Source organism: Anser cygnoides, chromosome 5, assembly GCF_040182565.1.
Source record: "Anser cygnoides isolate HZ-2024a breed goose chromosome 5, Taihu_goose_T2T_genome, whole genome shotgun sequence".
NCBI classification, from domain to species: Eukaryota; Metazoa; Chordata; class Aves; order Anseriformes; family Anatidae; genus Anser; species Anser cygnoides.
Window position 1 is genome coordinate 60849504 of NC_089877.1, and position 121896 is coordinate 60971399.

Consider the following 121896-nt stretch of genomic DNA (forward strand, 5'->3'; position numbering starts at 1 on the left):
GTCTTAAACCTTGGTTGGTCTTCTTCAGAAGACAGTAGCATGAGGGAGGAAGGAAATGGGGGGGAAATTACAGCCCCATCCAGTTCACGTGGGTGCCCACAGCAAATTCAGCAGAAGAAAACAAGCCCTCTGAAGGCTCTGGGGTTTGACTCTAATTGACACACACAGCTCTTTGGGATGGAAATGGTTCATTTGTTCTCTTTGTATAACACCTAAGGAAGCAGAGGCCTGGCATCCTAGGAGCTCCAGAGGTGCAGGTAATGGCACTCGCACATGACAAACTTTTCTACTGATGTAGACCAGCTGACTCAGCAAATATGAAACTCCAGCTACACGAGTGGTAGCCTCAGAAATGATCTGGAGTCCCTTATGGAGTAAGACTAGTCAGTATGTCAGTGTGAAGCATGAGGTTCATGTCCCAAACCATGACAGCAGAGGAGAGAAAACTGGTCCCAGGAAATATTACGAAAACCTGATTTCCTCAGGATCCCTTTAGTTAGAGAAAGGATGAAAGGCAAGGGCCATGGTTTAACCACCGGGTGTTTCTGGAGTTAATAAAATACTTTCCCTGCTTGTACCTATTATGTCCAGATCCTCATTCCTGCATCTCATCTCCCTGCAGAGGGAGAGATGTGACCACACCTCACCTGGTCCTTGACTTTGCTCTGCCCAACAGAGCATCCATTCCCCTTCTGACTTCACCCATGTAGCCCCAGTATGGGGCTGCTCTGAGCTGTAATAAGTTGGGGGAAAAATTGAAAATAGATGTATCTTATTTGATAACTTACACTCAGATCCTGTTTTTGTGCTTGGTGTGGCTGAGCCATGTCCAATTGGTGTGGGCTTTCATCAGGGTTCATCTCGCAGAATACGGATAATCGTGGATAAATGCTTCACTAATAAGAGATAGGTATTGCTGACAATTCTCTGGCTTTCTGAAACATGTTTAATAATTTCTCTTCTCTTATCAGTGCTTTTGCCTCTCTAACATTTATTCTCATTTTGTATAATTTTATATATCAAATAACAAGTTGATTCTTTGCTTCCTTTATTTTAATAACCATGGCTCTGAAGATATGGAGGGTTAATAACAATGTGAGTATAACACACCTGTTAAAAAATAATGGATCGGGAAGGGCTGCCATGAATGTGTTGTGTGCTCACAACCAAGAAAAAGCAGAGTTATATATTTAAAACTTTCCCTCTTAAAAAAGATTCCTCCTCTGAAACCAATCAACTCATTTTGAATTTTTTATTGTATTTTTTATGCAAAACCAGAAATTATTTTCAGACAGAAGATAAAAAAAATTGTGAAGATAATTTCAACCGATGAATAAAAACCTAAGGAATAACTTCATGGAGCTGGGAACAATCAGAAGATAAAGTGCAACAGCAGGAAAGTGGGTTATGTGAAAACCCCAAAGAGTTGTTAAAAACATGAAATAATAGAAGATTTAGAGAAGTCCAGTGGAATTAAAAAAAAAAAAAAAGGCAGAAGACATGAATAACTGTGGTACTGGTGAAATACATTTTGCTATCTCCAAAACCAGTGTAGTGTTGTTTAAAGTAGAACTTAAGACCCCCTATCAGCCAGAGAGTGCTGACAGATTTCATACAGGGGTTACAAAGAAAATCCCCTGAGAAGGAGTTGGATCAATCATAGAATATACAAGAGTCCAGACTGCTCAAAAAATGGAAAAAAAAAAAAAAAGGTAAATATTTAGACTAAGAAGTAGCTTCTAGTACTACAGAATGAAGAGAACACACAGAAGTATTTACACCTATTTCTGGAGCTTTGCAAATATATTCAACAGAGATATTTTTTTTAAATCTACCTACAAGAACGACCTGTGTAAATCCTGGCCGAGCTTAAATCTGTGCAGCTCCTTCCCTGCCGAGCCAGTGCACACCAGCTGCGAAAGGGACCTGGTATTCTAAAAGCAGAATTTCTGCTATGAAGGATATTAATTTTCAAGTATAGCTTTTGGAAAAGTTTTATCTTGGAAAAGATAAAATTGAAGTGGACACTGGGGTCAGTGCAGAATAGTTGGATCACGTCCCACCAAAAATAGGAATCGCAAGGGATTCTCCTGTTGATATTTTAAACTTTTGTTCATGAAAGTTTTAATCAATTAAAATGCATTATCTACCCTCTTAACTTTCTCAGAGAGGACTATCTGACATTTACTATTCACCAGTTTTGCTGAAAAGGTTAATAGTTCACAGGCTGAAGTTAGAAGTAAACAGAATTGATCATTCCTAATGCTTTGGCTGAAATGGAGGGGCTTTGTGTTGACAGGCTAGGGGATGTAATGAGCCTCTAGTACATTCTTAAGGCTTGTTTCATTTGCTCTGTGAATGGGGAAAGTAAAATTATAGTCTATAGGTGTTTTCCATGGTTCTTTCATAAGCAGGCCTCCTGACACCAATTAAAGAGATTATGTCATCAACTGAAAAGAAAGCTATAACCTTGTATGTTAATGCCGTGATTACTTAAGACAGGGTCACTGGACCCAATAGAACAGTGAATGACCTTGGTGAAATTAACTTCAGAGCTCAATTCCTAATTAACTGTTTTGAATGAAAGAATGTGTGATTTCAGGCTATTGGTCAAAATATTCACTTTTTTCTGTACAAGGACTTTGCCACCAGAAGTTAGTCTCCAATAGCATGAAAAACGGGAATAAGATTAGGAAATGGCAAACAGCATGCCCAGAGCTTTATGAAAGCAGATATTGTGCCCTGGATATTTTGTCTGAAAAAACCTTATTCTCTTGAGACTTCTTTACCCACAGTTTAAAAATTACAATCCTCAGGAGGAAATCACACATTTGAAAACACATCCAGGACAGCTAATATTGAAAAAAAAAAATTGCTCTAGAGTACTAATAAGCAACTATGTAGAAAATATAAATGTATATTTATAAAAATTATAAACTTACAATCTCATTTTAATAGAATTGCAGCATATACAAACATCTTGTAAGGGAATTTGTATTTTCTAACATCGGAGGAATGTAAAAAGGAGACGTGGAAACATTTTTAATGTGCTGCTCTCCTTTGTCAGTGGGATAAGAGTAGTGGATGCTCCAAAACCAGAGTAGATGGTCAGAGTCCCCCTTGACTTCGCCCAGTGTCACAGGCCACTCTCTATCAGAGATATGTGCAGTCAGCCCTCATGCTGTAGTATTGTTAAGGGCTGTGTTCCCCTCAAATCTGTTGCTCAGCAGTACATCTACATTAGACCTCTGATCAGCTACGTTAAGCCTCACTTACACATGGTTCACTTTACCAGGAAGAAATACACATCTGAAAACATTTTCAACACTCACAACCATCTGATCTGGCTATGAGAAAAATCAATTAACCTGTCAGTCTTTTCCTAATTTTCTAAATTTCCTTTTTATGTATGGTCCAAGACACATTCAAACTAAGAGTGCAAGTCTTGAGGATGTTGCTAATCCAATATTTCAGCAAGGATCAAATTCATCTTCAAAATGGCAACTTGCTTCATGCAAAGAAAACCTTCAGATCTGAGCCGCTTGTATGAACACACCCTACTTCCATGGGCTTGAATTCACAGGATCGAATGTTATGTTTAGAGTTTACTGAGGACTTTTAGCAGACTTTTTAGAGTACTTTTTAGAGGACTTTTTAGAGTTTATTGAGGACTAGTGAAACCATTAAATAAAGAAACTGTAAAAGAAAGTGATTAGAGTTTATAATATAAGGTCTCTTTAACGTACTTTTTTCTCTTTTTTCTTTTTTCTTTTTTCATTTTTTTTCTTTTTTCTTTTTTTCTTTTTTTTTCTTTTTTTTTTTTTTTTTTTCTTTTTTTCTTTTTTTTCTGTCAGATTTCAGGTGATGTGGAGAGAGAACTTGTGCTGACTTAACGACTCTTTCTTGATGACATTTTCTGGCTGGCATTGATAGTGCCTTTTCTCATCTCACACCATTGTCCCCAGTCAACATGCTCTCACCCAGACGGGAGGACAGCACTGCTCAGACACACTGGGCTGCCCCTGTAGACCATGCAGGGTGGTAGAAAACCAGGCCATGTGCTTTTGTAGCTGTCTTGCTTCCCTTCTTTCATGTGCGTGGATGAGTGTGCACATGAGGACACTGGCTGTGAGAGATGGGCTGCCAGTGTCTCCCTGTTACTTATTATACATCAGTGCCCGGAGGCTGTCACTGTGCCCTGGATGTGCTTGGTGCTCCACACTCACGCTGACTAAAAGGGAAGAGCTCAGCGCCACGTGGGGGTTCCTCAAGTGTTATTATTTCCTTTTACAAAGGGGGAAGCATTACAGGAGTCTAGATCTGATGCCTAAATGAACCTATGAGAATTGGGGCTTGGCTTCTTCACAGCTCAGTGCACTGGGCTGAATGTGCACGTGTGTGTGGGGAGGTATGGTCCCCTTATTAACAATGGGTTAATGGAGATGTCTGTGCCAGCTCCGAGTACGGCAGAGGTTCCTTCCCCTGAATGCTCTGGATGTGCTCCTGCTACTGAATGATGCGATAGAGCTGGTTCCTCTCTCTGGCTGCTGTGATGGGATGAGGTAAGTGAACATTGAAGTAGCTCAAGGAGGGGAGGCAGGAACCTCTCCAATCCGCCCACATCCAATTCTACTGGTAGAAGTGATTAGACACCATGTGCCAGAGAAAGCCCAGAGTACCTGGTGCTCAGAGACAGTGGAGGTATCTATGTGCCATGCACAAAACCCCACAGGGAGTCTGTACCCATGCCAAGGAATGAGCCAGCTTCCTGAGACCATCTCCATTCACAAACCACATCTGTGCCAACCATACAACACTGCTGGTTGGCCACCAGGCCAGCTGCTCCTCTCCTCACGTAGAAAGAAAATCTGCCTGGGCTTGGACACAGGCATTCACTGTTCATGGGAACACTCTGAAACATCAGAGTGGGCAAAAGTGTTTTCCCACGGTCACCATGTTATAAAAGAGTGTGATTAAAAGGGGATCTACATCCAGCTCTAGGGGACAGCTAGGGAGACTGAAGGAGATGCACCAGCAATTAAACTGGTGCAAGCTGGGTAACATCGCTGATTCCTGCCTGGAGTTATGGCGTGTGGATGGGGAGGCATTAATTAAACATTAAGATTTGTGAAACTTATAACCATGTAAAACAGGCAAAACAAAGCACACAATTCAGTTTGAATCCAGCCAAATACGAGCAGCTGCTTTCTCTGATATAAAAACAAACAAACAAACAAACAAAAAACTAAATTGCATATAGCTTTCTGGCTTTATTTTTTATTTTTACTGTAGGTCAAAAATATGCCCCTTAGACTGGGCAGGACTGTAATCAAACAAGCCATGCGTTGGACATCACCAACCTCACAGTGAGTTCAGTTGCACAGAGCACACTTCAGATAACCACCTTTCACTCTCTGGCCCCTGGCTAATAAATGGCAAAGGAGCAACTGGTAAATTTGCTGAAAGGTGCAATTAAAAGTGATAGGGACATTCTGCCTGCTGAAAGCAACGTATTCTTTACTGCTTGTTTGTGGAGGATGGAAAAGAAAAGGAAAGGAAAAGATTTCTCCCGTCACTGTGGACCACCCATGAAACTTTTTGTCTCCTAATTCTAGCACCATAAAGAAAAGAGATACTTGTTGCTTAAAGCAATGCCTGGAGCTCTCATGTGTGTTTCTCCCCATACAGTAAGGCTTTTGGAAGCTAATCGCATTAACATGTTGTCAGAGTAAAAGCAGGTGTTGCAACACCTGCATTTTCTAAAGCTGAATTTCATTAAGAATCTTTGCATTTTAGGAGGGTCAGGGCATGTGGTTTATACAAAGGTGATATTTAAGGGTCTGGGGCTGCACAGAACCACTAAATTGGAAAGGTTAATAACTTGTGTCATAAAACCCTGCAAATTATTGGCTACTAGAGCTAAGGCCTGGATAAACTGGGAGGAGCTGCTCACTCCCTCAAGGGTAGAGAGGCCTTACAGAGAGATCTTGGAAAATTAGAGGGCTGGGCAATCACCAACAATATGAAACTTAACAAAAGGAAGTGCCAGATTCTGCACCTGGAAAGAGGCACCCCTGGATATCTGTACAGACTGGGGGATAAGAGCAGCCCCACAGAAAGGGATCTGGGGGTTCTGGTTGATGGCAAGTTGAACAAGAGTCAGCAGCATGCCCTGGCAGCCAAAAGGTCCAGCTGTACCTTGGCTAGCATAGCATTGATGGCTGGTCAAGGGAAGGGATTGTCCTGCTCTGTGCTGTGCTGGTGCAGCCTCACCTGCAGTACTGTGTGCAGTTTGGGGCACCACAGTGTATGGTCATAAACTATTAGAGCTCAAAGGAGGGCTACAAAGATGGGGAAGGGTCTGGAGGACAAGATGTATGAGGAGCGGCTGAGGTCCCTTGGTTTGTTCAGCCCAGAGCAGAGCAGGCTGAGGGGAGGCCTCATGGCGGCCTGCAGCTCCCTCACGAGGGGAGCGGAGGGGCAGGCGCTGAGCTCTGCTCTCTGGGGACAGCGACAGGACCCGAGGGAACGGCATGGAGCTGGGACAGGGGAGGGTCAGGCTGGGGGTTAGGGAAAGGTTCTGCACCCAGAGGGTGGTCGGGCACTGGGACAGGCTCCCCAGGGCAGTGGTCACGGCACCGGGCCTGCTGGAGTTCAAGAAGCATTTAGACAATACTCCCAGACATGTGGCCTTAATTTTGGGTTGTCCTGTGTAGAGCCAGGAGTTGGACTTGACGATCCTTGTTAGTCCCTTCCAACTCAGGATATTTTATGATTCTGTGATTCTATGATAGCACCAAGTTGTCTGAACAAATTCAGCTCAGGCACGATTTTCAGAAGTGGCAGTGAAGTCAGTTTGTGCAGTTAAGCTTTTGGCCCATGCTTTAGCCTTTGCTGGGACCCAATTACAGTGCTCAGTGCTTTACAGGATGCAGCTCCTTAGATCTGGCCTTTGAGCGTGTACTGCTGAAGTCATCAGGCTCTCTGGCACCATTTTCCTTCAGAAGCCAGGTCATTGTAAACGAGGCAGGGTTTAGTAAATAAATATCGTGGTTACAAAGAACATGACTGTAGCAACACTAAGTCTGGAAGTTCTCCTGGTGGTGGGGGTTTTCCAGGAATAACAAGCAGCTTACGGGTTAGAAGGCCCAAAGTGGAAGACCTGTTTACTCACATGAGTAAGGGCTACCAGCACTAGGAGGGGTGGCAAGATTAAGTTCTGAAGGAATGAAGTGCTAATGGGTCTGACACTGAGGAGGCTCTGAAGAAGCTTGCACAGTTGAGGATATGGCCTGTGACATAACACATTTAGCCATGCAAGCTTCATGTACACGTCCATGACATAAATACCAGCAACTTGTTAAGTGCATATAATCCCTCCCATTAGAGACATGAATGCTACTTCCTTGTAAAAACCATGGTAAAGTCTGAAGAAAATACACTGCCTTGTGCCAGCACTCAGTTGTACACTGAATCATATGAGAGGGGAATAAATCTTGTTTGAGATGCCCTTACTGCAGCAACAGCCCTCTCCACCACTTGTCCATGTTTGATAGCATACCAGAGCAGCAGAAAGAAGTTTGAAAAGCTCTGGTAAGAGCAGAGAGGTTATTTCTGCAGGGCAGACGGTGGAGGGCAGCAAAATATCCATCTTCCAGGTAAAAATCCTGGTGCTGATGGTGCGGAGAACAGAGACCTAGGATAACTTAGAGAGACCACTGGAGTCCAAGTGAAAGTGAGGCTTTCTTACACTGCTGGTCTAGGCTGAGAAGATTCAGAAAGTATTTAAACTCAGTATTGCTCTGAATGTACTGTGAGGTTTGGAGAGGTCCAGTTCTGAGTCCTTTTGTGTACCATGGTCATATTTCACGTAATGGTTCAAATTAAGAATTAATATCTACTTCTGTTAGGTATTATTAATCTTATTATTACTATTAGTCTCATTGTTATTACTGGCCTCATTACTCACTGGCCTCATTACTCACTGGCCTCATACTCATGCAGCATGATCATACTCTCATGGCCTGTGCATAACGTACTGCATGGTTTCATTCCAGCTCACTACAGCTTTTAGCACAAATTATCCTTTTCTGAAACTTGCCAGCTGCCAGCTACCATGGAGAGAAGTGCTCTCCCCCCTGACCCTCATCCCTTCTAGGTGCAATGAGTTGCCCCTCTTGAATGCAGTACTTCCACAGGATGCCTCTTGCCCTGAACACACATGCTAGACACCCACCACAAGGGAAATCATTTAATTACTAATATCAGTTGAAATATTTAGTTCAAATGCACAGGAAAGCAGTGGCAGGCTCTAAACAGAGCAAGGTAGATTTGTCTTGTAAACGTTTTAGAATAAAATCTTCCAAAGTGGAAATGAGAGATGGGCAGCAGAAATGACTGACATCCGCTTCCTTCCTTCAGTTGCGGGCTATTTTCAGATATGACTGACAATGTCTTTCCTACTTCCTTCCTCTGAAATCCACTTACTTTTGAGTAAATATGCTGCGCCTTCCTTCTTTATGGCTATTAGCAAGTGCACAGATCCTGGATAGCAATTACTTTTCGTGCTTTGAAGATGTCAGTGTGTTTCCACAGCTATTTTTCACAAGAGCAGCCTTCCCAAAGTAGCCTGAGAAAAAGGAGCAGCTGCCCATAGCGCTGGAGAGCCTGCTGGGGCTGAGAAGGCTCCAGTATCATCAGCTTTTCCCAAAAGATGCTTCAGCAGCAATTTCCACATGAGCTAAAAACAGTAAAATACTCTTATATAGCAATCTTCACACCAGCTGATCTCAAAGCACTTTACAAAGGCAGCACCACTATCTCCTTTTCCTAGGCAGAAGTGATCAGTCCCTGGATTATTTGGAAGGCTATCTTACAACCAAAAACAGAAGAAAAGGCAACTTGAGTTCCCCAGGCACAGCTCCAGACCATAGGCCACACCACTCCATCTGCCCGACAACAACTAGGGCAGGCAATAAAGCTACTTTTAAACTTTTTGCTGGTGGATAGTCAAGCCTGTATTATAGCAACCTTGATATTCAGATTTAGGATGCTTCTGATTCAAGTCCTTCTTTGACAGGTCTTCTCCTTCACCTTGAAGAGCCCTCCCTACAAGGCATATGAAACACAGGGGGCTGTGGGTATGTAGCTGCACGATTGGAATGGCTTGAGGAAAACAAGCCATTAAAACCTTCCCTCAAACCAGGCGGGATGCTGTGTCTTCCTGAGCCGAGAACCTGGTGCCAGGGAGCCTCAGAGCCACGTGCTGTCCTGTCCCTGTGCACGGGGACAAGTGCTAATGGCAGTGCACGCTTGGTTCAGAGCTGGTGTGCGAGGAGATGGCTGAATGAGACTGCACGTTGCAAGAGCTGGAGCAGTCAGGGTGAGCTTCTCTTGACCTCTCCCTAATGTCAGTGTTTGAGCACAAAACCTCGGGCTTTCATATACTACGTGTTTTCATTCATTTTTACTGATACATTCATGCTGCAATTGTTCCAGGTTCTTCTGTTTCCATTTTCTCTGGGGATCAGCGAGTCAGGCACATACAAGACATCTTCTGCCAGCAGTTACATGCTGCTCTTTGTCACCGTGCTCCAGCGCTGTACCATGAGGAAACTGCTCCTCTCAGCTTTGCTGCGCTCTTTTCTTCAGCTGGAATTTTTCCTGACAAAAGGAACTGGAGCCCTCTTGTGTCGAGTTTTGAAGCTTGCAAAAAATCTCTTCAGAAAAGCAGAGACACGCATGGATTAAGCCATCTCAGCTTCACCTGGAAGCTGCTGACAAACTGCTATTAATAGGCATCAGTCTGCTCTGCATCGTCTTTGCTTTAGTAGCAACATTACATAAAGTGATACTCCAAAATAGACTTCAGTTTCAAAAGCTACAGACTTAATTATAGAAAGATAAATTAAAAAATCTTATCATATAAAAGCAGCCTACTCTAATCTCAGTGACCGAAAAATGTGGATTTTTTAATCATTGGAGTTCAATTAACAGGGTACAGTATAAGCCAACTATGTAGGAGGCATATATTAGAGAGAGCAGTGGTGATTAAAGGATTTGCAATTTCACTTGAATTTCAAAGCCGAAAAGAAGAAATCAATCTCTGTTCACACCTGCTACACAGAGCTGTGCAAAATGACTGATTTCCACTTATGGAAGCTCAGAATGAGTTTTCCAAAGCCTGAGAGCTTTCAGGATTTGGTTATGGCAGAACAGAGTACACACTTTGGAAGAGGTAGCATTTTAACTACTGAGAATTCCTAGGATTGTTTCAAACAGATGTAAATTTAGGTTTATTTTTCATTAATTTTATTTATACATTATGCTTTTCTGTCTCTTTCAGTGACATCAACTTGACTGTAAAGGCTGATATTGAAACCATTTTAAGTGCAAGTACCAGCATTTTCTTTTGAGAAAATAAAATATCTATTTTGCAACTATGATTATTTCACTTTTTCGAAGCTGGGGAAAAAATAGCATTGTATTTACCTTTGTTGTTGTTGTTTGTTTGTTTGTTTTGTGGGGAGATATTTTGATTTGTTATAATACTCTTCTGATTTAAATTTTCTGCTGTGGACTTATTTAAGACAGCCTACAAAAAGTGTTACCTGTGTTTTTAAGTCCTGTAAACTGGCTTTGAATAGTCTCTAGACAGGGATCCTAATTCTATATCTTGCCTTCTAGGGCCATTTTATTAGAAGTTATCGGTGTTATTATTTACTGCAAATTGCAATGGTATTCTGCAGACATGTGAGATGACAAGGTCCTTGTTCTATCTTGCTCACACTGGCTCAGAGAGACATAGCCTATGGAATAACATCACACAGTACATGGCCTTGTAGAGATATACTCTCTGAGAAAGCCAGTCTTAAAAGGTCCCGTGAAGGAAACAGTTTCGAAACAGGATTTTGAAGATGGGAAAAAGAGAGGTGATGTTATTAGTGTGAGGCCCAGTCCTCTGAGATGAGCCCCCTCTGTCACCTGGGTAACACTTTGAAGACCGAGACCAAAGCAGAGGGGGCTTTCCCAGCGATGCAATCAATAGCAAAGAAGTAGATGCAAATATTGTGCATTTCACTGTTTTTACTGCACATTGGCTTCTCCCCTGCTTCCAATGCAATTCAAGACCATGTATTTCCTGTGAGAAAGAAAGAACCTAAGCTGTGAACCAAGAGTCTCCGCAGTAACTAGAGTTTTCCAAGCTTGTAAGATAACATAGAGACATGGCTTTTTATGAGCTGCTGAGACACCTTCTGAAAACTCAGGCCTTGTAAAGATGTTTCCAGTTGTTCTGTTGCAAGAAGAAGCATTAATAAAAGTACTCAACAACTTTAAGTCACTTAAAAAAAAACTGTCTACATTTGGTTTGCAGTGTAGATATATTCAGTACAGGTGAACGCCATGTTTGATCTTTCTCTGTTTTGCTTCCTGGTTCTCACCATATGTCAACGATCGTGATTATAATCTGACACAAGAGTGTATTCAGAAAGTGATGCATTTCCTCTACTTGTGGTTAAATACAACACCTACAGAAAAAAAATATACTACATGATTTGAGATTGCAGTAACAGCAACTGGATGAGATAACACAGGTATTTCCGTTTTTACTGTCTGGATTGCAAAGCACATCAGAGATTAAAAACCATAGCGCAGTAGCTGGCTTTCACCACGACACAGCTGAAATGGAAATAATTGATGCCGATAGTACCTTTCACTGAGACAGGATTCCTAATACCTCATGCAAACAGCAGCTGCGTGTCTGAGAGACACCGAGTTCTAACGAAGCAAAGAAGGAAGAGTATGACAGAAGACATTACGGTAATGTACTGTAATGGGACTTGCTGATTTGAATAAAGTAGCATGTTAAACACTCCACAGTCCCTTTACTGTGTGCCATGGCCCTATTTACAAATCTAAATTTAAGATATTTGCACTTAATACAATTTGAGACAAGCCAACATGTTCAGATTACAGTATTTTTCCATTTATTTTGCTGTGAACAAGCTTTGTGGCAGCATTACCATCGTTCGCCTCTCAGATTCATCTTTTGAAATGAAACATTGGTCCCAAGTCCAAGGTCAGGAGCAAGTCACCTGTCAGAAACACTACCACTCTTGGAAAACAGATAACATTTGTTTTTGTAGTCATTAGAGCAATAAACATGCTTTATTACCTACTCATAATGAAAAACAAAACAAAACATTAATAAACTTAGCTATGAATAGCTGTAGAGCTGTAGACCATCTGGAAGGCCACAGCAAATGGCTGAGACCGTCCTCTACATGCATGTGGTAAGGGCAAGAGGAGTGCGAAGGTCTGGGGCTGCCATGGTGAACGCTGAGGCAAGTGGAGGCCTGATGCCCTGTGGAGAAGCTGTCCCCATGGCATTTCTTCTCACCAAAGCTGAGCTCCAGGGCAGTCGGGATTTTCCACACCTGAGGCACAGCCTCAGCCCTGGGCCTCCCCAGGCGCCTTCACGCTCTGTGAGGGGCTCAATGTGCCTTGTGCAGAGGTAAGTTTTTAATAAATACTTCACAAACTGGTGCCGAGAGACTCTGCCCCCAAAATGGAGCTGGAGTAGTGTGGCTGATTCTCCCTTGGGGGGCATGATTTAAATTCACTGAGGGACATGGTCCTTCCCACCATGCCATGGACTGATCACCTCAGGACAGGTGACCTTCTAAAGTCAACAGCGTGACACAGACAAAGATGAAGAAATAATTTGATTAACAGAAAAATTTATTGTTGAATACAATGATTTATTGGTCTGATACAGCAGGGCTGCTTGCAAATGGAGCACAGCTGGGGGTAATCTCCCAGGAAAGAGCTCCTAGGAACAGCATCACCATGAGGATAATGTGGTCAGTGGAAGAGACAAGATGGAAGGACTGCCAACAGCTGAGATGGCAGCCTGCATTTGTAAACGGAGTCATGTTTTCTTTAAGCTATCTTTTTCATTTGTAAACTGTTTATTGCAGCATCCATGCCAGGATTAAGCCCTCCCCGAGGGGTACTACACAGACAGTGCAAAGCATTTGCCAGACTCACAGACCTGATGCCTCTAACCTCTGCTCAGAGACTACAGCAAGTCCCTTTCCTCACAGGGCTATACTCACTTTTGAGTTGCAGAGGCACCGCTGTTTTATCATTCTTGATCACGTTCATATTGTGAATAGAGGAATTTTTCTGATTTGCTGGTGAAGCCTGAAAAAAAACCACCTCAAGTCTTGAAAAACTTGAATTGCAAATGCAATGGAGATGTTTTCTGCTTTAATTCCCCTTCCTCCCACCTCGTCCCCCTCCCCCGGCATAAAGTCTTCAATAAATCAAACACATTTACTGCAGGGCCAAATTCACTTGCATTTTTAATTGAATCTTCTTTTTAACTCAAAACGCAAACCTTTGTTCTCTTTAAAGATCCTTGAAATCATTTTCCTTAAATTAAGGAAACTTAAAATGGAAAATTCTTACAGAATTATAAATGTTTTATTTTGTTGGTGCTCAAATGGCTGTTTATGAACAGCTTAATTAAATGTATATGGCTTGTAACTTTCTGAAATAGCTGAAGAAGTGATTACTTGTTTCTTTATTTATTTGATATTCATCTTGACTGAGAGATTTTGCAGCTAAATCTTTCTCCCAGGTTTACCTAGCGACCTTGCTGAGCTCTGGGGCTCAGAGCTACGTGTCCCTTGTAGTTGTTACTAAAGCATTTCTATTTGACTTTGTTTTTCCTGGAACTCTCCGTTTAACACTTCAGGAGCTCAAGAGTGCCACTGTTGGTGGAGTGTTTCTGCCTACATATTTAACATCTTCTGCACAGGTCCAAGATTTCCTAAAATCTTCCATCAGAGGCGCAGAGTCCCCTTGTAGTGAATTTAGGCCTGTCTGTTGAAAAGGGTCTTTCCTTGTTCCTTTTCACCAGTCCCTCAGAAGTAGGGACCCACAGGTTGAAAGCAACGGGTCTGGATGAGTGCTTCTTACTGGCTGGTGAGGATTTTGGCACATGATCACACGAAGCTGTTTTATTTGTTTGTGTGAAAGGTTGGTTGGTCCACAAGAATCTCATGGCTGAGGGTTGTCTCTGGTGCCTCCAAATCAGGAACTCTTGGCTTAAGAAGATGACAGAAGCTGGTGCTGAAACCTGTTGACCATGGCAAACTAAGAGGGGCTCTGTGCACAGTTTTGCTCCCTGCTTCCAGGGGTGTATATAACCAGAGCAGACACCATCCATCACAGGATACCACGCCATGTGATACGGCATTGCAGCAGAGGGATAACACCACGGCACACCTGTGGTGTGGCAATGCCCAGGCAGCTCACAGCTTTTCTGCTGTGCAAGGAGCCCTGTGCGATGTGCATCATGGAACAGGACAGCCAGCAGCTTCTGACATGGGGCCGGGGGGCAGCCTTGAAGTTGGAAGGAGCTGTGACACTGCACTGCAATGTCATGAGCTGCTACTGCTTGTAGGGCTGTGGAGAATACATGAGAATTGACAGTGAGGTCAGGGAGATAATACGAAGGAGCTAAAGTGGCTGGAAACCTGGAGAGAAAATGACAAGTTCTTTTGCACTTTTTGAAGCTGAACCTTATTTACTTCTGGGGACAGATGATCTGAAGAGCTGATGTAGACTAGCGGGTATGTTAGAAATTCCAGGAAACTAGGAGAGCATCCCCTTAGAAACGTGTAGGTAATGAACAACAGAGGAAAAATGAGCAAGGATAATTTTGGATCTGAAAATCAAGGAAGTTCCTAACAGAATTTCATTTTATTTAAATAAATATGCATAAAAATAACTGGTTGGTTAAAAATAAAAAGACAACACAACCAAATGTATTCATGCATGACTGGATCTGAACTGTAATTCTCTCAATGGCATGATGCTCATCTTTTTTTTTTCTTTTTTGTATATACAGGGGGAGGAGGGAGTCAGAGGTCAGCCCTGACAAAGCAGAAGTCACCCATGAGACAGTCTTTCACCTTGCATAAACCTAATGTAACTCCTTTCTTGCCACAGGAACAGCAATAAGGACACTGAACTGCTGGTCTGTACTGCTCTGGGAGCATGTGTTCAGGGCAGAAATGCTTGGCACAGGTTAGTTTCTGGAGAAACGAGAACGGAGAGAAAATTTGCTGAGTGTCCCAAGTTCAAGCACATCATGTTTAAGTTCTGCAAATGCAAGAGGGCAAACTGGCCTACAAACTTTTGTGAATTGGACCATGAGTCATGATTAATTTATCAAGCTGTTCTAAATACATCAACTAAAATAATGGAAATATTAAAAAGTTATGTAATTCCTCCTTGCCTGTGCTTGGGCTCTATTTGTGATGGCTGAAATATAAGCTGAACTAGAGCATATAAAAAGATTTCCAAGAAAAAGCCTTTGTTTAACATCTCCCATGCATCAGATATTCCACTTGCCTCCCAGATGAGTATATTCTAAATGATGCTTTTGCTGGCCACAGAAAATTACTTCATCTATTTATACTTTCAGATCTATGATCTTATACATTAATAAATAGTAATGAAGTCCTGAAGTAAATACCAACGTTAGAGTTACATGGGAGATCTTGCTGACATTTATAAATATCTGCAGCTTTCATGGTTCAGGACACTGGCAAAGCTTACAGATTCTGTTAAAATTTATCATGATCATGTAATTGTACATATGGTCTCTCTTTTAAAAGTATAATGCATGGGTTTAATGGAATATTTCTGTTAGGCAGCACTGCATGTGTTTGCCTACTTTACCAAAAGGCAAGTTTCTGTGTGGGTGTACCTTAGCTGACCTACCAAACCCACCATTCTTCATCTCACTTGACATCAAAAAACACGCATAATCTGGACTTTCCTGAACAATGGAAATATTGCTATTTTGTGACTATTCACTACTCTGACTTAGTCATCCATTTATACGTCTGTCTGTTTATACTCTAAGAGATAAGCCAACAAATCTAAGAGCCATTCCACTTCTTGTCTATGCCTACATCTATCAACAGGACTACAGGACTTTGCTCCTTGCAGAGGAAAGTTTAGCTCAGTGACCCAAGAAATACTTTCCAGTTGAACACTGTAATTGCCCTGCTCCAAAAGGCAAGAGAGAGGAATTCCACAATACAGTCAGGGACTGAACTGGGCATGGGACAATCCTGGGCCAGTGATATTGCCCCTGGCATAAAGCCAAGTTGAAGAGCTGAAGCACATCTGTAGCAGCTGGTTTGAGTCTGGGCTTTCCCAGAAAAGTTTAAGGTACCAAGAGCAAAGAACTTGGGATGGAAATTTATTTCAGCCTCAGATTCACTGGTGGTGCAGTGACCTCTGAGCCAGTTTCTTGCTGATAGCTCCTAATCATCAAATAATGCGTAACTATGTGCAAATAGACAAATGCCATAACATACATTCCTTCAACAGGCAGTCCTAAGTGTCCAGTTTCTTGCATGTATACCAAAAGATGGGGAAGTAGGAGGTAATTCTCCACTCGGTCTAAGTATGGCTCTGCTCCTTGTAAAACAGGAAGACCATTGCTTTCTCTTGTTCTCTCAAATGTTTTCCCATCCAAGCAAGAATCAAATAGCTGCAGTCCCTGATCTCTGCTAAAACTGGTAGGAAACTGGTAACTTCCATGTAACAAAATGGTTAAGGCTTCACTTTTACATGGTTAACTTTCACATTCCAGGTGAGTCTCATGTTCAGTCATCCCCATCTAACATTAGGTTTGATGGAGGCCTTGGGATAGTCATAGAATCATAGAATGATTCAGGTTGGAGGAGACCTCTAAGATCACTTAGTCCAACCTTTAACGTAGTACTGACAAGTCTACCACTAACCCAATGTTTCTAAGTTACACATCTCAGTCAGAAGGAGAGGAACCATTCAGACCACACTTTCTTGGTTTCTCTGCAGAAGATCTCACGCAGATACAGGTGCTTCCAGTATCTCAGCACTGCATACCTACCTGGGTCCCAAATGAAGGGAACTTTTCTCACTTAGTAAATGGGTTCTGCCAGCATTTCTGAAGCCCAAACACTATTCTCAATTAAAGAAAGTTAAAAGTATGATGTGCTACCTCTTTAGGAAATCTCATAGAGGAACGTCTGAAAACAGCCATGTTAGTAGTTCCCTGTCCAGTCAGTAGAGACGTGAGCCCTGAGATTGGCAGTGCTACTGCTGAGGCTGAGACCTTGAAGAGAACAGCAAAGGCAGGTGGGATGGTCTTCTATTGAGGCAAGTATCAGGACTCAGAAACAGATGGGATTTTGCTTACAGGCTGCAGGACGGCACTTCTGAGCGCACTGTGTAGAAACGGCTTTTTAAGAGAATGTATGAAGGACTTTTAGACTCTCTTCTCTCCAAATTTACAGAGATGTGCTTATGCTGGTCTAAAATAAATGTAACATTGAGGAAGGGAGAGCGGCTTGCTGCATATGCCACAATACCGACCAAGTCAAGCGAAAACGCCAGTGTTGGTGGCACATGAAAAATTAGCTCCCTGAAGCAAAGTAGGCAACGACTTATTTATGCTGACTGGAAAAACTGCTTGTGTTACACACTTGTTCTTCTCCTACCTATAGCTCTTCCGACGTAAGATTAGCTAGCCTAGTAATTTTACATATCAGATCTTTTTATTAGACATTATAGTGTCTATAGATGCTGACTAATGTAACATGTGCGAGTTAAAGGATTTGGCAGTGAATCATGTGTTTAGACATGTAACTTCATCCCCATTTATCATCATTCTGATAAAGGGAGGGAAAGCAGTGATGAAATAATTGTGTACCTAAAAAAAGGTTGTAAGGTCATGTTCTGATCCATATCTAGCAGTGTTAAATTGCAAAATAGCACAATGAAGTCTGCTTACTTTCAACAGAAAACTGGAGAAAAGTGTTTGCCCTCATGTTTAACCTCAGGGACCAGAGAGGAGTTGTGCGGAAGAAATAAAGAACTCAGTTTTTGTGTCTGTATCAATACCAAGAGCAGACCCAGCAGCTGTTTGAGACTGATCTTAAAACAGCTAAACTGCTTTCAGCAGTATACAGCGCATCTTGCAAGGACCTCTGCCGCTATCTCTGCTTCTCTTTCTCCATTGCTGAAGACTTCATCCAGCACAGGGGCACGTTGTGCTGGTGCCCCGCTGAATGCTTCATGGCACCATGGTGCACAGAGATCCCAGCCCAGACCTAAGGGCTGTGCAAAGGCAGCTCTGTGAAGACCAAATGGTCAGTTTGAAAACGGCAGAAGAGCAGCATTGGGTGAGGGGAGCAGGAGGGAAGGGTGAGGGCAGCCACAAGAGCGCAGTTGGATGTACAACCTCTGTGCTCCATTAAGAGGAAGCTAGCTGAATATTGCTAAAAATCACAGCTAGAAAAATGTACTTTAAATGCCTTTATAAGAACTTGCCAATTTGTCATGCTGTTTGTTTTATTGGTTGTAACATCTCACTACTAACCAAATCATTTCTTCAGCTATTTTCTTGCTAACATGTATATTTTCTGCCAGTTCAGATAAGACCAAAGGTAATAAAGTAATATCCTTTCCACATTTTTTTAATTTTGTTTGTCAAAAGACAAGGTCTCTTAAAGGTCATATCTTGATAGAATTCCTTTTTTATCCCCCTGTTGTGCTAAAATAGATCAGTATTATTGACCTTGACAACAATGCCTGAAAGGTTTAGTGACAATCTATTCTGTATCAATGAGCACATAAAACTGCTTTTATGGGCTGGGGCACTCTCGGTGCATTTGATAGCAGGCAGATCGGCTTTTCTTGACAAGGCATCGAGTAAAAAGATTTAATGTCTCCATCTCAATGTGAATTGGATCGTACTCTCCTGACATGAGATCCCCAGCCCCAGGGAGAGCCACGCTCGGTGCTGTGTTGCTGCATTAGTTGCTCGTAATGGCTACACGAAGAAACAGAGCATGACAAGAGCTAAATAATAACGTGAGTGTGGATTTGTCCAGGTTTCACCGGCCTCTCTGCTTTCCCAGGCTTACTAACCATGAAAAGCAGTAAGATGCTTTTAATGGAGTTTTATTTTTATTTTGAAAGCACTCTTTTCGAAGCATCCTTTGTAAAGGTAGATCGTGCACAATGAATAGGGCAGCCATGGGTTCTGTTAAGGATCAGACGAGAACTCTGTGTTGGCTCTTTCAAGTGGCTTCGTATTTGGGGTGGCGAAGCAGCTGATGAGCACATCTAACTGCTCTCGTGTAGCTGACTCCAGTTTCAAAGGGGCCAGCCCTCACCCTGTGTATTCTCTTACACCTGCTCTTGTACTGCTGCTGGGGCAACAGGTCTCTCTTATTTGATTTTTTTTTCTTTTTCTTCTGAATTCTCTTCTTCATTGATCCCCACTCCAAAATAACAAATAAGAATACAGTTTTAACTCTGTATTTGGTGAAACTCTGGCCCAAATGAAGGCAAAGTAAATGTGCCAGTAGTGTCAGTGGGGGCAAGATTTCACTTGTTTTGTTAGAAACAGGTTTTGCCAGAATCCTGACTCTTTCCCCTTGAGATACAGTGGTTACTGGGGGAGAGGGTAAGGGGGTGGGAGAGGGAACAACTGTAATAGATAAATAGATGCATAAGAAATCCTGCAGTGGGAAAACGTGCAATGACTGTTGTTTTTCTGGTGTTTTGTATTAAAATGTGAAAAACAAAGCACATGAAGAAAAGAAGACAAGATGGGAATTAAGAGTTTTCTTTCAAAATTTACGTTTCTCTGGTGTAAGGGGTTATAAAAAGAATCCTTGCTAATGGTCTGAGTTACCTCCCATCATTAGTCTTATCTCCATAATGCCTGTTCTATCATGTTGTTCATTTCAGGGTCAAAAAAATTCATCTGGAAGAGCAGCAACACACAGCAGGTTTCCCTGAGCCCAAGCGCTTGTTAACCAGCCCCTTCACTACTCCACCACCGTGAATGAACATCAGCCTCGTGTATTTGGCCTCAGGGTGTTTTCCCTTGCATTACCGTGCCTGGAAGTGGCGCAGAAGCATCGTGGCAACTCTTTGTGATCACTTCTGGAGATGCAGGCTTGCAGAGCAGGCCGAAATGAATTTTCTCCAAGGGTGAACGGCTTCCATATCAGTCCAAAGGTAACTGGTTTAACTGAACACAACATTTGGAAAGGAGAGGTGTCGCTCATTACAGCACAGTGCCCAGGACTGGAGAAACACTGAGCACAAAAACACCATGCTTCCCACCTGTAGTGGGCACAGTGAAGCTGCAGAAGGGAACGTAGTCTGCAGTGTGGCAGCTGTGCAACTCTGCCATGCCCTGGGATGAGTATCTGCCTGTGTGCACATTGACCGAGCAGCGGGGCTTGTGCAGACACCCCTAAAAATCCCATTCTCCTTTCTTCCTCAAGAGTACAGCATTGCTCTCCCAAGAAAGGATGTTTCTGTGTTTCACATTTCACCCATATCAGATTTTTATTTATTTATTTATTTTTAATTCCTGCAGTGGCAGAAGGCACAGGGAATTGCCATAAAAAAGAGCTTTGATCAGCTCAGCTGCATTCCACGTCTCTGTGCAAGGCCCACCACCATCGCTTGCAACATTCACTGAACACAACATAGTTGCTGCAGGTCTACGAAATCCATCTCAGATGGCTGGTAAAGCAAATTCACTGGCAGTCAGATTCCTGTTTCAGTCATTTAAAGGGTATTTTGCAGATCAAAGGGATGCTGGAAAAAATGAAGACCTAAGTTATTTGAAATACAGTCTCGCTTGGACTAAGCCACAGTGGGGTTCCTTTCCTAAGACAGCCCCTACCTCCAGGTGTTGTTCTGGCAATGAGAACAAAAAGGGGAGGTAGTGGAGGATGAACAAAACCCCCCAAAAGTACAGGAAAGAATGAGGAAGAAAAGAGGAGAGTAATCGTTCCATCACCAGCAGACTCCTGAGCAGTGCATTTGTTCTTCCTGTATGAAAAATTCTTCCTTTGCCATCCAAAACAATCACCTGGCATTTAGCTTGCCTTCAGCCCTTTTCCCCCATTGCAAGCATGTAATTATTTACACCAGGTGCATTGCTTCAACCCATCTCTTATGACGTCCCCATTCACAAGTAAAGGATTGTAATTTGCCAGCCTTCACTGAAGTTTCTTTGTCGACGTCTCCTACCCTGGGTGTAACGTTACATTGACAAGCAGCACAGCACAATGGAAAGGGAAATAGAATTTACTCAGCGAACAAAGGGCATCAGTGCTCCCTGCCTCTAACCCCAGGTGACTGTACAGAGCTGGCTGCAGGGTCTCTGGCGACACAAGGCTTGGGTCATACAAAAACTGGCTTGGGTCATACAAAAACTGTGAGCGTGGCAGCAGAGCCGGGAGACAGCTACACCTGCAGCAGCCCACGGCTGTGCACAACCACAGGGCTTTGTGCGGTTACTTTTTTTTTTTTTTTTTTGCCAAATGCTGCTGCTGCTATTTAAGGTTTAAATTAATACAAGATTTTAGCTGGCAGGGTCCTCACAACCTAACAGGAGAGTGCCCCATTGCTGCTCCATTCAGACTGCATAGCCTGGGCTTTTGTGTGCGGAGTTGCCATAGACTTTGCTGATGGCTGTGTGCAGGATCCGGTGTGTTAACAGAAATGCTGAGAAAAGTCAGGCCTTGTGGCACCCGTGACACTGAATTTTGTTTCACTGAAGCTCCTGGAATTTGCCTGGAATTTGCTTGCAGGTGGGGATGGACCCGTCCTGGTGTGTGCGGCCAGCAACTCACCAGCCAGAGCTGCTCCCTGAGAGATGCCCCTAGGCACTGCTGTAAAACAAACAGACAGGGACCACAATAATAAGGGAAAAGTGAGGAGCAGGATTATGTTTTTGGTTTGATGTAGCGCGTCCAGGCATGAATGAACTGGGCACTGATGGGTGTCAGTACTGTCTGCTTATCCCTGGCTGTGCAGCACAGATGCCACTGCACAAGAGGCTGCTCGCAGCACAGACCCTTCTCACAGGTCTAAATCAAAGGTGTCTCCTTTCTTTCCCTCCCCCAAAACTCACAGGGTCACAGGCCACACACAGATGCAAATAAAACTACTGAGACAATGATGTAAACGCTGTCTCTCCCATCATTTCTCATTGCTTCTCTTCCCTGAGAAGTATGAGCGATAAGCCAATAACCCAATGAGTCCTGGATGCTCAAGGGGAAAAAATCCTGCTTGTTTAACCTCTGGGGTACTCCCTACATCCCCCAGTCCACCCAACAGTTAAATGGCCAAAAAAGCCTCGGTGACTTTTCTAATTTTTCAGTTTATTTTCCTTTTCAATCTGTTGCCAAACACACAAGTAAAATTCAGGGGCAGTCAGCAGGACAGAAGTCTCTTCCTCTGAACGTCCCCAAAGCAGTAGCTCACAATAAACCTAGAGGGCTGCATGCTGCTGATGGCACCAGCAGGCAGCTTTGAGAAATTTGGCACAACTTTCTGCTGAAGCCCCTCCTGCTGTCTGACCCACCCTGCCAGAGCACTGCCTTCTTCCAGCGTGCCCTCTGCTTGCTGTGAAATCCGCTATGGAGGCACCTCTCTGCGCTTCCTGCAGATGCTTCTGACTCATGTTGATCTACCGAAGATTAGGCAGTCCTGCTTTTGAAGTGCCCCGAAACATGTGCTTTAAAGGAAAATAAATTAATTGAAGCAACATTGGTCTGAGCCCTATCAAGGCAGAAATCAGACAGAGGCAGAGGGAATGGCCTTGAGCCTTTCTTTCAGCGCTTCCTCTGACCCGCAGGGTGGAGGAGGAAGTGGGCAGATGTTTCAAATGGCGACATGACATCAGCGGGGTTTTATATCCTCCATCTGTATGAACCGTACGGCATAAATGAGGCCAAGCACAATTATTCTTAAAGAAATTAAGGCATGAGCAAGGCACGTGCACGGCCCCAAGAGGTAGCTTGCGATATGGGGGAAGTTTGGCTTCCCTTTGAGGCAAATGAAGATCTGTCCACACTTCCCATCGCCATCCCCTTCTCCCTGTAGACCTGCAGTTGCCCGTGGAGCTCCTGGGACACCCAGACAAGCCCCGGACAATCTGTGCACTCACTGAGACTGGTGGCAATGAGGGAAATCCAGGAGCGCTGCCATTTCTCTGTGGCACATACGGTAACTCAAAAGCTTTTCAGAAAACGGTTTTCTTGAAGGACACTTCTCTTCTAGTGCATTTGAAATGACCACCTCGGCCTTGCTGTTTGAAGCAGCAGGTATCTCTCACATGAACAAGATTTAAATTGGAAAGGAATAGTATTTAAAAAAAGTAAATCCTGCTTATCTCCAAATTGGACTTTATCTCAAACGCTGTAGGAAACTGGCCCAGCGGTGGGATGAGGACTCTGTTCAGTACTTAAGCCGTCACCAGGCTGTTGCTTGCCCGTTTCTCCATGTTTTCCTCAAGCCACCCCACAACCAGCCTTAGAGGTGTCCCTTACCACCAGCTGCTCAAAGGAAGAGTGCAGAAATGGGCATGAGGCTGTGCTGCAGCACTTTTGGACCTTCCAGGTTCACTGTAAACCGTGCCTTGAGTCCAGCCACGAGAACAGCACGTCTGCTTGTCCCACCCCACCACCTCGTCCAAGCACCTCTCACTGTCTGACTCTTCCAGAAGTGCTGTTTTACAGCCAAAGAGCAGAATTGGAGGCATCCTGCCCTTGGGAAGGCTTTAACATCCATAGGCTTTTGCTTAGTATGAAGCATTGCAAGGCACTGGCGTAGGTTTACCATATTGCAACATCCTGATTGTCGGAGCACGCTGCAAATGCAAGCTTCTTACTAGAGACTAGAGAATTAGCCTGGAGATCAGCAGGAGACCACTAGCATCTGATTTTCTATTAACTTCTCTGTTTCCTCTGCTATTTTTTTCATCACTACTCATCACAATCAGATGAAATGAATTGACAGTTCTGGCCTCTTCCAATTTATCACATGGGATTGTTTTCTTTTTCATTAACTTGTTTTGATCTTTGCTGCTTTTTGTTCTGGCAAGTATACCCCGCCTGCAAAAAGAAAAAGCAGGTAAGTGCAAGATTTTGACCCTCATTTTTTTGCCCAGATTTCTACCAGGAGCTCAGAGGAAGGGAGCTGCTGGTGCTGAGATGGCCAGGCCTTGTTTTCACGCTGCCCACATTTTCAGTTGCTCTGTCCTGCAGCAGCCAGCCTCAGTGGCAGCAACCCAGATCCAGCACTCACCACTAACCAGGAGAAAGAGGCCATCCTATTCTAGGACGTCTCCCTGAGAACAGACAGACAATTATTCGGAGCATAGGAGGGAAGAAGGCGAGAAAACTTCACCAGTGACAGCCTGTTTCACAAGCATTTATAAGTCCCACTTACAGGAAAATTACTGCAGGAAAATCCAGTGTTCACAGCTGGCTGGAAAAATCCCTGAAATCCTTTGATTCTCTGTTCTGCAACAGTTGGGACTTGGTCTGAAATTCAAATTAACTCTCCTACCCTGCCTAGAATTCCGTTTTGTGCCCCAAAGCAAAATTTCCTGCATAATTGTGTGTATTTAGGTCAGTTCTCCATTGTTCGCTTGTGCAAAAGAAAATAGATGATTTGCTAGTGGAGAAAACTCCTAATCCAGTTTTCAAAGGCATTTTTGCAATTAGAGATTGTGCTCCTAAATGAGACCGGGTACTGCCTTGAGACTTTTTGTGTCTCTTTTTGACAGCAGGGTGACTCCATTTAAGCACCAACCATATCTGACATTCGTACAGGAATGAGCTGGTTTGCCAAATTGTGCATTTTAAAAAGCCGTTGTCCCATTTCGTACTTCTACCAGATATTAACCAATATTATGCAATATGTGCAAATATTACCCTAACCAATTCATGTTTAAGCCACAGAAATAACACTGCTCATCTTTTCCTGTTCTAAGGTTCTTTTCCCTGCAATATTTTCCTACACTTAACTTGTGTGAAATCTCCTTTATTTCTAAATTTCCACTGTGAGAAGTACTGCATTAGTTTCTTCTGTTTATGTCCGACTGTAAAGCACAAGCCACACACATGGACGGACATATATAAACATGTATAAAATGTATAAACATTTTAACTTGTGGAGGTATAGAATTAAATCAAAATATTCTGAGCTGAGTGTAAGGAAGGAGAAAGCTCTCTTAAATGTTCAGTTAATTGGCTTAGGCCAGGGATCTATGTAAAGCAATATCTTTATCTCTGCATCTTGCTAACACGCAAGGAGCATGACTCAAAATGTGTATTTTCTCTACATCCTAGTGGCCTGGTCTTGTGACTTCATCAATATTTTTGTGAACGAGCTGCCAGAACAGATCCAAACAGTCTGAACAAACACATCATACAAAGGCCCTGATGGGGCAGTAATTCAGGGCAGTGACACCAAAGGCCGGGCACTGAAAAGACAAAAGCAGATTCCATGTGTAGATTTCTAGGCATGAATTAAAAAATCACATATAATCTCTACTACCCTCCCTCCCCTCCAGAAGCTTGCGAGGGAAAATAAAGCATCACAAATCTACCTCGGGATGCTGGGAGAGGGGGGAGAAAAGAATCAGGTCAAAGCACACAATATACAAATCCTTGGGATGCCTTAGGGCACAGAATGCAACGACCTCAGACGGTTTTGAAAATCGATTACAGAAGGCCTTCAGCTGCATGGAGTCAATGACCCTATCTATGCATATCAAGGGGAAAACAGCTAAATCTCCTCTGAGCTAATACTCGTAAGGGTTTCTGGCCCAAGACCCGCGTGGTGGCTGGCAAGAGGGGACCTAAGGAAACAGTCTCACCCAGCTGACCTTCCTCAGACCAGATGAGGAAAACATTGGCTTTCTTTTCATAAAGATCTGATTTCCACGAGATGAAAATAGATGGTCCCTGGTCTTCCTCCTCCCCTTCAAAAAAACATCACCAGCTGTGCTAGGGGTCACAATGTAATAGACAAAGAACATGTGTAATTCAGAAACTACAACTGCCTAATGAAATATATGTCAAAAGAGACAGCTGGCCTGAAGGCTCGGGCTGCCCAGTGTCTTTGTCTTTAGGTTTCTTCTAGCTAGAAGTACAGGAGAATTAGGAGTGATGAAAGGGAGTGAGCTTTGTCTGGTATATCCAGTTGCCAATGTCTCCTTTTTTGAATGTATGCTTGCACCCACCAGGATTTGTAAATGCTGTTCAATTAAAGCTGTTCTGCATAGACAGTACAAGCCAGAGCCAGAGCACGAGAACGAAGGGCTTTGCTCCCAGTGAGCAGACCATTCAGACACTGGAGGAAACCATTGAGTGTGATTTAGAGAGCAAATAAATGGCAATATTAAGACTTGCAATGCTCCAGCAGACACAGGAAAGTGATTCTGGTGGTACTACTGGTGAGAGACTCTGTTTCCGATAGCTGCTTCGGTTATCCGCAACAGAGCAGGAGAACAAGAGAAGTTCGTGGTGCACAGACATGCACTGGGTCTGCTCCCTCCATCAGTGCTTGGATGACAAAAAAGATATTTATGCTAACCATATACAAACATTTTTAAAGAGATAAAGGTGAAGGAATTGGGCATAAGCTTGGAGACCACTACTTTTAACAACTTGTAAAATTGGGGCACTGGGATTACATTCTCAAAAGCCTACATTTTTGTAACACAGAGAACGTGATACACCAGCACTGGTTCAATACATGAATAAACATGCTCCAGGCAGCAGTGCAAAGTCTTTTGAAGTCAAGCAATACTGAAGAGTTTATCAAAAAATAAAAAAGGGTCAAAAGTAGTTCCGTTAATTTTCCTTTCCTTAGCTAATGTAGACTGCACAAATGTGTTTTTCTTTGTTTCTTCTTTCAAAAAACCCCATAGCAACGGCAGGGGAAATGAATTGCGGGTTCAGCTCCATGAAAACATATGGCCGGGCTTACTTTTAAGCACGCGAGCATCTTGCTGGCTTCAGCTGGGACTGAGCGGCCAGCACACGCTGCAGGATGCTGCCAACGCTGGGCCGACTGGGTGGAAACGGACAAAGGGTCTAAGCACTGTTAGATGAGCTGAGACAAGATATTTGCACTACAGCACGAATTAGCTGCCTGTAGTGATAGAAAGAGTTTAGTTTTTTAGCAGTGTACCTAAAAGCTTCAAACCCTCTCAGAGCAGGTGTCAAAGAACGAAAGCACAAACTATTGCTCGCAGCAGAAAATGTAGAAAATGCAAGAGAGACTATGGCAACACCTTGAGAATTTGCAGACTTTTCCAGACTACTCTGTGAGCTTCAGGCCAAAAAGAGATGGTTAACGAAGAAAAATCAAAGGAATCAGGCGTATGCAAGAGGTGGCAGAAAGGAATGCACTTCACTGCGTACAAAGCAAGAACCGACCGCAGAACAAGACCCAACTGATTTCTGTACATAGGGAATATCGAAATTAGGCTAAAGGTTACAGTCTACCTAGAAACATGGTGATAAACTGAGTACAGCCCCTTATCAGATTTTAATATGAAAGTTTGTTATTAGCTATTAGATAACAAAAGCTGGGCTGTGGCCTGGAGCAGCTTTCTAGCTGAGCTCACACCCATGCTGAGGTTTTCAGGTGCAGGTAAATCGAGACCCTCACCCTCAGCTTAACATTTGAAACTGGGGCAAGACCCAGCCCTATATAGGCTGGCCACCTATTAATGTTCCCTAACAGAAAAATAAAGCGTTTTAATATCGAAACTCCTGTAAGTTTTAAGAGTATAAAATCATTAAGGTAATATACTTCTGTAATTAAACATTGACAACATTTTAATTCATTCTTTAAATGTCATTATTAATATTTTCAGTATAAGTTTTCTAAAGTCAGCCTTCAGGCTTTTCGTGCTGAAACTGATTCCTGAAATCCAGGCAGTCTTCAGATCATTACTGGGATACAACAGCAACGGATTAGAGAGTGACTTGGAAGACTACGAAATTGGAATAGGCAAGCAAGCTGAAGGAGCATTAAAATTCCCCAAATAAAAAAAAAATATGCAATGACAGAAAAAAAAAATATCTGAAATTCATTGTTAAGAATAATTATAATACGAAGTAAAAGACATTAGGATTAATACTGATTTATTTGATTGTGTTACTTCATATTATTCAAGTAATAGACTCCCACTACACCCATGACAGGGGTGGGTACTACAAAAGTAATATATTACTCTTCTAAAGGACTACTGAAAAGCTTCTAGCCTTTTAGAAAGAGTAATTTTGGTAAGTAGGAAATGCAGAAAAATCACAGCTACAGAAAACCTGGAGGTCAGCCATGTCCAAATATCCTATTCCTACCATCTAGATCTTAGTTTAGCGATGACATAGGTTATTTTAAAAACAGACCAAAAAAGATTTTGTTTCCTTAAAGGCCTTTTTTTTTTTTTTTTTCATGCTTGTGACATCCTTTGAATTATTTTGTTGAAGTAATTTAAACATAGCTGTTTTATCCTGTACCTTTTTATAGTTTATGGGACAGGATTCAAGTTTCAGAGGAAGGTGACTGTTCCCACCAAGTTATACTTGGTATGCATGAGCCAGCAGCAAACTCTGTTGTACTATTTCAGAGGAAAGGGGAAGAGCCCTGGTGCAGCTTCGGCAAGATGATACTTCCTCGGAGAATCAGCTGGACGCCAGGCACTGGCACAGACACTTCTACTGCTAAGGGGTAAAGACAAGAAAACACGTACAGCTACTTACAGTTAATTCATATCTGCTCTATTCTACAAACACACTCACTGGTTTAAATGTGGATTCAGCTAACTTTTAATTCAGGACAAGTCTACGTGGCAGGTCATGGCAGAGTTTGCAGTCCTGGATAACACGATTAAAACCCTGGCTAGCAAACGTTTTCTTAAAGTTGAGGATGAACACCAGAAAGCTGCTAATGGGGCAAAGAAAATAAATCTTTTTCACAACAGCTGTGGCTCAGAAGTAGGATCTTTCAAAGGATGTGGTTAATTTTAAGTCCTCCCACTTCTAGTAAAAAAAAAAAATTTGGAAAGTTTCCAATAAAGTTGAGGAGTACAAGGTAATTTGATCAATATATGAATTCTAGTTATACCGATGAGCTTCCAGTCCTGCGAGCCCACAAATATGAGCCATACACCAAATTCACTCAACACCCACTCTCTTGTGTATGCATATTTGCAGGAATAATTGTCCTAATTATTCGTAACAGCAACTGTAAACAACTCTTTTTGCTCCTCCTTGCCAAACTCGCCTTCATTCCTTCAGAACTCCATTGCATTAGAATGAGCCCTTACACTCTTCAAGAATGCCAAAGTGAAATCACAGTTAAATGATTTAACTGGGCTTCAGTGTTTTACCTTTTTAAAATTAGCTCATGTAGATGGTGTCTGATTGAACTCAGCCACAACAAACTACTTAAGTTAGCTGAAAACATCTGTCTAAACACTGCTGGTGACATTCACATTTATTATTACCTGTCAAGCATTACAAAAGCATTTACATAAACCAACAATGCTATTCAGAGGCATATTATTATTTGCCTCTGAGGAAAAAATATACTAAAACTTAAATTTCCAATCAGAGGGGATAAAGCATTCTTTCCACTAGCTTTGAGCTAGAAATCAAAGGGACATACTTTATCTCTCTCCCATGTTTGCTCTATTAGCATGAACCAAGGCTAACAGCCAATTGTATCATAGCAAGTTCATTTTTTTTTAATCCCCAGAGAACGTTCCCTCATTTTGCTAGAAAACTCAGTAGTTTTGATTTCTAATCCTTAGAGGGATGGGGCTGAATCTTTAGAAAAGGCATTGCTCCATGTAAAAGGCAATAGCCGGATACCCTCCCACCCCCTTAGCTGCTGTAATTTGTACAGCCTATGTCAGAATCCTACCAGCTCTCTGGCTATCATAAAGACTTCAGGGAAGACAAAATGTGAACCCATAACATATAAGATCATTCTCCCTCCAAATCATACAGGTTAAAAGCAGTGTAAGGATTTATTTTATCCCTTAGCATCCTTAAATTCTACAAATTACAGAAGTCTGTCCTGCCTTTTACAGTACCGAGTCAGGACAGAAGATGCAAATATATCTCGCTCCTGTGTGACTTGGTTTTCCAAAGGTTGGGCATCCTAAGCAATCCAGAGCTCTCCTAAAAACCCCCAGCCAGGTGACTTCTGGGGAATGTCACAGCTGGAGCCAAGCTCACTGCTTGATCTTGGAATTTCAACATGTAAGGGGAAAACAGTGGAGAGGGGGATTTTTATTTCTATGACTAACCAATGATGAAAATAGGCACTTAACAGTCCGTTTTAATAGCATGAGCTTGAATTAGAAAACTGAATAAGGCCTGATACCAAGTTTGTAATTTAGTGACAGTAAAACAGACGTGAAAATGGTTTATAGCATACCACTCAAATACACACACACGATGTAATTGCCCGTTTTATTTAGTGGAATCACTTTTGTAGATTAGAAATATTTCCAATTCCCATTTACTCCAATGCAAGCCTCCACCATCAACAGGCACAACGCAGTTTGTTCAACTGATTCAAAAAGAAAAAAAAATACAATCTCAAAAGTTAAGTTAGAAACTAAGTTCACACATTTTCTTTGGGACCGGGAATCTGTACATAGTACAAAATATACATTTATTGAACTTTCTGTAAACACACAGTTTGAATTGTGTAAAACTGTAAATAGTGGGTGAACTACGTGGAGAATAATTTATTATTATATATTGTTATACATTCTACTTAAGGAAAATAGTTATGCTCTTGTATATTACTCTGTTAAATTTATAAATTCCATAACGAGGCTGTGTATTCTGCAAACATGCTTTTCAAGCTTGAATCTCTCCATTCGTAACACACATTTACACAAGTCATCAATGAAAAAGTTACACTTTCCGCAAAATAGATATAAAGAAGTCATGAATTTTCTAAAAAGACAGGCACAGCATGTCACTACAAACGAGACTCTTTTATGAGACGATGTGGAATCAACTCGGTGAGAAGACAGGTGAAAACTCTCTAATTCAGCATGTTTGTACAGAGCCTTAATAACAAGACAGATGCTAAAACCCTAAATCCCTGCTTTGAAATGTTTATAAAGCAGCCGGTTCTGGAAATCGTACTCGACTTCACACTTCTCAAATATCCCATATTCCCTGACTTGTGTCTCATATTACCCAAAGCCATTCGGTTTTGTGAGCAGTGATCTACCCGGCACGATTCACCGTGAACATTTGCGTAATTCAGCACTTCCTCTAAAAACTAGATTCCTGGCACCAAAGAGTTAGATCCGGTTAATAAACACAACTCAACTCTTGGTACTCAAGGTCATTGTGAGTCATACCACCACATACAGCATACAATTAAATGTATGCTAGGGAACCCCAGCTGCCAGCATCCAAGTGTCTACGCGGCACGAACCAGCAGAACGCGTGGTAACGGGCACTGCAGCATCCCACACGCGGGGACTATTGCATAATGCCCAGCTTCCAATGCACACATCTGGAAATTTCAGCCTGCAGCAGACTTGAATCTAGCGTCAACCACTCAGTAAGAATAAAAGCTCCCCTAAAAATGCCGGTAGGCCCATTACTCGACATGGAAGCAATGCTGTGTGTATTCAGCGCTTGTATTCCTAGAGGCTTTGCGCCTCATTGCTTTCCCATCCAGGTAACTCATTTTGGATTCCATCCTTTTATCTGTTTTTTAAAGCCAAAAGCATTACATGAAAGACTGAACCCCTTAAATAATGCCCCTCTGCTGTTTTACAAGAAAAAAACCTGTTGATTTACACCTTCAAAGAATTAGGACTTTGTTACTTCCAATTAACCTACTATTTTGCTTTAAGATGGTCCCTTCTTCCTCTTTGGCTTTGAAAAGCTTTTTCAAAACCAAAACAGAATAAATATTATATTTCTCTTTAATTACAACAGAATTAGGACAGTTTAAGCTCCAACAATACTCGTGCAAACTTTATATACTGCGAGTGATGCCCCATCCACATCAGCAGGCTGTGAAGTGTACGCCTGATTTTCCCAAGATCATCTTAATTCAGTTTTCCCTTGTAGTTCAAACAAAAATATTGTGCTTCAGCCTGAAATCCCAACAGTGAAAATGAAATTGGCTACTCATGTTTCCACTGCTCAGATTGAGTTGAATTCAGTAATACAAGTGAAATTAAACTCTGAAGACCTCAGTCTACAGGTATCAATAGAAGTAAAAGGATGTAATGTTTTCTGACCTGCCAGTCTCAGTTTTCTCATTTTTCTTCACAAAGATATTTCTCAAAAGAAACAACAATGACATCTCCTTCACTCTGAAGGCTTACTCACAATATGTATCAAGTCCTGTCTACTTTAGCTGCACAAAACCACATGCTCCCACCAGCTCTTCAGAACCATACAGTTAATGGAAGCAAAAATGAATTTCAGTTTTGGCTCAATGTTATTGAGTGAGCTGAGAAGTACTGATGTAGTGCTCTTAAAGAAAAATGCTGCTATCTGACATAGCACTCACCCTTGCAAACAAATTACTAGTTGCGCAGTAGTAAGGACCATTGGTTTTCTTTTTCTTTTTTTTTTTTTTTTAATTTAAACAACAAAAAAAGCAGATGCCTAGCGATACTTTAAAAAGCGTTCGGGCTTGGATCAATATGAGTTAAACATAAAAATCTGGCTAGGTTAAAACAATATATGCTGTAGAAATCTGACCTACCATCCCATTTCTACTGAAGTTTTGAAACTTTCAGAGTGGAAATATTTCATTAGTTCTATAAAAGGCATTCTTTAAGTTAACCCCACTTTTCCAAACTTTGTGGCTGCAAAGGTTGGTATTTTTTGCTGTTTTATTTAAAGCAGTCTTCCCTTATAGCCCTTTTCCTAAGACACCATTATTACTCCTGGTCTCTTAGCTTGGAAGCAAAGACTTTTCTTATAGAAGTATCTACACAACGGGGAAAAATGTTTCACTGCTATGCAGAAGGAATATCAAATGAAAACATAGATAAAGCAAGGAATAGGCATAAAACCCAGCCCACTGTAGGTCTACAACTAAGACACAATCAGATTAAAGTGCCAGACTGTTTCATGTACTAAAAGTAAGTCGTAGAAATATTTGTAGATTTTCCTGGAAACTGTTTTTCAGCAGGAGATGATGTAATCTCTACTTTTAGCATGCTCCGTGTTCTTTTCTACTTGAAAGCTTTTAGTGATCCATGGGTGTAATGAAAAGCTTTACATTTTCCTACAGCTTCTTGAGCTTCTGGGACGAAATGTCGCAGCCCAGTTGACCACTATCTCATTTACAAAGCAACAGCGGTATGAAGCAAAATAAACGTACAAGAAGCTTCAGAAGGCACAAGCCTGAGACCTGCAGACTGTGCAAGCCCTCCGCAGAGGCAGCTCAGGAAAAGCTCAGCCAAAGAGCAGATTCTCTGGTCAACACCCATGGACTGGTCAGTCCAAAGTACTCAGCCCAGGTTGTTACCTTCCAATTTTGCTCCATTTTTGCACTGCTTTATTGGCTCACGTTGGGAATCACATGCATTTTATGCACTACAGCATCCTAGAAATTCACATGTGGACCCTCTTTTTTCCACATAGAGTTAAAAATCTATTCAGCCAAGTAGAGAATTTACACCCTGTGATGGCGTATGAAGGCTTGGGTCATGATCATACATAGCTGTAGGAACAAGGAGCTACACCAGTTATCTTGAAGACATTTTTACACCTCAAGAAGCTTGGCACAGAATAGCAATTCCATTTCCTACAGAAAACTGTAAAATATAGCTCTATATCTCTCCATAGTTTTGCTGTTTCTTAACCTAAGCAAGATACATCAGGTTTGTATTAAAACCCTGCGTTTGCCAAATGAGGAGGAAAAGGGTAACATTTAATTAAAGGTTAGCCTGTTTCAGAGAGGGCCAACTTTAAATATCAAGAAATTTAAATATACCAAGTCATTTGTGCATAGAGCAATTCAGGAACGTGTACGTAGAAACTGAGGTGAATACCTTGGCATGATGAAATCCTGATGTACATTTAAATAAGGTAAACTCTGACAGCCATGTCATTAATCTAATTGTGACAGCCATGCTAACTATCTCTTAAGACGGAGCTACATACACATAGAGACAGCCAACAAAAAGCAAGTCTGTCAGCATGGAACTCACATACAAGACATTAAAATCAAAGTTTCACGATTCCAGTTTTAAGAAAAACAACAGTGACCAAAATAAAACGTTTAAGTACAGTGTGGAGAAAGATCTGCAAAGGTTTTGATACTCCCTACACAGGCCCATTGCTTATCCGCGCTTTGGGAGTGTTTTCCGTAACTGTGGCAGAAGAGGTGGTGCAAGCATTCCTTCGCTCACAGCCTCGTCCTCGCCCCATGTCTTGCCCTGTGCTAGCACTGGGTAGCTGGAATATCACTTTGTCCGGCTGAGAGTACAGATTTTCTTTTCTGGTCCTAGCTGCATTGCCACAGAAGCGCTACTGCTGGCACAAGAAGGGCAGTGGAAACAGACATGTAGCAATAGTTCGGTCTTGGTATAAATTGACCATGAAACTACATCCTGAGTTCATAAATGATTTAAAAAAATGCAATAGGAAGTCTATGCTACCTCAGTGTAACAAGATGAGATTCCTAGCAGGGAATGAATTGCAGTGAAAACCGTTCCCCAATTTGGTTAAATCACCCTGATGATTCCAATTCTTGAACTAAGCAACATGGCTCAGATCTAACCTATACAGTTGAGACAGTATCAGTTTTGTGACAGTTTAATTGACATTCAAGTCAGCATCGTAAGTAGGTGTTAAAATGATTAGCTTTGGCACCTGCGTGAACTGTCAAGGTCAGTGCTACCATTACTCATCTGCTGTTTAACATTCTTCAGGCATCCTGCTAGTAGGAGACAATCTAGGATTACCCCAATTCAGCAGTTTCATGACAAGTAGATGGAATTTCTCTCTCCGATTCTCACTTCTGATGGAAGATTAAAACAAGTGATGGCCATGCATCAAGGCCTATACCACCTGCTGACCAGGCAAGAGCAGCCACCAGAAAGGCCCCGGCTCCACGACTCACCACACGCGCCAGGACTCCGCCGATACAACAGGTTTACAAGGCCTTGCAAGTCTAGGACCCCGCTTAACGTAATTCAGTTTAGCTAATCCAACACTGGTTCTAGGACATTTTAGAAAGCCTCTGTCTTGAGCACATTTCAATGCTGAATTAGTGAGAATTGTTTGAAAGGTCTATAAAGCAGAACAGGTAATTTTCCCAGAATGATCAGTGAAACATTTAATCTGACTGTAACAAAACTCACAGAAACTGAAGCCAGTGAAGCCGTCAAATGTAGAAGGAAAACAAAATTGCATGGCATACGAAGTGAAGTAGCTTTACAAATATCATTTCCTTTTAAAAAAAACAAGCAAATTGGGACCATCCTAGTTGAACATGTATTTAAAAATACATCTTTTAACATCACAGAATTTTCATTTTTGTCACACAGGAATAGTTTTCCATGAGGGAAATAAATAGCACACAATACTTCAAAAAAAAAAATTGCTGCCTTGCCCCTGAGGTGCTAATGTTTTTAGCAATTAACAAAAAGTTTCTGGTGCAAGAAGGAGATGCACAAAGGTGCAAAAGTGCCTTTTTCTTTTCAGAGCAGTGAAAAGTACAGCTTGCCTCTTTTCTAGGATGCTTTATATACTTAATATTTTGTAATCAAACTCTGTATCTAAAATGGCAGTGTTTACGCATTCATAATAGATTCAGTGCTCTGACCTCATCAAAATGCTGCACGTAGGTGGTAGGGAGAAAGGCCTGAAACGGGCTTTCTTTTGCTACCCTCAAACCTAGTTACAGCACCTGCAGCAATAGCAGAATTATTTTCTTCCTAACCTTTAGGAGACCTCATAGGAAGAGGCTTCAAAACACATCATTTGTCACTGAGACACTTTAAGTGATTATGGTTTGAAGTATGGCTTTTCACACCACAGTTTTGCTTCTGATTCTCAAAGTTTAAAACTCAAAGTTTCCACAGTCCAGTTCAACGTTTTGCTGTTTCCAAAACTAAACTTTAGTCTCTATGAAAAAGGACAGAACTTTATCTGCCTAGTCCTAAACTGAGTTTAGCTTTTTGCACTAATACGCCATGTATTAAATACGCTTGTTAATTAGGTGCCTGTGAAGCTATAACTTAACATTATTATAGTTTTGCACTCTACAACAAAATTAGACATTTTAAGCATTTATTCATAGGTAGGTAAGGAACTGGTTCTTTAAGCAAAAATTGCTATAAATTTATAAATACAAATAGTGCTTATGTTTTCTTCATTCATGCTTGAACAGATTACAAACTGAATACAATGAAGTTACGTTTTAAGCACCCCACATAGACAAGAGGGATAAAAGAAAAGTTTGCTGGTATATACTATACTTAGTTCCAAGACACTATAAGTTACTTTTTCACTGTTCAGTGTTCCCTAACTCTGCATTAGTTTTAAGGCTATATATACAAATATGTATATTTCAAAGTTAGGGAAAGACAAATATAGCAAAATGCATTGTACTACATTTTCCTATCAAAAAGTAATTATACACCACATCTTGATTCTGTTTAACCGCAGTAAATGTTACAATCTACTTGTTTTACTGATTTTCCTTTTGGGGAATCTGCCTACTAAATGAGTAAACTACATATTAAATACAATATTCTCAACCAAAAAGACAACACAAGGTGCACAAAACAGCAGTTTTGCAAACACGACTGACTTGAAAACTTAATTTTGCATGTTCAATGGGAGAAAGCTAGGCTTAAATCAAATTAGTTTATTATCTTATAAAATTTTAAATTAGAATTTTAAACAACGAACAGTTAAATATTGTCAACATGCTATATCTCAAATCACAAGTACTGTTTAACCACTAGTCTCTCATTCTAAGTAAGTGGGTCAATTAAAAACACACACCATAAAACGTTAAAGATTGTCAGGCTTTGACAAATGTATTTTTATCAAACAGTAGGCAAATTCAAACCAATGCACATCTTCAGTGGGGAGAAAAAAAGCCTGAAAAAACCCACACTCGTAAAAAATAGGGTAACATTAATCCCACTTCATCCTCTAGCATATGGCTATGTCTTGGGCAGTAATTAAAATTCTTCCCATTTTAAAAATGGGCTACCAATTAATAAAAATATTCTTCCACATGTAAAATATCATTTACAATGGCACTGACATTTCAAAAGGCAGGAAAAAAGGAATTACACATTTATGGAAAAATTTCTTGTTTGTTAAACCAAGCTTTATTGATAAAATGGAATTCAGAGTATTTTACTTGGAACAGCAGCAGACCCAGCCAATCAGTATTGTAAAAATGCTGCAGACTCCTACTGTATGTAGAAAGCTGCCTGTTCGTGCTCAGTGATTAGTAGTTTCAGGTAAGGGTTAATGAAAAAAGAGGTGCAAAGAATCAAGGCATTCTAATCCCAAGGTTCATATGCGTATGAACACGATACTATTAATAGGGCATGATTCAACTCCCACTGAAGTCAAAATCGGAACTCCCTTTAACTCAATGTGAGAGCAGGAGTGCCTCCAAGAAAATGAGATAAGTTTGTTGAAGAAAGTGCACTACTCTTTGCTGTTCTTCCTTTGCCGAGCAAATTCACACACTGATTCCTGGCAAGTTGCCCACGAGTTCAGCTTTCGTATAAAACGAGAAGTTATCTTTACAGTTTTGTGCACCTCTTGAGCACCTAGCTGGCTAGGCTGCTGCTCCTTGCAATCCAAAACCACAACATGAATTTAAAGGGTATATATATATTGTTGCATCACACAAGCCAAACATTTCTTCTAACCTTTATAGTGATTTAAAGCAATTCATAATTAAATATGAGCATTTTGTACAAAGACAATTGCACTTTACAAAAACAAAATCATACAACATAAATTGCTGGAGTCTGATTTACAACATGAATTATGGTTTGAAATCACGTTTACAGAAGTCTGTTTTACAAAAAAGATCAGTTCCTGGGCTAGATGTCGTACTGCTGTAGTTTTCTGCTGTAGTCACTCTCACCAACACATCATATTCCCTTCTTTAATTAATATTGAGGATGGATGTTAAGAAGGGTCACTGAGGTTGGGCTGCACTTTCATTTGAAGGATGAAACATGAACTCCACAGCTAGATGAGCAGTTTTACCACATATCATCAGTTGAGGCAGAATCCTTAAAGAAAAAAGAAGGAACCCTTTAAAGTCTGGAGTGCCCATAGTTACAGCAGTTTCTGGATAATCCAGACTGAAAAGGGAAAAAGAAACTTAAATCATTTTAGGAGCTTGTTTTCTCTCCCCTTTCAGAAACAGCAGAAATAACATTCACAAACATCTAAAAAACCATACATTTAATTAATGAAGCACTAAGGTAAAAAAAGGTTTCAAAATCTGACCAAATGTTTTCTAAAATGCTTACCAATCCTCATAATAACATCCCAGGAACAATATTTAAAAGCACTCCCAGAATAGTTAGAAGTAATACAAAAGGGATACACTTATTACACAGGTCTGTCAAAACAGCAGGATGTGCCTCATACTTTTTCTTTTTATCATTACCATCCTTTGTGAATTCGGTCCTTCCTCACTGCATAGGAAGACAGTCATCAACTGACACCTTATTTTAATTCAGATGAATTTTACTACTTATAATTTAAGTTTAAATAGAGAAGTGTAGTTTTGGTAACTGCAGGAAACCCTGACTTTTGATTGTAATAAAACTGCAAGAAGAAATCACAAAAATTCCCTAACATAAAAAAAATAGAGACATGTCATACTCTAAGTCATAACTGTATGTCTACACTGTGGGGCATTACATCCATGCATCCAATATCTGAGTATCCCTAAAATTTGGCCTATTTAGGTCCAAAGACAATAGTGGATCTTGTATAGCTGAAAAATGAAATCACACTGAAAACTGTTTAACTGACTCCTGCTATCAGTTAAAAAAAAAAATCCTAGTACAAATCAAATAGTTAAGTTCTAGTGGTTTTTAATCCATTTACTTTTGTGTCCATTTCCTGTTCTCTCATTTAGATAAAGCTGAATATAGAACAATCTAACAGCCTCATTTCCATCACGTTGGGTACGTACGTTAACACCACAGCTAAGAAGTGTGACCACAGCTCAGTAGCTGAAGCAGAAGTTAAGTCAGCAGCACAGGCAGCAGAGCAAGCTGCTATGTACAGCAATCTTTGGTTGTTCCAGCATGGCATGTTACCTTCCCCTAATAACTAAGAGACATGATGGGCTTTAACAACAGTCTCTGCTGGTGCTTCCATAACGACACTTCCCCATCGTTACTGAGACTGCAGGAGGTAGAAATATTACTCTTCTTTGGAAGCACTGCCTTACTGATTCCTTTCAAAGGAAAGAGGCTAATTAAGTCTCTAGCAATGCCACATATGACAATTTTTTAGCATTAACTTTCTGCACCCTTCATTCAAACTTGCACAGAGAATTCATTACAAACCCAAAAGAACAGTTGGCATGGAGGTGTAGTAAAAAAGCCAAGATCACTAAAATTACTCTTTGCAAGAGTACCACCTCCAGATTTTCCTTCAAGACCAGAAGTAGCAAAGGAGAACCATTATATGAAAGACTAAAATGGCTATGTTTGTTCCAATTGCAAGGATGAAGAATAAAAGCAGCAGTGAGTAAAAATGCAGGAGCTGCATGCCAGCTATTCACTATGCAAATTTCTGAATCCAACTTGACAACATCACCACAAAACAAAGTTTACTGTACATTCACGGAGCAGTAACTTACTACAGAATATATTTTGAATATAAAGCATCCTCCTTCAGCCAGTATTAAGGAACTGTTATACTAAAGGTATCGTGACGACGGCCAAACAAACAGAAGCACTCGGTTGTAAAGCCAGTGCACAACTTCACGTTTGGAGGCATTTTACTTTATGTCACATCTAAGCACATAAGTAATTTTTGCTGAAAGGTAAATCATGAAGTAAATACTACTTTATGAAGTAAAGCACTTTCAGTGACTGAACATTATTCCCAATAACCTAAATGTAACTGAGATCACTGTTCATATTTTAGAGTTGTTCCCTCCATCACCCTGACATTGGTTCCTAACAGATCACTGACATACAAGAACCTAAACCATATGCTTGCTGTAAGTCTTAGTAAGAGAGTGCTTCCCACAGCATTTGGAAAATGTATATACCCTTAGAACAGAGAGTTATAAATCCAGGCAGGATTCACATCACAAAATTCCAGAAAACCAGCAAGTCAACTAGGCTGAAGTTCTGAGACTACCATCAGCAGAAAGCATCAGAAAACAACCATAAAACAAAGCCCAAAGAGAAAGAGCACAAGAAGGTTATCACTTTTGGGGGGAAGGGGTTTTCTAACCAAGAAACAGCAAACTTAAAAAAAAAAACAACAACAAAACCCAACTGAAATTACTGGGGTCAGAGGAAAGAATGCAGGGGAAAAGATACTTACAGTATCATCATTCCTGTAGGGGTTCAGTCTGTTATAAACAGCTTCAATCACACTCCGTCTAGAGGGAACAAGAAATTAAAGAAACAACAAGATTTTAAGGCTCTTTTTAAAATCAAAATCCCCAAGCAAAACTGCAATTTCAGATGCAAACTTTTAAAGGTTTCAAATTCACAGGACCAAGTTTACTGCAAGTCACCGTTAAGTGTCATTAAACATAGCTATCACAGTCCTTTAAAGCCTTTATGAAAAACAAGGCTGGATAGCACTCTGCATTCAGAACAAGAAGAGCACAGACATTCAGATGAGGCCGCAGTGCTGTTTGGTGGTATGTCTCTGAGGCTTTGGAAGCGGGCATCTGAGTACGTGATAGGAGTTGAATGCCATGGCGTTTGTGTGCCCAATGAATACTGCAGTAGCACCTTCGGATATTATGACGCCTCCAGAGGGTTTCAAGAATAGGATTTCTTGAAAACTGATACACAAAAAAATAAGGGAGGCTGAAGGAAGAGGAAGCCTCTGCCTTGCCCAGCACATAAGGAATAAATTTTGGAGGGGGAGCCGGAAAGAAAGAAGGGAGCAAAAGGGAAGAGCCACAGACGGGACTTCAAAAGCAATTTTCTTCCAGATAGCCTATTCGCAGAACCAAGTATGACAAAGCAGCAAACTACAACTGTGATAGAAAACAAACCTCAAAAACGCTTCTTAAATGCTCATGAATACATGCAGAGGAATCACAAAGGAGTGTTTTAGAAGAAAAAAGCAGATGACAGGCTTTATAATCATCCTGCAACAATGAGAAGTCAAGAGCTATCAGGCAGCAGTATAAACATCACAGTGAATCTAGTGAATGATTATACAGCACGGAAGAAGAGGTTGAATTTAAAGCAATAAAACAAGCAATTATACACAAAGTATATTGCACGTATGAACTGGAAAGCTGTTCTCATCTTTCAGCAACAGGTATCTTTGATCCTAAATAAAGCCAAGTTTTTGAAAAGCACTGTTTTCCTTCCAAATTGTCATTACTGCTTTGAGTTACGCTAACATCCAATTAAATCCATACTTCTGTCAATCTCTATTCAAGCTAGCATCACTAAAGCACATAATCACACGGAAGTCAATTGCTTCAGTGACCTCCGCACTTCCCCGCAACCATGATGCTAGAGCCAGCCAAAGGAGCTCGAGATAAACAATTTGTGTGCCATCTTTCATGAATAACTGACTCATTGATACTTCAAGATGACTGCAACACATCCTAAATAGGTGTTACTATTATATATAAAACAGCAATCTCTTTTACTAGTTAATATAAGAACAAGTTTGTAGAAGTCATCCTTACAACTCAGTCATCATTTACTCACTTCTGTGCCCACAGACCATGTTTTGGCGTAATAATACAAAATTATACTCTGAAGTATTAAAAATAGACTGTCCACAGCACATGTGCTCAATCTGCACGGTACAGGTTCATGAATAATCTTTTGAACCAAAAAGCACTTGGTGGGCAAATGAGCTAAGTACATCTCTCCCTTAAGTGCTGAACATCTATTTATGAGACACAGCACCAGCCCTGAACTCAAGGACAAAGCCAGCCTATTTAAAGTTTTAAATATAACACTCTACTTAACTTCGATAGACTTCTATGGATTTTTCGTATTTGTCACAAGCAGAGAGATGCATAAGCAAACTTTCAAGCAATGACAATAGTGCCTTAGCTGCAAACAAGAAAAACTGCCAAGCAAAACATCGTATGCACGTCTTCCTGAAGTGCAGAACCACATCTCCAAGTAGCTACTACAGTCAGTGCATTGTTTTTGCATCTTCAAACACAACCTCCCACCCAGAAAACCCAGTTAATTACAAAAAAAACAAAGACACTCAGGCCACCCTTAAAAAAAACCCTTCCCCAAACTACATTTTGACGTTTAGTTTTAGCAGCGATTGACAACTTAACTCTGTTCTTGTGCTGTCCCTTCTCATTCAGAGCAATTCAATAATCAGAATTAGAGAACAGATCATCTTTTGTACTGCACCCTTTCTTCCCTCCCCCCACTTTTAAGAGTGGCCTTAATGTTAAGTTTAAATAAAATAAAATAAAAAACAACACATTTACATTGATGTGAACTCACTTGCTTGCCAATTCACCCCCTGGCGGGAGGTTTGGGATGCTCTCAGTTGCTAACGTACGCATCACATGGACTAAGTCTGGTACTCCTTCACCCTGCTTCTTTATGATCTCTGGGAATCAGAAGTACTTTTTTTGTAAGTGCAGTCCAAATTTAACTTAAAAAGATTGAAACACTCAGTTTTATAAAAAGGCAGCTTAACTTCTGTTAATATAAGAAATCAATGACAGACCAGACTCAACATGGTAAACGTTAACTTTGGTTCAGTGAGAAAAAGAACCTGCGATGGTTTTGACACAAGATATCCTGCTGTTAACATGCATAATGGTTTTAGAAACACACAGCTACCTAATACACGTGGAAACAATTTCTTTAATGGCTTTCCTACTGTACCATTATTTTATCTTCCCCACAAAATGCAATGGGCATGAGGCAAATATTAACATCAGCTTTATCACTGCAATAGAAGGTAAAAGATTATCGCCATCATACAAAACACAGTATTTTCAAGAAACGAAAGTTCATACACATGAAAAATAACTCCTGTGGCTGTATGTGTATAAGCCAGTACTTGTACCTTACCGCATGACCACAACATGCAAACGTTAGGAACTATTATGTACAAATTAAAAGCCAGGGACATCAGAGTTAAGAGACAGCTCCATCCTTCACTCAACTCGGGGAACGTGTGACTACTGGGCAGTTATTTAAAGCTGATCCACTCCAACTTCTGGCTGAAGAGAGACTGTTCTGTAGCCACAGTCACATTTGTTAGGGAATTAGTTCTTTAATTTTATTCTTAGACCTGTTTTTGTTTTTTTGTTTTTAAAGCAGTAAGCACACAATTTTATTTGAACTCTCAAGAGATTTCACTGTACCACTCCTGGAAAGATTCTCTTTAAGTAGGGATTTTATGAAATTTTAAAAAGTAACTTTTAAAAAATGCATCTCATCAGGTCTTCCGTAAACAAGAGCTCAGAAATGAGATGAATTAAGACTTGGCACTGTTGATCTTCAAGTGAATACTGCAGCCCACATACAATGAGCACGTGTGCATATATACACGTGTATATACACACACACACGAGTACACACACTATTCTTCATGTCAGAAAGTATTTATACAACTTGAAGAGTGGTTGGAACTCATCAGTACCAAACACTTTAGCATTCAGTTTTTACCCTAAACGATAATTCCAGATAACATACCAAGTTTCCATTTTATAATTTAATTAATGAGGTATGGCAAATTGAATCTTTTAAAATGAACAGTTTTACTTTTTAGTAAAAAAAAAAAAGTGAATTTTTGTGCATGCAATTGCTTTTCATGGCTGTGTGTGTTTACAAAACCAATCAGGTCTATTTGCAGTCGGGCTGTGTAAATTATTTGCAATGTACACTGGAAACACTGTCTAGTCCTCAACCAGCGTCAGACTCTGCAACACAAAGCTTTAACCTGGCCAATTCAAAACCTACATTTTAAATGTTTAACACCACACACCACAGGTACCTTAAAAACTTGCAGTTCCCTCAAAAATCTATGGCCAAAATTCATTTTACCATCTAACATTTAGTAAATAATCTAACACTCATAAATCTGAATAAGAAGCAAGATCTCAGATTTGGTTTGCCAAGTTCCTTTATTGTGCAATTTTGAACATCTAGTATATTCTACATTGTGCTAGAGCTAGAGTTCTGCTGTACAAAAATAAGGAATTTATATTTTACCTATACTACACAGTTTCACAACCTGTAACTGCAGTACATTTAACATACAGTCTCCACTAAATGAATACATTTATATTTTGAGAAAACTAAAGATACAGACTGAATGAACACTGATGACACAACAAATGGAGTCGGTCTGCTAGCTGTGTTTAATTTATTGGAATACCTTCTTTCAGTACATCTTACAAGCCCCCCTCCCTCTTCAATTTACTTTTAAACCTTCTATACATTTTCATGGCATCATGTACTGGAAAAATGTACTTACAACCCTAAAATAAAGGATTTTAAACATATCTGCTTACTTCATATTCTGAAATAGAATTCCACACAAAGTTTAAGAAAAAGCCAAAGTTTCAATGTTGTGTAAATATGGGAGGGAACACGTAACAGCTAACTGAAATTTATTTATCTCTACATAGATATAAATATTGCAAAGACTATCTATTACTGTATGCTTATATGTAGTAAACTGAGAACAGAAAAAGAACCGCAGACAAGTGTCTTTTTAGAGTCAACACGTCAATAACTCACATATTAGTGCAAATAATAGCAATTCATTTCGGAATGACTAATTAGGATGTAAACTACCAGGAAGTTTACATGACATTTTAGGAGAAACACTGATTTATTGCAAGTAATGGCACAACGATGCTTCTCCACACTTGCTTCTTCTTCCATTACTATCTGTTGTAGCTATCTGGACCACAAACACATCGAGAATTGATAAAAGGAGAGTCCAAGGTGACACAGTGAGTAGAAAGCTCTCATTTTTTTAAAAAACTGAATCAACTCTCCTTGTTCAAAGAATGATTTGGGCTGGAATGGACCTCAAAGATCATCTAGTTACAACACCTTCTTGTTCAAGAGGCCCATCAGTAATAAGCCCTGCTCAGTCTTAAAACTTGCACTACTACCTCACAGTATAAAGATATGTTCTAGGCCAAGGGAATAAAAGCACAACCAGGAAAAATGCACATTAGTAAGCATCAAATCTTATTACCTGTTAGGACTACACTGAGTACCAAAGTGCAAAAGAACACATTATATGCATTTTTCACCAGGTTTCTGCTTTAATGAATTTGAACTTTGATATTACAAATTAGTAAGAGAATTCTAATAGTAGTCTTTATATTTTCTAGATCCTTCAGCTACAGGTTAGGCTTTTAAAGTCAAGATGCTTGAAGTGTGGCAGTGCTTATGTAAAGAGGAAGAATATTTACTGTAGTGTTGAAAACCTCAGAGGCTGTAGCAGTCTTACCTTACCAGCCAATTCTACCTAATCCATTTCCACCAAGAAACAATATAATTGCACAAGAATTATCAAGTTAAACATAACAAAATTAATCGACACCTATACTTGAAGTTCTGCTTTATTTCAGCCTCTCAACTTCCCTCACATGTAAGAGCTAAAATGACAAGTTCTGCCTACAGCTGATACAGATTACCGTGGGGTTGAGTAGTGTTTACTACATGTTCATTAATTTAAATATCTTTGTGCAACAATAGACAAAAGACAGAGGACAACTCTAAAAAGAAGTAAAGACCCTTGAGGGGAAGTACAATGCATTTCCTCAAGTAGTTCAGATAACATGTCATTAAATTAGTATTAAAGTGCTTTATAACTACATACAGAATCCTTCTGCCTCTATTCAAGTATGACACTTCACTCATTCCTGAAATGTTATATTTGTATAAATGGAAAGAACTGGCAATCAATTTCATTGTATGTACCATAACCACATGCAGTTCCAGTGTTAGGTTCTTCATTTACTGAGGAGTCTGTACAAAAGCGTTAACTTCCCCCACTGTTAATATTCTTAAGGGTACAATGGAGTCAGCTGAAACGCAGCCTAAACTTGAAGCTATCTTCATATTCCATGTCATGGGTTTGTCTGAAGTAAGACAAAATAGCTAAGGTATGAAGGTAATAAGGTAAGGTAATTAGGAGAGTTAACACGCTATAAATTAACGGGTGAATTTACAGCATACTTGCTCTTCACCAGTTCTGTGAGTGGGCCTATATAGTGAGCTCTTCAAATGTCTGCTGTTCACTGCTCTGAAATGGAGAAAGCCATCTGACACTCAACTCATGCAGTGCTACCGTACGTGTGGATACTCCTGCTACGCTGTCAAAAAGATTCACACTATAGCTTACTGTGCATCAACTTTTCCTGTTAGGGAGAAGTTATATAAAACACAGAAATGCTCTGTCTGGACATTTATTCGGGGGCAGAACAGCTGTAGTTTGCCAAGACTCAGGAACAAGGCCTTCGAAAAAGGCAGTACTTCCTGAAGGAGCACCTACAAGGTAGCAAGTGCTTTAAACTGCACGTTAATTTGTCCGAACCCAGAATTCCCACATGAACAAGCCCTCTGTGAAACTTCGGAAGTTACACTTTGCATTACCTTCACACAAATTAAGGAGGAAAAAAGTGCACAATATATTCCTGTGGCATACTAATCACTGATACCATGTTGCTAAGTACTCTGTGTATCGTGCCGCATATGCTATTAAGGATTCTTGCAGTATATGTACATAACTAGACTGGTAACATACAGGTCTAGAGGAGTCCACTTCAAAAATAGGCTTAACCTATGCAAACAATGCATACGGTTGTGTCTTATGTTTCAGAAACAAAATCCAAGCTGTGATCATCTTTAAATATCAAAAGGCACTGTAAATCCAGTTTTAATGAGAAATCTCTTAAATGAAACCGATTTTAAATGCCATTTTTAGTTAGGTGAGCCAAAACACCTAAGACTTGCAGTTTCAGCTGAAAGTTTAAGAACTCCAGAAATACATCTTCAATAATAATTTCAAAATTTTGTTTAAAGATGTGCTCCCAGATTGTGCTCATCAGGAATGCTTAAAGATTAGCTTTAACAAATTTCTGACATACTTTCAAGTAAGTATACATGTTACCAGGTGCCTTTAAGATGACAGTGATTAAGCTGTAACCCTACCACAATTGTGTAATAAAATATTTTTCTGGCTAATTTGCAGACAGAGCTACACAGAAAAGTGGCACTCAAATTACCACCTTCGTAGACACTTTACAAGATATTCTGACTATTTCGTTTAACTCCATGTAACAGGAAGAGGGATTTACTGGTCTGAAGTTAGTGCTGTCAATGGACTCATGAAGAACACCGAGCACAAATGAATCCTCTCTGACACCCTGAACAATTTTCATGGCTACAGTCTGCTGCACTTTCATAGCAGAATTTTGTCAGGACATACAGCAGGACTGTAAGAGTGCCTTTTTCAGAGATGTACACTAGATGGCCAATGGCACTTGAAAGTCTATTAAAAAGCCTGTATACAATTAGTTGTTGGAAAGGGAAGGGGGTCAGGGGGTCTGTTTAGAAACAAAGTTACTTATTTTTTTTTAAATGATCCACCTTCTACTCTGCTTTCCAGGTACTTGTCCAACTCTGCCTCTCTTTTCACCGCCTCTGGTGATACCTTTGGTGCATTCGGAAAACAGATCAATATCACACTCATGTTGTCTCGACTTCCCTGGTGGAAAAGAAAAAACGATTTGAGAATGCATACATACCAGATTAAATCCACATCAAAGCATTTTACACACAAGAATTCACCAGTCGTGGTACTAGAATACAATTTTTGTTCCCACAGATTATCATCACCATTAACCTTATTTTTTTTTTCCTCCCAGAATTCCAGAAATCTACTTTTTGTAGTTTGTTCAGTAAAAACTACCTTTTAAGTCATTATGTTCTTTTCCACTTCTGGGTCTGAAGACTATCTGGAGCCAATTAGACAGCCTGTTGTCTTTTTAAAAATGACATTACTAGTAAGTGATGTGCAATTACAAAGCTGCGTTCCCTCTTGTTTTAAGGGAACACTGATCATTCTGAGAAAACAGTTGAAATATTAAATCAGTAAACAAAACCTGTACTGCTTAAAAACAGTACATAAGAAGTTGTTGAATTCAGACAGTGCTTCCACCTAAAAACACTGCTATTGATTTTTTTTTTTTTTTTCCCCTTTTTAGAAAAGACAAATTACAGGTTAGAGTATCTGTTAAAAGACCAGCTGGAAGGGGCTCTGGCCTTTACAAAAGCATTCTTTGAAATGGAAACATTTAAAAATTAAACGCAACTCTAATACTCAAATGTATTAGAATACAGACACCTTCTGCTCAGGAAAAGTAACCGTTTAGTTTGCTTTCAGTATCCCTGAGCTCTTGCCTATAAACACGCATCTATACGCTTAGCGGTTAATGCAAATTAAATGCAAATAAGATCAAGAACAAGCAGAAATGTTTTAAAAAGTATATATGGGTGTATGAAGAGGTGCTGACAACTGGCTACTGCAAAGTTTACGGCATCCACAAGCCAGTGTTCATTCCCTTGTTTTCAAGGCTACCAGAAAAATTGTAAACAAAACTATATGCATGATTAATCTTCCAAAGTGTTGGAAAGTGATTCCTTTTTTCCAAATGGGAAACAATGACCTTTGTTGCCATGTGGCAAGAGCTGAGATGCTCTCTTGCTTCTTTAGTATCAAAAATGTTGGGCATTTTACATTATGACTTACAGCGTGCCTTTGGAAAATTAAGCAATAAGCCATGAAACTAAGTATTTCAAATCTCTTAACTGCACCATCCTACAGCTTGTTAACACAAGGTGGAAGTCATTGTACACAAAATTGCATAGATTTGTTAAACAAAACAGTCCTATCTTTTCCTGTGTTAGCTTCACAGCTGTATGACAACACTGAATGAGAAGTACAGTAATTAAACCAGAACAAAAGCTGACTTTGGAAGTCAGAACTTCATATAATTGAGAGAAAACTTTGAATTGTAAAATAAGAAGTCAGGGTTCAATCATTCTGCATTTACCTTGATGTAATTACGGCAGTAAAGTTACCATATGCCCATGAGAGGAAGGGAAAAGCGGGAAGAGAAAGAATATCTTCTAGTCTGATGAAAGAGTTAAGGTTTTGTAAGGTATGTTGTGAAATAGAAAAGGACAGTTATTGTCCTTGACTTGCCCATACGCTCCCATTAGCTTCTCATTTCCCAGGTATCACAACATATCTGTACATGATTTTCAACTCTTCATCAAAGATGCATACCCCTACTGTTGCATGCTCGCTTCCCCTCTATCACCATTTTTATAGGGATCATAGTAATTACTTTCAAGGTCATGTTAACATAGAACATACTTATCAACTGAAATCAAAACTTATTATTCTTAACTCATTCATAAACATCTAATAGTTAAAACACAAACTTTTCCTCTCAAGTCTTGCTACCTTGTACAAGCAGGTGTCAACTATCTCATTGCAAACTTTCTCAAGGTCATCAGTGACTTCAAGTCTGGATCTTACAAAGTCACACAGCTCTTCATTTCCCATAACATCCCAGATACCATCGCAAGCCAGTATGATGAATTGATCATCTTCTTCTGATCTCTCAATTTCATAAACTTCAGGCTCGGGTGAGACTAGCTGTTCTGTAGGACCTTTCCCATGGACACATTTGTAATCAAAGTCTCCAAGCGCCCTTGAAACAGCGAGGGAACCATTCACACGCTGAATCATTACAGAGCCACCTGCATTCTGTATACGCTCTTTCTCCAGTGGATTACTCGGTTTGTGATCCTGCGTGAAGAAGTGAACCTTCCTGTTTCTACAAAGTAAACCTCTCGAGTCTCCACAGTTGATGAAGTATGTGTGTTGGGGAGAAATCATGACACCCACAGCTGTTGACCCACTTCTGTCTGCACCATGTTTCTTCTCGGAGATGACTCTCATGTGTTCATCAATTTGCAGAAAACCTGTTCTGATGCCGCTCTTTACACTTTCCACAGATGGGGGCCCATCTGGCCCTTTAAAATCCTGGTTGCTTGTGATGTGATCTAATAAATGCTCACAGCAGTACTTGGCAACCTGGGATCCAGCGTGCCCGTCATATACAGCAAAAAATGACCATCCATCAAGTCCGTTTGGCAAACCAATCACAGCTGTATGTGCATCCTCCATTTCAACTCGCCAGCCTTGCATACTACTCAGACCGTAACGAAGCCCATTCCCTTGCCCTTGGGCATTATGCTTCTCCATCTTTGGCTTGTCTAAAAATGCTCCCATGATGACTTGCCTTCAGTTCTGAAAAGAAAGAAAAAAGGATTAAGGTATTATTGAACATAAGTAGTAAATAAATTAATGGAAACTATTAAATAATAGAAAGTGCAAGTAATGCTAAGATGGCAAAAACACAAAGCCTAATTTTCTCTGAAGTCAAATTTGCATGGTTTTCATCTCATTTAAACAAGGACATTGCTACTAGCTGAACTGTACTTTTTTTTTTTTTTTTTTTTTTTTTTTTTAAGTATTTTCAGCTGTCATACTTGAAGAACTTTATTCCACTATCATGCATTGTTTTGGTAAAAGTCTCTAGTATCAGTATATATAAAATGAGTTTGATATAAAATGAGATTGGCACACATCTGAATAGTAATGTTCCCCACAATTACTGGCCAAGGAAAGAGTTCAATGTTTCCAGGCCAGTGACATTCCCTAGACCCCTACTGCCCGGCCATGAAGTACTGCTCACCTTCTGTTTTTGTGATGGTGGTAGGTTAACAAAAGGAAAATGATTAGGTTTTCCTTTGGGAGGAGGGGGGGAGATTTGTTTGTTTGTTTTTTAAGCAGGTAAAGCGATCTGGAGAGTCGAGATGAATGCCAGAGCCTGCATAAAAAAAGTGACAAGACTGGATAACTAGGAGCAAGACACAGAAGGAACAGAGCAGCTGTCCCTTTAGGCAGCAGCAAGCCATTAGCATGGCTCAGCCATCTTGTGAAAGCTCATCCTTAGATTTTCAGTTAAATTACACAGCAAGCTTCTCAGATGTCTGTGCTGCAGATTTACTTAAAACCTTAATGTATTCATGCTTCAGTGAAAGACAACTACCCCTGACAAGTTTAAAGAAGCCTGTTCAGAAATAAAAATCACACGTTGTAAATTCATGCTGCTTTTTTTTTTTTTTCAAGCCAGCCCAATATATTGCACGCCCAATCCTCCTCCACCTCAAATCACTGGGATGTGATGCAGCAAATATTCATGCTTAAGAAATGAAGAATTACATTTGCAAACTGACTGGTTTATCCTCATGGCTCTCACACCCTACCCATCCAACCCACCCTTCTAATCCACATCAGTTTATTTGAGCATTCATTATTAAAAAAAAAAAAAAGAATCACACAAAATAGGTCGCACATTTTACATACTTGCAAATTCAGCAGGCACCAAAGAATGTGCAAATCACTGTTATACAATACTACGTAAGGGAATAACACAAGCTTTTCTATTGGAAGACGGCAGACAAAAAGCAACCGAGATGAATCTCAAAATAAGATTTTACCCGAAGCCCTAGCTAAGCTGCTGTACTAGGAAAGAAGTTAGTTTACCAGGGATTTTAGGAGGTTTTACCGTCTATGTGGAATATGTTAGATCAGCTCGCTAAGTGATAACATCACTTTTTGCTCGCATGTTACTCCAGCACATCCCCAGCTAGAAATGAAACCGTGTATGCAACAAAGCCTTCCAGCATGTCTCCTCCAACCCACTATCACCCTTTCTGAAACATCTGTACGTGTTAAAATAAACAGGCAAGAAGTGTTTATATTTGATCTCACCACGACAGGGATCCAAATGCGAGGCACACACGCTGGTTATACGCTTTTGCTCACATGCTTTGCTAACAAAAACAAAAGCCACGCATATTTCAGCTGCATGGAGAGAGATGTCAGCAGCAGTACACCTCTGCTTCCTCTCACGCCAGCCCCTGCTCTTCGGTTCTGGCTCTTCTCAAGGGAGCACGAAATAACCATGCCCAAGCAAACTTGAACTAGGCAGCAAAATATGGTGCACGGCGCTCTCGTATCCTAAGCGCATGCATGAGGTTCACGTTACTGCAGTTGCTAGGAAAAAATACAACTTAGATGTTTTTATCTTGACATACAGCTCTAATGAAGTCAGAGTGATCAAAATAATTACAGAATGCTGCCATAGATCAAACGGGGAATTATTTCACGGAACAGGCTTCTTATTCACCCCTCGTCAGCAGGAGAGTTTAAACTAATGTATAGCACTTTCTTATTGCTGAAGAGATCACAAAACAGAATTCAATTGTCTCACCTGAATTTAAAGCTCAAAAAGCAGAAAGTGCCCTGGCAAATGCCACATTTTGCAAAGTATTTTTTTTTTTTATTACTGTGTTTAAAAAACAACCAACCAAAAGCACTAAGACAACGACATAGTAAAACCAACCACAAATTTGAGGCAGAAAAAGCAGTTTTCCTTCAAATCTCTCACATTACTAGGTACCCAATACTCAGAGTTGTGCTCTGGAAGCTGTTCATCCCCCTCAGTAGTTCGTCACCTAAGCCACGATTAAAAAAACCTCAATGAATCTGCTCTCCATTTAAAATCAAGCTGCCTTATCCCTTCCCAGGAGGCAAAACGAAAGCTGTTGCTATTCTTCTAAATTAAGCCTCGGAGGTGAGATGTTGACACATGATTCTTCGAGGGTGTGAGCTACCCACCAGAGATGTGAATACAACCAGAGAGCAGGATAACCACAATGTGGTCACACATACCTTTTACTTAGGAAATTATTCAGAGCCCATGGCATGAAGTATTCACCTTCTGGAAACTGCAGCAACAGACCGCAGTTACCTTCCTCGCAATGCTCTAGCTAGTCGTACCTCCACCGTAACACCACTCTACACCTGGAGGCGTGCAAGGCCAGGTTCTCAAAATCCTTGCTGTATCTAAAGGGAAAGCATAGTTTACTCGCAGGTAGGATGAACGTGCCAAGCCTTCGACTCTTCCACAATTTCAGTTCATGTTCAGAAAAGTGGGTTTAGTAGTGACCAGTTTGTGAATTCCTAGGAAACGCAGGCTACCTGCTACTTCCCCCTTATGCAGTCTTAAAGTTACCTTTTTTTTCTTTAAGTTTTAAAAGAGCAGAAAAAACACACAGACTGACATAAGAAAGCTATGAGGCCTCCCTACTAAAAAAAAAAAAAAAATATCTTAAACCTGCTCTTGAGTCCCTATCTAGAGACATCTTTCACACATCACTGCCTACCTAACTCACCAGCACTTCATCCGTTCTTTCACGAGGAGCTGTGAGCACTATGCTGCTTAAGCCAGGATGACACCTTTAGTTAAGCATATATAACCACGTATGCAAATCAGGCTGACCTACAGCAGTGCAAGCAACCAAGTTACAGCAGGACTTCGTTAAGTAACACCACTAAAGACAGAGAAGTCAGGCCCAAAAGAGTCTGCATGCACCCAGACTCCAAGCACAGCTTGGCTCACCCCTCTTCTTCAGTTCTTTAGTCAGCTGCAGCCATCTGGTCATCTTTGGCACTGGGATACCCAACCTGGATGCCTCCACTTTCAGGATGCTTGAGCAATGTATGAACGACCAACAGAAACAGACAGCATTCCTATCCCTACTAAAGCCAAAGTCAGAGAAAATGCCCTTGAATCTGGAAGCTTACCGGTGCATTTACTGGCGAATGTAAACCTCCCGTTGTTTTTTCCTTAGAGGAGGACGAATCTGTACAGTACGACAGCAGCAGTGCCCTGTAGGAACATCAGAGGTGCAAGATTTTTTTCAGAAGGGTAACCAGAAGACCATCAGGCACTGCAACTGTCACAGCGACCGGTCAAACAAACCACAGTTTTAACGGAGGCTGCCTCTTGGTTCACCATCTCAGTGCCTATGCCTTCCATTAGTTACTCCTGAAAGAAAGAGCTTTCTGCAGTCAAAGTTCCTGGGTTTTGGCTCCCAAGAATAAAAAAATCAGAAGCCTCTTTAATTATTTTTTTATTTAATTAAATGATTTTTTTTAATTAAAAGGGAGACTGAACATTCTGCATAAATATGCATACCCAGGGGTGCATCTACGCATCTATGAGTGCATCTGAAGCATGACTTCAGAAACGCTGACTCCGTAGAGGTCAAGCTGAAGGAGAACCTCTACAGCAAGTGCATGAAAAACTCAAGTCGCAGTTTGCAGACAGAAAAGCGAGAGTACTGTACAGGCCTAGAAAAATCAACAGAAGTAACAAGATCTGGGATAAAACACAAGGGTGCCAAAATTCAAAGGACTGCAGCATTAGAAACAAAACTGAAATAATGAATGGAGCATGCCAAAGAGTCAGTAGCTAAAACCCTTGAAAGTAGATGCAATTGGAGAACTGAGTGGCAAAGAAAAGGAGGGTAATTAGTATACCAGACCATGGACAACCACGGACAACCGCAGATACACCAGTGGAATGCATGAAATCCCTTTGCCCCTTTATTTGTCCCTCAAATTATACTATCCAGTCAGTGCAACTGTATTAACTCCTGGTACACAAGAAAATAAATTCTATGTATGCTTTTTCATTTGCTTGAAGGCTCATATGAACACGTCTTAAATTGTTCACAAAGGATAATCGACGTAAATCCATATACCCCTGCAAAAACCTTATGTATTTTTCCAAGATCTCAGATTATGAACCGAGCATTTTGTCCAAGAAAAGCCACCACCCCCCATCTGAAGCTCATACTTTAACAATATATAATTTAATAATCCTTTTAAAACAATGCTCGAATTGTACTCCTTCCACTAGGATAAGCTGCTTATACGAGGCACACTGCAGCCGTAGCTATTTGTCCAACCTAAGCTGAGAAGTGTCCCCATACTACAGTTTCCTGGAACAATTCTCCGAGTGACATTATGCCCTGTATGCTGTAATGAGCACGCATAAAGCAAGATTACAAGCTTTACTTGAACTACAGGACACAGAAGAAGTCAGCAGCAGTACGTATAATTTGGTGAATAGAAAAGGGGCATCCAAAGCCTTCGGCTCCAACCTGATCCGTGGCACTTTCCCCCTCCCGCCTTGGACGCAGTAACCAGTCAGGATATAATTGTGCAGGCACGGAAACATTTCTCAAGTTAGCTCCCGCTGAATGAAAATCTGCATCCATACTGGAAGCCCCAAATCAATTAACATTAACAAATAACATGTCAGAGATCATCCCAGGGATCAGAAGAATGACTAAAATAAAACAGAACACGCGGTCGAGGAGACATAATTACACCACAGTCATGGGCTGAATGAAGTCATGAAAAAGCTTCTTGCCAATGAAACTATTTCAAAACTATCGGAGGCTATATGATTGAGTCCTGGCATTCGTGGCTCAACATCAATGAAGTACTGAAAATTAGAGCTGACGTTTCTGAATGTGTACTTTCAAATGTAGGAATAGATGGCCAATAAAGAGACACGTGAATTGGCCCCAAAAAAGAAGTAGGACAAGAAATAAAATGCAGAAATTGGGCTATTTTAATAAACCATTTCACTGAGCTTTTATCTATTTAAAGATAGCTCCACTTTCGGTTAAAATCCCCTGTTCTTGCTAGGGGCTGACAGCCTTTCTGAATGCCTCCTCATATTAAACAGCAAAATATTTTCTCCCACTTGTTTTCCTACATCGATGTATTTGTTGTTTGCATTGGGGTGATGACAGGACTTCGCAGAGGATTGGTAAAGCCTCCAAAAGTTTTCTGGAACACAGAAGGCAACCATTCCCAAGCTAGCACCCCGCCTCCAGCAACACGTTTCACCTTTTTCTGCTGTTATCTACCTTTTCTCCAGACAACCAAACCTGTTCCAAGGTTAAACGAGGAGCTGTTATTCTCATCATGCATGTATGCTGGCTGAGGTCCAGACTTTCTCGAAAGATGTTTGTAATCTGATTTTCCAGAAAAGAAAGTCCTGAACATGGAAAAAGATAACTCATCTAACAAATTGTTCCTGCAGAGATTTAGAAAGAGGGTGATGTAGCTTCAATATTTCTTTATGGAGTTCTTTTGCTCTGTGGTCAGTTACTGAAGAAAATAACTTATTCCCAGAATCACTAGGACCACGGTTGGGAATAGAAGAATCACTAAATTGATTTTGAGAGGAGATACAACTTGCATCCACAAGTACCAGTTGCTCATCAAGATCCTAACAAGACCGGTACCCTCAGAAAAAAAAAAAGGTAATATTTCTTGGCCCTGAGAAATTTCTTGATTATTTCTGAATATTTGTACTTCAAAGTAGAGGTGGGAGAGTATAAGAAAAAAGCACTAGGCAGCAGTATCAAAGTACAAGCAGCCCAATCACTAGGAAAAAAATCTCTGAAAATCAATGAGCTAGCTGCGCACAGTCATACACTGCTGTGTGAGCAGTAGGAACAGAATGAAAACCCCAAGGTCCTTGCTTGAAAAAATTAATAATCAGAAAACATACCCCCGCTGGTGTTTAGCTGCAGCCCCTTTCTGGTTATACAACATTTTCCAAAGATTTCTTATTTAAAATGTGTTGGAAGATAAACAAAAGACACCCATTTTAGACACCAAGATTAAACAAACGCTTTGTTAAGAGTACACAAACTCCTGCAGACTCCAGCCAAAATTCAAAGCCCCATTGAGGAAAGCACTGTAGAAAGGAACTGTGAGATCCAAGGAAGCTACAGTCTTTGCAGACAGAAGTTGGGAGAAAGAAAGGCCTTGCTCCATTTTATGTTTCAATAAACGAGACGCAGTAAGATTCAAAATTTCTCAAAGATCAAGGCAAGCAAGTAAAAATAAGGGTTCCCATCAAGCCACCCACGTTTATCAGAACGAGCATATAGTGATGTGCAGTTACTCCAACAGAACCAGGCACAGCAATACAGTTTCACCAGAATAAAAAGACTTGTACAGGAAAAGGGGGAGAAAAAGACAGCATGCAGAAAATTGGAATTATGCTGTCATAAAAGCTGAACTGCAATTTTTCCCCTATTTGCAATACCAACAAAGTATTGCCACTAGCACCGTAATATTACTCCATTCCTAGACACAGTGGCCCTAATATCCAATTCTGGAGTACAAATAAGCCTCAAAAAGTCCAAGAACTGAACAGACCTGATCAAATGCTTCAAGCAACAGCTAAATAAAACTGTTCTTTAAACTTCATTCTTCTGACCTCTCATTCACAGCTTGAAGTCTCAGCATCTTTGTTCCCTGCTAGTATTACCAACCAAACACTATTTGCCATTTACAGAAAGATATTCTGAAGATTCATCGAGGAATGTTTTCTTTAGTGGAAGAACTGCACTATTTCACTGCTATTTCTGAGTCAGAAAGAAAAACAAAACAAAACGGCATTTGCTTTTTATCAACTTCAGCTAACCTCACTCAGAAGAATCAGGCAGAATTTGCGTCCAGCCCTCGCCACCGCTACCCAAAAGAGGAAAATGAAATTCTTGGTAACAGACCTCGAGCCCAGAATGGCTTATTAGGACCAGGACTGCTCAGGTTCTTCAAAGGCCACTGCAGTAAAGTCAAGCGACTGCAGATTCCCCCTCCCAGCACCCCACAGCGTTTTAGCTAAAGTGTTAAAATAAACGAGGAAAAATATGCTGCATGGAAAGAGGTCCTGATGGGATTATCCACTGAGACTACAAAAACAAAGTGAGGCTTGAATAACAGCAATTAAAAAAAAACAACCGAACATCAAGTGCATTAATTGAACCATTCCTGAAACACAGGAGAAAAAAAAAAGAAACACTACAAAACTACACACACACGCTTGTGATGAAACAGTTTCCTACTCAGGAAACTGCCACTTTTTTTTTTTTTAAATAGTTAACGTAATTGAGAATTGTCACTTGTGGTAATACAGATGTAGCTGTGGACAAGTCCTTACAGCACCGCACCACCTTTCTGCAATGAATGCTCTTGCAGTGTTTAACTGATACCCTCACCACAAAGGCTGTTGTGCTACTACTGTTCTATACAACCCAAAGAAAATCAAACACGTGGAATCATCACCCCATCTCCTTCCGAATTTTCGGTCTTTATGTCTCAAGCTGTACGCAGCCAGTACACGCCCGATGATTAGAAGATATTTCCATGAGGGTCACAAAATCTCCCGCTTAGCCAAGCATTATTATGAAATTATTTAATGTAAGATACATAAGCAATTTTCCAGACTCTTCATTTTACGAGAAAATATTTGCGGTTCTCATCACAGCAACGTTACCACGATTCTGGTGAGGATATAGGAAAAGCAGCACGCGGGACTTCAAACCTGCTGACTACACATGAGAATCAAATGGGAATAAAATAGGAAATGTTCTGAAGTGCACAGCTGTAACCTGGCTTTGCTTGCAAGGAAATTACATCAAAACTATGCCAGAAGCACATTAAGACCTGGAAGTCAAATCCTCAAAGCTTAGGAAAAGCTGGAGTTTGTTCATTTGTACACGCCAAGAGCTTTTGTTTACAAAGTCATGTTGCCCTCACATCCCCAGCATTCCTGTCTTGTTAAAAAAAAAAAAAAAGGATAGAGAATGACTGCTGGAGTAAAAGTAGATTATTTTTTTCCCCATCAAGACAATTTAAAAATAGACAAAAAGAATCCAAGAGGAAAAATAAACCTGCTGTAGTCCTTGCAGAAGGCTTTCTCTGAGGGTCCAACCAACTACCAGGCTCACCTCTGGTACCACCAGCGCAGCCAGAGCTGATGGGGTTGCCTTTGATGGACAAGACAGTGAGGTGATGCTCTTCTGAGTCCAAACCTGAGCTTGTTGCAACTCTAAATATCTTGGTCACCAAACTAGGATGTTGTGGAATTCACCTGTTTTTCAAGGTTTAAGCAGCGTGAAAACCAGCAGTTCCTGAGCTTAAGGGGTCTCACTTTGCAGCCCCAGAACCGTTCCCTACAGACAGGGGGAATACAAGATCTGTACGAAGGGTCTGTCCAAATACTTAATGTATTTGATTAGGGGAACCAGAAAATTATTTACTGATAGAAACTGATTCTTTCTTCATGAAACGTTCCTTCAGCCTAATACTTAACCGCTTACCTGCCCACATTTCTCTGCATTCTGCACCCCTTCCTAAAGATTGGGTTTATGTAACTTAGACAACTGGTGAATTCCTTATAATCATCTCCAAACACAAACAGCTTAGGCACAGATTACATGGTTCTCATGGCTACTGCATTTTAGGGTATTTCCTTAATCTAAAACCAGCAGAGGGTTGTGCACAAATAGCCACGATACGCGGCCAAGAAGGATACGGATTGGCATTCAAACTCCAGACCCAAAGTACAGACAGCAGTTAAAATGAATTGCACGCATAGCTACAGAAAATCCTTCAAGTTACAGTTGAGACCCAAACATGAAAGCACATTTCATCCTCTGGGTCACAAGCCAGCAAGGCATGTAAGTATGAGGGTTACATCATGCCTCTGCGTAGTCCCACATAATTCAGCTGCACATCGCCTATGCGCGTAAGGACATTTAAGTGCTTTGCTTTATTTAAACTGTAGCTACCAGAGCACAAGGCACATTACACTTGAGTTTCTTGGCTTCACAAACTATTTTCTTGGAAGATTTAAGATATTTTAATCAATTAAAATATTCTTACCTGAACTGAGAACTAAGGTGTTAGCAACAAAGAGATTAATGTACTTCTCTAGGTGTAAACTTGTAGCATTTCTCTAAATTTCAACACTGCAATCTGATTACTCAGCTTTGTTTTTCCTTTGCATCCCTCTGAGATGCTCTTCTGCTAGTATACTGCTCCAAAGTTTACACTCCAAACAGTGGAAGCGTACTTTGTTGGTATTATTTATAGATGAAGGAAGTGTTTATTCTGTTGGTTTGGTCACATACGAACACCTTTTTAGACGAGCTGTTAAAAAATCCGAGCAACTGTTTGATATATTTATAAACACGCTGTTTCTGGAGACTCCAGCAGCAAGCTGAAATATCCATTAGTTAATTTTACTGGTATGTGAAAACAACAACAAAAAAAATTAAATGAGCACCCAGTAAAACAAAGGCCTGTTCAGTTTAAACACACAAAGAGAAATGCAAAAAGAAGAAACTTGACAGACATCTTTAACTTAGTAGGTGGTTTAACACGGAGCACAGTTTGGTAGGTAGAAATTCAGAAAAGCAGCCCTTACAGCATTGCCTTAACACCTACAGCACTCAGCTGGATCCTACCTCGATCCAGGAACAAGAATCAGTCTGTTCCCTCAGTATGGCATCTCGCTTTTTTTTCTTCTGCCCTGATTACAATTTCCTTGGACTAGATGTTCTTGCAAGCCTTAAGATTTAAATGACTTACTCTAGAAACATAATAAATCTAAAATTGTTCCTTCGCAGACAGATAGGAAAAAGAGCAATGTAAAAAAAAACAAAAACCACAAAGAGATAACGCTATCACCACTCTGATCCATGCTACATCATGGTTCAAATAGACGAAGCCTTCTGAAACAACTGTTTTATACACTGGCTCTTAAACTATATTTTATGTATGTTCCCTGGATCTTAAGAACACTGTTTTTATCCAGACATTACCTGTTTTTGATGTAAACTTTAGTTTGCAATTTGTCATTCTTTCAACGAAGAGCATCACAGTTAACTCCATTTAAGTTTTAGAGAAGTTCATTTCTTATCCTGATAGTTTTAACTGAAATTCGGATCATTAGACTAAAGCTAAAGGTATCAGTTAAGATTTCAACAGCAAAGTACTATCCAGAAACAGCTGAAGTTTCAAAAAGAATAAACGTGACTATAGGTTACATCATTTAAAAAGAGCTACAGATGATACAGATACACCAATGTTTCAAAAAAAAGTAAAAGCGAGCTATGGTTTAAGAGAAGAGAGGAGAACAATTACAACCACGTGCTACAGTATGAAGAAATGTTGCGTGGCTCAGGTGTAGCTCTGCTAAAGCCACTACTGTCTTGACTTCAAACATCATTAAAGTCTTTAAAATGAGTTGAGGTCTGCAGAGACAAACTGAATAGTTATTTTACAGCACTTCCCATTCTAAAACTTGCTTATCTGTAAATAACTTGCAATTATGTAAAAATATTTTGACATTAGCATAGGCTTCAACATGTGAAAATGAAGCCAATATTAATGTCAATATTTTAGTAAGAAATATACCGTTGATAAATGACTTATATGTAGGTCATCCCGTGACAGCAGCTGCTTTATATTCCCAGTTCCACTAAAAAGGGAAAAGTGCAATAAGATCTTATTGACAGCTGCATTCAAAAACATACCAGTTACATAAGTTTGCAAATTATACTGTGCCAAAGTTAAATATCTGAGCTTTTTAACGATAGTTCTTAAAATGCTCTCTCAGCAAGAATGACTCAACTGCACCGTGTAAGCTGCTCTCCAGATAAGAAGCAACCAGCTCGATTTTATAGAAAAGACTTTTTTGTGTTCTGCTTTAATTCAAATTGCACCGAGTGAGTTCTGCTTGTTTGGACCTGCAAGCTTCACCAGTCCCTTGGCATTTCCAGCCCTGCTCCTCAGCTCCAACAAAGTATCTCGAGCTCACCTAGACGCAGCAAAACACTTGGAAAACAGGTATAGTTTTCTGCTGTACCTCAAGGGGAAATATTTACCAGACAACCACCAACCGAAGGACTAAACCTTTTAACCAGAGCTAGGCCTTGACTAACACACCAGAAAAACGTGGCTCTACCAGAAAAGAGTGAGAGTGGAGACCAGCTCTTTCCAGTACGAGCTACGTTTATCAGGAGGTTTTATCAGATGAATACGGCTGAGGAAAACATTAATAACTGGCACAAGGCATCAGCAAGGCTTTTACTTTTACAGCAGTCCCCTACACAAGATGTAGGCCCAGAAATACGGGCCTGGAGGGGAAAGCTTTAGGAGCAGCTCTCCCTACCCCTGTGAGAAATGCTGCTGTACCTACCAAAATTGTTCTTCAAAACCTTTCCTTTGCTCAGACTGGGAAAATGTAAAACTTCCCTGACCCATGTTTTCCCCACCCCTTCCCTCTGTCTCTGATCTTATTCATAGAAAACCCATGAATAGTATTAAAAGCAAAGCTGTCAGAGAAGAAATGTGGGTAGAACTTGCTCAATTCCTGTTAATTTGGCAATTTGCACAGGGTCCTGAGTAACAGCGGTTGTCTTTAATTTCACTAGTGCCTCACTAATCCTTCGCCAGCCACCTAAGCAGCGAAGCAGTGCGTGTACAGGCTCAGCAAAGCGTTAACAGAGTTAGAACCAGGACTTCATGAAGTGACTCTACTTATTTTGACGTTATCCATCGCAATCCACGGAAAACGTGTCACCTACCACTGAGGAAGAGAGCCTTAAACCTACAGCTCTCAGGATCTCTTTTAAGTCTGCCTTCTGCCTTAAAGAATTAAAAATCAAAACTTCCTTCGTATGCCGCGCACAGCCCTAAGGTTACCACGCAGGTCATCTGAACCACCAACGTTTTCTCCCTTGACAAAAGGTACAGCTCAGGGACAAAGTAGTTCCTCACAAGCGCTGGTTAGTTTGGCAACAACAGAATTTTGCCACACGCACGGCGCATCCCTGAAACGTCTTAATTGTATGAAAACAAATATCTATCGAACGGATGTCTGTGAAATCTATCCTGAAACGACTGACCCGCGGCCAGCCCCAGAGCTGTGTGGCTACCACAACCCAAGGTAACATAATAAAAGGGTTAGATGGGAACTACGACATGTAGCACGCGAGCCCAATTATCTCGTACATCGCCGGGCAACTTTTCCATCGAGGACACCGTCCTGTTACCTCCGCTTTTACCGCCGTGGCCGTGACAGATTACAGCTCACCAGCAACCTTTGCTCACGCCGCCGTCCCCAGAGCCTCGCTCCAACTTTAACCGCCCCGAAAGGCGTCGGCGAGGGCGAGCTGCGGGGCAATGCCAGCGCTCGGGGCGCGCTGGGTGCCCCGAACCTCACGGGGTGGGTGCTTTATAAATAGATGCGTGGTGCCGGTGGTGCGGTGTGGGTGTTTTTTCCTCGCGCTCCCAGCGGCGTGCCCCACGGCTCGGGCGGCGATGGGCGAGGAGGCTGTTTATAACCTTCGGTAAATGAACTCTGGAGCAGGGAGGGGACGGAGGGGAGCTGCTGCTACTACCTCAGCTCGCCTTCCTCCTCCTCCTCCTCATATCCCCCCCTCGGGGACCCCCACAGCCCTGGGGACCCCTCACAGCCCTGGGGGGTCCCCATACCCTCGGGGGTCCCTTCACAGCCCCTGTCTCTCACCCCCCCCCCCCCCCCCCCCGTCAGCACTTACCCTGCTCCGGGCCGCGGCGGAGACGGCACCGGCGGCTCCCCGAGGTGCGCGGCGGGGAGGCCGGGCGAGGAGGAGGAGGAGGAGGAGACGGAGAAGGAGGAGGAGGAAGGGGCCCGGCCTCGCCTCACTTCATTCGCAGGCGGCGGCGGCTGCCGAGGGCGCCTCGGTGCGCAGGGGGAGCGCAGCACTCATGGCGGCCCCGCTACCCCCGGCCCCTCCCGCTCGGCTCCCCCCCCCCCGGCCCCGGCCCCGTGCCCGCGCCCACCCGCCCCCCGCCGCTCTCGCGCACGCGCGCCGCCTCCCCCCCCCCTCTGCGCATGCGCCGCCGCCGCTCCCGTTTACCCCCCCTGCCCCCCCCCCCCACCTCCCCGCAACGGACGCCGCCGCTGCCGCCGCGCGCGCGCGCACGCTGCAGGGGAAAAGGGAGGGGGGGAGGCGGGAGCGCGCACGCGGGGTGCCCGGATGTTCGGGGAGGGGAGGGGGGGGGAGGTATTACATCACCCCGCGCCGGGCCCAGCGCGCATGCGCGAGCTCGGGGGGAAGACGTCATCAGAGCCCTGAGGGGAGCGGGGAGGAGCGGGCGGGAGGCGCTGCGTTCGGGGGCGGTGATGGCGGCCGCTGGGCTCCCTCAGGGAGCGGGCACCGGCTCCTAGAGGGGCTCCTTGAGGAGGGGACGAGCTGAGGGGGCAGTCCTGAGGAGATGAAAGCCCTCCTGAGGGGAGGGGAGGCCGCTCTGAGGGAGGGAAGGCCGCCCCCCCTGAGGGAAGCGGCCCTGAGGGGAGGCCGGGCCGCCCGCCCTGAGGGAAGGGGAGGCCGCCCGCTCTGAGGGAAGCCCCCCTACCCGTTGCCCCCACCCGGCTAAACCGATCCCCTGCGCCTCCCGCCCGCTACAAGCCGGCAAAAAGAGCCCTGGATCCCCATTAGCAAGCGCCCGGCGCGTTTCATAACCCCGCGGTGTTCAGCTCCCCTCAGCACGCTGCGGGGCCAGCCCGCCCGCCCCCCCGGCCCTACCTCCTCCGCGGGCGCCTCTCCCCGGCCCTGTCCCATCTTCTGCCTCCGGCGAGGAGTCAGCCGTGGGCCCCCGGCGCTCGGGAGCAGCTGCCGGCCCGGCCGCCCTCCTAGCGAGCCATGCGGAGGAGAGGGGAGGTGGATGCGGCGGGGGAGGGCTGCTGGGATCCTGGCTGGCTCTGCGGGGAACGCCGTGTGCGGCTAATTCCAGCGAGCCGCGGTTAAACCCCGGGCTGAGGATTTTAAGAGGTGGAGTGGATGTGGGAAGGACTACTTGGAAGGGGAGGGTTAGGGATGCGGGCTGGTTTTTTGAGCCCGTGGAGAAGGAATGGCTGAAGTGGGCGCTTAGCTGAAGAGGGCGCTTAGCTGAAGAATCAGGAAGGTTGACTAGATGGTTTCCATATTTGACAGTAACCAGAGCGCACAGCCATATGTGAAGGTTTTTCTACACTGAATGTTTGGAAAGCCCTCAAATTGCCGGTTAGCTTCCTCTGGCCATTGTAGGTAACAATCAGTGTAGCTTCAACCTGCCTGTGCCAGCGACTGAGGGCAGTTAATTGAGGGCTCTTGTGCAGATAAGACGTACAAAAACAGAAAAGCCTCACCCAGAGAGGGCTGGAAAAGCTGTAACAACTGTAACAAAACCTCATGGTTGTAGGGTTTTCTGTAACAGATAAACTTACTGTGTCTCAGCGTGATACAAAATCTCCAGTTTCCATTGCTGACTGTGAGGGAATGGTATGTTTGGACCTGATCTTACTCTATTCATCCTAATCATGTTAGCACGAGCATGAACACCGCTTGGCAGTGCTCAGTGTTGTTTGAACTATTTCAGGCCTTTAAGTTGAAGTTAAATGCACCATAAGTCGTTAAACAAACCTTTAGGGAAGCTTAACTGCAAAATATTCCAAAAATATATTGGAGGTGGGAGCAGAATATATGAAGCCTATTCCTCAAGGGGAGATTTTCAGAAGGTCACAGAGAAATTCCCATAACCTTCGTCAATGCTATTTGGAATTTCTTCTTGGTATTCAAAAGCAATTAGTTATAAATTTTTGATGCAGTTCAGATTTGAAAAACTGCATTTTTCTTTTTCTTTTTTTCTCAACACTTCTACAATATAGTCAGGGTAAAGGTTACACAAAATTGTTCCAGAATATATGTGCTGATGTACATATACAGTCATGCTTCTTGAACCTCTGCACTTAAACATAAATTTAATAATGTTCACCCTCCTTTTACACTTTAATAAATCTCTCCTAACACTTTGAATTATATGCAGTTGCAGATGTTATTGGATTCTATTTGGTGTTACCTGTACCTGCATTTTTGCATTAAAAAAAGTAAGTGAACAAAATCCTGGCCTAGCTTTTTAGTGATGCCCTAGATTTAAGGCGCAGGAATGGAATGACAGCAGAGAGTTTGCTCCTGTCATCTTCTGCTTATGTTTTTCTTGGGAAATTGGATGGAGTCAAATTATGACATGTTTTCTTAAAGTGTAACTTTTACTTAGTTTGCTAGTTTTGCCTGGCCAGTTATACAAGCAATGGCAATCAATAGTTACAAGAAATTCAAGCATCACATTTAAGTAAGATGAAACAGAGTTGTGTGTAATGTATTTCCATGCATATTTGTAGCTGATAAGACTACATCTCCCAGCATACAACTCTTTGTTTTCCCTTTAGTAAGACATCGAGACTGGGTACAGATGGCTGGGACCTGTAGTCACTGAAAACATTGGCTCCACAGTCAAGGAGACAGTAACAAGAATCGTTGTGAAACTCCTTCAGCACTGCATCATCAGGTATGCCTGGATTATTAAGAAGAATCACGTTTCATTGTTGGGAACAAGGAATTTTGATTAGCTTAAGAAAGCATATTTAAAATGACATGCTGCTCCAATGTATATTTTAGATAATATTTTTCTGCTTCAGGTTACAGCTTTTAAAAACTATTTAGATGGATGTTTTTACCAAGAATATTTTAAAATATCTATCTAAATAATAGATGTTATCCAACTATGCACACTTGATTACTGCAGGCAGGAAGATGATTTTGTCCAGTGTATTCCCTAAAACTGCCAACTGAGAAAATTCTACACCTTGATCAAGGAGGCTGTTCTCCGTGACATCATGTCATAAAAACCAGAGTAGAGCACTGCAGTTGCTACTGGGACCACGTGCTGATGTAACAGCCTTTTCGGATCCATTCCCATTGTAATGGGCGTATTATGTAGGAGGCTGCCGTAGTCTGCAGGTTGGTATTGCCACTGTTCCTTTTAATTCTTTTAGTTTTAATGATAGTTGGAGTTCTGGTTAAACTTTTTGTATTACAAAAACATGAGTTATCAGAAGTTTTTACATTCTTTAGAGAGGGGGCAGCTAGTGCAAATATTTATTTCGTGTTGCATGATTTCAATTTCTTGATCCCCCAAGTGAAAAAGCTGCACTTCTTTCGGTGTCTCACATTGTGGTTTGTCCAACAGGTTGGGAAAAGGAGAGAGCTTTATTTTTTCAGCTTCCCTTAATTATCTTCACTTTTTCTCCTTCTGTCTGCCACAAATATTTGGCATAGATGGGAGATAATATATCTGAAGTTACTTTGCAGCCTAAACAGCTGGTAGACCGTAGATTTATATTTTATTTAGAATAGGTTTTGTATCACTTAGTAATACTCATTTCAATAATAGACGTGTCGTCAAGCTGTTGTCCAGGCTGCCTTGAATCAGCAGCAGGAGGCAAGCACCTTCAGACAGCTCTGCTGCTGTGCTTACACTGGTGTCTGCAGCCGGCTGAGCGAGCTGCCTGCTGGAGGTGCCTTTTCCTCTCCTGCAGTTTCTCTGACTACAGAAGAAGCTGAGATGACAACTGAGACTAAGCGCTTAACTTTTAGATGGCTCAAATGAATTAATTAGCCTTGGTGCTCGGAGGTGATCTAATACAAATCTTCATACTAATATGCCTAGCCTGTAACACTGTGATCTCGAACTTGCCGGATCTTCATACTTGGCTTGTGAAGTACCCATGCCCTGCCCCATCTCTTCTCCACTGGGCTCTACCTATTTTTAGAATCCGAAAGCCAGCTGGACGACTATGCTGCAGGCTTTACATCTTCTGAGAACTATTGCTGCAACACCCTGGTGTGATGACATCTGTAGGTATCTGTTCAGGCAGCTGTGCCATTGGGAACTCCATAAAATCCCAGTGCTGTAGCTATGATTAATAGTCACATGATGTTTAAATCATCAAAAGCGCACACCTAGAGTGTATCCTGTATCCAAACTGAATTTATCTGAAAGATGTCAGAAAGACTTTGAACTTCTGAAGAACGTGGTATGCAAAAATCCTGCATTCTCAAAGTGCAGCAGTTCTGATATAATTTGCTTTCTGCTGGAGTCTTGAGAAGGGCTAAACAAACTGCCACACTTTGCCTGAATATTTATGCTCTCTTGATAGTTTCTAAAAATGTTCAAACAGCAAGGACATTTTGTAAAGACAAATACTAGTACTTTGCAATCTACAAAATCATTAAGGCATCACAACGTTGTTTTCCGATTGTAGCTTAACAGAAAAAAAAACAATTCTCAGTGATGAGTTTTATTTTTCCGGTGGGCATTTACTGATGGAAGTAACGTGCAGTTCAGGAAAATCAGCAAAAGCAAAGCAGAGTAACTGTCAATAGAGGGAAAACGCTTTAATATAAAAAATTAATATAAAGTTTTATTCTAGAATATTGTTACTATTTTTGTCCCCCTTTTTCTCCAACTTTTCATATTCTATTTGTAAATTTCTTATTTGTCAGTATTCATTAGGCATCACCCTTACACTGACACTCCAAATTCAAATAAAAAAGCATATTTTGAATCTTTCTTATTCCATTTCAGCCATCAGCCAGTGGCTCCCAGCCAGTAAGGCAGGCCTGGGCCACCAAGTCTTGTTGGACTGTGCTGGCTAGGGTTATTGTGCTGCTATGGGATGTGGTTGGCTTTCCCAAACAGAGCTTGGCTATGAAAGGCTTGGGAGCTATGGCCTTGTGCAGGAAACCTCTGCGATAGAGATTTGGTCTTCATAGACAGAGATTTCGGTCTTATTTTATTGCTCTATAGAACAATTTATGGATTTAATACTAGCATTGGACACTACTGTGGCAGCTGACTAAACACATGAGATTCAGAAGTTCAGTAATACTCCCTCTATTTTCCTTCGCTCAGAAGAAAATCTTGCTGGAGATGCCAGACTGACAGCTGTGACTCTGAATCTTTGTCCTTTGCTCTTACAACTTCTCAATGTGCAACGCGTTTTCTGTACTTCCTAAATAATGCATTTTTGTTATGCTATGTAAAGGCCAGTTTTAAGTGAAGAAACAAGTCATTTAATTAGGGAAGCAAGTTTCATTTTCAGTACAAGCAGCACTGTGCTCTGTTGTCAATAAGAAAGTCATTTCAGAAATGGATTTTTTTGTATGTGAAATACAGGAAAGGCATCACATGTCCCAGTTTCTCCCAAAGTCCAAAGCTTACACAAAAGAAGATGACAAAAAATCAGGCAGCTCAGGAGGACAAATGCAGTTAGTCAGGAAGGTTCTCAGAGCAAATCACCTTTGTTACACATGGCTCCTTCTACCTATAGCAAAATATCGCTGAAGAGCTGGTGGTAAACAAAGCCTGCTTTTCATATGAAATAGGGAAATTAGAAAATAATGTCAGTACAGTCTACAAATATTTTAAGAAAATGAAAAATTAGGAAAAAAAAAACATTTGTATACGGTTTTATTTTTCCCTCCCATTTCAACCTTATCTGCCTTGGTGGTTAAAGTGGAAAAGTCTCGACAGAAAAGCAGTGTGTCATGAGCCTGCTCTACAAACAGTGACAAAAAAGATGTGTTTGGTGTCAGAAGAGGTGCTGGCATGGCAGACCAGTATGTGCCGATTCATTTTGTTGCCTGTGCTATCTACCAGATTCATGATTGTATGATGGAAATGGTCTCACTGGGATCATCTGCGTTACTCTTCAACACAGAAACTGTGAAACAACTTAAAGCAACAGTAGTCAAAACCTGAAGTTGATTTTAAGTGTCCTGAAAGCTTAATTCACTAATTCACACATGACACGACTCCAACACAGACATCTTTCTCCAGTTCTTTCCAATCTGAAGGGGCTGCACTTTAGTGAATCTTCATCGCTAGTGGTGAATATCTACCAAGTTTTGTGTTCAGTTGCTGAAAGTTTAATTTTCTTAATGTTTTTTTTTTTTTTTTTTTTTTCTGTAAGACAAGCTATGAAGTACAGAACAATCAGAATATTTTATCAACTTGGCTTTAGACTATTTCATTCAGTGGATAGTTTTTCTATTTTAAAAATGTGAGGGTGTATGTAAGTTGCTGTTTTCATTTTGCCATTAGTAGTCCGTGCATGAAGGCCTGTATCTTCACTGAAGTCAGTGACAAAGCTTCCATTGACCTCAGTGTTGCAGGATCAAACCCTTCGTCATTAGCATGTTGTAAAAACGGCTGTTGTCCCAGCCAATTTTAGTGGGCCTGCCTACAATTGTCAGTTGTTCAACCTAAAAATTAGCTTAGCAATCACAGCTGAAAGTGCATGTCAGACTGTTGATGTGGAAGAATACTTCATACTGAGTCATTGGGAATCTTACGATGCTCTTAGACTTTTATAATTATTAACATTCAAGCATAGACTCTGAAAATCAATGAAGATGGGAACTTCCAGATGTGGAGGAGAATCGTATTCCATAAACTCAATTTTTTCTGCTTCTAGTCCTTCTCTTCTTTCAGTAGCCATATCTAGTTGCCTTCTTTGTACAACCAAACACAGCTTGCTTTCTGCTACATTCTTTCACACAAATCTGTTCATTCAGTTGTCTCCTTTAACAAGCCTGTTAGCTGAGACACACAGATCATGTGCATCAGTTAGTCACATTAAGCTGGAGAATATTTAAAACCAACATGCCAGAATCAAATAGCCAAAGTCTGGAGATATTGACATCTGAATGTTGCTTAGTATTTTGCAAAGTAGGTTTACGTAGTACCAAAGATTCTGGAGAATCCAAGATTGAAAGGAAAATCTGCTTCTGAAGCTGGATTTTGCCACTTATGCCCTTTTTAGCTGACAGCATAATTAAGGTTTACATTTAGTTTGATTACGTAGATGCTGATGTGGTACAATTGTACGAAGTAAGACACTGTTTCATGTTTGCTCGTATAAGGGACGTAATAAAAATGGATGTGAGATCAAAGCTAGATGTGACGGTTTTCTTAGGAAAGCCAAACAACTAGTAATTTCAATTTTTAGCATTTTTAAGTCAACCCCTACCCCCGTCCTGTGTTTCTCCAGGGATGTAGCAGAAAAAAAATATTAGCAAAGCAATAGGGGTGATTATTAAAAAAGCACTTCCATGTAGTACAGTTCAAGCTCAGTTTCAGGAGAAGGAACCTATCAGGGAAGGAAGATCTCATAAGGCAGGACACATTAGCTTATGTTCTTTTGTAAAAACATTTAATGTCTACTGCAAATAATGTGGTGCAGTTTCATACCAGAGTGTAACTCAAGACATGAACGGTACTTGGAGATAATCTGAGTCTCTACCCTAAACAGAATGGCATCCTTTCTTCTCAGGAAATTTCCGTTGGTCCAATGGTCTTAGTGTCCAACTGCTTCTTAAGAGATTTGGCAATGTGATTTCTTTTAGGTGTTTGAAATATATTTGTTTTCTTGCTTGTCGTTCATTGTAGTGGATCACCTATGAATTTGTTTAGATAAATATCTGTTTGTACTATATTTGTGTGTGTGTAAAGTCCTACACTATATTTTTATAAACATATATTATTAATCCTTTGTAGGAATAATCAAAATAATTGGCTAGTATCCGACATTTATCATGTTGCATTCTAATTCCTCCCTTGGGTTGTTTTGCTCTGTCTTATGCTCAAAATAAATAATATAATCTCTTGTAAGAGATGAGATAAAGAAGATGAAAAAAGCTTGCCTTGCAAAGATGAGAAAAATGATGAGGTAAAAAGGGAAAGCATTGGTGATGCTAATTCATGGCAGTCAGCTGAATACTGGATGGGAGTCATTAGCTCACTCTACAGAGGTCACAAGTTTGCCCTTCTATGACATAAATTTCAATTAATATAGACGCTGTCTCAGCATGAAAGCAGCAGTCGACCTGAACTGAACCCAACTTAGGTGAGAGGCTCATTACCAATAACAGTTAGCAAATAGGAATATTCCTGCAAGTGCAAACTGAAAAGCAGTGGCATACCTTCAGAGCACTGAGCAAACACTTCAATCTGCTACTCATTCTCTAGGTAAAATCTGTGAACACTCAAAGATAGTGGTCATGGTATGCTTCAAGCTCATCTAGCTGCTACTGAGTAACCCAAAGAAAAAAACGAACAAACAAAAACAATACCCTGATGCTGTCTTCAAAAATAAAATTTAGGATCTTTTCTGAATGCAAATCTTAAAACTGTTGAAGTTGATCCAGTGCCTTTCTAGTTAATATAGATTATTAATAAAGATTCCTACTAACTTCAGTGAGTCTGGATTGGATTTAAATTTCTTACTTGCTTGGGGAAGCATTAGTACTGTCAAAATGACTTTCATCACTTTAAAATGGATTAATAATACAGTAGTCATCATAAAATCATAGAATAATTTTGGTTGGAAGGGACTTTTGGAGGTCATTTAGTCCAACCTCTGGCTCAAAGCAGGTCCTACATGATGGGGTTGCTGAACTCTTTGTTCATCTGAGTTTAGAATATCTCTGAGGCTGGAAATTCCACCTCTCTGGGCATGTTTCAGTGTTTCCAATCAGAATTTCGTGTGTTTTGAGTTGTGTCTATTGTCTCTTTGCTTATCACAAGGTACTCCTGAGAAGAGCCTGTCTCTGTCTTCTCTATATCCTGTCAGGCACTTGAAGACAGCAATAAAATCTGCCCTTATCTTTCTCTTCTTACAGCTGAACAAAGCCAGCTCTCTGAGTCTGTCTTCGTCATGGTGGCCATCCACTGCACTTTCTCCAGCATGATGAAGAATTACTTACCCAGGAAGGATAGCAGGAGGCTGCTGACGTGACTTCTATTTAGGTTAGTATCTTGCTCATTGCTGTGACATCTAAAATGCTTGTTAACATCATTAAAAAACTCAGCTATGCAAAATAAGATGTTATCATCTTTTGCAACTCTGCTGATCCTCTCTGGGTTGACACATGTGCTGTCATATACAGAAAACTGACAGATCTCCAACAAAGCACCAGGTTGCTTGCACTGAAGCTTAATGTCAAGTAAAAGTTGAATTCAGAAAGTGGAATAGGTGAACCTCTCCTAGCGCCAGCATGTCCTACCCTTCAGTAGGTTAAAAAAGCACTGTGCTCTAATTTACTTCTCTGATGTCCAGGGATTTTCTCAGATGAATAATGATGTCAGCTCTCTGTTTTATTGTGTAGCTGGAATGGAAGCTATTTTACCCACTATGTTTTCTTAGCTATTTATCCCCTTAAAATATGTATGATCTATGCAGGACTACTATCTATGATTTTTGCTAACTAAGATACACAGAGAAAGAGAGTCCATGGTAGTGTATGCTTCTAGAGCTCCCTACACAACACTGTCATTAAAATGCCAGTCACAGGTTTCTGCTAAGAGCCAGGTCAGACTGTGAACAGCTTCTTAGGCCATGTTCACTTTTGGACTTTTTGCCCGATAAATTCCACAGGTTCACATGCTTGATTATGCAATTATTTTCTTGAATTCATTAAAACACTTCACACACACTGAGTTTACAGCCCTAAAGCTGGTCTTCCTTGTAATTTATATCCTGGTAGTAAAAGGTTTAGAAACACAAAAATTTGGATTTTTTTTCTCTGAAAACCCATTGTTGTGGATGAAGATTCTAATATTTTGTGTTTTGCTTTGGGAAGACCAGCAGAGGGTGCCTGAGTTAGAGAGCAAATCCCATTCCCAGATTTGTACCGAAACTGTTGACAATATGAAAGTAAAAAAAAAGAGAAGTAAATTTTAATTTAGAGCTCTTTTGAAACCAAAGAAAAATACATTAATGAAAATAAAGGGAAACTAGATCACCAGGCAAATTACACTACTAAGAGATTGTAAAAAAAAAAAAAAAAGTGTTACTAAGAATTAAGAAAAATTCATACTTTTGATTGATTAGGAAAGGAATTTTAGTTATCTGATCTGTCATTGGCTACTAAAGGACAGGTTCCCTGAAATATCTTTTCATGGGATTTGGGAGACTTTCACAGGTTCTAGCTTTAATGCAGGAAGCTACTCTGTAAGTGACCTCTGTGTAACAAGATAGAGGAAGAGTGCAGGATTCAGAGCAGGCTCCTACTTCATGCTCCCTGGCCACCCCCACAACGGAGTTAATTTCTGCTGACTATCGCAGGCTGCTCAGGGAGACTGAGCTCTGCAGAATCAGCCTTCTGGACACCACCTTAATTTCCTCTTGCTGTCCCTCACTTAATATTAAATGTTCCAAGAGAGAAAGTTTTCACTAGTTCCCTGCATTAGTAGTCTTTTCAGTACTAGCGCAATGAGAGAGCCCAGACAGAAAGAAGTCTTTCTAGATTGATTACAACAGATTTAAGTTGAATAAATATTGCTTTATATATCTATGTATATATTTGAAAAATTCTAAATGTGGAAAATGGGGCCCATATCTTTCCATTGACTTTGGTGACGCTGGAACCCAGCCCAGGATGATAGAAACAGAACAGGGATCTACGAATCAGAATGTAAATATTGAAGATAAAGCCTTCCTCTTCACCAGCACAAGAGATTTGTCCCATATCAAGAAAAGAAAAGAAAAAAAAAAAAGAGCTGTTTTTTAAAAAAGAAAAACATGAAATACTTACTTTCCTTCACTTACCTGGATATGATATATTCAGATAACTTGTTGTGTTCTAACATTTAGGTATGTCCTAACCTTTACCTATACCTAGTCCTCTCAGGAAAAGTCATTCATATATTTGTATCTTGACTTCTAATATTTTCTTTGAATAATCGTGATGAATTGCATAGCAGTAATGTCACACAAACAAAACAGCATTAGCATCGGATGTAGTTTAACCTGAACATGTTCTGTATTTTTGGTATTTACATAAACACAGACAATTTAGTCACAACCCTTACTGTAAACCAAAGAAAGTATGTTATGAAAAGAAAATGGATAATACAGCTTAAGGACTCTGGGCTCCATTACTTTCCCATCATACTAAACAAGTCTTACCTTCGTATAAATGGCACACGTCTTAGAGAAAAGACTGGAGTTTTTCTGGATTTCTCTTTTTTTTATTTCTCTGCGTAAATGTGCTTTTAATGTCAATAAACAGGAAGAAAATTCAGATTAGTGTGGTCTAAAGGAGCAGAACTGATGCAATCAGTTCTCATCCTAAACTTTTGAATAAAATTCACTATTATGTGATGAACCTGCATAAGATACCTGGAATACTGAAGTCACGTTCAAATATACAGTTAGGGCATTGATGGAAACTTGATGTGCAGGAACTGTTTAGAAGCAAACGGTCTTTTTAGCCTTTTAATGTAGGTGTCAGTAAAAGCACGCCAAGCACTTTGAAAACAAAAGCCAAGTTGTTTATAATCCACTTGAAAAGTCATGGATGTGAAATCTGGAAGAAGGACAGGGCCAAGTATAACTGCAGGCAGCTGGGAACACTGCAGAGTTTTATAGGTTCAAACCAAATGTCACAATGGTGAGAGGGTAGAAAATGTCTCTAGCTTCTTATATTGAGAAAGTCCTTCCCAAAGGATGCCACAAAAAGTGAGTGACCAACAACCAGGAGTCATCTACTTCTGTCTGTGGATGCTTCCTATATTTGTCCTGGCTGCCACCGTGTATATTACAATTTTGTATTTTTCTATGATGATCTGTTGTTGTCAGATATTTTGTTTGCTACCTATATTTTTTTTCTAGTGGAGGAAGCAATGAGGTATAGGGAGAAGAGAGAAGAAAAGAATGATTTATAGTTTCACCAGTTTAACATAGGGTTTGCTTAAATAGATGGTTGCAAAGACTCGTGTAACCATCTTTGCTATGCCTCTGCTAGTAAGTTGAACAGCCTGTTGACTTTCTGGTCCTGAGGCCTTCAGGCTGGACCTGGTTTGTGTCTGTAGCTGATGCCCCTCAGACAAACCCCACATTGTTTGGGAGAGTGTGTGTGGGCAAGCCATACCATGAACCGTGACAACAGTTTAAAAGCATGGATGGTCACGTGCCAGTGCATAACTCTATGCCTTGGCCCTGTTTGACCTACTAGTATAGATGTAGCTTAGTCTGGCCAAAAAAAGTGATTTCTGTGGTTTACCTATTGTTGCTTGGGAACAGGTTGTACTAAACTGTAATGCAGTGGCCAACAAAGCAGTATCAACAGTTTTAATTATTGTTTTTTAAAATAGATAGAAGATACAGCAGTTCAACTTGTCCTTTTTAGAATTGGTTTACATTTATAGACTCCAGGTTTTGAACGGGTGCAGGTTCACACACAAAATCTTAACTAAACAGAATGAAATGAAATGGATGGAAGGAATAAGTCAAATTAAGGAGAGATATGAAGTAAGAAAAGATGGGTATTATTACCTTCAAGTCTCTGGCCAGTGTAGGAAGGCAGGGAGAAGGGGCTATGCGTGAAAAACATGAAGATTGAACAACATGCTAAAAGCTGAAATGAGAAGAGATTAGGGTAGCTAGGAATGCAAAGACTTAAATGCACAAAGAAACAGAGACCTGAACTCAAGAAGCTAATTCTGGGGCATAAAGGAGAGAGCTTGTGCTCTTTGTATGCAGTAGGAAAAAAAAATCCCAGACATACTGAGAGCAGAATTGTACCTCAAATCGGTGTCAGAACAAAATGATTCCTCTCATTTAAAAGGTTTGAATAGATGTCCTTTACACAGGGTATATTGCTAAGTTTTCAGTAAATTTTATTACAGAAGAGAGTACTTTTTTTTTTTTTTTTTAAATAACTTACAGTTGAATCAGATATAAAACAGAAACTGTGGAAAACGTGGATATATCCACTGTTTGACCAGACAGATTTATGTAAGAAATATTTTCAGCACTCAGTTACATTTACATGGGGTGGTGTCTGCCTTGATGTGCATTTGTTAGTCTCCTCTTACAGCAACACTAAACCTATGGCGTAAGTAGTATTCTGATACAGATAGCATGGAGTCAAAACTGGCCTTACTTCACTTGCACTCATTTTATGATGGGCTCTCCCTAAAATTTTGTTTACATAAACAAAAGAAAGAGCTTTTCTCTGTAGAAGTTGTTTGGTTTGCTCACACTGGAAGATGAAATACTGGAAAAGGAAATACAGTGCTACTCTGTTTTTTGTTGTTCATTTAAATGTTATTGTACCTACATAAATAATATAGTGAAGCAAGAGCATTTTTCAAATTTATGTTTTACACAGACGCTGAAATAATCTCAGCTAATTGCACTGGAGCTTTATTTACTATAACACGGATCAAAGAAATTGCATCACAGTACTGTGGAAAATATTCACACCCATGCTCACAGTATTATTACCGGGGCTGGCACCAAGTCATCTGAGGCCCCCTTGTGAACAATCAAAGAGGAAGCACTTCACCCATAAATCTATGAAAAGTTTACTCATTTTATACTGAAGTTCTCTTGGCAATGTTGTGTTGTCAGACCTGCTGGAACCTGGTTCATTCAGACTTAACAAAGAAAGTGATTTTAGACCTTAGAAAGAAATGAGAGACCAACTAGCTATGTAGGAAAAGCTTGACTGGCAAAAAATTGGCAATGCCTCAGACAACTAACAATGTATAGAGCTGTCAGAAAGTGTACAGAAAAGGCTTAAGCACAGTAACTCATAGGCCCTGCACATCTTTTGTATGTGTTGTTGGCTGTAATTCATGCTTAAAGCAACCAAACTACTCTTACCTATTATAGTATATGGTATGCTATGTATACAGGGGAAGGTGTCCCTGCCTGTGGCAGGGGGTTGGAACTAGATGATCTTTAAGGTCCCTTCCCTTCCAACCCAAACCATTATATGATTCTAGTATTTGTTAATGACTGGTTCTGCCCTAGTTTTGCCACTTCCAAGTCTATAATCGTGAAGACTGTGATCTACCTATCATGAAACATAGAGGAATGCAGTTAACAAAACCAGTAGAGAACTTGCTCTAAGTGTTTAAACAGAATAGAATGGGGACACTTAGATCTGCAGAATTCAAGGCCACTTTTATTTATGTAATTACATATGGATTAAAAGACCCAAGACTAGGCAGGGCATATAAAAATTCTTGTTTGTTTGTTTTCCCCCGTTTAATAAGCCAATCGTTACTCAATGGAAATAATTTTTCATAGTCTTGCTCTGTGATCATGGCAGTACCTATAGTATTGGACATATACAGCTGATATATCATAAGACAATTAGAAAGCTCTGCAAGTCTTTTACAGTGAACCTAGAAAAAATATAAAGTGTCACAGTTATTAATACTTTGGTAGTAGGCCAAAATTATTTCTTTGTTTCAGAAGTATAACCAAGTTATAACTATGTCTTCTTGTAACTGTAGAACTTGTCTAGATCACCTGAACCTAAGGAAGACACATAATTCACTACTGCAAAACTAATTCTTAAAAGTAAACAGCTTACCCAGATTATTGTCACAGGCCTATCTTCAGAAAAATAAATAAATAAACCATGTACTTTACAGATCATGTCCCACTGAGCCCAAAGACATGTAAGTGCATGCATATTGTTTAAAACATAGTTAAGCACTTCACTGAGTAAGGATGGGTTGAGACAGATGCTGAAATGCCTTGCCAACTATGGTTTAAATAATACCCATCCATACCTTCCTATAAGGTGATGTTTGCAACGTGAACATCATGTTTTTTTAAGCTATCACAGGAGGATTTATGAGAGACTGGCACGTCATTTACTCATTTCTTTTGTGCAGCTGAAACTTGTACATTTTATGCACTATTTAAAGCTGTATCATCTCCAGCACTGAAAACACAACATCCATCTTACTTCAGCTGATGTCGGTGGGAACCCTGAAGAAAGATGAATGTCCATCTAAGCTTGCAATGGGACAAGGAAACAGATACAAGGATTGGAAGGTCAGTACCTACAGCATGAATAAACCATTTCATTAGCAGTATAAAGGATCAAAACCAAGATGATAAAATCAGTTTGAGAACAGATGTAAGGTGCAAAACAACAGGATCATGGGCAGGATGAGGACAAGGACTTGTCATCCTCCCCAGTATCTAGAGAAAAGCCTATCCAGTCCTACCTGGGTGTGTTGACTTGGCACTATGAAAGAAACACATATACACCCTGATGATACATTCTGACAGGTCTGATATGCATGTGTTTATAAGCTTATATCTGATAGGTCTATGCATTGCATAAATTTGCTCTAAAATAGGATGAATTTATGATGCTATTCCTGAAACTCATTCCACTCACCTTTGGCTTTGGGTTACAATATGGTTATTGGAAATACAACTAGAATATGAAATTATTACAGTTCACATGCCTTAAAAGTTCTACTGTGGTGGGCAGATAACTGTAAGATAAATCTCCACTTAATCTTTTTTTAGTGTTGAATTCACATCATTCTGATTTTACTTCTTATTCTTTTTGTTCCTGATGGTTGTAATGCCATAAACATTGTCACACAGAAAAAGCTATGCAAATACTTAAATAAAGCCCTACCAGAACAGGTCTAATTGGAATCAGAAAGCTGAAGAGCACTACTGGAGTTCCAGATTTTCAGTCTACTGTAACATTTTTCTTCTCCATTTAGCAGCATGAATAATATTGCACATTTATTATTCATTTACAGAGGTCAGCCGAGTTTATATCTTTGCACCTGTGCACAAGGTCTTCTTAATACTGTGTGATTGCAGAATAAATATACAGAAACAGTAATCTAGTCAAACGTATTTCTCTCTTATTGCTTTGGGGACAAAAGGCAGCTTATTTTGCTTTTAATTATATCAGGTGCCAATATAATTTGTGTATCTTTCAAGAATAATGCATGTTATTGTGTTATGTTCAGAGTTTAATTGATCTGTTATCTGCTGCCACAGAGTCAACAAAGGGAGCCTCACCAAGGTTCACAACAGAGCATGGAGCAAGACTGTGACCTCTCATACTGGTAAGTATTTCCCATTTTGTTTTCGGAGCTTTGCAGTTCAGCTTCTCTTTGGCTCTTGCACTTCACTACCACAGTTCGGTACTTTGTATAAATATCAGAACATGTTTACTGGACTCCAAAGTGTCATCTGCACAAATCACTGAATAAAGTGCAACGGACCTGTCAGGCATTCTGTTGATGTTCAGGTTGACTTTGGTAGATTGACTCTTTAATCCTCAGCTAGACTTTTAAAGACTTAGCAGTAATGGCCTCTTCAGAAAGTGAAAATTAGTTTCTCATGTGGAAACTAAGCTCAGGCTTAAAAAATACTCTTGGTTTTCCTTGGGAACTTAGATGTTGATCAAATCTAAGGGCCTTGTTATGTTGTGATCCTCTAAGAGATGTTTCATTTTGCTTTGGTACTTTGTCAAACAGCTCTTCTCTAAGCCGTTGCTGTCTCTGAAGCAACAAAAAAAGTGTATGTTACTGTCAACACTCAACGTTGTGCTTCCAGCAAGGAAAGCTAGAGCACTGCTGGCCATCAAGGTGAGACTGGAAGCAGGGAGCCCTGGGCTCCCATCAATCTTTTGCCTGTTGCTTTGGGGTTTAGAAGAAATCATCTCATAATCTGGCATGATGCTGATAGTTTACAGCAAACACATGTAAATGCCACAGCCTGTGGTAGCTTTACTGCTTTTTATCTGTTGGTGTCTCAGAAGAATTTTTTCAATAGGCTTGGGTGTGTATAATTAATATAATTTCTTATGTATATTTATCTATCATTCAGATAATTCATATAATGAGATATTTAGCTTTTATAAGTTGGCAAACACCAAGAATGGGTATTACCTTGTGGAGGACCTTGTAACTTTCTTCAGTGCTCTTCTTCCCATGCTCAGTATGACACTGAGCAAGCACTTCATGTCTGTCTTCGTAATCTTGGGCATAGGCAGTAAAATCTCCGCTGATGGTGACTCTGCAAGTGTACAAATGCACAAGATTAACAGGAGAAATCTGTTTTACTCAGTTTTGTTGTAAAAAGAGGGGTCAAAGTATGGTGTTATATCATGAATTCTCATTTTTCTCCAACCGTGGGATCCTGGGACCTTGTGAGCTTCTCCTACACATCCTTTCTCTGTTCAGCCTGAGCCACTGTACACCTGTCTCTTTTGGGATAACTGGGAAAACTCCACTGGGAATATATTGTGCAGGTGCAGTGTGTATCATCTTCCCATTTTATACTTCCCATTCCAGTATGTTGTGACACAAAGCTTCACGATCCCATGCACATCACCTGCACTTAGCACAAGGAGAAAAAAGCCCCAGAATATTTTTACCAGAGAATATAAAGATCTGGCAGGTGCAGACAGATGAATTTTGCAATGAGCAAATTTGTTCATCATGTCCTGATTTTCCACAGAGAAGGAAGCAAAATATATATATATTTTACATGTTAGTTTTTTTTTTAATTAATTACTTGTTAGTTATTTGTTTCATGTGGCACTAAGGTTCCACTATGCTATGTGTTGCACTAACTCTATATAGTTCTCAACTCAGTAACACATGAGAAAGCAGAAATGCAGTAAAGAGCTGTCATCATGACGTGCAACTGTCTTTATATGCAGTCAAAGTTCCTGAGTTACTCTGGGTTCCCCTTTTATATGTTCCTGGTGCTGTAAAAGACTTTGAAACACAAAGGTTACATGAGTTACAAGCTCTGCAGCTAAGCACTAGCAAATCTATGGTGAAGAGCAGCAGATGAGAGCGAGGTACTGTTCCAAAATGCCAGTCTCTGGTCCTTGTGGCTGTCCCACACCACTTGATTCAGAGCCCAGCATTTAAAACCACGGTTTGAAGTGTTGGTCAAAGCAAGAGTAGGCGTTTGCCTCCAGTTGGCACAGTGGGAGGCTCAGCCAAGAGGAGGATTGCTGCACAGACCTGGATGGGGAAGACCTCAACGCTGCGCTTTGAGCTTTAGTTGGTCTATTCTCCCACGTGCCTGGTGACAGGACGAGGGGGAATGGGCTAAAGTTGTGCCAGGGGAGGTTTAGGTTGGATATTAGGAAGAACTTCTTTACCGAAAGGGTTGTTAGGCATTGGAATAGGCTGCCCAGGGAAGTGGTTGAGTCACCATCCCTGGAGGTCTTTAAGAGACGTTTAGATGTAGCCCTTAGTGATATGGTTTAGTGGAGGACTTGTTAGTGTCAGGTCAGAAGTTGCACTAGGTGATCTTGGAGGTCTCTTCCAACCTAGATGGTTCTGTGAGCTGCAGAAGGGCACTGGCATCCACCGGGGAGCCTGAGGGGAAGAGGGTTCGCAGGTGTCCCCCTGAGGCTCTCCTCATGGTGGGCACTGGGTTTTGATCTCCGTACACCAAACCCAGACCGTGCTGGGCACCTGCCCCAGTGCCTGTGACAGGGCAGCCTGAGGACGTGCGGCAGCCAGCGCTGTTCACAAGCCCGAAGCCAGGCAGCCCTCCGCTCCCCTCGGGGGCACGTCAAGCTGGGAAAAAAAAAAAAAGAGTCCCCCGCTCCCAGAAAACAAACTCCAGCCCCTGTCACACGCACGGCCCCTGCCCTACAAACCCCAGCCCTTATCGCCCAGCCTGGACTGCGCCAACCCCGGGGCCGCGTTACCACCCAAGGGGGCCCGGCCACCGCGGAGCCAGGGCCCGTGACGGGGAAAAGGGACGGTGGCGGCCTGCCCAGCGGGGAAAGGGGTTGGAAGGGAAGGCGGGGAGGAGGAGGCGGCTCCCGCCTGGCGGCGGCCCTCATAAAGGGGCGCAGCGGGCGGCGGCGGGGCGGATGGCGGACATGTCGTGGGGCTGCGGGCTGTGCCAGCTGCTGGCGGGCGGAGCCCTCCTGGCCCTGCTGGTGCAGCTGGTCCGCTGGCTGCGGGCCGACGGCGACCTCACGCTGCTGTGGGCCGAGTGGCGGGGGAAGAAGCCAGGTAAAGCCGGCCCCAGGGAGCGGCCGCCCGCCGGGAGCGGCCGCCAGCCCGGAGGGAGGCTCCGGGGCGCCGAGCGGTGGCGGCGTTTGAGGCGCTCCGTGAGGGGGACGGGGGATGGCGGCGTGCGGGGGTAAGGGGGGACCAAGGCAGCCGGGGCTGCAGTCGCCTCAGCTCGGCCGATCCGACCACCGCTGCCCCCGGGGCTCGTTGAACGATAACCCTAAAAGCAGTATTTTCAGCCCTCAGCAAGGTGTGGTGACCCTCGCACGCACAGCTGCAGCTCGCTGCAGGGCAGTGGCGAAGAGACCCGTTGAATAAAGTAATCTAAAAGCAACTTTGCAGGGCTCGCTCAGCCCCAAAAGTATTGTTTTGCATTGTTTCCGGTCAGATGTCTGGTTCTGGCATCAGCCTGAGTGATAAGCGAGGCTGTCGGGTGTGCGTGTTGCTCGGGGAGGCTGTGGTGTGCTGGGACCGAAGCACAGAACAGGGCACAATAAGAAAAGGGGACGCTTAATATAAGTAGTAGGAATGAGTTAGTTCCTCGATTTCTGATCACCATGGAAGGGATTCCTCGTGGCACCCCATGCTAGTGTGTGCAGGTGATGCATGTTCCCCCTTCAGGCACTGCTCGGACCTCTCAGGAACCTGCTAAAACCTGCAGGTGAGGGATAGACAGTGTGGGTCAGAGAGAGAAACTTTAAGTTTTTCTGGAAGAAAGAAAAACAACAACAAAAAACTCTTCCTAGTCTCTTTAGCTTCTGTTCCTTATTGCATCTTAAAGCAGATTTCAGTTTCACAGTAGTTCTGAAAGTGTTTACAGCATAATAAACATGAATATTAATGCTTGGATTAAATGGGTTTCCTCTTCAGAGGATTTTGCCCCAAAAGGCATAAGGGAGCAGCACCACATGATTGCTGTCTGTGGATTTTCCTCACTTTTCTGTAAGGTGTTGCTTTCCACACTTGTGGTTACAAAGATTCAATAAAATGCCTTCAGCCAGGGATTTACAGCTCTTGCATGTGTTGACCTTTCTAATCTGTCTGCAACTCGGCCTCCTTGTAGACAACCAAAGATCTTTAAAAATCCTCAGTTTTACTTGCATTAAAGAGGCTTTTGATCTGAAGAGTCACACATTTCTGAATATCCCACCTCAGCTTAGCCAGCAGCTGCAATTTGGGGTGCTGTGGGACATGCTGGGTTTGGGTGGTTGGGGTGAAAATGGAGCAGGTGCCATCAGTGACCACACAGCACCCTGTTCTCGTGTCTGAACAGCTGGGTGGAGAAGCTGATCTGGGAAAAGATGGGATAGGGCACACTATAAGCTGTCCTGCGTGTGAAATGAAATTGCGTGATGGGTTGAGATGGGGAGATAGGGCTGTCTTGGATGAAGGAGGGTCATTGTGTTGGGGGGGAGCTGAGGAGTAAGGGTTTGTGTTTGAGACAAGGATGCAGTAGGGGATGGTGGTGCAGGTGCAGGTTGGCATTGGGAAGGGGCTGAGAGAAGAGCAGGGCAAGTTCTGTGAAGAGTTTGTCAAGAAAGCCATTTGAAACAGGAATCTGGGACGTATTTTTTAGTTCTAGCCTAGTGGGCATGCAACAAACCAAGGGTGAGGATGGAGACCACTTCAGGTTGGACAGAAGTGGGAGAAGGTGGGGATCATCTCCCTGTGGAGTTGGGTTGGGAGTGTGGCCCAGACTTTGAGATAAGTCTGACTTCTATTTTCAGTAGAAGCTTGCTGCAAAAGTGCTAGTCTGTATACTGGAGAACAGGAAAGTGTGCACAAGTAATCCAGCTCTAAGAATACTAAATTTAAATATGTGACCAATCTGTAACTGTGTGCAGTATGAATTTTATAGCAAGTCCATCAGGTAGCTCCCTTACTATAAGAAAAGTACGAAAAATACCTGTGTGTCGACTGTGCGAATATCATGGAAAGACTCAGGGCAGAGAAACAGGATAAATCTTGATAAATATAAACAGAACTGAAGCTTTGTCTTGAGGGATCTACGTGCAATGCACATGGAGATTTAGCAGCTCTCAGGTGGACACAGAATTATTTGAAAGTACTTTTCAATCTCATTGGAAGCTTGGAAACCTTTCAGTTAGTCTCTAAAAATTCCCACATACAGAGCAATGTAGTTTTAGCTGTTTCAATATGTAATATAAGGAGCATTGGTAAGAATTTTGTCAATGTAAGCTTCTTTGCTCTGCAAAGTGGTGAACTGCGTTTTCCCCCCACCCTGGGCCTCAAGTGCTTGTAACTAACTGAAATATGCAGCTGAAATGGGAGCATTTAAGTAGCATTTTGCCGATAGTTCTGCCTTGCACATATGTGATAGTGGTGTCACAGTGCTGATTCTACCTGCTCAGCGAGGAAAACAAAAGGGACAAACACTAGAAAAGGTCTTTCTTCAAATATGTTCCTGCTTTTCCTCCTCCCCACATTGTGCACGCAGCATAGCATGTCTACAGACATCTCTAGGTAAGTAGCACACGGGTCAGGTGGAGAAAACTTGAATTTTAATCAAAGCTGTTGATAGAGCTGTTACTCTTTCTGTCATTATGTTTTGTTATAGCTTCCACAACATTAGTATGGGTGTTGGAAGTTTTTGCAGATAAAAGTACTTATCAGAAAGCAGACTCTTATCATGTTTCTTTATCTTGAAAACTATAATTACAAAGCATGGCCTGTGTAATAGGTAAGACGAGTTCAATTCAGTGATTCACCTCTGTAGGGAAGCATCTGGATTTCATCATTGGAAGGTGCTGGATTATTTCCCGTGATCTAAATATTTGTGTGATCAGGAGACAAGGGTTACGGGGTGCCAGGTGACTTCCCTTAAGTGTTGTATTTCATTAGCTGATCAGCGGTCACTCTAAGTGGTGTGCTTTTCACAGACAGCATAGTATTACCGAGCTTAGTAGGATCCTTTTACATATGTATATATGAAAACTGACTCTTTAAGAATAATAGTGTGATTCTTCATGGTTCTGGGGAAAATGTCCTGCTTTAGACTTCCTCACCCCAAATATTTTCATGAATAAAATGAAGTGGTAGCCTTGTGCCATGGGAGCTATAAAATGATGGAGAAAAAAATATAAATCCAAACAGAGCTGAACTACAGAAGCACTTGGAATATTGCAGTAGTACTCTGTTCAACCTGTCATTTGTTATGCCTTGTAACACAGTAGTTAATGGTTAGTAAAAGTATAATATTTTATTTTTCAATTTGGCACAGTTAATTTTTAAACTTATTTCCAGTTACAACAGGACATTTATTCTAGAACAAGCTAGTTGCTTGATAATTGTTCTACAACAACATTTCAGCTAGGTCTTGCACTGTACTAATTTCCAGTAGATCAGTGTAGGGTAACTATCAGCACTCAAAAATCAATGAAAAACCTTCCTCATCTCAATTATTCTGTCCACAGAACAAGATCCTGAATAACTACAGTGAACCTGCTCAAGGCAGGTTGAGAACAGGGAAACTGCGTGGTGGGAGGAAGTGGATTTGTTTTCAGTAGCAAGTAGAGATGAGTGTGGTAAGCAGGGATGAAGGCATATCCATGTGTGCTTCTGTTCAAGTACTGTTTGTTTTGACAGGAAACAAGCTGTGTTTCAACAGAAAACAACCTGCCAAAAAAAATAAGAAATTAATCTGAGAGGTAAACTCTATGTTCCTTGTAGTTAGCCCAGTGATTTGGGAATGTGTTGAAATAAAACTGTAGGAAGAGAGCGTGAATAAGCTTAAGTGACAGCAGCTTTCTGATATAATTATTATTAAAACAATTATTCCTACAACTTCAGGAATATCTCTTTCTACCTCCCATGTTCATAACCTTAGAATACATCTCTCATTTGGAAAGTGACTTTAAAAAAAAAAAAAGAAAGAAAGAAAAAAATAAAACAAAGTTTGGCTTTAGGAAGGATTTTTCTTTGGCTAAAAAGTCAGCTTTCTTAAAAATTAATAATAATGATAGAAAAATAATACCTGGTGCCAGTCCTGCAAATTCAAGGTGAGCCCTGATAGTCAGTCTTGAAGTCTTCAACAAGGAAAAGGGGAAACAAGATTTTGGTGCTCATCTCTTCATTGGATTTATTATCATTAAGACTCAAAACTAGAAATTTGAAACAAAGTAGTGTAGAGAGAATCAGGAACTGATCCTGAAGCAGGAGGTAAAAGTCATCACAGCCACTGGCTTTAGTAAAGAAGTATTTTTGCTAAACCGAATGAGCGGGTAGGTTTCAGTGAGCTGACAAATGCTATTCTGGCCTTTTTCAGAATAGAACAGGCTTTAAATCCCAGGAACTGAATTTGACTCTGCTATTTGAATTATAATGTGAAATCTTTCTTGGTTGGTTAGAAATAGTTGGAGTGCTGTGTTAAATAGAAGACAGAGCTCTTCTCAGCAGCTGATCAGTCCCAGATTTTTTACTGGCACTGACGATGAAGAAGACGTGCAAGTTTTAGTCAGTAATACGTTCTGGAAAGTGCTCTGATATTAGTGATCACTCATCCTTAAATCGTGTTCTAGAATCAAATGAGTAATTTTCATCCATCTATTTTATTTGACGATTTTGGATATACGTCTGGAAATCTAAACCTTTTCCCAGGTTCTAGGTGTTTCATGGGGTCAGGAAGGGGGGAATGCCTGCAAACAAGGGGGAACAGGCTACAAGCAGAGGAGTGAAGGAGCAAGATACCACTGTTTTTACTAGAGGTTTAAAAAGCATGCCTGGGCAGGAACTGTGAGCACGCAGGAAATTCATAGGTGAGTTTACGCCATGGGAACTCGGTGTACTGTATTCTGGCCAGTGCAAGAATTAACCTGCATCAGACACAAAACGAAGCGGATGAACACCCATTCTGTTTGTTCTGATAAGCTGCCTATGATCAGAGAATTTTCTTCTGTCAGCAGTTACTTAGGACCGTTTTTGAGGTAGAACATCTATTGGGAAAGGTTTGCTTAGGCTTTTGTTTGGATTTGCCATACAGTAACCGTTTACCTGCCATTTCCAAGAATTCTCTTCTCCATTTTCCTCTGAAGCTCTTTTTGATGAGGTCAGTGGATATGCTCTGCAGGGATGAGTTGCAGAAACGCAATCTAATTTCTTCCATCAGGTAGATAATTCATGTTTATTCAGATTAGCCGTGGAACAAAGTTCAAGTAGCAGAACAGCATGGAACGATTTCACAATTGCACATGACCAAAAAATAAAGAAGTCAGGATTTTGTAACAGCCAATATAGTGGAGCATATGTCTTAACAGTATCAGAGTATACCTCTGCAGGGACTTAAATGTTTGTTCTAGCATTGGCAATGTGTGAACTGCTGCCTTGTTTCTCCTGACAGAAAATGAACTGCGTGGCAAGGTTGTCTGGGTGACAGGAGCTTCAAGTGGAATTGGAGAAGAGTTGGCCTACCAGTTGTCAAAGATAGGAGCTTTGCTTGCCATCTCAGCAAGAAGAGAAGATGAACTGGAAAGAGTGAAAAAGAAATGCCTTCGTAAGTATAAGTTACCACTTCGTGCGAGCAGTTCCGCTCTTGCTGTGGTGGGGTTGCCACAGAAATACTAACCCACAAAGCACAGGAATAAATTTCATGATGAAAGTGAACTTTATACATAACTTCACTGTATATTTGAAGCCAGTATTTTGTTTTCTTGAGAGAAGGCTTTGTATAGGTTTGTGGTATGAGAGCCCTTATAAGCTGGTGTTACACTTACTATCAATTGCAGCTGGTCTTACAAGTTACTGAATACATACAGTGGGGAAGGGAGGAAAGAAATTGAGGGGTGTCACCCTATTCAGAAGCAAACAATGTAGCTGCATGCTACTGAGAAGTCTTCTCCCTTCGGGTTTGTGCCTGCTACAGTCAGATTGACAACTGTCAAGGAGTTTCCTTTGGAAAAGGAATGAATAGAAATGTTCAAAAAAAGTCGTTCTGAGTAAGTGCAGAGAAGAGGATCTCCTATAGATTGAGAGGAACATGTATGAAGCAGGATGTTTAACTGTTCCAGTTATCTTTCATATGCCTGCTGTGTCAGTAGTCTAACTTCATTCCTCTTCTTTATCTTTTTCCCTCTGTTTTCTGGCCTGGCTGTGGGAGGGACAGGCAATGAATTAATGTCGATAAATAGAAGTGTTGAACATGATTACTGTATCTCTTTCTGCCTATTTGCCCTCCATATTGTTTAGTGACTATATTATCACACTGACAGTTTGTTCCTAGTAATGTTGATCAAATGTCTGCAGCGTACTTGGAATGCTTGCTAGTGAATGTTGAAACGTTCATTTGGCTTAGTACAAAAATTCCTTGAAATCTCAAAGTTGCAGCAGGTTACTCTGAAAATCTGACAAGGAGGTTTCAAAAATGCATTGCTCCTTATTTCCATTTCCTGACGCTTCAAAACAGCTGTTACTTAAATAGATACCTTCAAAAAGAAACCAGGGCTGTCAGATGATGGTGTGGGTAAGTGGTAATTATGGCAAAAGTCAAATGATATGATGCAATATTTAGTGGTCACTAAAAGCATACAAATGCACTTACGTCTGTGGCCATTTGTTGTCATTACGACACTGATGGCACTGGATATGCTGGCAGGAGCTGGAATCTGGATGTCCATTTTCAGGCAGCGTTTGTATAAGGGCAATGTGCTAAGGAACATTCAGAAAACTTAGTTCAATTGATATGAACCAAGAGCACAGATCTGACTAAAATAATTTCTGCCCCTGCCAGTTTGAAATAACTGTGTGAATATCATAGCTGTGCTATATATTAGTCTTTTGTAGCCACGTGTTTTGGAAAAATATGCTACTGAACTTTCTTAGCTATAGGTTAGATTAGTAGGAATATTGGAAACTCTGCGGTAACCTGTTCAGTAACAGGTACCCTGTATTTTCTACAGCAAGCCTTTAGGTAGTGGAAGAGAGTATTTGGCCCTCTTGCCCCCTTACTCCTCTCTCTAAACTCAGCCTTCCACCCCTTTTCTTAATTATAAGGTGTGCTCGCTCCTCTAGCCATCTTGGTGGCTTTGTGCTGTGGTTTGATGGTATTTGCTGTTAATGAGAGCCCCAAATTGGACACTGTACTCCAACTGCAGTCTTAGTGCCATGTAGAGGCACTTAACAGCCACTTCCCTCAATCTTTTCTTGCTGTTGCAGCTCAGTAGCATTTATAATTGCAGGAGCTCATAGCTGCACGTTGAACATAAATCAGCAGGCTTTTCATCAGGACCTCAGGCCTGATACCTCGCTATTTGGACACCGGTTTGCAGTACTGCATAATGCTGTTCTGTCCCAGGTGCAAAATTTTTCATTTGACTTTGAGCTTAATGAGGTTTGTCAGACCATTATTATATTTCGTTAATATGCCTCTGAATGGCAGCCCCACCCTCCAGCATAGCAACTACTCCTTTGAACTTGATGTTACCTGAAAATTTGCTGAAAAACAGTGTTTTATCCCATCATCTGGGTCATTAATGAAGATATTAAAAGATACTGTCCATGGCGGGCTACCACTTGGAACTGGTTACCTGTTGGACTTTGAGGGGTTGGTTGATCCAGCCTGGTTTTCACTTACACTGTAATCCATTCACCTAGACCCCTCACATTTCCCCAGCGTAGCTACGAGGATGCTGTGGAGGCCGACATACAAAGCTACACAGTCAAGACACACAGCATCTGCTGCTCTGCCCTTGTCCACAGAGCCCGTCGTGTCATTGCAAAAGGCAATTTAAGTTGGTCAGGCAATGCATGTCCACAGTACATCTATGTTGGCTGAGTCACTTTCTTGTCCTTCTGGAAATTGCTTTCAGGAGGAATTGCCCCATCATTTTCCCAAGGACTGAGCTTAGGCTGTGTGACATTTGCTTTTTTCCAGCTGCTGGTGAGCTCCTCCAAAGATCAGTAGCGTTGCAGTGATGTTGGTCAGCTCTCATAACTCCTGGCTGCATGTATTGCCCTGTTTGGATGTCCAGTTTGTCCCTAAATCGGTCATCCTCTGATGTTTGTAGTATTTCTTTCCCCCAAGGGCTATTCTCAGGGCTGTAGGAGACCTGAGAGATCTGCCAGTGAAGGTTAAGGCAGAGAAGGCAAAGAGCAACTCATGTTTTCCTGTGTCACTTCATTGCCATCCCTACTCAGTGGTGAGCTCACTGTTTTTCGGTCTTTTTTTTGCTGCCGCTGTACCTGCAGGAGCTGTCCTTGCCCTTTGCATTCCTCACCAGCTTTGACTTCTGAGCTTCAACCTTCCTGATTCCATCCCTGCACGCTTGGGCATGTGTCCAAGCGCTTGCTGGGTGCTGTGGTTTCACACTGGTGGGAAGCCGAGCTCCACCACACCGCTCTCTCACTCCCCCTCCTCAAAAGGATGAAATATGATGGACAAAAAAAAGCTTGTGAGTTGAGATAAGGATGGGGAGATCACTCAACAGTTACTGTCATGGGCAAAATCAACTCAGTGTGAAGGAGACTAATGTAATTTGTTACCTATTAATAGGCAAGAGCAGTGAGAACGGAAAACAACACTGCTCTGTCTAGCTGCGGGTCCCCTGGAGCCGGCTGGAGCTGGCTCTGCTCTGACACAGGGCACCTGCTGGACTCTGCTCACAGAGGCCCCCCCTGCACCCCCCTGCTCCCAAAACCTTGCCACATAAACCCCATAAACTGGAGATAGTTTGTCCCTGCTCACACCTCCTGTGTGTTTTCCTTTTGCAGTTGAGTTCAAGAGTATTCTGTAAGGCTTTAGTGTGGGATGGGTTAAGACTGAGCTGCCACACGTAACATCAACTTGAAGTTAGCAGAATTATATGGCATAATTGGAGCTAATAAGCTTTAACATGCCTATGGTAGGTGCTGTACACAGCAGCAATGTAACTAGATAATTTACATATTAATGTCACAAGCAAGCACATTTATCTTGTGTATATCTGATGTCATAAGAAAACACTGTTTTAAGTCAGCTTTATTTTTGCAGCTGTCTTTCAAAAAATACACTCAAAAAAACCCTAGTTGGCTTTGGGTAATTGTAATAACTTTGTAGTAAGAAAAAAAAAGGCACAAAACTTAATGAATCATAGGAAAAATGTTAGAGGACCTGCTACTTGGTGGTTGGGCAGTTTGATCCTGCTCAGATGTAGCAGAAAGCCGCTGTGTAAGGAGACTTTAAAGGATCTCCCGAAAATACAGCGTATCAGAAATGTGCTCTCACAGCTGTGTGAAAGTGGCTTTTCTTCTGGGCAGGCTGAGGCTGAGCGCTCAGTTTCAGATGTATTGCATCTGGAAGCTGATGCCCACGTGCGGTTTGTTTTGCCAGCAGCTGGAGACACGTCAGTATAGGACGTTAGCAACATCTGTTAGCGTTTGTGTAAAATGGTGAGCCCGAACCCAAGGTCTCCCACTTGGGAGCAAGGGTTTTCTTTTCTTATTTGAATGGTTCCCTTGAAAACATCAGTTTGGTACAGTAGAGGGTTATTAGTAAGGGGAATGGAGAACATAATTCTGAAAATATGTAAATTGGGACAAGCACATTCCTTCAACGCAAGCACAGTTCTGGTTATCTGCCAGGAAAACAAGGAGATGAGTGGACAGCAAAAGAAGCTTAGAAAAAGGGTAACAAGAATGTGTGAAGTTTTATGAAAGCTGTCTGAGGAATGACTACAGCAAGGATTCTTCACCCTAGAAAAAAGTGACTGTAGGAGGCTGATAGAAATCACAGACTCACAGCATGGTTTGGGTCGGCAGGGACCTTACAGCCCGTATAATCCCAGCCCCTGCCATGGGCAGGGACCCCTGCCCCCAGCCCAGGCTGCCCCCAGCCCCATCCAGCCTGGCCTTGGGCACTGCCAGGGATGGGGCAGCCACAGCTCCTCGGGGTGGGCTGCGCCAGGGCCTCACTTTACTTTCAGAGTAAAGAATTTCTTCCCAATATCTAATCTAAATCTACCCTTTTTAGTTTAAAACCATTACTCCTTGTCCTGTCACTCTACACCCCCAGCTCCCTCAGACTGTCCTCACAGCAGAGGTGCTCCAGTCCCTTGATCATCTTCGTGGCCTCCTCTGGACTCATTCTAATACTTCCACGTCCTTCTTGTGCTGGGGCCCCAGAACTGAATGCAGCACTTCAGGTGGGGTCTGACGAGAGCAGAGCAGAGGGGGACAATCCCCTCCCTCGCCCTGCTGCCCACGCTGCTGTTGATGCAGCCCAGGACACGGGTGGCTTTCTGGGCTGCAGGCACACGTTGCCGGCTCATGTCGAGCTTCTCATCCACCACCACACCCAGGTCCTTCTCCTCGGGGCTGGGAACATGAGGTAGAGGTGTAGTTTAACCTACAAGGATTTTACTGCTGTCTGTAATGGAATAGAGGGAAAGGTAGGGGGGAGGAGGAGGGAGCACTGGAAGGAGCAATGCATGGAAATATGGTAGTTCTAAACCAAACATGGGTTTATTGTATCCAGTTACCTAAATACTAGCGACCTTTGAGCAGAGGCAACTTGTGGATTTCAGTAACCTTATCTGTACATCACTGTAGAGACAAGGTTCAACCGTACCTGTGTATGCAAGACGTGGTAATGAAAAAATAAGAGCTTTAAGCTCTCTCTCTAAAGAGCACAGCTGGTCGAAGGGGAGCAGATGTACTTAACTGTGGCTAGGAATCAATTTAGAAACAAAAAATAGCACCATCAACCTAGTATGCATATATATATATATTTAAAAAAAAGTTATGTCTGGTTTAAAAAATGGAAAGATTAATATTGAAGGTTTTATTTTTGTGACTCATCTGACCCCAGACCCCAGCCAGGGGTAGCAAATCACTGCTCAAGAAACACTTTCTGTGGAAAAGGTCAGTTGTTGCAGAGTCAGCAGTGAAAACACTCAACATGAAGGCTCGAACTTGATGACAGCTGCCTTTTATTGCAGGAGGTGGATGTGTTGAAAGGTCTCGGTTAAACAAAAACCTTCTTGTAGAATATCTCAGGTTGGAAGAGACCCACGAGGATCATCATTCTCCTTCTACCCCCTACAATAAACCACCTTCTCCAGACTTAGCCCTAAAGCTTGTAACTTGTATACTTGTATAAAAGCTTGTATACATGTTGTGGTTTTGGTCTAATGTGTACTGTTCCTATTGTCAGGAATAAACACGCTTTAACAGTTGACCTACAAGGAAAATGTCAAGGCTGCCAATAAGCTGAGCTTCAGAATGGCTCAGTGAAAAGTTTCAGTATCAAGTCATCCTGTAACATGTTACTGTCAACTATCGCAATTTAGTTGGAGAATTGAATTGCCTATGTTGTGATACCCAAATCTATTTAATAAAGTCAAGCCTTTTAAAAGCCAAAGATGATAATGAGGAAAAAAATGGTAGGCACAGATTAAAAATGGATTCTATGTGGAGATCAAAATGAAAAGAAAGCATTTTAGTTTCAACTTTATCGTTTCTTTATGTCTTTTTAGTGAAAATGTGGGGTTTAAAAACCCATTTCCACAGTTGTTGTGTTAGCAATCTTACTGGTTCTCATTCACTTTATGGTTGTTTTTAGAAATCAGCAACTTGACCGAAAAAGACATCCTTGTTCTGCGTCTGGACTTGACTGATAGAAGCTCTCATGAAGCTGCAACCAACAGCGTTATTAAGCATTTTGGCAAGGTAAGGTGCACCTCTGGGGCTGAGTTTCTTCTCTATCTTCTATCCCTGCATTTATGTATGTATTTCACTTTTATTCTATCATCTGGTAAATTCAGCAATGCTTAAATTCACATCTTGCTTAAGTTTTGGTATTAAACATGACAAAAGTACTTAAATTCCCATCCATTCTGTTGCTTACTTTTCGATTTCAGTAGGTTCTGCAGAGATGCAGCAAGGAACAAATAATCACTGGCCAGTACCAAGAACTAAAAATTAACTTGCTTGATTTGATTGATCACTTGCTTGATTGATCACTGAATTTCTGGTCCAAATGGAGTGATCCTCAGCTGTATGTTCTAGGCTTGAAATTGTGCATGAAAAGTCAGGACCTTTATTTTGTAGTTTTGGTGAGGCACGTAATTTGGGTTCAGAGCCATATGGGACAAAACTGGACATCGGGCTTACCTTGTTTGGTGCGTAGTCTTTTGGACTGCTAGTCCAGAGTTAAGACAACAGCAGTCAGATCTGACCAACACTATGCACAATGGGCAAAGCTTCAAGCTAGGCCTTTAATCCGCTGGTACTTTGGTGTCGCAGAGAAATTATTGGTACCGGATTTGTTCCTTCTGTTCTTTAATCTAGTTGGTTTCTAGCTGCCAGTGTTCCTGTGCTAGGAGTTAACACTGTTTGGCATCAAACACCGTTCCTGTTTTGTTGTCTCCACTGGAAATCAGCCAGCCCACAATTCAAAGGGGGAGGCTAGTGGGCGAGACTAGGGGGATGAGAATAGTCAGTTAACAATCGCCTGAGTGCAAATATTAAAGAAAATGTGCTATATTTATTTATCGCTGTATCTTTCCTGAGATTGATGTTTTGGTCAACAATGGTGGACGTTCCCAACGCTCCCTGTTCATGGACACAAACCTAGACGTCTACAGTGCGATAATGGAACTTAACTACCTCGGCACGATCTCTCTAACAAAGCACGTCCTGAAACACATGATTGAAAGGAAAAAGGGAAAGATTGTGACTGTGAGCAGCGTGATGGGTATCATGGGAGCCCCTCTTGCCTCTGGGTACTGTGCCAGCAAGCATGCTCTGCAGGTAAGTTACATTTCTGAATTTTATTAAGTCTTCTGTGCTATACCAGCATCAGTTTTAGTGCTGTAGCAGAGGAATTTATTCTGTGCAGAAAACAAAAGTCTCACCTGAAATTGCACACAGCATATGTAACTTTCTCAGGTGCTAAAAGTTATACAGAATTGCTCTGAAATGTTCTGAAACTCCTAGAGAATGATTCTGGACTGAAAGAATTAGGGGAGGGTGGCTCTTCCTCTGGTTTCTAATTTTTGCAGCCTTTAAAATATCTTTGAATTGAACTTCAAGCCCTTCTTCAGCTAACAGCACTGTAAATTCCTCACTACGGAATCTGCTTGGTTTTTAGCAAAACAAAAGGTGAGCCTAAGGGGACCTTGACTCAGAGCTTAGGAACTGAGTAGCCATATATCCAGGACATGATACCAAAAGCAGAAAGAGATGAAATAGAGACTAGCTTAAAACAAACCAAAACAAAAACAAACGACAACAAAAAAAAACACACAGAGCTCTCAAACAAATGGTTTTTTTTTAAAACAATAATAAAACTGGTATGATAAAAATAATGGTGATGTACACCGGTTTGAATAATACTGGTATTGTCTAGAAATATACTTTTTTTAAAAAACATACTGCACATGTTTATAATAGTGTGTCTTCTGGTAAATGGGAACCTTCTTACATTTTGGAGTAAGAATTTCTAACCGTGGAGCACAAGTATAAGACAAGAATGTCTGTGGTGTTCTCTCATTTATGCCAAAACTCTTACTCCATAATTAATATATAAAGCCATTTGAACTCACTGAACAATGTTTGATATCAAAGGCAGAGAAACCACACAGAAGCTTACAGCAGTTCTTCTGGACTGCACGTGCAGGGGTGGATAATGGGGAAGGACTTGCCATGCTGCTCCTGCGCTCCTTCTGACCTAGCTCCACCATTTTCCCCAAGCAAATGGATCCCATCTGCCTCTCCTCATCACACGTACCGTATGCAAACATGCAAATGGTGCTGAGCTGGGAGAATTCCCTGCACGTGCTACTTGGAGTGTGGTGCAGGAACAGCAAGCATCGTGCTTTAAGACTCGTCTTAATTCAGTTAGGGAAGAAAAATCCCTGGTGAGAGGTTTTTAGACTGTAAGAAATCTACAGTAAAGTGAGAACAGTGATTGGTAAAGCAGACTAATGAGGAATGAGGCTTCCTGTTCTAGCTAGGAAGATCTGAAAGAACCTTCCCAGCAGTTTTGAATGTTGCTGTGCTGTGAAGAACTGGCAGCTCATAGTGCCTTAGGAAGGCAGGCACGCTGTCTTCTGCGTAACACTGAATTTTCAATATTGGTTGGAACGATTTTTGAAAGCCATTTCACTCATCCACAAAAACATAAAAGAAAAGCGGAGAAAAGTGTCTGGGGGAAAAAAAAAGCTGCCTTTATCATTGCGGAATCATTTGTTTAACTAGCAAATTTATTTAGACATATTTGTCTTTCACCACTGTTTGACTTCCTGCTAATGTATGTTTTGATCTCAGTAAGCTAAACTTCAGCTGTGCTCAGTGATGATTTTAAAAACAAAAACTGGCACGTTCCTACTCCCTGCTGGATTTAAGCACGTGAGCAGAGTAAATAACTTTGGTTAACCTATTGGATCAATATCTTTTTAACAATTTGACTAACAACAACAAACATGTAACTAGTGGCTGACACTGCAAAGCCATTAGATGCTTGAAAGAATGAAGATGTAGAAGACTGTGGCAGGTCTCTGCTAACAGAAAATTTTCAGTTAATGACAGGGAGAGAGCTGCTACCCTTCATTTAGGTGGCAGCGATGAAATTGCCCATTAGAAGCCAGCCTTTGATTTAGGTCTAGTAGATTGAAATTAGAAGAATGCAGTGAGCAGAAGTGTGGCCTCCATTTATGCTCCTTTATTTTAAAGTGTTCTTTCAGTTGAATTATCTCTTGGCTGTGGTGCTGTTGGAATAAGCATGGCTAATTAGTTGCAGAGGAATTCATGTGTTGCTTTAAAAATTCACAGAATGTTGAATTTCATGTTAGGACTGAGAATGTGGAAGAAGCTTAAAGGAAATAGTTCACTAAAATGTCAAGATTCATTAAAAAGAAGCTAACTGAACTGCTTATACCTTTCTTATCTTCTGCCTCTGCTCAATAACCAGTCCAGACTCCAAATCTCTTTTCTGGTTTCTTTCACAGTAATCCTGTAAATACTAATTCCAAGGGTTAAAACATGTGATTTGCAACACAGATTTTGAAATCCATATTGCAAATACAGACTCAGCCTAAGAGTCTCTTACCAGTCTAGAGTTAGGACTAGGTGTGAACCCCACAAAAATATTAAAGCTTTTTTGAGAGATCAAACTTCACCAGTACAATTCACATAAAGGAAGTCTGTCAGAACAGCCGTCCTCTGCAGGTAGCCGAGTAGCCCATCTCTGATGATGACCAAGAAATGACTAGAGAAGCTGGGGAAAAGTAACACAGCATAAAGTGATGCTTTTCATGTTGCGTCTTCCCAACATGTGTCAACCTAGGGTCTTCTAGGTCTTGGACTGCAGATCGCATTTTGGCCACCAGTTATTAAATATATGTCCCTGTCTGACACGAATTCATCTGTTAGTGGTTGTTTTTAAAATTCATGCCTTGAAGTCTACCACAGCTGACACAGTTAATGCTGCAGCTGGAGGGGGGAGTATGGAAGGAATTCTGTTAAGAATTAAACTTTGTTCTTGAAACAAGCACACCTCGATTCTTGCCAATTGGAATTCTTCATAACAACATTGTACTAATGAAATTACCCTTTACTTAGTTCTGGAAGGAGAGCTGCAAGAGCATGAGTCAAGTCCACAGGAGTCTGCGTCTGACTGTTGCAGTTTCTCTCCTGGTGTGACGATGCTCGTGGAGATCATACACTGTTCATCTAGCTGTAATTCATGTAATTGGTGGCATGTGGAGTGGGTCAGAAATGGTGATCTTCAAAATGTTCCTTAATCAGGAACTTGTCTAATAGGCACATGGACTGCACTGAGCAGCAGCTGCCACTGTCTGTTCAGTCTCTGATCATTAGGGGAATTTCTAAAGTACGTTTTTGTCCTAGCAGAAATCATTTCAGCCTTTCCTAGTCTTCTAGGATTGGGTTCCTAAGCTGACAAGGCCCAGAGGTGGGCCTCGGTACTTAGAAGTTTAAAGATGTGGTCGGTGCTTTTACAGACTGTTGCTGCTGAGCCCGCATTGGATCTGCAAGCTGAAATTAGCCACCAGCAATTGGGAAATCAGAGCCCATGGTCCTTTCTTGGTTGTAAGTGTGCATAGGCATGCAGCTTGTTGTCTAGCTGTAGTGGGTTGTCCCAGTTGTCCTCTTCCGTGTCATTGCAGGAGCGAGCTGACTGATCCTAGTCCTATATTGCAATTTAGTGAAGAGCTCTGGGCCAGCCAAATCATAAATCTGTACTGCGGTGGAAGTTTATCAGCCTGTGCTGGCCTTCTGTCTCTGTTGTGACACAAAATTATGTGCTAGAATAAATACAGGGAGCTGCTGTTAGCCAGATCGAAGATAAGACACGGTATGTTGTTTGCTAAATCGTAGCTCAGCAGTGCTTGAGCAGCAACTTTGGTAGGTGGCACATTCCTGAATTGGTCTTGTTCCCTGTAACAGCTGCTGTCTATACATGGATTGCTAGAGATTAAGAAAATTTGTATCCTGGTAGTTTAAGGAAAATAAATACTTAGAGCTTTTGTAATTGAAGTTTAACTTAGCATATCCCTGAGCTGAAATAAGTTTTTTGTCTATGTGGATGCAAATTTAACACAGAAGTGTATTCAGTGGTGTAGAAGTACCCCCCTAAAATGCCAAGTTGTTCCTTCCACTTAGTATGAAAACTTCTTCCTCTTTCTCTCTTATATATACCACTTCGTGGAAACACTTTAAAAGCTTTAACCTCACCACAAAGAGCAATTCACCGGAAAAAAATAATTTCCACAATATTGCAGTTCTTGCTTAGCAAGGCTGAGCACCTGTATCCAAGCTACTTGCAGCAGGAGCTAACGATGTGCCGCACCCACAGTAAGGAGCCCCCACAGTGCTCTGAGAGAGGGCCTGGCCCTTGGTTCGGGGACAGCAGAGCCTGGCTGTGGTGTAGAGAAATTACTGTGTGATTGGGAAGTCAGATCCCTCAGTGATAGACATAATTGCAGATAAAATTGTAAATTACCCATTAAATGTCAAAATAATAGGAGTTGCTTTCAGTAGAATACTGCTATCTTTATGGCATAGAAATAGAACTAAAATCTGTAGTTAGTGATACCTTTCTACATAGGGAGATGCAGCAGAAGATCACATTACAGCCTTTTCTTCTAGGGCTTTTTTAATTCCCTTCGGACGGAGCTGACTGACTACCCTGAGATAAGTATTATCAACATATGCCCAGGACCTGTACAGTCTAAGATTATACAAAATGTCTTTACGGAGAATCTTTCAAAGGTAAGGACTCTAAATTCTATTGTGATAAATCCTACTTTTTACTACAGTGATCCTTTGGGGGTTTTCTTGTTTTCTTTTTTTTTTTCCTCTCGCAAACACAAACCTCATCTTCTCACCAAGACATGCTTTGAGTAATGCAGAACCCTGTTTTGTTGTGTAGTTTTGTGGTATGGAGTCCATACTAAATGAAGCTGAGGAGCTGTTACACCTTCTCTCTTCCAACATATACAATCCCCATCTAGTAAAATTTACCGTACAGTTGCCCTGCCACAATTCTGGGGGAAAGGCCAAGATTTCCTAGACACAATTCTACAGCGCCGAACAGCGTCGCATCTGCACAGGTAGCTTTTTGTTTGCCCTAGTCACAACGTCCTCTGTTCGGTTGACTTTGGTGCAATTGTTGGCAGAGCCACTAGAGTCAGCTGAGGCGAGGCTTGCATTCTTTTCCTGTTAGTAGTTGTTCAAGGATGAAAAGCAAAACCTTCTAATTGCTGTTGTTTTTAGTAAAGGCTGTCTAACAAAAGAGCTGGCAGAAATTATTACTGTGATACATATTGGTAATCTGTCATAAATTTAATTGATCTGAAGCTCAGGAGAACCCAGCAGTAAGAGGGGAAGAAAAATCTTCCATTGTTCAATGGAGTTCTGAAAGAAATGTTGGCTTGCGAAACTGCATACTTTCACAAAATATGTACTTTTTCAGCAATCTGGAAATCTTGCAAAACAAATTCCTCAGATTTCAGCATGGCAAAAGACCTAGGAGGAAGATGGAATCTAGGCCATAATTGCTTTTGCTCTGGGAAATAGAAGAACAGATGACAGAGCAGTCTGTTATTGCTGGAGTGAAACTCATATAAATTCACAGGGCTGTGGCTTATTTCACTACGGGCTACATATGGACAAGACATCACTGCCACTGAAAAAGCCTCTTGCTCTTCTCTTGAGATAACTGCGCGCAGAGCTGGCAGGAATATTAAGTTAATGGGGGACATGTCCTCATGTACTCATTTGATTACAGAGTAACTTGCATAATGGGGTAGGCAGCTAGGAAGAGGAAAGTTCTCATTTCTCAGAGGCTTCTGCTGCAGAATGGGTAACTTGCTGATATATCTAATTTAAAGTATAAGTCAATGCAAAGCAGAATAGATTTTGAAGGTTTCTTTTTTAAAAAAAAACTTTAAATCATCAGTGGAGACACTAATTTAAAGGTGCTTTATTGAAGGGTGTGTGTTAAAGGAAGGTGGTAAGCATTCTCACACTTACTCTACTTTTGCACTGTGGAGAAACTCCGACTGTGTCTGCTGCACAGAGCCTGGCCCTTCCTCTCCCTGTCCCCCACAAACAGAAGCCCCATTTTAATCCCTGCCCTCTCTCTGCCTTCTCCAGTCACTAGAGAACAGCGGCGACCAGTCCCACAAGATGCCGACCGACCGCTGTGTCCGGCTCACGCTGGTGAGCACAGCCAACAACCTGAAGGAAGCCTGGATCAGCGACCACCCCTACCTGGCCATCTGCTACCTCTGGCAGTACGCGCCCACTTGGGCTTGGTGGCTGATGAACAGAATGGGCAAGAGGAGAATACAAAACTTTAAGAGCGGCGTGGTAAGTTTATTCTTCTTTCCTCCGCTTGCTTGCGTTTTTTTTTTACCCTGCTGACAGACTCTTTAGCTGCAGGAATGCTGGGACTGCAATTTTGGATCCATTTCTTTTCCTCCTCCTCACTTCCCTAGCAGCTGATGCCAGGCTAGACCCCGTAGCTGCACGCCTGGTGGTCTAGAATTACTGCAGCACCGTCACAGTGCAGCACAGTCAGTACATCTTGCAGTGCCAAAGGTCTTGCCTCTGATCTTTACCACACAGGCCACGAGTTGAGAATTCAGCATTAATGCAGAGCTGAGCTGTAAGTCAACGGCATTAATTATTTAATGCAGTTTGAAATTAAGACTGTTGACAGGCTCTCCCCTAGGTCTGTCTAGTTTTTGTATCGGGTATGTAATCTGAGCACCTCCCCGAAGTACGTCAAGCAGCACTACTGTCTGTCAGGTCTCTTCCCTCTCATTCACCTCCCAGAAGACAGACGTGCAGTGTGGTGTTTTGTTCTCACAGTGCTGCTTGGCCTTTTCCTTACTGTGCTGTTGTTGTACCATGTTAAAGTACTCCAGAATCAGAAAATGGAACAATATGTGTAGCTTCCTACCTTCACCTTGTAACTGCCCGCTGTCAGAGGCTAGTTCAAGCAAAATAACACTGGGTGAAGGACTTCAGTGCAGTAGAGGGTAGGGAGGGGAAATACTGACTTAACTTATTCTTACTCCAGGACGCTGATGCCTCTTACTTGAGGAAGCTGAAGTAAGGAGAAACGGGCAAATTCCTGCTCTACTTGTGCTAATGCAGAGAGAAACTTTTTCACGTTGCCTGACTGCAAGCAAAAGCTTTTTTTTTAATCTGTTGTACCATTGTCGTCATGTAACTTGACAACTCTATCAAGCTGTATACACACTTGGTGAAATAAAAATCAGTTTCTAAACATACCTGGTTTTTATTATTTTAAGCTTACAGAAATTGAGATGGGGCCAAGTATTGTTGTTTTTCTGCTGCGATACTAACAAATACTTGGTGAGCAGGCTACAAATCACTTACCCACAGGATCCCATTTCCCTCATGTTCATGCCTAATGGACCTTGAGCAAAAAAAACCAACCAAGTAGAAGCTTGTGATAAAGGGTCAAGGATGTATAGGCAGTGTCTGGGAAAAGATGATATTTTTCATCTTTGCCACCAGCCCCAACGCTGTTGTACAGTTGGTCTAACAGCAAAATGGGTGTTATCATGCGTTTGGGGGGGGGGAGGGGCTAAGCTCCTGAACTTTTATCACAGTGTTTAGAAACCTAAAGATCAAATATTTCTAAGGGCCACTTCAGAGTTCACAAACCTCAGTGTGCTGGTTGTTGGGTGAAGTCTGAGCCTTGGGCAGTGTAGAGAAGCAGGGAGGAAGGACCAGAGCACGATAACATACTTGCAACCTGTCGTAGGTAGTGCTCAGCTTTGCACTAAACCTGGCACATGTTAAATCTATAGAGCATCGTGAAGAGAAGAGGAAGGGAAAGAGTGCCAGTAGCAGAACAGCCCGTAGCTACGCGAGGGGAACGCTGCTAATGAGAATCCCCCCACTTTCATGTGAGATTACTTGGAGCCAAGCAACAGTGCCAGACCGGAATTAGGGCAGGCCCTGCACTGTGGGTGATCTAAGCATGAACCAGCGCATGCAGAGCAGAGGCAAATCCCAACGTTCCTGGTGCTGGACAACAGCGGTGGCCAACTGATGACCACTATTATTAAAACTTCTACCATCTAGTTAAAATCCAGTTCAACCGTTAGCTGAAAGTACCTCTCTGTAGTGGTCGCCTGTTTACAAGCTTGGTGACCTCCCTGCTGTTGACAAAGGCCCCAGTGATGTTTGGATGCACCTCTAGCCACAAACTGCACAGGTAAAAGAAAAAAAAAATCCTACTTCATGATAGATCGTTCAGCAATCGTAAAACCCTAACAACCCAGTTATAAATTACTGAAACTTACCAAGTATAGCAGCACATAAGTCAAATGTGACATTTTTCACGTGACATTTAACAAAGATGAAAAAACTGTCTAGAAAAAATGACTGATCAAATGACAGGTGTCTTGCCTCATGCGGTTCTGGAAGAACAGAAGGTTCATTTCACTCCATTAAACTGATTCCTGTTGCTTTATGGTAACATGAATGGGACTGAAGCAGTCTCCAGGACTTGATGTTTTTTGTGAAGGCTAGAAAAAAATCGTTTGGATCAGAAGGGTAAAAATCCACCAGTAAGCACTGACATTTGTTAGAAAATTACCTTAAAACTGATCTCATTAAATAAAGATTCTTTTTCAAAGCCCCAGTAAAGGTGTCTTACGCTTACCTTTGCATGATGAACGTCGCAATCTGTAAAGCAAGTAGGTTTTGGGAAGAATGTCAGCAAAGCTGATGCACACCTGGTTAAAACGGTACAGCAGGAAAATGGTGTGGTGGCCTCTCAGAAGCTCAGTACCAGATACTCCATCCAGTAGTATGCCATCAGTATTGTGAGTAACAGCATGCATGCTTATGAGAGCTGCAGACACCACCAGGCTTGCAGGTGCCGTAAGTTCTTGATAAGTCGAAGAAATGCTCCAAAACAAACGGGACAGTTGGAGGAATGAGCACACAAAATATCACACTTAACAGAGGCAGGCAGTTGCATAAATTTGGTACAGAACAAGAGGCTGTAACTTGTGGTTCTGCCAAAAACAAAATGAATCTGAAGAGGGTTAGAAAATCATAACACGAGTCAGGGTCATACTGTTGCAAAACACCCTGGAATGTGTGAATTGGCTCAGTGCGCTACTGAATAAGGGGCTGCAGAACACGCTGCCTGCAATAGCAGGGGACAGGATGTTACAATGCATTAGAGCCTAGCTCTACATTCCTCTCCATAAACAGGAATTCTGCACGTAAGTAATTCTATTCCTCCATCTGGTACCAATCGAGATCTCGGCTGGAATACCAGGGCCAGTTACCAGCACCGCTTTCTAAAAGGCTGGGTACCAGATGGAGAGAACCGGAGGACAGCAAGAGAAAATGATCACAGCTCTCTTCAGTCTGTTCTCAACTAGTTTATTTGGTTTACAGGAGACAAAAAAATGAGGGCAGAAATTATAACCATCAAATAACAGACCGCTGCTGCTGAAAAAAAAAAGTAACTAAAACTTCTGTAACCACACAGAAGACAAGTCAGTAGGAGGCGTACAACAAGGCAGGGAGGTTTAAATTCATTTTAGGGAAAAAAAAACCACAACAATCCCTCTCCAACTGTTGCAAGAACAGCAAATAACTAGTGAACTACTTGATAAGCTCATCCTATACTTGGTATGAGATGTTTTAAGATGGATTATACATTTGCCAGGAATAGTTCCTTTTGACAGTGAGCTGAAGCACGAGCTCTCTAAAAGCCCCTTCCAGATCTGTTTCCACGATTCTGCATTTCCGGATACAGTTCATGGCCAACCAAGGCTTTTTTTAGGTTATCAGCACTTGGCTATTTATGCTCCTGCACACCAAACAATCACTTTCTAAAAGCTAATTCCACTAATACTCTGTGTGAATTTGTGTGCGCTGTTAGAGGGCTATACCTTGGGGTCTGACGTTTGTTTCGTTACCACTTCTGAATTCCATTACAAGATTTGCATATTTCTTTAAAATAACTTATGGTCACCAATGGAAACAGTCAGTTAACAGCTTAGCATGTAGTACACAGTCCTGTGACAAATTTTATCCAATAGGAAAAGGTCTTAAAGGTGAGGTGTAGAAGTAATAAACATGCTCCAATTAAACAGTACTGGGTTTTGTAAACCAATACCAAAACGGTTACAGAGCAGATCTCTTTGAAATCGATCCTAGTTAAAGACAGACAATTATTTACATCCTGCTAAGCATACACCAGCAGTAACTACACTGTAACTACCGATCTACAGAGAAAGTACACTCACGTGCTAACGACGGGTGGTAGTGACCAGGATAAACACATCGCTGGAGAGATGACCCAAACCTGTTTTCAAGGAGACCTGTAGTACTACAAACCAACTGCCAAACTCTGTTCTAACCTCTGCAAAGGTTAAAAAAAATAAGAATTCTATCAAAGACGGCTGGGTTCCTCTCCTCCCACCCCTCCACCCGCAATCAAGCTCTCACTGTACTTGTGGAAGACTTCTTAGTGGTGTGGACACAGGTTACACACAACTTGTATATATATATATATATATATATAGATAGATAGATAGATACGGATACTGGAGGAAGGAAATAAAATTAATCCATTCGGACTTAAATTCCTTCTCCCCCCTAATTAGACATGTTCACGTTCATCAGTAGGTCACAGGGTTTATCAGTGCATCAGACCGCACACTGTTTTATACAAATTGTCTTTGACCCCAGAACAAGCACTTTGGTAAAAATCCTCCCAACTTTCTTGCTAAAGCACATAACTGGTAACTTACTAGAGCTAACGAAGATCACCTAAAGTCATCTATTATAACAAACGCTAAAACTGAACTCAGTCCAATACAAAACGACCAGAATAAAAAAATTCATATAAATAGTCATATATACACTTTGGTTACCAACTCTGTGGTTGACGGTTCTACAATGAGCTGTAACTTGTCAGTGCAAGTCACCTGTCCAACTATTAAAAAGAAAAAAAAAATCAGAATGCACCAAAAATAGTTAATGATCAGAATCATGCTGCTCTTCTCTAACCCGGAGAAGAGAATTTCAGCATTTCCTGGCTCGTCAGCCACACAGGCAATGGTGTCTCAAATGTTCCAGCAGCAAGAAAACCACTCGCAACGTCCTGCCTGCTGAAGGTTCTGGCTAGCACCATTTCTGTGCAAATTGTGGACGCTGGCTTGGCACTGCCACCCAACGCCATTACGAGAGTAAACTCTTACTTCTAGCGTATAAATGTAGCATGAGCATGTTTTCCAACATGCAGGTGGAAAATACAAAACAATAATAATACAAAGTGCTACAGATAGCCTAGAACAAAGGCAGATGCAGAAGCTCGGATGAATAAACAGGGTAGCCAAGAGGCGGGTCTGCAGCTTGCACAGTAAGGTTTCTCAGAAGAACCGGGTGTGCCTGGATGCTGTAGCGTTCTTCATCATCGTTCGTAGCATACAGCAGCTCCCAGGACAGATTTGCCCACTGACCCCGGATAGCTTCATCGTTAAGTTTTCCCACTTGTACTAACAATTCCTGGAGAGTGAGGACTCGCCCAGTGTAAATTCCCTTCAAAAACAAACAGATCAAAACGTTCAGTACATGCTGAAAAAAGACAACGCTTTAGCTACAAAGCCCTACATGACGCTTTGGGACTTCACATGCTACGAACACCAGCCCTCTAAAGTAGCAAGCTGTATAAACTGGTCTCCCTGATTCAATTCTTCCATCTTGGAACACAATCAGCAAATTTTACTGCATCTGAAGAACAATGCCTTGTTATTTCCAACAACGGTGATGTCAGTTCCCATCTAGTACAAACACAAATTTGGTTGCACAGCTTCATGTTTTGGAAAACAATAATGGGGAGAGAAAAAACAAGCAGTGGAAAAGAAAACCAAGCTTTGATGTTGCTAATCGGTAATTTTTCTTCTTACCATGTTTGGATCATGTCCCAGTGAAAAAAGGTATGGCTTTTCCTGAAGAACTGCTTGCTGCCACTCCAGATCCGATACCAGCCCGATGTACCAATCATTTTCGTATTCTTCCAGATAGTTAACTAGTTCTTTGAAGTTCTCAACTGGCCCCAGGCTTGCTTTGTCAACCATCAGTTTAAAAGTGTATCTGAAAGGTACGGAAAGACCTACAGTAAGCACTGCTGCAAACGACAGGAGGAAGAAGGCCTCTCAGCAGTGCCAACTTTCTAAGTTATCGCTTGTCAGCAGAGGAACTAGGAGTTAGTAGGCGCAGCTTTTAGCTCACCCAGACATGAAACACATTAGCTGAAACATCTTTCCTTCACCTCACCGTTACCTCTGCCTGATAATGGAAAGTGCCAAACATTTAACTCCATCACAATTCAATTAGATTTTGTGTTTTTCCCCACTTAAGAAGGCAGATTTCCAGTATTGGAAGCAGCTGCAGTGGGGAAGGGACTAAGGAAGGCTATCAGAGGCTTCACAGCTCAGGGTTACAGGCAATATTCATGTAGAAAGAAGCTACAAATATCTTTAAATGTTACGGTTTTAAAATAAACTACTCTTAGCAAACTGATACTTTCAAAGCCCAGTACTCGTGTCTCACTGTTAAAATCTGTGAGTCTGTTTACCTGAATGCTTTCAGGGCAAGCTGGAACAGCTCTGGTTTGCCCGTTAGCCAGTCCAAACCAACAGACCATGGGATGCCACCGGTGTATGCTCTGAACACGTGGCTCGGGGCTGGCACAGTGTTATCCAGTCCGAACAGACCAAAACAACACGACAACACACCATGGACGTACAAATCTTTCAAAGCTTTATCTTTCATGAGGTCTTCAAGTAAATTGGAAGGCTTTTCTGTCAGATGAAAAAAGTCCAGCTGACTCAAAATGAAATGGTACCATTCTTCTGGAAACCTCTGCCGCATTTCATTGACTTTCGAAGTAGGCACCGGGGCTGTTCGCCATTCCTCAGGGATGCTCAACAGCTCTGAGTACGAGCAACTAAACTCAACCTGAGGTACAATTTCTTCCTGTTTTCCTTTGTCTACAGCAGGAAGCCCAAGGACAACAGCCCTGTGTAACTTATCTTCTGGTGACATTTCCTGTGGGACATCTTGGCTCTGTGTTTCTACAGATCCTGGAATAGAGAGATGTGCTTTTGGTGTCATTCCCAAATGTCCCAGTTCTTTTCTGTCTCTCATTTTGCCCCTGGGTTCGAGATCAAAAATGTCACTATCATCAGTCCAGTCCTCAATTGTATCAACACTAAAGCTATCTTCATCCCTCAGCGGCCTGGGTGTTTCTGCTGCACCGCTGTGCTGATTTTCTGGAAATGATCTTTTTCTGTTCTTGTCCACACTGCCCAGGCTCTCCCATGTTTTTGATTTTTTGTAACAATACTGGACAAGCATCCATACAAGCACTTTAATGAAATCATCTTTCAGGTGCTTCAAATTCTCATGGGAGTCGATTATTCCAGATAATACATTTCTGGCATCGGAATACAGTCTCACAGGTAGAACAGTACAAGGAGTCAAAATGTGTCCAAAATGGTCGTTAGGAGAAAGAATCTTTGTGTGCTCCTGGTGTTCGAAGGCTGTTTCAAAAATCTCATCAACTCTGTGAGCTTCAGCAGCATGACAGGACGTTTCCTGCAATTCTAGCCCCTAAAGCACAAATGAGAACAATCTGGGTTTAGTCTTCACCAGTACCTATGCTTAAATACTAGCAAGTTCTGTTTTCTTGCAACATTTTTCTCCACAAATGAAGACATGCTCCATTATCAGTATTTCCAGAAGTGAGTTACCTACGAATCTAACTAGACATAATGATAACCCCAAAGCACTCACTACGCTGTTAGACACAGATAAGAGTCTTACGAAAAAGCCAACAACTTTGCCTCATGCAGATCTGTATTAACTAGCTTACTAAAAATGTTATGTTACAAGACAGATGATAAATAATTTCACAACTGCTAAGCACGTCAGCTGTAAGACCAGTTAATATAGAAATAACACTTATCTTAAAAAATTGACTGTAACATCAGGTAAATTAATGACATTGCATAAGTAACCAGTAAGTTACTTATACAGTAAGTTAATCCTCAGCATGCACTTACCTTAATGTTAACACCACAATAAGTGAAGCCTTTTTCTAGCACCAATATCCACATCAATCTATCCTGAAAACGGCACAGGTAATGTGATCCAGGTAGGGAGAGACCTAGACAAGAAAAAACAACAAAAAAAATACCCAGAAACTGTGGTATAACTTTAGCATTATATCAATGAAAGCCTTTTCCACATGCCAGCTAAGGAAATCAACTGTGTACACAAAACATCCAACATAAAAATTAATTAAAACTGGCTAATTAGTACCCTAGAATCTTAAAAGAATTAGCTGCAAAGGTAGATATTGAAATTGTGGTGCTATCTTTGAAAACACTATGGAAAAGTGTGGAACCATTACAGAACCACAGGACTACAGTATTCATACTCAACCAGGGTTAAGCAACCCCACCCTCAGTTCCCCCTTGTGGACATGACTTTCATGATTAAATATCATCTTTGGCTGAATTTCCAAGTGCACAGTTCCCATGGGGGTCACTTGGAGATCTAAAATTCTTCTGACTGCTGAATACAGTTCAGAATCATCAGCTAGCACATGGGTACCTTGATGGCCCTATTTACTGTGGAGTACAGAGCTTACTTGTCATGGGGGAAATAAAAATCTAACTCAACAGGAGTTGGTACCTACACTACCGTTTCCTAAATTAATTTGTCTGCATTCTGGAGGGATTAGAAATATCCCCCAGGATGCAAAATCCAGAGTGCTGCAGAACTGTCAGACTACCAATGACATGGTGTTGTACCCATTTTACAGATACACAAATAGAAGCAGATAAATCAAGACCTGCATTTTCAGGAACACCTATTTCTAAGGGCTTCTCTTTAAAGATATGTGAGCCAGTATCATACACACTGAACGCCAGCAACAGATACAGTGGGAATCACCTGTGGTCTTTCTGAAGTACCCCCATAAGTAAATAAATAAATTCCATCACACTTTCTTAAGGTTGACATCACTAAAAATGCAGCTACACAAGAACAACTGGAATTTGAAAATTAAGATCTGAACATCAGGTCACAGTTCAAATTGATTAGTATTAAAAAATTCCACAATCCAGCTCTCACTGTAAAAATTAGATGACTTATGTCCAAAAAAACATAGCATTGTTTTTCTCTTCTACCTATTTCAGTAAAAAAGGCAATGCCAAACTTCCGAGCAACTAGTGGTTATAATCTATTTAAGTTACAGCCTACTGTCAGCTCCTCCAATTCAATGGTGTTGTTCTTAGCACGACAAGGTACCTTTAGTGCCAGTTTACAACTTGCTTCTGCTCTCTCTCACATCCAAGTGATCACTCACTTGCAGGGAGAATTTCAGTTTTAGAATGTTGTAAAATGGAATTAGTGAAACCAACCATTAATACCTAGTTAAAATTTAAGTAACCTTTTCTATCCCAGTGAGCTAATGAAGTACATTTTCTTGCTAACATTTTGCAAAGATTTTAATATTTTTCTTGCTAGCTGTTAAAGCTACTAAAACTCCTTAACATAGAAAAAAGTATGACTTTAAATTAAAATAGAGACACACAAAGTGGTATGTCTTCAAATTTTAACTCATCGGAGAACGCAACATTTTTTCTTCCTTGAAGATGTTCATTCACAGATTTTCCCATTAAAGAGAGGACATTTTTCCCATAAAGACTGGTGTTTTAAATTATTTAATCTGAGGTCACCACAGTCATAATGGCAACAGAGAAATAGAAAAACTCACACACATACGCTGGTAACAGTGAAGCATCTCTCTCCTCTTTAGAGAAAAAAGCTTACTAGTTTTTCTTTTTAATAATTCTCCACCTGTATTCTAAAACTGCAGCAATATTTCCTTGTAAAGCACTTGCATACATTCTTCAGGAAAGAGTGATTAAGGTTAACTTCCACTCTAAATATCAGTCCAACTTTTCCAGTTGCAAGCCATTTTCTAAGAGGCTTATGTAAATGTTTATCTTTTGTCAAAGGGCAACGAGCTCTTGATTATTTATGTTACACAAAGACTGTTTCTCCAGAAAACGAGCTTGCTATTTTAACAGTTATCCTGTCTCCAGCTGGGAAAAAAAAATCAGCATTTCTTCACCTCTGTTTATGTAAATCTGTGAAATACCCATCGTGATGTCTTTCACAGGTTTTAAGACCAGAAATGTTGTTACAACCTCACCCTGACTGCCTGCATGAGATATGACATCGTCTCATCAACTGTTTCTGGTCTCAGCTGTTTACAGCTAGTTAGTCTGCAACATGTATTTTACAAACATCCAGTCCATATCCATCCTACCTAATTAATGTATCCAAATTAACAAAATCACCTTCTGGTCCTTGAACAATAGAACTGATAAAAAGAAAAGCACGTATGTAAACTCAAACAGCAGGTTGAAACCTCCTTCTCTTCACTGTTAAGAGAACTCCTCAATACACTTGCCTCTAATTAGGTGAGGTAAATCCATAGCACCTTTTTTGTTCAGTACAGAAAGATTAGGATTGATGCTGTTTCATCACTGGTTTGTTCAAATGAACAATCGCTGAATATCAGATTTAACCTACGCATTTGAAATGTGGTTTCAATCAGATGCTGATTCTCATATTCCCCAGCAAAATCACACTTCTCAAAATATTTATATACATTCCATCACAGTGCTGCTAGCACACCTACCTAGGCTACCGGCTGCTAATGCAGACTGCAGAGCAACAGCCAGACTTGGAACCATCTGCTGGTAGTACACTGTATCAGAGCAAACACACGCTGTAGCGCCCACGGGTCCTGGCCAGCTTCGGATAGGCCTAGGAAACCCAATCAAAAATACTGGTAGTGTGAAGAGTGGCAGCAGCGGAGAAGAAAGGAGGGCAGAGAGGGCAACGAAGATCAGCAGGATGGGGAAGAAAACCACATTCAGTGTGATTAAGGTGGCGGTAGATTTGCGACGTTGTTTTTTCTCTGTCCACGATGTCAAAAGAATGGCTATGGCGAACTGCAGCTTTGAGACAAACTGAAGCAGTCGATCCCGTAGGACACCAACCTGCAAGACACGTACAACAAGCACGTGCTTATTTATACTCTGTATCAGAACACATTCAGCACTGCTAAAGCTGCCTTATCTAGAATAATTATACGAAAACGAAGCGTGATTATCACTGACAATGATAATTATGACAATTACCAGCAAGAGTCTGATTCCTGTATCAAGGCTCCTGTTCCACCAGAGGTCTGGACTGAGCACCAACATTTGCGCCACTGACACAACCACTATGTCCAGCAGGGCATTTTCTGTATTCTGCCATACCTAAAATGGAGATACGTTAGACATACATTTAAAAATGTGTTTATCTTTTCTCTACTTTCCTGACCTGGAATATTTCTTCCAAGTCATTTTAATACTTAAACCATGTAGAAGAGAATTTCTTAGGCTAATGTAATTAAATTTTGAATTACCATCCTAAATATTCTTGTGAATCCAATGCAAACAGACACAGAATGAAGATTTTGTAGCGAACGGTCTAGTGACAGGAATGCTATCATAGCAAATGGAGACACTGTAATTGAAACAGAAGAATAACTGATTTCCTTTCAAAAACACAATTAAAATTTACAGAGGTAAAGTCTTACTGCAGAATGGAAATCTTAGTGTAAAAAGAGAACTCCTCCCTTCATTATTACAAACTCCTCTTTGTGTTACACTTCCAGGATATCAAACAATGTATTTGCACTACTGGCCCAAGACTGCAACCATTTATATCAATGCTTGGTTTTTACTTATTACTTCGCTTGTTTCCCTATGGATAATGGGAATACTCATATTAACAAGTAAAAATAAACACGGAATAGTGCTCATTAATCCACTTCCCCAAAATGACACTTTTTTAATGAAATTAAATGAATTTAGGTCAAATTTTGGTTCCACCAAAGTAAACAAATTTGTCCCGATCTCCACCAGCAAGGGGACTGTTCCCTTTAACTAACAAGTACAGTTGCTTCAAGACTCCCAATTCATTTTATTTACCAAGTACCTTTGTTAAAATCTAGAAGAGATTTTTTTTTTCAAAAGTGCATACTGATGTTGTAAACAAAATTCTTTAAAAGGCCTTGCTTTCTGAGTTGGAGTTTTTAAAAGCTCATTTTCTTACGTTTACCTCTTAAAAAAATCAGTTATCACTCTCAAATATTCTGAATATTAATTACCTCAATGCATAATCAAGCAAAACATCAACCAATGTTTTCAGCTACTTGTTTTTTCTTAGTTCATTCACAGTCTTGCACATACAGTAATTCTAGTGTTGTTTCAATCTCCCTAAAACATCATCTAACAAACAACAGATAGCGTGTATTCCTACCTAGTGTTAGTAAAATCCTCCTGACAACACCAACTTTCATTAGCCTTCTTTGCTTCTCCATGAACACAGTCACAGTCCTGATATCCTTTGGATAAAAGGGGTTTCGGAAGGTTCCAAACAAGTACACTCTCTGAATCTCTCTAAGAATCCACATAATTACAAGCAATACAATCAGGATATAACTTGCTATAGCCTGAGGACTGGCTTTGGAAAATGATGAAAAGCCTGCAAAGTGATGCAGTAGGCCAGCTTCTATGAGAGCGAGTGTCAATACAGTCAAATAAAAAATAAACTCCCTCCACCCAAACTGTATTCTAAGACCACTGCGCATATATTTAGATTTTCTGGAGGCTAAATGGCTGATCATGGTGTGTTTGAAGGCAAAACCAATCTCGCTTAGGTTAAGACTCAGTATGAACCCAAATCCAGTCATGAAGAGGATCACACCGAGAGTGCTGGGAATGAAATACGATGCTATTGCTGTTCCAGCAGAAATGAGAAACATTACTAATAACCTGTGAAGGAGAAAATAAAAAAGATTTGCTTGAAAAGAAAAAGGTTATAAACAATATTGCTATATTTTATCATTATATAAACAAAATTTACTTTGTGTTACTTGACATAGGTGAACCTCCTAGTCCAAACTCCAACAGTTGTTCCATTCCCCACAGAAAAAGTGCGTCAAGCGGGGGCAGAATTCCCATTGCCCACAAGAACGGCAGAAAAAGAAATACGATGTGCAAAATCTGGTTTGTCTGCTCTATAATGGGTGCGTTGACAGCAAACCTGGAAAGAAGAAATGTATTTGACTTCTGTGAAGGAAAACATAGCTGATGTGTAGGAAGGCTTTTTGTTTAACTAGTACAGTAAATCCAGAATTATAAACATTACACATTCAATCTACAAAACCTCAACTGCTATTTTTTAAAAGGAAACATGAGGACATAAATTTATGCTTGGGGCAGTAATACATCAGCTAGAACACTGGAACGCTGGCTAATTTTTTTTTATTAAAAAGTTTGGAAGCTTTCACATTACACAGATGAGCCAAATGTTCTAAGTATCCTAGTTATTTTGATACTATTGTGACTATAAACTTAGAAATACTTGTACAAAGAAAAGTCTAGAAGCTCTAAAACCTCAACCATTTTACCAAAAAATAAGTTAAGTATCATCTCAAAACTACATAAAATTTTTATGCAAGTCCAAGATCCAAGATGCAAGCGTTAACACTAGAAGAATTGGCATGTTGCCTCCATATCAAGGCATCTACTCTCTTCAGGAATGTAAAACGTATTTTGCTATATAAAAGCTTTTGTATCTTTCTGTAAAAAATATAAAAATCAATATTAGAAGTCTGCATACATCCTAAGCCATACATAGTTCATCAGCAAGCTCATTTACTTAACGTTGGACTGCTAAGATACTTGACTTCTCTCTACTTCTTAGTAAATAAATAAGCAAGCCTCAAAAGAATTCGGTCAGGAATTTAAAGGTTTTTCTCCTCCTGAATTTAGACAGAAGAATTTGGGGTCCAAGACCATGTGTGTAGTAACTATACTGTAACTGAAGAAGCAGCTAGGGTAAATGACTGGCAAAGACATCTCCAAATGCAAAATTAGTAAGATCAAACATGCTTTTTTAAATGCATTTGAAGTACCCCAACCACAAAATATGTACATGTGACAATGTGATATAAATTTCACCTGACAAGGAGAAAGAATGCATAAAGTAAAAAAAAAAATCTTGCTTTAAGAGATTTTACAAATGCTTCAGCTAAGGCATTCGTCTGAAAAGTGGAAATATAAAACAGTCTCCCATTTGCACAATGATGTAGTTCTTCCTTATTACTAAAGCATTTAAAAATCCAAGTTCAAAATCCACATAACAAACACACAGCAACGTTCACAGTTGCTTATCCACTCATTAAAAGCCAAATTCCTGCTATTTTGGCCTGTAATTTATAACCCTCTGCAGTGGCTTTGCACAGACTAAATTAGAAAACATTGCAGGACAAAATTTGGATATAAATCTGGTACTCCTGAAGTTTGCAGTGTTTAAATTTACAGTTCCAGATCAGGAACATGTTTTTGAGAACATATTCTTTAAAAGGATGTTGACGCAAATGCTCTTGTACAAAAATACCAAAATCAACTCTGTAGAAGACACTTTTAGCTGTCCCTAACTTAGAAGCGTCTTGAGGGCTCTCTCGGGGGCTTCTGAATTTATATGAAACACTAAAAAAATTTAAGAACAACGTTTTATGCACAATGTAGCACATCACTGTCTGCTATATGCTCTTCTAGCTTCTTTTGGACTTCCTACAGTTGATTGAAACCTCAAATTTCATCTTTCTTATTAAAATATATACACAATAACCATTACTTTAATTAGCAAAATGCTGCATTAGCTTTACCTGTGTGCAAGATCCACTGCAATGAAGACAAAAATGTAGAAAGGTCTCATCAGAGCAGTGATTTCATAAGTATCCAGTGCTTGGAAAGTAGCTGTTTCGGTAGCTGTGTTTATGATTAGCGAATACTCTGCTATACATACAGTCACCCATCCAAATACAAAGATCGTAACAGTTCCTCCAATGTTGCTATACAGCAAGGTTATTCTGTTTGGCAGCAGATACCAAGTTCCCAGCCCACACAATACCCCTGCCAGAAACGAATGAAATACAGTGTTGATTATATACTTCTTGCCAGGAATAATAAATTTTACTGTCTCTGAACCTACACAGCTGGAAAATTCAAACTCATCTTCATCTGTTAGTGTATTCTGAATTTGCATTCTTTCTACTGTCACTGTTTTCTGTTTTGCATATATATTTGCCATCTGAAGGATAAGTGCAGTAACAAACATCAGTCCTCCTGAAAGTGCTGCAGTGTAATAGTCTTTCATAACGTCTAACTGGTACAGAAGTGTTCCTACTCCTCCCAAAACCCATGGCATCAAGAAAAGAATAATCTGATTCACATATATGTAAGGAGGGGCACAATAGCCTAATTTAAACCGGGGACCTCCCAGCACAGTCTGTGGAAAGCGCTTCAAGAAGAACTCCTGCTTGTAATCATTCAGCAGAGGTACATCTGGACCCATTCTTATTACTCAGGAATGCTGGATGAATATCATTTTTCCTGTAAAAGAACAGAAAGAAAAAGAAGGGAACATTACCAAATCTGGAATGCAAAACTTAACCAGGGATTTTTTTTGTCCTATTTTCATTTATCAGATTGTAGCGGAATTTTAACATGTTAGTGTTAGTAAACATTATCTTAAAGCATCCATAGAATTTGCTACCAGAATACAACTACTAAGCAAACACCTAAGATGTAAAAAGACTATTTTAAAATAAAATAAAAAAATAAAAATCATTTTTACCCATCAGCTTTTTTAGTGTCATAGAATCATCACAGAATGGCTTGGGTTGGTAAGGACCTTAAAGCCCATCTGGTTCCAACCCTGTGCCACGGCAGGGACACCTCCCACTAGACCAGGCTGCCCAAAGCCCCATCCAGCCTGGGTTTGAACAATTCCTGGCACCCTGTGCCAGGGCCTCACCACCCTCTGAGGAAAGAATTTCCACCTAACATCCACTCTAAACCTCCCCTCTTTCAGGTTAAAATCATTCCCTCTTGTCCTATCTGCCTGTGTAAAATGTGCTCCCTGCGTAGCCTAGTCACCGAACAGGATCTCTGTGTGCAAAGCACCACATGAGACAGACAACAAACAGTTCACTTTCTGTATCCTAAAATATACAAAAAAAACAAACAAAACAATACTTGTGAGTTGTAGCAGAATTGGCACATCAACATCTTCTTTATGTCAACGGAGAAAGCTGAAAAAAAGGAAAAAAAACATGCACGTAAACCTTTACAGTGAATCATCAAATAAAAATCAGGTATGAATACTCATTTAGAGGGCATCAGACAATGTAGAAATAATTAATGCAAGAAGGTAACTACAGTATTCAAATATAATTTTATGCTACTGGTCTCAAAAGCAAAAACCCATGGATGACAAGTATGAATACTCCAGCTAAGACACAGGGTGAAAAAACATCACAGAGAATGCAATGCAGAAGAATTTCATAAATATTACTACTTTAAAAAAGAGATGCTTAATTTTATTGTGCAAGTATTGAAATTCTGACTTCCTTCTGCTGGACCTGTATATCTCATGAACACCAATTAGCTGTCACTACAGATATAGTAAAAATAAACTCTTTACTGCCATGGAGTTCCCAGCCACCATGATTTCTTCGTTCTACAAAACCAAATGCTTTCAGGTGCTTTTGAGTACATTTTACTCCTCACATTTAAACAGATACCAATGATTTGACTGCAGGCAGATACTGGTTATCACAGGTCTAAGCTAGAAACAGCGCCAATGAGATATCTTAAAGGCCATTGATAGGCATCATCACAAATGGAAATCTGCTTTCAGGGTACACCAAGTCAACACACACCGCAATGAAAAGCAGGTCCCCGCAGGCTTGTTAACTACTCTCCATGAACACTGTGGATTTCTTTTTAATTGTAAAAATTCCAACATGGAGTCTGTAAACATAGAACATGAAATACTGAAACCATAAAGATTTTTTTGGTTTTACTATTTCAAGCCATTGTAAGGTTTTTTTGTTCTTAAGCGAAGGAGAAGGCAGTAGTCAGTCATAATGGAAAAGACACATGTTGACAATGGAGAGGGGAATTCATCACAGCCAATTCAAGAATTTGAATATGTAACAAGGACACACCCAATTAAAAACAATTTTAAAATGTAATTAAAAAAATATATAATTCAGACAATCTTGTCTATAAAAAGAAACACTGCTTAAAGAGCTACATATGCATGAAACAAAGTTGCTCTGAAAGTTAAACACAGTAGATTTATATGTATGTAAAGGCGAGATGAGTTTAAAAGAAATGTAGAACCAAAAGGTGCATAGGTTTCCCTTAAAAACAGTTGTCTGGCAGCTGTGATTTTCTGCTCTCTCTAAAAAGGTCTATTTTTGTTTCACGTTTTAGCTTGCATTTGTGTTTGTCAGTTTATATTGCTAACAAAATGTTAACAAAACATTCCTCTCACAGTTTCTGTGTAAACAATAGACATCTTTGTGCGAGACAAAATCTATGCACATAAACAATATAGTTCTACTTGGCTGCACTCCAAAACGTAAGAAGAGCCATAAAAAGAAGTGAGTTTATTTATAAACGACAAGTCCAAGACTTAAGCTCAAGAAATATGGAAATGATACTGTCAGCTATCCTCCTGGCTTCCAAATAGTCAGGTAACGCGTTAAGGCTTCAAAGAGGCACTCGTGCATGTCTCGTTATTTCTCTGCAAAGCCCTAGCAACAGGACTCCACACATTAGTAAGTGTTTACAGGACCTGGCTTCAATATACATTCCTAACATACGGGCCTGGCCCAACTGTGACAACTTGCCTGGTTACCCAAACAGTCTGCACGACAACAGTTTGTCATCACCGGCAGGGATCTAAGTGACTTAGATACTATCGTAACACGGATGATAAAAGGCCTTTAACACCATAAAACCATTTAACGTGTTAACCCTGCAATATCCTCCCTATGTCCACATTGCATAAAAGAAAGTGAGACAACGCAAATCTTGCATAAGTTCAGGCAGCAATTCACATGAAGGCGTGAATTTTTTTCTAGGTAAACGTCATCCTTCATATACACTGATGACAGATCAGTGCGGTTTGGTTTTATTTCAAGCAGATTACAAGAGAACATGTGTACAGCTCTCAGTCATCTAAGCCGCTGAAGTGGGTAAGGCTTAAAACTACTTACCTAGGTGGTCTTCTTTTCACACGAGACTAAGTAAGGGTTATAAGCCACCTGCTAGCACACCACGGACAAATGCAAGCATGGGAGGTGCGGGGGAAGCTGCAGACAGCCCCTGCCTGGGCAAATCCAGATGCACCTGTGCAAACCTACATGCTAAAATGCCCACATTTCCACCCATTTCATGGTTAAAGATGCAGCTCTATGCCAGACCGGCTTCCCACCCATGGAGATGGTTGGGAACCTCTCCCCAGCGGTGCTGACACCAGACCCCCGGCTGAAGACACAGCCTTTTTGGCTGCCGGGCTCCTCTCATGGGGAACACGTCCCCAGGTGGTGAGGTAACCCCTGGCCCGCCTCCAGGACCACCTCCAGCCCCATGCACCTCTGCACCTGACGAGGCAGGCCCCCCGGCAGGTTAACCACACTTGCTGCCCAGCGACCTCTCCCTCAGCATTTCTGCAGGGCAAAGAAATCCAGCGACCTGCCAGGCTGCCAACAAACACCCCTCTGCTGCTTTTTAACTACGGAGAGGACAGGGGGGCGGCTACCTGGGGGCAAACACAGAGGGGGGGCAATGCCGGTCTGGCGGAGCCAGGCCCCGGCTCGCCCCTCTCCGCCGGCTCCAGGGAAGGGCCCGGCCGCTGCTGCACCCCCCGGCATGGCCGCACCCCCTCTTCACCCCCGGGGGGCAGGTGTCTGCACCTCAGCAGCCGGGGCCGGCGAGAGGCAGCCGTGATGAAGAGCCTCTGTGAGGCGGGCACCTACCTCTGGCCCGGGCTCGGAGCAGCTCAGGGGATTTGCGGGGCGGTGGGGAGAAGGGGAAAGGGGCTGAGCCTGCGGCGGGAGGAGGAGGAAGGACGGTGGAGCGCTCCCCCTACACACACACACTCCGGCCCCACGGCTTTCCTGAGGGAGCGCCAACGACACAGGCCGCAGCCGGACGCTCCTCCCCGCCGGCGGGGCCCCTCCACCCGGGTGCTGCTGCCGCTGAGGACGGCGGGGAAGGAGGAGGAGGAGGAGGAGGAGATGAGGGAGGAGGAGGCGGCGGCTATCGGCAACGCTGAGGCCCGGCCTCACGGCGACAGCGCCCCCTCCCCTCAGCCCCCGCCGCCATTTTGTCTCCGCCTGAGGGACGAGGCCGCGCGGGGCGGCCGGGCTGCCCGGGGGAAATGGCCCCGGCCTGAGCGGGGGCCGCTCCGGGCGGCTCCTCGGGGCGGCTGGCACACGGGGTGCGAGGCGGTGGCGAGGGGCTGGCCGCCTTCCCGACCCCGCTGCGGAGCGTCTGGCCCCGGGGCAGGCCGGTGCTCAGCGCTACCGCTTCCCTCAGAGACGCTGGGTGTGCCTTCCACACGTTGCTGTCGTCTTCCCGTTGTAAAATCAGGCGTGAGGAACCCGTGGCCTTCTAGCGGAGCCCCAAAATTTAATGTGGAGAGAATCCCTCAGCCCACACAAGAGCTGTGCCAGGGGATGGCCACTGCTGCTGTCCCAAATCCTGTAGTGCTGCTCTCGGAGTATTGTCCCCCTTCCTCTGATGAATTCATTGCCTCACGTTTCCTCAGGTTTCTTTCTGTCCCGCTGAGAGCTGCCGTAAAAATTTCTGAGGCTGTTTTTTAATCACGTATTTAGTTACTTCTAATCTTCCGATAATAACAAAAATGAAAAACTGATCAGACTTGTCTGTTTCCTTAATTCTTACATTTTTTACATGAATATTCAATATACAACATCCTAATAGTAAATTAAAATATTTAGCACGAATAATCTACAGCATTCTGGAATCATATTAAAATAGTTTTCTGCATGTGGACATCAGTCACGTTAATGGTTTATGTAAATCAGTTTATGTAAATCAAACTAAATCAAGATGAAAATACTGGTTCTAGCCTCAGGTATAGGAAGGTGCATTCTCAGTTTTCTTTTAGGTTAAATAAATGTTAGCATTCATTGGCAAGTTGAAATTTAATTCTATACTTTAAATACTTTTATATACTTTTAAAAATACTTTTCCTAATTTAAATCCTTAATGCAATACTACTTAATATGTCAAATTTCACATATTGAGAATATTTAATGGCGTGAGCACGATATAATTTATATCTAATAATACTAAAATGTGTAACTATTCAATAGGACATGCATAAGTCTACTTTAATATCCATGTTATGACAAACACTATATAAATTCTTAGAAACAACTACATCCATTTTAATCTAAATCCCTAATAAAATTTAACACACTGGCATATGCTTAAAATTTCAGATAGGCCAGAAGGATTTCTGTTATAAATTGAATTTGAATTAGAAGCATTATAACCGTTTTGTAAGCTTGTTAAACTTTGTTATTCAGAGACAATAAAAAGACAGATTGGGGTATCCAGTGTAAAACCTTGGGAACACTACCAAAACAAAATGCTGATTAACATTTACTGAGTTTCTTTTAAATGAAGTTCAATGGTATAAATAATAATAAGTGTCCAGCCTGCTGGAAAATAAA

The 121896-nt window shown here is 41.3% G+C and overlaps 3 protein-coding genes and 2 long non-coding RNA genes across 14 annotated transcripts; 2 read left to right on the forward strand and 3 right to left on the reverse strand.

The window, feature by feature from the left end:
* Positions 1-30375: 30375 nt before the first annotated feature.
* Positions 30376-64722, reverse strand: PPM1A (protein phosphatase, Mg2+/Mn2+ dependent 1A). 7 transcript variants are annotated; one of them, XM_048066272.2, is made up of 8 exons: positions 63527-63776; positions 53886-53970; positions 52971-53144; positions 49626-50477; positions 47744-47861; positions 42617-42725; positions 40488-40545; positions 30376-38269 (listed from the first exon to the last, which is right to left on the reverse strand). In XM_048066272.2, exons 4-8 carry the CDS (start codon positions 50457-50459, stop codon positions 38222-38224), a joined length of 1167 nt encoding a protein of 388 aa, XP_047922229.1. In that variant the 5' UTR covers positions 50460-50477; positions 52971-53144; positions 53886-53970; positions 63527-63776; the 3' UTR covers positions 30376-38221. The 7 variants fall into 7 exon arrangements, with proteins under 7 accessions (XP_047922229.1, XP_047922226.1, XP_047922225.1 ...); XM_048066269.2 differs by lacking the exons at positions 52971-53144; positions 63527-63776 and adding an exon at positions 64538-64722; XM_048066268.2 differs by lacking the exon at positions 52971-53144.
* Positions 64723-64833: 111 nt separating this feature from the next.
* LOC125183059 (uncharacterized) lies at positions 64834-68264 on the forward strand. The gene is made up of 4 exons (XR_007164138.2): positions 64834-65272; positions 66220-66338; positions 66576-66790; positions 67224-68264. It is a non-coding gene; the product is annotated as an uncharacterized lncRNA (long non-coding RNA).
* Positions 68265-78572: 10308 nt separating this feature from the next.
* DHRS7 (dehydrogenase/reductase 7) lies at positions 78573-102418 on the forward strand. 2 transcript variants are annotated; one of them, XM_013183044.3, is made up of 8 exons: positions 78573-78693; positions 79672-79739; positions 88024-88176; positions 94216-94322; positions 95166-95405; positions 99765-99887; positions 101274-101489; positions 102205-102418. In XM_013183044.3, exons 1-8 carry the CDS (start codon positions 78638-78640, stop codon positions 102238-102240), a joined length of 999 nt encoding a protein of 332 aa, XP_013038498.2. In that variant the 5' UTR covers positions 78573-78637; the 3' UTR covers positions 102241-102418. The 2 variants fall into 2 exon arrangements, with proteins under 2 accessions (XP_013038498.2, XP_047922231.1); XM_048066274.2 differs by lacking the exons at positions 78573-78693; positions 79672-79739 and adding an exon at positions 82499-82667.
* On the reverse strand, positions 85869-88024 carry LOC136790998 (uncharacterized). The gene is made up of 2 exons (XR_010832030.1): positions 87678-88024; positions 85869-86788 (listed from the first exon to the last, which is right to left on the reverse strand). It is a non-coding gene; the product is annotated as an uncharacterized lncRNA (long non-coding RNA).
* Positions 102419-104543: 2125 nt separating the features above from the next.
* Positions 104544-120983, reverse strand: PCNX4 (pecanex 4). Of its 3 annotated transcripts, none has more exons than XM_048066263.2 (12): positions 120169-120983; positions 117374-117429; positions 116002-116728; positions 114192-114371; positions 113586-114100; positions 112687-112787; positions 112415-112537; positions 111910-112273; positions 109256-109359; positions 107767-108803; positions 107096-107282; positions 104544-106727 (listed from the first exon to the last, which is right to left on the reverse strand). In XM_048066263.2, the coding sequence occupies exons 3-12, from the start codon at positions 116688-116690 to the stop codon at positions 106476-106478; spliced, it is 3552 nt and encodes a 1183-aa protein (XP_047922220.2). In that variant the 5' UTR covers positions 116691-116728; positions 117374-117429; positions 120169-120983; the 3' UTR covers positions 104544-106475. The 3 variants fall into 3 exon arrangements, with proteins under 3 accessions (XP_047922220.2, XP_047922222.2, XP_047922221.2); XM_048066265.2 differs by having other exon boundaries at positions 113586-113725; positions 120169-120980; XM_048066264.2 differs by lacking the exon at positions 120169-120983 and adding an exon at positions 119407-119917.
* Positions 120984-121896: the final 913 nt, after the last annotated feature.

Bases quoted from the DNA above. Each gene is read 5' to 3' on its own strand.
- PPM1A (XM_048066269.2), bottom strand. From the start codon at position 50,459: ATGGGAGCATTTTTAGACAAGCCAAAGATGGAGAAGCATAATGCCCAA. The intron at 47,862-49,625 runs GTAGCAAGACTT...CTTTTCCACCAG, and splicing joins TTGACACCTGCTTGTACAAG to GGAAGTCGAGACAACATGAG. The intron at 40,546-42,616 runs GTGAGTTCACAT...TGTTCCCTCTAG, and splicing joins GGGGGTGAATTGGCAAGCAA to ACGGAGTGTGATTGAAGCTG.
- DHRS7 (XM_048066274.2), top strand. From the start codon at position 82,523: ATGGCGGACATGTCGTGGGGCTGCGGGCTGTGCCAGCTGCTGGCGGGC. The intron at 82,668-88,023 runs GTAAAGCCGGCC...TTCTCCTGACAG, and splicing joins GTGGCGGGGGAAGAAGCCAG to AAAATGAACTGCGTGGCAAG. The intron at 99,888-101,273 runs GTAAGGACTCTA...TGCCTTCTCCAG, and splicing joins TTACGGAGAATCTTTCAAAG to TCACTAGAGAACAGCGGCGA.
- PCNX4 (XM_048066263.2), bottom strand. From the start codon at position 116,690: ATGGGTCCAGATGTACCTCTGCTGAATGATTACAAGCAGGAGTTCTTC. The intron at 114,372-116,001 runs GTAAAGCTAATG...TCTTCTTTCCAG, and splicing joins GCAGTGGATCTTGCACACAG to GTTTGCTGTCAACGCACCCA. The intron at 112,538-112,686 runs GTAATTCAAAAT...TCTCCATTTTAG, and splicing joins TCACAAGAATATTTAGGATG to GTATGGCAGAATACAGAAAA.